Raw genomic sequence first — 144,179 nt, 5'->3', positions numbered from 1 at the left:
CCTTGTCAGTTTTGATCAGGTCTAGGATTCTGAGAGCACTGTTTTTAAACTGTATGGTGTTACTTCTGTAAGACCGCTTACTGATCAGTTAGTATTAATTATGTGGCCAACATCAAATTGGACAGATGCAGGATAAAAAGCAGTGTAGGACAGTTTCACTCTCAATAAAGAATTTCTAGCTGGACTCAAGTTTTAAAGAAAAAGTCACACTCATAGATGTATATGGTTATCAAATGGGAAAGAGATGGGAGGGATAAATTAGGAGTTTGAGATTAACAGATAGACCCACTACTATTCTAAAATAGATAAACAGTAACGATTTACTGTATAGCACAGGGGACTATATTCAATATCTTGTAATAACCTATAATGGAAAAGAATCTGAAAAAGAATTCTATATATGCACATATATATCTGAATCACTTTGCTGTACACCAGAATCTAACACAACATTGTAAATCAACTGTACTTCAGTAGTTTTTTAAAAAGTGGCAGCTAAATGGCTGAAGCTAAACGGATGACTGGTTGCCCACAAGGAGGTCTCACATGATGGAAGAGATTGGGTGGTTTCATAATTGCCCAGCCCCTGGCCCTCTTCATTGCAGGCTCAGCAATCCAAGTTCCTTGGTGCCTCTTCTAGTTATCTACCCTTGCCTAAAAGACATCATCTCAAAGCTTAATGGCTTCAACCAACAATAGTCATTTATTCTCTCACGGTTTCTGTGCACTGGGAATTGGGAGAAAGCTCAGCTGGGTAGCGATTCTATCTTGGTGTTTCTCATGTGCTTGCAGTCAGTCAGGATGAAGCAGGAACAGGGTGTGCCATCTGGAGTGGCAGAGGCATTTCACTCTCTTCATCTAGTCTCAGGCCTTCTCCATGTGGCCTCTCCAACCGGGTAGCCTCAGGGTAGCCAGATTTCTTACTTGATGTTCAGGGATCCAAAGGGTGAGTATCTCCGGAGAAATAGGCAGAAGCCTTTCCTCAGACACCAGAGTCACATCTATCTGTTCGTCAAGGCAATGACAAAAGCCTGCCCAGTTTCAGCTGGAGAGTACATAGGCCCCACCTCTCAATGAGAAGAAAGTCAAAGCATTTGCGCTAATGTTTCAAATGGCCCCAGTGCTTCAGAGCTCTTTGTATCCAGGATGTATCTAAAATTTACAGGGCTATCACATAAAATTGGAAAGCTAATTTATAGTTAGAAATAAAATTGCCAAGCAGATCACATACTGAAGCCAGCTTGACACGCCCTTTTTAACATAGTAGACAGGCTATGCTAGATGCCAAAATATCAGAATGTCAAATGCTGAGTATAGAAAGAGACAAGGAGAATAAAAAGTTTTGAAAAGTTTAATATCGCCAGGAGTTTAGCTCCTCACTGTTAGGGAGATCATGCTGGCATGACTGGGCTTGTTTTCTCAGACAGTATTGCATTGATGGTGCCAACATTTGCTGTTCTCCCCTTACCTAAAATTTTTGTTGCTAATTATATTTCCACTAAATTGAACATTTTTATAACATTAATATGATATTCACTATGTTTTTCTGTCCTGGGATGAGTGTCTGTTTAACATGACTTTCCAAATTTTTGTGCTTAGAGGACAATCTTACTTATGTAACAGGTATGAATTTCAACCTAAAATTTTGTTGTTCAAGAAGATGTGGTATATTTATACGATGGAATACTACTCAGCCATAAAAACCGACAACATAATGCCATTTGCAGCAACATGGATGCTCCTGGAGAATGTCATTCTAAGTGAAGTAAGCCAGAAAGAGAAAGAAAAATACCATATGAGATCGCTCATATGTGGAATCTAAAAAACAAAAACAAAAACAAACAAGCAAACAAAAACAAAGCATAAATACAGGACAGAAATAGACTCACAGACAGAGAATACAGACTTGTGGTTACCAGGGGGGTGAAGGGTGGGAAGGGATAGACTGGGATTTTAAAATTGTAGAATAGATAAACAAGATTACACTGTATAGCACAGGGAAATATACACAAAATGTTATAACTCACAGAGAAATGTGACAATGAGTGTGTATATGTCCATGAATGACTGAAAAATTGTGCTGAACACTGGAATTTGACACAACATTGTAAAATGATTATAAATCAATAAAAAAGGTTAAAAAAAAGAAATATCCACTTGTTTATTTCTTTAAATCAAATTGAAATGGTCCCCAAGTGCTAAACCCACAGGGCCAGTGAAATATTCAATTCTAATCATTCTTCAGACTTCTCTTTTCCCAGTGTTGGCCCCAAATCCTGGGTCTAATGGTGACTTCTGAGCCGCTCATGGTCCTAATGCCCCTCTCTGGTACTTCTTTGCTATGCTTGAACACAGGAATCTTCAGCAAGGCTCACAGAGCTCAAGTCTAGCCTCACCTGTGTTCTTGGTAAATAACTGGAAAATTGCTGCCAAATGGAGTGCTGATCCTGGATGTGAGCATGACAACCATGAAAGTTGGTAAAGTCACAAAAATATACTCTCCAATTACTCTCCATATATCTGCAATTTCACACTCCTTTAAAAAATTTTTTATTGAAGTAACATTTATAGCATTGTGTTTATAGCATTGTGTAAATTTCATGTGTACATTATGCTTCTAATTCTATATATACTAAAACATGCTCACCACCAAAAATTTAGTTTCCATCCATAGCCATGCACTTGATCTCCTTTACCCATTTCACCCCCGCCCCGCCCCTTACCCTCTTGTAACCACTACTCTGTTCTCTACATCTACGTGTTTTGTTTTTATTTGGTTTGGTTTGTCCATTTATTTTGTTTGTTTGTTTGTTTGTCTGTCACTCCTTTTCATAGAGGGAAGAAATGTCTTGTACCTAAGGAGGATTTCATAATTTCTATAGATCAGTTACTGCTTGGTGTTTTCCATTCTTCTCTATTCTGAATAAAACCTTTTATGGCATTTATCCTGTCCCTGATTTATCACTGCATAGCCACTGTAGGCCCCAGAGCACAAAAAGGAACATCCAGATCTTACAGAAAAGAGAGCAGATCACTCAGAGATCCTGGATGTTCAGCTGGACACAGTGACTGGATTGTACTTTGGGTTATCTTCCTTGAGGAGGAGGATTAATGTGTTCCCTACGAGAGAAAAAGTGCAAAAATGGATATTTAGTGACCAGAATGATAAACACTGGAAGAGGCTGGCTGGCTGTTCACAAATTGGGGTCTTCTTCCTGGGCACACAGCTAGAATACACCTTTGAGTATAACTTCTTACCTTACAGCTGGGTGTGGGCATATGATAACGTTCTAGCCAATGTGATGTGAACTGAAGTGTTATGTGCCACTTCCAAGCTGACAGATATACACAGTATCCTTGATGTCCTCTGTGCTGTGTCTCCTCTGCAAGCTTGATGCAGGTGAGCACAGTTGTCTTGGAAGACACTTTTACAAGCTGGAGATTATAGTCAGTCCAGGATGAAGATATATGCAGCATGAGAGTTCTTAGCGGTTTCACATGCATCTCCATATGTAGTAGGTAGGAATGTATTCAACATGCTCAGATGTGTAAGAAATATTCATTTGTTATTTTATTCAAATAAAATTAAACCTGAATCCAAATCCAAGCTCTATTCTATCAGGCTGCTGGGAGATGCAATTTTAGCTTTTATTAAGGCTTCTACACAGTGTCTTCAGACCTGGCAGTTTGCTGCTTCCCAGTCATGTTTGTGACTCACTTGGTGAATCTGAGAGCCCCTGTGAGACTCAGATTCCTTGAGTCCATCGCAAGACATCTCTCAAAGGGCTGTCATGTCTCTGCTCTTACCAGGACCCTCAACTTCTTGTATTTTTCCAACATCAGCCCCAATCTCAAACTTTCTCTTTCTCCGCCTCTCCTCTCTTCAAAAGCCATCTCTCTCTCTCCTCATGTGAGTTGTGAGGCAGAAAAAATTATCATTTAACGGGCTGAGGTTTCACAAAGGGCAGGCAGAGCCAATGACTTTAGCTATCCAATCTCTTACGTATTCTGTAAATATCCCTGAACAAATTACCAAACCTGATGAACTGTTTGAAAATGAAGGGAGAGAAAACTATGCAGGAAACATTACTATTTTGAAAGAACCATCATGGTAACCATTATATCAAACACTGGATTCTTTCCCTCAGGGGTAGCTGGGGCTAGTTTTCATAGGCACACTTGCTAATCACATAATGATCACATAAGACATTGAACTTTAATTTATGAATGTTTCTACTAACCCAGGACTAATAGGTGGTGACTATTCATATGAATTGAATACAATTCTGTATATTACCTTAATCTAACAATTTATATAGGTTCTTGGATGTTTGCTTATTTATTCAAAGGTTGACAAGTTTCACGAAGTATGACAATGACTAACCTTTGTGTAAGAATTCTGTGAAGCCTAAAGAAAAAATTTTGAATGACATATGAAAAGGGAAATCCAATAAACCACGAGCTCAAAAGAAACTCTGTGAAAACAGATATGGGCAAAGATCATTAAGGAAAAAAAGACTGGTAGGAATTAGGAAAAAAAAGAGTCCAACAAGTAGCAGTAATTAATAGGCCATAATCAATGTAGCTGTGTATATGGTGAATATGCGACAGCTGTGAGCACTGAGATGCAGAATCCTGGGGACAGGAGTTACACACGAAGAGTAAATACACAGAATGCTGTAATGAAGCAAAGTGTTTCACTTCATTCACTCTCTGAGATAATCTGCTCTGGAATGTGAACTGCTGCCTATGAGACACAAGAAGCAACGCTCCACAAAGAAGATAAATGATTGTACAATTCAGCACTGACACTTGTCTCAGTGGATCCCTAGATCAAATCTCTGCCTGGAAATGGTTCCTAGTTCTTTGAATGCCCAGAGATAAAATGTGTTCCTGTTTTATTAATAATTCTTAAACCATGCTGAAGTGATGTAAATGAAATGGTTACACTAATTTGGCAGAAACTTACAAAATGCAATAGTTCATGGAGATCACATTTACCATTTTAATGCGCTAGTAGAAACTGGGTATGAGGCAAATACAAAGCAGACAATTCGAAGTACTACAAGACACATGTACTACCAGTGTTTTGGAGATCTATTGCCCTAATAATTATGAGAAAATGAGGAAAATGAGTAGGTTTCTATGACTAAAGGTATATGATTAAAATTTTAGAAATTATACAAGGAAAATTACAAATACAATTATAACTTTACATAATAGATGTGACCTACGATAATGACAACCAAACAACCAAACTTATTTATATTTTAAAATATAACTAGAGTACATATAAAATAACTACAGTATCTTAGAACTAGCAGAGAGGAAATATTTACAGCTTATTCCCTATTCCCAACAAATATAAGAACTGTTTTTACAGTATCGCTCACAGATGGCCAGGTACCTTCTGCTTGAACAGGTGTAGTATCTTGCTGTTTCTCTAAGAAGTCTATTTTGTACAGCTGTAATTCATGGGAAGCTTTGCCTTCTGCTTAATTAGAATTTACCTCCCTGTGACTTTTGCTTTTTGATCCTAGTTTTGCTCTCTGAAGCTTCAAAGGAATAGTTTAATTCAAATCAGTTCAATTAATAAATATAGAATAGCTCTGCCAGGGATGGAGGTAGGTGCTGGCATACAACGATGAATAAGACACATTTTGTTACCTCTCTCTTCTGAGTTGACAGCTATTCAAATTCCAGAAGATAAATTTTACATTCTCCTTGATTCTTGTCTATAAATCAAAGATCTCCAGGTCCCTGAACCACAGTAAAATCTTTTACAATCCCAATCACTTAATTTCTAAATTTGAACAATTAAATTACTAATCTCATTAAAGATTTAATATAAAACTTTTAAATAGGGATTTTTTCCTGCTGTAATTTTTTGCATCTGAAAACAAACCATCTATATCAGACTTGCTGCAGAAGTGGAAGCAAAAAATGGTGGAATGGTCACACAGCTGGAATCCCACCTCAAGGATGTATCAGAAGTGGGAGTGACAAGAGTGAAAAATCATTAGTGGTGATTTCTTTGGAGAGGGTTGATGGGGTACTAGGCATTTTCTAGCCCCACTGGCATTTCTTCTATTTTCATATCCACAACTCAAGCCAAGGAAGAGGAAGGGTTGTTTGAGACCACTCAGAGAAGCTTCAAATGTGTTCCCTGCAGTTAGAACAACTTTTATCTGAAAAAGTATAGAAATAAGAGGCCAGACGTATGTGCTTCTGGTTGGGGAGAGTGGGCTCCAGTGGGTAAAACTCTATTTCCATTGATGATGAGACAAAAAGGCAAGTGTCCCATGGACTGGAAGAGATACACAAAACAGAGCTTCACTTGGTATATTCTGAAAGGCCTGCACCTCAAAGGTCTGGCTGCCATGGCTAAGTGAAAATGTGAGGCACCACTAGAAGCAGGACCTGAGGAGAGAGTGGTAAACTGCCAGCTAGAAGGGACATCTCCCATACTAAGAAATAGTGTGGTGGGTTTGGAGAAGTTGTCTCCAGAGAAGCAGCAAAAGCAGTTGTAGTAGACTGATTGCAGTAACATCCCTAATTCCTTATCCTCCAAGTATCTGAGCCATTTGCAATGTAATATTGCAGCAATAGAAAAGCATTTACTTTCTCAACTCTTGAATACAGCTGGCCTTAGGACTTGCTTTGGGCAACAGAATGCAGTGTATGTGACAGCCTGCCAGTTTCAAGCCTAGGCATCAAGGCACAGTACATGCTGCCGCTGGAGGTTCTGATGCTGTTACTTTGCCTCCCTCCCCTTCCCCACTACTCCTCTGGTCCTCCTCCTCCCCCTCCTTCCCCTCTCCATTCCTCCACTCCTCCCCTTCCTCCTCCTCATTTCAGTCCAACCCGGAGAACAAGGAGAACCTATAAATTGAGTGAGAGGCTCAGATTTTGATTTTAGATTGGAGCAGACTTTTAATGCCTGAAATTGAGACTGTTCATCATTAAGAGTAACTGAAAAAGCTTTGAGATGTGCTCAAATGGGAAAAGCCCTGAAATTCAAGGAAGAAAGATATAATGTAGGATATCTGAAAGACACATACATGGGAAAATGAAGTTATTTCATAATTACACCCCATTAAATGTAACTCATTCAAGAAACTGCCTATATGTATTGTTTTTAAGTTATAAACATCTGTCTTAATAAATCGGGTGTTTTCAGATGATATCACTTATATGTGGAATCTAAAAAAATGATACAAATGAACTTATTTACAAAACAGAAACAGACTCACAGACATAGAAAACAAACTAATGGTTACCAAAGGGGAAAAGCAGGGGAGGGATAAATTAGGAGTTTGGGATTAGCAAATGCATTACTATATACAAAATAGTAAGCAACAAGGTCCTACTGTATAGCACAGGGAACTATATTCAATAGCTAGTTATAACCTATAATTATAATGAAAGAGAATATATATGTATATAACTGAATCTCTATGCTGTACACGAGAAACTAACACATTGTAAATCAACTATACTTCAATAATAAAAAATAAAAATAAAAAATAAATAAGGTATTTTCTCAACATATTCTACTCAATCCATTTCCTATCGGAAATACAATGTTATTTCAAAAATATATCATATATCAGACTAAAATTTGATTACATTTATATTATTTTTTGGTTAATAATTTTTTAAGATAATCAGCATATTCAATCACATTCCACATTAAATAGGTTCCTTTGGAACAAAAACATCAGTACCATACTTCACCTCCAGCAAAATGAACAAACAAACCTAATTACCTCCCCCCTCAAAAAAGCTAAATCTTCTGTATATAACAATCCAAGCAGAAGCCAAGTTGAGACTGGCTAGAAGCCATGGGAGGTGTTGAACAGAAAGGAATAGATAGTGTCGATGGGGCTTACGGACCACAAATCTCAGAGAAATTCTGAAGACTATACACCCTTAAGTCCAGGGATGAGACACTTGATTTTAGTAGTTTTTACCTAATATATTTTGGTGCTAGAAGCTAGCTTTTTACAGCTAATATTTCTAAGAGAAATCTAAACTCCTGAATAAGATAAAAAAGCCAGAGCCTGACCTCAAACATTAAGTATACTTTTAGTTATAACCATCTTCAGCATATATGACTAAAATTAATTCCATCACTTCAATATTTCTGTATGAATTAAATGCAACTAGTAGAAAGAAATTCAGTTACTGAAGCACATTATTTCATTCCCACAGTGGTTTCTCTAATACTGCTTATCATAAGGGCATTTTTTTGCAAATTGCTCCAATGTGTAGTTTTTATTTCCCCTTTTAGTATCAGATATACTTAAATGTAGAATAGAATGACTTCGAACCATCAATTACTTTACATTATCATCTCTCCACAAGTGAGTGGTTAGCAGAAAGAAGAATAAAATATATATATTAATTTTCCAAAAGGATTATGAAAGGAGAAGTATGGCCTAATTTTAAATATCTAACTTCTTCTGAAACACTAAATCCTAACCCCAGAAAAATTGCCATGTGCTCCCAAATTACAAAACAAACATTAAAGAAAAAAAGGCAAAAAAGCATTCTCTTGTATTGCTGGGCTCAAGCACTTCTCTGTGCTGAGATCAGTCACTTCACACCTGTAGTGTGTTGCCTTAGACCAGCTGTGGTTTTATATGCACATGTGTTGTCTCTCAAGGTAAACTCTAAATTTGTGGAGGACAGGACAATACTTTTTGTTTGTTTGTTTTAGATTTCTATCACTCTTGTCACCCACTATAGTGCCTTGCAATTCCTAAGGAATTATTTTTATTATTGTCGCTATTGATTTTTTTTCTATCTGCTAATTCCTCACAAGGAAGTTTAACTAGATTTTGCTTATATTTCAAGTCTCAGAGACTAGAAATTTGCTTTCTGTCTTTTTGTGTCTCCTTTGGCCAAATGGCACAGCCATTCATTTGGTCTACCATCCTCATGCCGCACTGTGAGGCCAGCACCATCTAACTCTGGTCCTGTGGATGCTGTCCCACTTGTGAGAATGGCAACAGTAGGGACCAAGATCTATTTGGATTTGTATCGGGGCAGAGCAAAAAGCCATTTGGCTGCTTCCTGAATCTTGCTACCTAGGCAGACACCTATTTCCCTCATGCCTGAGGCTAACTCTTCTTGTTAAAGTTAATAAGCAGTGGATACTGTTTGCCCTTACTTATCTCTGAGAACTTCACCTGGACAAAAATGTGCTCATGTCATCCATGAAGCTAATGATTTGCTCAAGGTGTGCATGGAGCTTTCCACTCTGCCTGAGCAAAATTAAAGTGCGGATTTTTCAGCTGCAGCCTGGGTAGGGATACCTGGCAACTCCCAGAGGCGTCACTAATGAAAGAAAACTTGTCTTTACATGCTGTTAATAACTGCATTCAAATTTCACATTTCACATCTTGGAGCTTCAAATTCATCACCTATGAAAACGTGAGAGTGATAAGTGTTCTTCCTGCTTGAGACAGGATTTATTTTTTATGAGGGTCAGATAAGATGATGTGTGACAAAGCCTTAGAGTAACACAGAACACATTCTCCACCTTTGATGACAGGTATCAGATTGGACCTGGAAGGAGTTTCCTAAAATATTCCCCTCCCTAATACTGCCTTTCAATCTTTGGTCCATGGGGGCATGAAGCAGAATCAGATAGGAAAGATACAATATTTCCAGTTTTAAAGATCTCTTGTCCACAAGATACAGCATCTGTCTAAATAATGGATTTCTGTCCAATCCCAGGAGCAATCTTGCACATTATAGTCGGATTCACTTCATTACCCAGTTATTTTGTACCTTCCCAGGCTGTTAGTCAAATCACCCTGCTGCCTAGCAAGATTCTGATTAATCTAGATTTCACTAATTACCCTGCAGTCACATGGATTGGACTCAACTGCTTTAGGTATTCTTGTCCTGTAGTTTTCAAATCAGTTTTCATAGAATCTGTTGCAATGACACTAGAATTGCTTCCCTGATAATGAGCCTTTCCAAAGGAAAAATAACCATGAACCGCATTTTAATTCTTTCTCATAACAATCTTTCTTTCAGGCAAATATTTTTCATTTAGGGAATCAGAAGTATTTTAAAAAATAAAGATACTTGAAAAAATCAAGGAGTCAGGCTGGTGTTCCTGCTCCAGTGACATGACTAGGGAGAAATAAGGCACCGGCAGGTTGGAGTCAACAGAAGAATAAAATAAATGCTACGGGTCAAGCCCTAAACCCAGTTCCAAACCTACAAACCGCCGATGACTATCTTCCAAGAAGCAACACTGCCACCTGGCTGTGTGAGATCCAGAAACGATGCTGATGCTTTTCTTTTCTAACCAGATTCTCTAGACATTCACCGTACTTCCAGACTCTCTAAGTAGAATTCGGGAATTTTGGGACATTCCTAAGTAACCCCAAGAAAACAAAGCGCTAGGGCACAAAATCATAATGGGATAATTGGAAAATATCTCAAGAACCATCTAAACTACCATTTAAAATTCATAAAAACAAAGTTCAAAATTGAATCACAAAGGTCCTGCTATAATACAGATCTTAAAACTTAAGGAATGAAAGATTGGAAAGTGCATAAAAGCAAATGCAGGGAAATCAGTAGTTAAAAGGCAAATGAAGAAATCAGAAATGATGGAGAGAAGAGTTTAGTGAAAATAAAGAGAATCAGTAAAATTTTAAACTAACATTTAACAGTAGAATCAACAGGCTTCGATTCTTGTTTATAGTTTGGGAGGGTAATGAGGAAGAGGAATGATGCCTGGTTTCTGCCTCTAGCAACAGGATAGACGGTAGGGCCAATTACTGAAATGAGTCTGAAGGAGACTCTGGTTTGGGGAGAGCCCGTAAGTTGTTTTGACATACTGGGTTTGAAGTGCCTGTAGGTGATTCAAGGAGAGTGTTCTTTGATAGTCTGTCAAAAAGGCCTTAAATAGTTTAAGATTATTTAAGGTCAGTTTTCAGCTAGTGGTAGAAGTGAATTATTTTCCAGTAGTCAGTTAAAGGACACAGCATTACCTTCTGATCCAAGGCGAAAGTACCTTCCAGAAGAGATTGAGAGGGATGAACAGAAATCTAGGACATGCTTAGTGAACGGCAAAGAAATATTTTGTCAGAAACCAATTAGGAAATTATAAGAAAAAGAAACTAGTATTTATTAAGCTTTTACTATAGGCCCATTACTCAACAGGGCATAATTAATATGTTAGATCATTTTAATTCTTAGCATTAGAAGACAGGCACTACTTCTCCATTAACATTCTCTAGTTGGTTAACTATTATATCATTGATCCCAGTGTTTAACATCATTTCTTCAGGAAAGTCATCTTTAACCCCTATACAATGATCATTCTTCTGTCATTAATTTCAATGGCATCTGTGTCCCCCTTTCATTATAAGCATCTACTTGTCATTAATTATTCTATACTTAATGTATCTATCAGCTTAGTGTAAGTCATGCTGTTGTAACAAACACTCTCCCAAACATTAGAGGCTTAAAACACAGTTTTTCCTCACACTACATACTCAAAACAGATCAGTAGGAAGGTCCTGCTCATGGTAGTTACTCAGGGATTCATGCTGACAGTAGTTCCAGTAGCTTATTGTGTTTCTATCTCAACATGTATTTCCATGACTGCTACATTGGAGGAAGTTATGGCTTGAGAACTGAGCACTGGCAACTAAATGTCTCTTCATGTAAGTAAAATATATTCATATTTCATTTGAATAAAGCAAGTTACGGGGTAAAATATAACTTTAAGTGGGGAGGGAAGTGAAATTTTCCTATTTGCACAAAGTAGAGAAAATAAGTATTTGCAGATAATAATTTCTACCATACTTACCTTTCCCATTGGACTGCAAGAGTATGCATGCTTTGTTTGCCTTAGTATGCACTAGTATTTTGACTGGGATGTAGTGGGTACCTCCAAACTATTTATTAAATGAATCAAAGCGTCAAAGCTGATATACAGATTCCAGACTATCTCTAAAACTGATGTTCTTTCCACTCTACCATGCTAAGCCACAGATATACATTGTACTGTTTTAGTTCCATCTTTATATATTCCCTAACGTATAGTTGGCTCCCAAAGTTGTCTTGGGGTTTTTAAACCTTTTTCTTCCAAAAGGTATATGTATAGTCATTATTATATGATGATAGAAACATCCATTTTCATTCCCTTTGAATTTGTTCTAATTTAATAGGTCATCTGAAATGAGATTTTCAGGATAATAACCTGAGACTAGATGCTGCAAGATATTAGAAATAAGATAAAAACTACACGAGAAGAGCTGCGACATACATACAATAAAGGCCACATAAGAAAAAATGATATTTTGTCAGAGTTTCAGAAAGAGCTCAGAGGCCAAGCTAGTCAGTTTGTCAACTAAATTAATTCATTTATTGGGCTAGCAAAGTCGAGTAAGTGAGAAAATGATGTTGCCAGGACTAAGGTCTTTTACAATTATTATTTTTCAAAAGATTTATTTTTAGCATCAGCTGTATGTCAGACATTTTTAGGCACTGGCACTATGATCTTCCAAGTGCAGAATTCTCTCATTTGTTTAGAGAATGGCAAGTATTTCATTATGACCAGATGATGCGTGGGTTAAGAACTGTGGAAAGGAGGCTAGAGCCAGGAGAAGAAAAGTCCTATATGACATGCAAAGGAACATATACACTGTCATGATTCACAGCTAGTAATTTAAGCATGACAGTAACAATCTAACTCATGTTGTGTAAAGATGACTCTAATGTGTGTGTGACAGATGCATTGGATGGGGGCAAGAACAGATAATAGCTGAGGTTATTCACTAGTGTAGGGGAAAACTAAGAGACACAAATGAAGGCATTAACAGTGAAATGTGGAGGATGGGATAAATTTGAGCAGTATTATCAGGTTGTGGTAAGTTGATAATTGGTCTCAATTCTTTACTTCCCTGAAATAAGTACATATATACACCCATCATATGGCTTCATGTTGGATAGCATGTACTTTGATGGCACTTTGGCATTAGGCTTGGCATGTAACTTGCTTTGGTTAATATAATTTTAGTGGGTGTTATATGAGCAGAGCCTTGGCATGTACTTGCACTATTTGTCTTGGCCCACTTGGGCTTCAGTGAATTTCCATGAGAAAAACTACCCCCTAGGAAGTTGATGTTCCTTCCTCCCAGGCTTCAGAACGAACACATTTGGGGTAGATCTAAACCAAATCAGCAGATCCCAGCCTAAAGCAGAATTGTCCAAAACCCCCACAGATCTGTGATTTTGAGAATGTTTACTGTTGGAAGCCAGTAAGTTTTGGGGTGGTTTATTATGCATCATTATTTAGGTGATAATTACTAAGACATATAGGTATGCTAGATCTCAGTGAAAGACTATCTAAGGAAGATGTAGAGAATTAATGGTTATACCCAGATTTCTGGAATGGGTAACTGATAGTATGGTGGTGGTCTTCTCCTAAGGGAAAGGAAAGAGGAAAAGCAGATTGGTGAAGATACAATTATGAGTTTAGATTTGGGGCAGATTTCATCTTAAATACTTGACAGACATCTGAGTGGTTGCGTCTTACAGGATTCTTTTTAGAACATCACAGTAGAGCAGGTAATTATGCAAGGCATTTAAGCAACCAAGGTCCCTGTATTACAGGACTTGTCTCATAGATCATGATGTCTGGAAAGTCTGGAAATTTTGAGTTGAAAGGTATCAGCATCCAGACAGTAGGTGAAGTCATGGGAAAGAATGAAGTCTTCCAGGAGTGTTTATATGATGAAAGCAGAGGAGAGACAAGTACATTAATGCTTAAGGATGGGACCCCAAGATGGAGGAGAATTAGAAGATCTAGAAAGATGGGAGTAAAACTGATGGTGAGTAGAATTCTAAAAACAACTTGGGAGAGTATTTCAAGCACAAAAGGGTAGCCAACCATGCCAAATGCCCTAAAGTAGGATAAAGATCAAGGTGTGCTTGGAGTTAGAAAGACTAAATAGCATAAAGAAGTCATTTTTCAAACATGTAAGATTAGCTTAGGCTCACTCTAAATCCAACTGAATTTTCATTTGGAATTTGACAAAGTAATTTTAAAAGCCATCTGAAAGAATAAATATAGCAAATAGCTGAAAAATATTGAAAAAGAAGGGCAATGAGAAGGAAATTTACTTACTGCACTTTGAAATGTATTTTAAATGCATAATCATTAAAACAGTATTATACTGGTGCCACAATAGACATATCAATAAAACAGACTCTCATATGTGTAAAAAATTTGATTAAGGTTCCACTCATAAAGTTATATATAAAACGTACAACTCAATATACAGAGCAATCATTGATATTAGAAGAATAAAACATCATAATATATTTGCAAAGTATTTTTAAAAAGAAAGAAATCTGCTTTATGGCACTTTGTTACAATTCTGTAATATATAGTATTGTCATAGACACGTATTTCTGAAATAAAGTGCTATCAAATTGTTAATGATGATTTCATTGAACTGTTAATAGTTGTTGTCTTTAGGTGATGAGATTATGGGTGATAGTTCAATTTCTGTATTAAACTTTTTTAAAATTTCAAAAAATATATGTAGTGCACATATATCACTTTTATTAACTATGGGAGGTAATGAATATGTTAATTAGCTTGCTTGTGACAATTATTTCACAGTGTACACATATTGAAATATTGTTGTACACCTTAAATATATACAATTCCTATGTGTCAATTATACCTTAATAAAACTGAAAAAATAAACATATTTTTTAAAGTGCCCATTGAATTGATCACCCAGGAGATCCCTAGTGATGGTAGTGAAAGGAGATTCAGTGAAGAAGTAAGAAAGATGGACAGATATATTAAGAAATGATCAAAATGAAAGCATTTACAGATCAGTGTAGACCACTGATTTAATGTAACTTAGCTACCTGATTAAAAATAAAGTTAAAAATTTGGTGGTGTGATCAAGAGTAAATGTAATAACATTCCATCTGTCCAAGATTCTAGCCATAATATCACAGTAGAGCAGGTAATTAAGCAAGGTCTTTGAGCAGTCAGTGTCCCTGTATCAAAACAAATGCATTCAACTCACAGGACAATCATCCAGGTTATATACAAGAAACTCTTGATTTTAATTTGATATGCTTCTGAAAAAATCTGGATATCTAAAAAATTGGATTTGCTGATCACTTAGAAGCAGCAAACAGGAAGGGATTGCTAGAATTGTGAGAAGCATAGAGTTAAACAGTAAGTGAGGAGACAAAGAAAATATGAATAGCAGGAAAAGAGTAATCTCAAGATACTGATGCTGGTCAATATCAGAGTTGAAAGTTCAATTAACTAGGATGGAAATGGCACACTCCTGGATAAGAGCATTGGCAATAGGGATGGAGAGGATAGAGAAGCATTTAGGAAGTATAATTAGTGGAAATTTTTCATTTGTGTGTGGTGGTATATTAGTTAGGGTTCTCCAAAGAAACAAAAAGAACCAATTGGAGGATACACACAAACACACAAACACACACACACATACACACACACACACATACACACACAAACACACATATATATATATACACATAGAGAGAGACAGAGAGACAGAGAGAGAGAGAGGAAGTCAGCCAGCCAGCCAGTAGGATATATACACTTCCTACTCCTGGAAAGTCAAATTCATAGGGTAAGCCAGTAGGGTAGAAACTCAGATATTAGTCTTAGTCCAAAATCTGTATAGCAGGGCAGGCATACTGGAAACTCAGGCAGGGTTTCTATGTTGCAGTCTTGAGGCTGAATCCCTTTAGGAAACCTCAGTCCTTGTTCTTGAGGCCCTCAACTGATTGGATGAGGCTCAGTCACACTACAGATGATAATCTGCATTACTCAAAGCCTACTGATTTAAATATTAATCACATCTAAAAATACCTTCACAGTGAACATCTAGACTATATTTGACCAAACAACTGGGCACCATAGCCTAGTCAAGTTGGCATATAAAATTAAGAGGTGGGAATTACAGGGAGGAATCTAGACTTGGATATATAATGCTGCCACTAACTAGGACAAAAAAATCTAGGAAGAGGAGAAATGAGGTTTAGAAAAAGTCATGGGTTTATATTTTTTCACACTGAGTTTGAGATATCCTTCAATCATTCATAATTGGATTTATATTTAAAGCTTTGTAGGTGGGTCATGACTTGGGATAATAGATCTGGAAGTTAGCAGCAGATAGTTCATAGTTAGAATTGCAGGAGTAGGTGAAGACACTTGTGGGGAGAAAAAAATAGTGGACTGAATATGGTAACTTGGGGAACACCATTATTTAAGAGGTGATATGGAAAAGTCCATTGAGGAAATGGGAAAAAAACAGTATAAGAGGCAGAAGAATCAGGACAGGGTAGGATCTTGAAAACTGTATCAGAGACAGTGCTATGCTCACCAAATCCAATTTCATATTCCTTCTTCTTAATGACATGGAAAGCTCCATTTTTCAGACCCTTTGAGGCTAACAAGGGTATATGATTAGTTTCAGTCAGTGAAATGGGGGATGAAGTGATGGGTTTGAATAAATCAGAGAAAAGCCCTTTAGAGACTCTCTGGCCACACTTCCCTGCCTCAATGAATAAGGAAGTTCCAGACAAAACCTCTAATGCTCCTCTCTTCCCCTATACTCATTGAACACATAGTATTGTTGAGAAATAAACCTTTGTTGTGGTACAATGCTAAGGTTTCAGGATTAATTTGATACTCTAACATAACCTAGCTTACATTGACTAATACAGAAGCCAAGGTAGGAGCTTAATTTGCAAAGGAGAGAGTAGGCACAACAGTTTCAAATGCATCAGAGTTCCAGGAAAGAGGCCTTTCCATAGATTCCTAGATGTGGAATTATTAAGCCAGTAAGTCCAGACTTTAGGGGGTTTTGATTATAACAGTTTGACAGAGAATCTCCATTGTCTTTTGGCTTTCTCTAACAAATGTGCTCATCAGATCAATAAAATGTAGTTAACTTCAACTGGAAATTGACATCCAGCACATACACACATTACAGTCTATTATTCTTATAGTTTCGCTTGAAAGCTTGAGGTGATGATATAAATTCTGATTGAATTATCTTTGTCTTAGTTCTCCATTTATATTTTGCAAAAAGAGTGGTCTTAATATTTTCCCCTTAGTATAAGAGACCCCAAATTATAAACAATTTTTATCCTATATATTTAGTTATAAAGTTGATTGTTTAGAGTGCTGGGTGCCCTTTCCCAAGTGGAAAGAATGATAAAGGATGATTAGTTTCTAGGCCAGGTCCCACAGCCTATTTAACCTACAATGCAGCCGGACTAGAAATATGTATTTTTCCAGGACATAATTATGACTTATGTTATGGATTCTAACCAATGAGAAGCAAACTAGATGTCATTTTATGAACTTATTTACAAAACAGAAACAGACTCACAGACAGCAAACAAACTTATGGTTACCACGGGTAAAAGGGGAATTAGAGGGATAAATTGGCTGTTCGGGATTTGTAGATACTAACTACTATAGATAAAGTAGATAAACAAGGTCCTATTGTATAGCACAGGGAACTATATTCAATGCCTTGTAATAGCCTATAGTAAAAAAGAATATGAAAAGGAATATATATATATATATAAAACTGAATCACTATGCTGTACACCAGAAATTAACACATTTTAAACTGACTATACTTCAATAAAAATGATAAATAAATAAACGTCATCTTACACAACGCACAACCATAGAGTCAGCCATGAAGCTGTGCCAGATATATATGCATTGTATTTGCAAAAGCAGAATGCCAAGTTCCAAGGGTACACTGATGTAAAATAAAGGAAGTCCACATAGACATAGAATACAAACTTGTGGTTGCCAAGGGGGCAGGGGGTGGGAAGGAACAGACTGGGAGTTCAAAATTTGTAGATACTGACAGGCATATGCAGAATAGATAAACAAGATTATACTGTATAGCACAGGGTAATAGATACAAGATCTTGTGGTAGCTCACAGGGAAAAAAATATGACAGTGAATATATATGTATGTTCATGTATAACTGAAAAATTGTGCTCTACACTGGAATTTGACACAACATTGTAAACTGACCATAACTCAATAAAAAAAAGTTAAAAAATAATAAAAATAAAATAAAGGAAGTCCAACTGGCCCAAATGCACATACCTAATCATAAATTCTAAATATTTGTATGAATAAAAATGAAATTTCTTATGAAGCGAATAATTATGACATAAAATGTTCCAGCTTAGAAAATTAAGTTAAAAATCACTTACAATCTACAAAATATATATGAAAACAGTGTTTTGATTATGCAGCATTTCCAATGTATTCCAGTCCTTCTTCCATATATGACTCTTCAAAAGTGATCATGAGAATATCTTTTTTTCTCAGATTTATAAAAATTACATTAAGAGGGATCCTTGGATGCTAAACAATCCTTAAATCTTACTTAGTCCAAGATGTGGTCAAAGCTGAGTTCCTTAGGTCTTCACCACTTAGCTATTCACTAATGACAAAAAAATAAACTCTCTCTGTTGAATCACCTCATGTATCCTACACAAATAGGGAATGAAGGCTAAGAAATTTTTCTGATAACCTTGGCTACTATTTAAACATTAATACTTTGTATTGACTTCATGAAGATTAGTGGAAATCCTCCTATAGTGTCTTAGGGACTATATATGTGACAGATTCCCTCTCAGAAGGTTGTCATTTCTACATTTTAGTTTTTAAGTGTTAAGGTTATCTATAGGGCCCATATTCTTGCTGTATTAAATGTCAGTTAATTCCTCAACATGCAAAATAAAAATTCAGCAAGATGCTTTGATAATAAAATATTAATTAACAAATACATGATGCTTATGAATTCATAGGCACTGCTCTGAATGCCTTACATTTAATTCTCAAAATAATCTTATAGCTAAACTTATTATCATCCCTATTTTACAGATAAGAAAAAAGGCACAAGGAGGTTATTTACCTACAATCACACAATTAGTAAATGGTAGATCTGGGATTCAAAGACCAGGTATCTGGTTCCAGAATCTCATGCTCCTACGTACTGCATATGCCCTTCTAAATGGTGGGAGATAAACATGCCCCAGAACTATGTTGAAAGCTATGAACTATCAGGAACTTATCCTCTGATAGAAATTTTCTCTCAGTTAATCTGCTGTCTTGAGAGAGAATAGTCTATAGGTAATTTTCTTCCTCATTTTTGTAGGTGAAATAATAATACGTCATTTCACTCCTTTTGTAAATTACTTGCTTATTTTTCCCATTTCAAAGGCTTCCCTAACATCTGTAATTGGAATTTCCCATGCCTTTTAAGGTTTATTTTTAACCTTTAAAAATATTTTTACGACTGATATGTGGACTCCCTGTGGAAGACAAAGAACATAAAAAATTAAAATATGAATTGCTTGCAACCCTTAATGTACTTACTAGTACACTTCTGCTGCCTACTGAAGACCCGCAAAACTCAGCATCTTAACACAACCACCATTTGTTCTCACAGTTCTACAGGTTGGCTGAGGAGGTTCTGCTTCATGCTATAGGTTGGCTAGGACCAGAAGGCTGCCTGGGACTTTTTCTAATGGTGATGGCATTTTTAAAAAGTCAGGTGGGTCTTATAAGCGCTGTCACAGAAAGCTCCTGAATTCACATTCATTAAGTAACAGGAGCAAGTCATGGTACAGTATGTACATTGTTGCCAGTGTGTTTTAAAAATAATGTATTTTTGTAGCACATCTATGTATGAAAAAGCCTCGAATCAGCTTTAAAATGACACACACCAGGTTGTTCACTGTGGTTATTGTTGAAAAGAGAGCTGCATTTTGGAGGAATATTATATGGAGGCGGGGAGGGGGGGATTGTGATTTATCTGTGTTAGAACTTTTTACAACAAGAATATATACACCACTATTAGCTTTGTGATTAAAATATTTAAATGAGCCTAACGATAGAAACAGTAGTTGCATATCACTCAGATAAGGTAACTGCTAACTGATGCAACCGAGAATACCTGAAATGTGAATGGCTCAACATGACAGAAGTTTACTTCTTGTGTACATAAAGTCCGATGGGGGATGGCAGAGGCTCACTGCTATCAAGTGACTCAGAGATTCGGGCTGTTTGCATCAAGTGACTCCACACCTTAACATGGACACTTCATGTTTGCCACTGAAAGAAGAGAAAGCACGGAGGTGGCATACTGGCTCTCATGTACCTTGTTTTAGAGGTGACAAACATACTTCTACTGATATATCAGTGGCAGGGGTGAGTCACATGACCCCTCCTAACTGTAAGTGGACTAGGAATGGAGTCTCCCCAGGAGCCCGGGAAGAGAGAAAGACAGGATGTGGATGAACATTTGCAGTCTCGCCCATAAACTGTTACACAGTATGTGCTGAATAAAGAGCAACTATAGCAACTGGTTATGACAACAACCCTCTCAGTTTCTTAGAGGAGCTTCTGAGGTCAAATTTACCTGGAAATTCACCACTTTGTTCTTGTGCAAACTGCCACTTAGTAAGTAAACCTAAGTAAATTTTCCTGTTAGAGAATATGTTATTTAATTTGGAGGCAGGGATTTCACCGGGATGCAACCCAAACCTTGTAGAATTTGTGTCAAGGAACAATAATTTCCCTCCCTTCCAAACGCCCTCCCAACAAAAACACTCTGATTTTCATTCATTTCACCACCGTCACAATCTAGCCCCACTTAGGAGTTATGTCAAATTCCACTTAAGATAACCTAATTAATGGAGTGGGCTCGGGTTCCCCCAGCTCAGGGCAAAGAATATTCACACAGCGGCTTCTTGGCATCACACTGCAAGGGAGAACTATCTCCCTGGAGACAGTATGCATAAAACACCTAGTTTGGGCACTTTGTTCACCAGTAATGGGCAAGAGCACTGGACACTTTCTATTCTTTCCCCAGGTAGAGAATCTTTCTGGTTAACCCATGATCCCAAAGTAACTGTTAAGGGCGTGTCTCATTCCAGGCTTAGTCTCTCAACTCTGAGGCCCACCCTCGCCATGATCACAGCCCCATCTAGCCCACTACACAGTGAACTTAAAATTACCTCCCAAGGAGGGATTTGCAAAAATCCTAAACCCCAAAGCATCCTGGCTAAGAGAATTTACACTTCACTGCTCTCATCACCTCTCCACAACCACCCTCACTGCTTTTTTTCATTTCTCCTTTATATGTGAGAGTTCATCACATCATTTTCCTTATATAATAACTGCTTTTATACTCTAAACATCTACAAGCAGGTGCAGGGTCTTTATCTTTGCTTCACTACCACTGGCACAGAACCTTCCAAAGAGCAAATGCTCAATTAATGATGGGAATAAATGAGGCACGGAGCAAGGAATGCAATTTATTACTACTTAATTTTATCTGCATTCTTGAGTAAGTTAAGGACATCCAAGTGTGTATCTTTGAATTTTCCAAAGAGAAATGCAAAGATGAATAAGACAAATCACAATTTGACTATATTGTACTTTGTTTTCATCTATTTTAAAACCATAGCTATATTTTGCAGCCTTCTTTCACATTTCCAAGAAAATTCCCACCCCAAAGCCATATCAATCTTGTTCTGAAACCCAAAAAGATGCAAGGACTGTACTACACAATACCAAAACTCTTAAACCTGATAAACAACAACAAATGTATGATCCATGTCATTTATAAACTTGGACTCTGAACCTAAATAAACATTCTATTCAAAGAAACATTTGAAAGATATCAGGTATAACAGGAACGCAAAAAGATTTATATCAACTTAGCCTCTCACTACTTGAAAGCTTGGCAGCGTTTATCAAAAATGAAGTGAAAAATCTGCTCAGACGTCACTAGGGGCGGGAGGAACTGCTGGACGTGACTTGACCTTGGAACGTGCAGCAGCTTTGGCAGCAGCACGAGCCCTGGCAGCGGCTCTGGCTTGGGCTCTCTCTTCCTCATCTTTCAAAGCTTCTTCATAATGGGTTGGGAAGGCAGTGGGGACCGTATCATTGACCTTGGCCAAAAACTCCAGGACTTTCATCTTGCTGGTTTCAGCGCGGGCTTTTGGGCCCCACAGGAACTCATAGCGAGGAGGATTACTGTTGCGCATCTGACGATACACTAGGTACTTTTCCTTCACCAAATCTTCTGTGATAAGCTTCCTGGGCTCCCCAAAGATTAAATGCTGCTTCCCATCATAGATGCCCAAAATATTCAGGAATTCCCAGGTCTCCTCCTCAGTGGCACGGTTGCCATTCAAGAAGATCATACCCAGGAGAGGCATCAGAAGCCCGTTTTTAGGAAGTCCACAGCCGCCACTGAGACTTCCATCATCGGTGAGATCTAGCTTGCTGACAAGGGTATAGGAGTGACCACTGGGCTTGACTTCCTTCAAGTCAAGGCCAAAGACCAGCTCCAGGCGCTCAGTGGCTCTCCTAAGGATCTCAGGGAAGCGCCCTTTATACTTTTTGTTGACAAGCTTCAGCATGTCTGCCTTCATAATGGGCTCTTTCATGTTATACTTCTCTAGCAGGAATTGCATCAACATTCCTACCTTCCCGGTTAGAGGATCTTCGTGAGAGCTCTCCTTGGAGGTTGAGGCCTGGGAGGAATTTTTACTTTTCTTAACTTGGCCCTTGGCACCTACAGCAGATCTTGGGCGTGAAGCCCCTGCATCAGGAGAGCTAGTGGCGAGGGCTCCCTGAGGCTTCTGGCGAGTGCCAGCAGTAGGAGAGCCCGGGGGAGTGCCCCCAGAAACAGGAGTGGGGGAGGCTGGGGCCTCTTCTATCTTTCCTGCAGTGGCCTGAGCACCCTCAAGACCCTGGGTCTCACTCCGGGCCTGGCGGCGTTTCTCACGCGCACGGAGCTTACTCTTCTGACCCCGAGGCATGACTATGGTCAGGGAGAGCAGGCAGGAGTGTGGGCAGGATAGTAGGAGATGCTGGATCCTGGAGGAGGGAAGATGAGAGCGTGTGAGCACCTTCAGCAGCAAGATACCACCTGGCTTTTAAGAAGCCACTTCTGCAGGTTTTCTTTAGGGTGCTACTCTAAAATGCCACTGGACTCTTGCTCTTGGTCGCTCATTCCCTGGGAATCCAGTGTAAGAAGTTAGTGAGAGTGAGCCTTAGGCTACAGCCTGCCTGTTCTGCTTGTGGCTGACTGGAGTGACCACAGGGCCTGACAGTGGAGGGGGGGCCTCAAGGGTGCCCTTGGTTCACAAACAGGATTATGACATCAACTGTTGGTAGGGCCAGGACCTCTTTCCTGTGCTGCTCTTAAGTTGATACCTCAAAGCTCACTGGGGCCCTTGAGAAGGAACTGAATCATGGGCACTGTCAGGGTTGACAGTGCTGACAGATGTGTGGGACCCTCTGTCCCAGACTCATTGGTCCTCAATCATTCAGTCCTCATCTTGTCTACACCTAGAGTCCAGGACCCCCCCTTCTGCTGACTGGCACTGCACCTTCAGATGAAGATCTCATCTCCCTTAGAACTGATAAAAAGAGATGAGGGGCCTCAGCCTGACAACCATCCTCCAGGCCTTCAAGGGCTGAATGTAGGACTGGCAAGACTCTGTATTGTTCCTTCTATTTGGTGGGAGAGGGGGGTGGTATCTTCAAGTGTCATTCACAGTCCTCACTTTGATTCCTGGGAGGATCTGGGGGCTCCTTTCTCTCTTTACTTGAGGACTTTCCCTCACAGTATGGCCCACAACTCCCTGAGACCCGGTGGTGGAAGTGAGGGTGGCCTTACATGGCCACACTGCCCACGTCTCCAGAGGCTGAGAGCTGCAGCAAGCAGGCTGAAGCCTTACGATGTGTGGCTATGCCTGCTAGCACTCTCTGATCCCACTGTTCAGCAATCATTGGCTCCCTCAGTCCTCATACAAGCCTTTGACCTCCAGTCTGGTTAGGATTTGGGATTCCTCCTTCTACTGACCTGAGTCTACAAGCCTCAGACCAAAGCTCTCACCTCCCTGAGTAGTTAGAAGTCAGGGGCTCCACATCTGGCTAACTTGCTTGGGGACTCCCAGATGTAAGAGGAGGGCTGCTGCTCTGTGCAGCTCCCTGTTTTGAGGAGAGGTCTGCTTATTAGCACTGATGGTCCTGCGCTTACCCTTTTAGGGCCAAGACTCCTCCCTCTACCTAATACAGTTGACTTATCTATCTATCCATCCATCCATCTATTTACATTAAATATCCACTACTCATTTATTTTGCAGATAGTAGTTTGTACCTCCTAATCCTCCTCACATACTTCTCTCCTCCACCCACCTTCCTTGTCTCTGGTAACCGCCTTTGTTCTCTGTATCTATAACTGTTTCAGTTGTTTGTTCGTTTGTTTTGTTTTTCAGATTCCACATATAAGTGGAATCATAGAGTATATGTTTTTCTCTAAATTATTTCACTTAGCGTAACAGCCGCTAGGTCCATGCCCCCTTTAGATAAAAGCCTTTCTCTATTTGATTGCCCCCCCCCACCTCCCACTCCAAGCAAACACATGGGGTTCTCTTGTTCTGAATTACTCTAGGGTATTACAGGACTGATGGCAGGAAAGGGGGGGGGTGCTCTGTGCAGTCATCTCTTTTGGACGTCACCTCGTTAGCTTTTCACCTGTTACGGACAAGACTACTTCCTCTGCCTAAAGAGGCTGACCCCTTTAGACAAAGGCCCTCCCCTCCCTGAGGCCTTCAGACGGCAACCACCACAGGACTTCTCCGCCTTACAGCTCAGGCCTGGGCCTCACACTGCCTCTCGCAGGGGCGCAATGTGGGTGGGTCACCTCTGTTACCGGAGGGTGGGGGGAGGGAAGGAAAGTCCCTTTAGGCCACATTCAGACCCTCACCTTGGCTCCGAAGGAGTCCTTGGAAACCGCCCTGGGCCGAACAACGCTGCGTCTGCCGGTTCAGCGCCTCGCCTCAGAAGCGGAAGTCGGAGGGCAGCCGCATCCGGCCAAGCGTCCTTTGCGGGGTCTCCCAGGGCTGACGGCAGGGGCAGCGCGCCGCGGGACCAGTGGGCGGTCCCCCAGGCTCCTCCCTCAGGGTCCTGCCCCAGGGTCCTCCGTGCCCTCCAGCCCGCGTACAAAGGCTTCACCTCCGGAGTCCCTAGTGGGGAAGTCACGGCCTGCTGCTTGTGACCCCCTCTGCCTGACAAGAGGGGTGCGACCCTGTGAGCCTCCGTCTTTGGGGGAGAGCGCCTCTCACTAGCACTTAGGTCCCCACCTTGACGCTGGTTAAGGCCAAGACTCCTCCCTCTTTAGAACTGGGGTCTATCTGATCCTATTAGATGAGACGCTTTCCTCCCTGAGACCACACTGGTAGACTCAGGGGACGACTCTGTGGTAGCTCTTCTGGGTCAGCCAGGGCTAAGAAAAGTACAGAACTCTGGCCCCCTCTGCTTTTGGGGAGGGGGTCCCCTCAAAACACTCAGGATCTTTACACGAATTCTTGTGAGGGCCCAGGTCCCTCCCTCTGCAAAAGTGAGGCTGTGCCTATTAGACATGGGTCTTCACCTCGCTGAGACTTTCCAGAGTGAAATCAACCTGATATCTCTGCCCAGGGCTTCCTGGGGACGACAGCATCGGAGATTTTCCAGGGCCTCCTTTTATGCCATGCATGCTATACTTAGTCCACATTCAGGTCCTCTTCTTGACAGATAACCAATCCTGTAACTCCACCTTCTGCTTTCCTGAAGCTCCTCCACTTACATCAAGGTCCTACTCCCCTGAAAATTCCAAGTTGGAAGTCAGGGTGCTCCTCATAATATCATACGCCTTCAGGGCCTCCAAGAACAGTCATCAGGGATGCAATTCTAAGGGAACTCACTGTTTTGGCTGAGTCCTTCCATGATTCCTCACTCACTGTTTTCACTATGTCTAACAAAGCCTGGAATTCCTCCTTCTACTGAACTAAAGTCACTACCCTTAGTCTTTGGATCACTCCTATACTGAGGAGTGATTGTCTCCTCAGCCCTCATTCATGGGGTTCTTCATAGCGGTTTCTATCTCTTGATTAAAGGCTTCCTGGGAAATACATATTCCCGCAAACATCTGACCAGTTACCCTATTGCAAATCTTGCAGAAAATGGGTCTCTGTCCCAAAGGTGATGTAAGATTAGGGAAATGTAGCATAAATCTAGGAACCCAGGACAGATGTTATGCTGTCAGAAAAAAAAAGCTGATATATTCCTTCTCTTCACCAGCCAGCCTTAGAGTAGTTCTAAAACATTTACTTTCTACACAGTAGAATAGATCCAGGTAATTTTGTAAGCCCCTGATCTGTTGAGGGTATCTGATTTTTCATTTGTAGATGATCATATTGTCACTGAGCATTGTTTCTTTCTCTTCTTTATTCATATCTCTTATTTATTTTGGTATTCGTATTGCTTTGAGTATGTATTCCAAGCCAATGTTTTGGTCACAGAATCCTTTTTATCACTTGAGATACATTGTGAAGTGGTAGAAGAAAGTGAATTAATTGACTCATGGTCAGCCTCAGGCTGGGAGGAGTGGTACGGTGTGAGCTCTGGACAAATTCAGACCAGGGGTCTATTCCAAGCTCTGTCAGTTATTAGCTGTGTGAGCTCGGGTCTATCTTTTAGGGCTAGTGGCACGCAGTTAATGTATGTAAAGCCCTTGGCGCAGTACCTGGACTGCATTGAGACTTTACACAATGTCTGTTTTTACTGTGATTATGATTATTTTGACCCCAGAGGATACTACCCACCCCGATGGAATTTTTAAATCCAGGAAGTATCAGAGAATATGTGGCAGTCTAGAACACGGAACACCAAATCAGCCCAAAATGCTGTTTACAGAGAATTTCTAAGTAAATCCCCCCATTAAATCATATTTTGAGTGTGGGGGTGGTTTTCCAGCTGAATGAAATATAAATCTTCTAGAATTTGGTTCCAAGACTAACTCTTCTTTCCTAGCTACCCTTTCAACTAAATCACCCCTATCTTTAATAATTTCATCATCACCCAAAACCTACACTTCTCTTAGACATCACAGAATTACAACCAAAAAACTGCATTTGAATGCCCCTTTAATAGAATGGGCTCTGATTCCTTGGCCTATAGCAAAGAGCGTCAGCCCAATGGCTTCCGAGTTTCCGATTTCAGAGTACTATCATCTTTATTCTTAGAAACTCCCTAGAGATCATGTACATAAAACACTTAGGTTATGCACTGTTTTCACCTGCACTAGGACAGGAGCACAGGACATGTTTTATCCCTGCCCCAGGTGGAGATTCCTCTCTGGTTTGTTCATAATTCTAAAGTAACTGTTAAGGGTTGTTGTCCATTCCAGGCTTACGTCTCTTAACTCTGAGATCCACTATCTAGGGTCTGGCCCCTTTTCAGTGTTTCCACAGCCTCATTTAGCCCACCTGACAGCCTGACTTAAAACTACCTCCCATTGCAGGACTTTTATTTTCTTAAGGTCTCAAAATGCCTTGCTACAAGGCATTTATACTAAACTCCTCATGTGGAATCATTCACTTTCCCTTTCTTATCCCTTATTTTTACTGGGCCTTTAGATCTTAGCTCACCAGCTGCTTTACATGAGTGCTGCTCTTAGACTCTAAAATTCTATAGGCAGGGGTTGTGTCTATTTTTCTTAGCATCCCCAGTACCAGCCAGGAGCCTTCTGAAGAGGGGATGCTAAATTAATATTTGGATAATTAAAAAGCAAGTGTGCTAGAAGTCAAATTTATCATGATTTCATCTCTCCCACATTCTTAAATAAGCTAGGCCAATCCAGATACATATACTTCAATTTTACAAAGAAAGACTAAAAGGAATAAAACAAACCAAGAAGGGAGTACCTGTTAACATTGATTTCTGAATCTCATGCTCACACAGACTTTACTGTGGAATAATTTCCATTTTCACAAAAATCCATATTTCAATGTCATATTATCTTGTTCTAAATGACAAGAAGTGATTCAAGGATTTCCAGTTTGTTTACATAATACCAAAATTCTTATTTTTCAACCTGATAATCTCCAATAAACATGTGAGCCACATCATTTGTAAACTTAGATTGTGAAGCTAAATGAAGCTTTAATTGAGAGGAACATTTAAAAATAGAAAAAAGAAAAACCTCCAATTTGTACAGAAGCACAAGTATGTTACACAGTGTGTTCCCATGAGCCTCACCTTGGCCGCCCACTAGTTAGAAGACTGCTTTCTTTAAACACAACATGAAGTATCTGCCTCAGCCTTCACCAGGGGTGGGAGGAGCTTTGAGACACGCCCTGGAATGCACACTGGCCAGGGCAGTAGTATGAGCCACGCCCACATCTCTGGCTCAGGTTCTCTCTACCTCATCTTTCAGACCTCTTCTCAATGGGGCGGGAAGGCCCTGGAGTTGGTATCGTTGACCTTAGCCCAAAACTCACACATTATTCTATATATCTGTATCTGTATCTATTCTGGAAAGCACCCCTTACTAGTTCACAAAGATCATACTCATTCTTTTTTACAGCTACATACTATGGTACTCCATTGTGTGGATATACCATGGTCTTTTCAATCAATATACTCATGGACATTTATGTATTTTCATATTGTCGTAGGTGTGCCTTCACAGTAAATTTCTTAAAAAGTGGAATTATTGGCTCAAAGGTAAATGCGTATTTAGTTATGTTATAGATTGTCAAATTCTATAAGGTAACATTATGAGAATTTTTGCACCAATGTTCTTAAGCAATATCAGAATTAAGTAATATTCTTTAATGTAATAATAAATTAAGTAATTTTGTGCTATCTTTACTTGGTTTAAATATTAATGTTATACTTGCTTTGTAAAAAGCCTTTGCAAGTTTTATTTCATTTTCTATGCTCTGGAACAATTTATGTGACAAAAGTCATACATTTGCAATAGTAGAGTGAATAATGTAATCAACGCTCTGTGTACTCATTTGCCAACTTCAGCAATATCAACATATGCCAATCTTGTTTCATCCATACCCACCATCCCCCCAGAATATTCTGAAGTAAACATCTAGAAAAATACTTATCCTATTATATATCTTTAGAAGGTAAAGCTACTAACTACAAACATAACCACAATACTTTGGGTACACTGTGGTAGGCAGAATTCCAAAATGGCCTCCCAGATTCCTGGCTCCTGGAGTATACACACCTTCTTCCAGTTAAGTAATCGAACACTAATCAAGCTGCTGCTCTGAAGGCATTTTGTAGATGTAAACAATCATTTGTTTTCAAAACAGGGAGTCTATCCTCCGTGTGCCAGACCTAATCAGATGACTCTTTAAATGGGATGGGGCTTTTTCCTGGCAAGAGATATTCAGAGTGAGAGGAATTCAATGTAAGGGAAATTTTCCATTGCTGCTTTGAAGATGAAGGGGCTGCAAAGGAAGGACCTAAGAGTGACTTGAGAGCGACCCCCAGCCAAAAGCTAGCAAGAAAAATGGGCACTTAAGTCTTTCAAGTTCAAGTAACTTAATTCTGCCAAAACCTGCATGAAGTTGGAAGGAACTCCTGAGCTCCAGATGAGAACACAGCCAGCTACCTAATACCTTGATTGCAGTTTGTGAGATTTCTGACCTAGAGAACCAAGCTACTCCATGCCGGAACTTCTGACCTACAGAAGTGTGAGGTATCAAATGTTTGTTTGAAGCTGTTAGATTCGTGGTAATTTGCTATACAGGGATAGAAAACTAATACATACATTGAAAAGTTTTTATCTACAGATTCATTTATTTCTTATAATTAGATCTTTTAAAAATGTATACATTCATTTCACTTTTATTTTTAACTTCAAAGAATCCTAAACAGCATATTTTTTTTAGTGGAGGTACTGGGGATTGAACCCAGGACTTCATGCATGCTTTGCAAGCACTCTACCACTGAGTTATTACCCTGCCCACTAATTAGATCTTTTAAGATCTATTCTTTACCTGGAAAGGCTCTCCTTCAGATTTGATGGAGACATCAAAAGCTTCACAGACAAGCAAAAGCTAAAAGAGTTCAGCATCATCAAACCAGCTTTTCAAGAAATGTTAAAGGAAATTCTCTAAGCAAAAGAAAAAAGGGCACAACGGGGAACATGAAAATCACAAAAGGGAGAAGTTCATCAGTAAAGGAAAACACATGCAGTTAAGGGAAATAATTATATATAAAATATGATATCAAAAACAGTAATCATGAGGGGAGGAGAGTACAAATGCAGTGTTGTTAAAATGCATTTGAAATTAAGAGATTGGCAACTTAAAACAATCATATATACATATATGTGTGTGTACAAATATATGTGTGTGTGTGTATGTATGTGTATATATATATATATATATATCACAATCACCTCATGGTAACCACAAACCAAAAATCCATAATAGATACACACACAAAAAAGAAAAAGGAATCCAAACATACCACTAAAGATAGTCATCAAACCACAAGAGAACGAAAGAAGAAAAGAATGAAAAAACCTACAAAAACAACCCAAAACAATTAACAAACTGGCAATAAGAACATGTAAATAATTACTTCAAATGTAAATGGACTAAATTCTTCAATCAAAACATACAGAGTGGCTATCTATGACAAAGGATGCAAGAATATACAATGGAGAAAAGACAGTCTCTTCAATAAGTGGTGCTGGGAAAACAGGACAACTACATATAAAATAATCAAATTAGAACATTCTTTAACACCATATACAAAAATAAACTCAAAATGAACTAACAACCTAAATGTAAGACTGAAAACCATAAAAATCCTAGAAGAAAACATGGGCAGAACACTTTGACATAAATCATAGCAATATTTTTTTGGATCTGTCTCTTAAAGCAAAGGGAAAAAAATAAACAAATGGGACTTAAAAAATATTTTTCACAGCAAAGGAAATCATCAACAGAATGAATAGATAACCTTCTGAATGGGACAAAATATTTGCAAATGATACGACCAATAAGGGGTTAACATCTAAAATATACAAACAGCTCATACAACTCAACAGCAGAAAAACAAACCCAATCAAAAATGGGCAGAAGACATGAATAGACATTTCTCCAAAGTAGATATACAGATGGCCAACAGGCACATAAAAAGATAGTCAACACTGTTAATCATCAGAGAAATGCAAATTAAAACCACAGTGAGTTATCACCTCACACTTGTCAGAGTGGCTATCATCAAAAAGAACACAAATAACAAATGTTGGTGAGGATGTGGAGAAAAGGAAACCCTTGTACATTGTTGGTGAAAATGTAAATTGGTGCAGCCAATGTGGAAAACAGTATGGAGGTTTCTCAAAAAACTAAAAATAGAACTACCACATGCTCCAGCAATTCCACTCCTGGGTATATATCTGAAAAAAAAAAACACCCAAACCCTAATTTGAAAAGATATATGCACCCTAATGTTCATAGCAGCATTATTTACAATTGCCAAGAAATGGAAGCAACTTAATGGCCCATTAACAGATGACTAGATAAAGAAGGTGGCGGTGTACACACACACACACACACACACACACACACACACATATATACACACACACACAATGAAATACTATACAGACATAAAAATAATGAAAATTTGCCATTTTGCAACAACACAGACTTGGAGGTTATTGTGCTGAAATGCGTCAGATGGAGAAAGGCAAATACTATATGATATCACATATATGTAGACTCTAAAAAATAAAATAAACTAGAGACTACAATGAAAAAGAAACAGACTCTTAGATATAGTAAACAAACTAGTGGTTACCAATGAGAAAAGGGAAGCAGAGAAGGGCATAGGAGGGGTAGGGAATTAAGAGGTAGAAACCACTATGTATAAAATAAACTACAAAGATATATTGTACAACACGGGGAATATAGACAGTCTTTTGCCACTGTAAATGGAATATAACCTTTAAAAATTGTGAATCACCTTTTTGAATAGAGTATTATTAACTATAGTCACAATGCTGTACATTACATCCCCAGGACTTATTTTTTTATAACTGAAAGTTTGTACCATTTGTTCACTTACACCCATTTCTTCCATTCTCCATCCCCTCTGAAAACCAATCTGTTCCCTATGTCTGAGTTCACTTTTTTTTTTAAAGATTCCACATACAAGTGAGACTATATAGTATTTATCTTTCTCTATCTGACTTACTTCACCTAGCATAATGCCCTCAAGGTCCACCCATATTGCTGCAAATGATAGGATTTCCTTCTTTTTTTATGATGGAATAAAATTCAGTTGTGTGTGTGTATCGTATTTTCTTTATCCATTCATCTATTAATGAATACATAGGTTGTTTTCACGTCTTGGCTGTGGTAAATAATGTTGCAATGAACATGGGGTTCCGATATTTTTCAAATTACAATTGATTTCATTTCTTTCAGATAAATTCCCAGTAGAGGAATTGCTAGATCATATAGTATTCTATTTTCAGTTTTTAGATGAACCTGTATACTGTTTTCCATACTGGCTGCATCAATTTACATTCCCATAAACTCATATTTTCTTGAATAATCTAAAAAGAGCAGGTATATTTCTTGTAAATTTAGTAAAAGAAAGACTGAATGGAGTAAACCAAACCCATAATTGACCAACTTTTACTTTTTTTCTCTATTTTCTTATCCTATTTTAGTGTGTGGTTCTTTCACATTACCAAGGATATCCCTATTCCAATGCCATGCAATCTTGTTCTGGATCACATTTGAGATTTAAGAATTTCCAATTTGTATTTCAAAACACAAAATTCTTACTTCTAAACCTGATAAACAACAATAATAGAGTGATCCATGTGATTCATATACTTATGTTCTGAATCAAAATAAATTTTCTGTTGGGGGGGCGGGGAACACTTGAAAATTACCACAAAAAAAAAGTTAACAAGTTATTCATGCATACCAGGAACACTGGTTAACAGGCTTTTCCAACTACAAAGTGAAGAATCTGCTCAGACCTCCCTAGGGGTGGGAGGAGCGGCTGGATGTGGCCCTGGAACGCACACTGGCCCTGGCAGTAGGGCCATCCCTGGCTGCAGCTCTGGCTCGGGCTCTCTCTTCCTCACCTCTCAAAGCCTCTTCATAATGGGTTGGGAAGGCAGTGGGGACCGTATCATTGACCTTGGCCCAAAACTCCAGGACTTTCATCTTGCTGGTTTCAGCGCGGGCTTTTGGGCCCCACAGGAACTCATAGCGAGGAGGATTACTGTTGCGCATCTGACGATACACTAGGTACTTTTCCTTCACCAAATCTTCTGTGATAAGCTTCCTGGGCTCCCCAAAGATGAAGTGCCTCCTTCCATCATAGACATACAGAATATTCAGGAATTCCCAGGTCTCCTCCTCAGAGGCGCAGTTGCCATTCAAGAAGATCACACCCAGGAGAGGCATCAGAAGCCCATTCTTAGGAAGTCCCCAGCCACTGCTCAGACTCCTATTTATGGGGATTTCTAATTTGTTAACAAGTCTATAGGAGTGACCACTGAGCTTGACTTCCTTCAGCTCAAGGCCAAAGACCAGTTCCATGTGCTCAGTGGCTCTCCCAAGGATCTCAGGGAAATTCTCCCTGTGCATTTTGTAGACAACCTTCGGCATGTGTGCCTTCATAATGGACTCTTTCATTTTATATCTCTGCAGCAGGAATTGTATCAACATCCCTGCCTTTCTGGTTATAGGATCTTTCAATAAGCTCTCAGTGGAGATTGAGGCTTCATAGGAACTTGCACTTTCTCACCTTGGCTCTTAACATCTTTTTTTCAGACCTTGTGCATGAAATAGCTGAGAAATAATGATGGTGGATGGGGATATGTGAGGCTCCTAGGAGTTTCACCAACAGGGGAATCCAAGGGAGCATCCCCAAAACAGGAGAGGAAGAGAAGGGGGACTCTTCCTGCTGCAGTGGTCTAAGTACCCTTGAGATCTTACATCTCATCCTGGACCAAGTGGCATTTATCATGAGCACTGAGCTTACTCTTGTGACCCCCAAGGAATGATGACTGTGATCAGGAACAGTAGGCAGGAGTGTGGATGATACTGGCACTTGAACATGGGAGAATGAGATGGTATGAGGATTTTTAGCAGGGTGATTCAACATAGGCTTTAACCAAGTCCATCTCTGCAGGTTTCCTTGAGGGCACTGCTCTAGGAAACCACAAGGCTGTTGTTCTCCTGGTCCACCTGTCTCTGAGAACCCAGTGGAGACACAGTGAGCCTTAGGCTGCAGCCTGTCTGCCCTGTCTTTTACTGACTAGGGTAACAGTATGACTGGTAGTGGGGCCACACGTGTTTTTCAGTGTAGGGAGTCCTCTCTGTTTAGCTTCAGGATTATCATGACAACTCTTGGCAAGGCCTGGAAACTCTTCTGTCCTCTTCTCTAAAATTGACACCCCAAATCTCCCCGGTACTGTCAAGAACGAAATATGGGGAGCGCCTCACCCCACCACTCTTATCAGGGGGCACCCAGCACTTACAGCCCTATGGGTACCTCTCTGTCCTAAGCCATCATTCAGTGTCCTCATTTGGATATTACACAGGGTCATGGACTTTTCCTTCCCCTGATTGGTGGCTAGACCTTCAGATCAAGGGTCTCACCTCCTTCTAGACCTCATATAAAAAGTAATGGGGATCCAGGAAAGAAATAATTGATAAGCTAGATTTCATTCTCTCGAAACTTTTTGCTCTGAAAAATATACCGTCAAGAGAACAAGACAAGCTACATTCTGGGAGAAAATCTTTGCAAAAGACATATCTGATGAGGCTGTTATACAAAATATACAATGAACTCTTAAATTTCAACAAGAAGAAAATCAACAACCCAGTAAAAAAAAATAGACAAAAGATATGAATAGATACCTCAGCAAGGAAAATACACAGATAGCAAATTAGCATATGGAACGATGCTCAGCATCATGTATCATTAGGCAATTGCAAATTAAAATAACAATGAGATACCACTACATGCCTTTTAGAATGGCCAAAGTCCAAAGGACTGACAACACCAAATACTGGTGAGCATGTGGATCAGCAAGAACTCCCATTTGTTGCTGGTGGCAATGCAAAATGGAATAGCCACTTTGGAAGACAGTTTGGAAGCTTCTTAGTGAATTAAACACATTCTACAATGCTGGTGGGAATGTCAATTGGTCCAGCCCCTATGGAAAACAGTATGGAGTTTCCTCAAACAAATCAAAAATAAAATATGATATTTTTGGCAATCCCACTACTAGATATCTATCCGAAGGAATTGAAATCAGGGCCTCAAAGAGAAATCTGCACTTCCATATTCATTGCAGCATTATTCACAATAGCCGAGACATGGAAGCAGCCTAAATGTCTAATGACAAATGAATGGCTAAATAAAGTGTAAAATTTACATACAATGGAATATCATTCAGCCTTAAAAAGAAGCTAAACTCACCAGTTGGGACAGCATGGATAAGTTTGAAGGACATTATGCTAAAGTGAAATAAGACAGATGCAGAAGGATAAATACTGCATGATAGTTATATGACAAATCTAATATAGTCAAAGTCAAAGAAGCAGAGAGTAGAGTGGTGGTTTCCAGGGGCTATGAGAAGGGGGATAATGAGCAGGTATTAGTCAAAATTTACAAAGTTTCAGTCATGTAAGATAAATAAGTCCTAGGGATCTACTATCCAGTATAGAGCTTACAGTCAACATTATTGTACTATACACAAACATTTTTCTAATAGGTTAAATCTTATGGTAAGTGTACTTAATCACAAAAATTAAAAACGGTAGGAGGAAACTTTTGGAGGTAACGGATATGTTTATGGCATAAATTGTGATGATAGTCTCACAGGTACATATCTCCTGTATATATCAATTTGTATACATTAAATATGCATAGTTTTTTGTATGTTAATCATTCCTCAAAGAATTGTTTGTTTGTTTTAAAACTGACTAAACAAACTTTCACCTTACAATCTAGTAATCATGCTCCTTGGTATTTACCCAAATGAGTTGGAAACTTATGTCCACACAAAAACCTGCACATAGATGTTTATAGCAGTTATTCATAATTGCCAAAACTCAAGAGCAAAAAGGTGTCCTTCAGCAGGTAAATGGATAAATTGTGGTATATTCTGACAACTGAGGATTATTCAGTGCTAAAAATAAATGATTTAGCAAGCCATGAAAAGAGATGGAGGAACCTTAGATATGCATTACTAAGTAAAAGAAACTAATCTGAAAAGGCTACATGATCCCAACTATATGACATTCTGGAAAAGGCAAAACTATAGAAAAATTAAAAAGATGAATGGTTGCCAGGGGGGAGGGAGGGATGAACAGGCAGAGCACAGAGAATTTTTAGGGACGTGAAATTACTCTGTATGATACTATAATGGTGGCTACAAGTCGTCATACATTTATCAAAATCCACAGAGTGTACAACACCAAGAATGAAGCCTAATGTAACTATGGACTTTGTGTGCTAATGATGCGTCAATGCAGCCTCTTAGACTGTAGCAAATATCCCACTGCGGTGGGGGATGTTGATAGTGGGAGAGGCTGTAAGAGGGTATATGGAACTTTTTGTACTTTCTGCTTCATTTTGCTGTGAACCTAAACCTGCTTTTTAAAATAAAAATTTTAAAAAATGATGTAGATAAACAACAAGCTTATAAGTTTATACTGAATAGCACAGAGAACCATATTCAATATCTTGTAGTAACCTACGGTGAAGAAGAATATGAGAATGAATGTGCGTATGTTCCTATATGACTGAGGTATTGTGCTGTACACCAGAAACTGACACAACATTATAAACTGACTGTAATTCAATACAAATATATTAAAAAAAAACAAATTGATGGGGGCCCGGTAGCTCAGCCTCACATCCTACCCTGGGGAGTTAAGTCTTGAGTGCAGGAGCAGGGCCAGACTCTTTGTTCCCCAGGCTATTCAGGAGTGGGTGGGCACCTGGGTCCTCACTCATTTTCCTTGATTGGACTCCTGGCAGGGCCTGAGGCTCTTCACTTTTGATCTGAGGACATTTCCTCCGGGAAAGGCTTTTACTTCCCTGAGATCTAATAGAAGGAGGTGAGGGTGGCCTTATTTGGCCACACCTGCCATGGCCTCCTTCCCATGAGTGACAGCTGTATGAAGCAGGCTGAGACTGCATGATGGTGAGCCCACTCAGGGTTCTAACTCAGCACCCTAAATCTGACCCATGTGAAGGCCTCAATCTGTTGACCTGGGACCTCCCCCTCAAACCATGTTCCTCATTGTTCTGTTATCCCTGAAGAGGATATGAGGCCATCTCTGCCTAACATTTACACCAAGATCTGTCATGACAACAGGGAGGATTCTGTGAGGTCTCCACAATTTGGGTTTGGTGGTCCTAGAACTCTTCGGGGTGCTCACCTTCCTCCTGGCAATCCTGGGAAATCCTATCTCTACTGACCTGAGTTGGCCAGCCTCAGACCAAGGTCTTCACATTCTTGACCTCTTAAGTGGAAATCAGGTTCAGCCACATCCTGCTGAGGCTATCTGGGGACTCTGAGGGCTGACAGCAGGGTCAAGAGTCTATGGGCCACACTGTTCTGGGAGGGCAGTGCTTCCTTCATTCCTCATCCAGGGTTCTCTCCGTCATATGTGGCAGAGACTGGGACTCCTCCCTCTGCTGACCTGAAGTCATCTTCTTAAGTCCCTGAGACCCCTCAAGAATAAGTGAGGGCTTGCTCAGGCTGACAACTTGGCCCAGCATTTTGCTCTCCCCAGTCTTCCTACAAGGGGCCCTTCATCATGGCTTCTGTTTTTTGATGAAAGGCCTCCTCTGAAATGCCATATCCCTGCAAACTCCTGACCACATTCCCTACGGCAAACCCTGGGCCCCTGCCCCAGAAGTGATGTGAGATAGGGACACTTCAACACAAGGCAGAGACTCCAGGATGGATGTGCTGTCAAAGAAAAACAAAGTACACTGATCTATCCCTTTTATTTACCAGCCAGCCAGCCTTCAATATAACTTCTCTTTGAATAGATTCAACTTCCAAATGCAAGGGGCTGTCCAGCTTGATTTTGCAAGCCCCTGATCTTTTGAGGTTATCTGAGTTTGGATATGTAGATTATCATATTGTCACTGAATATTATCTTTCTCTCCTTTATTCATACTTCTTAATTATTTTGATATGCTTATTGCTATGGTTACGGATTCCAGTCCAGTGTTTTGGGCACATGGCCCTTCTTTTTATCACCTGAGATATTTTAGAGTAGTGAGAAGGAAGGTGATTTAAGGAATTAAGTTGGCCTCAGGCTGGGAGGAGTGTAGAAGCGTGAGCTTCAGACTTATTCAGGCCAGGGGTCTAGTTCCAACTCTGTCACTTAACAGCTGTGTGAAATTGGGTACATTCCCAAACTCTATGAGCCTCAGTCTTTTCATTTGTGAAATGGGTTTGATAAGCTCTGTCTTGGGGACTGATGGAATGTACAGAGTGCCTGTAAAGTACCCAGCCCATTGCCTGGCATACACTGAGACTTAAAAGGATGCCTATTCTATGATTAATTTTTCCCCTGGAGTTTCAACCCACTACACTGAGATTTAATTTTAAATCCAAGAAGATGCCAGAGAATTAAGCAGGGTTCTAGGACAAAGGAACCCCTCCCAGGAAAAATACTGCTTAGCAAGAAAAACTATTTCCTCATTAAACTATGTCAATCCATGTTGACATAAGGTAGACTTCCTCAGCAAATGCGACACAAAGCTCTAAAACATGTTTCAAGGACCAAAAACGTACCTCCCTCTCAGTTGCGTTTCCCTGTAAACTCTCCTAATTTGATTCATTTAACCACCCACAAAAATCTAGACCTTGCCTAGAGCTTGCCAAATTATATACAAGATAACCTAATTTGAATGATTTTTTTTTAATGGAGTGGGCTTTGGCTCCCCCACCAGGACAACAAGTGCCAGTCCAGGAGCTTCTGGGCATCCCACCTCAACAGAGTACCACCCTTACTTCTCAAACACTCCCTGGAGATGATGTGAAAAAAACATCTAACATGCACAATGTTCACCTGCACTGGGACATGAGCACAGGACACATTCCATTCCTACCTCGGGTGATTTCTCTCTGATTTACCCACATCCCTAAAGTACAGGCCTACCTTGAAGATATTGCAGGTTTGGTTCCAGACCACTGTAATAAAATAAGTGTCACAATAAAGTGAGTCACAAGAATTTTTTGGTTTCCCAGTGCTATTATAAATTATGTTTACACTCTACTGTAGTCTATTAAGCATGCAATAGCATTATGCCTAAAAACAATGTACATACCTTAACTTAAAAAGGCTTTTGCAAAAAAAATGCTAATCATAATCTGAGCCTTCAGTGAATCATCACCTTTTTGCTGGTGGAGGGTTTGAAATATTGTGAAAATTACCAAAACGTGACACAGAGACATGAAGTGAGCAAATGCTGTTGGAAAAATGGCACTGAGAGACTTGTTCAAAGCAGAGTTGACAGAAACCTTGAAGTTGTTAAATAAAAAAAAGTAGTATCTGTGAACTGCAATAAAGCAAAGCGCAACAGAATCAGGTAGGCCTGTAACTGTCAAGGGCAGGTTCCCATTCTAGGCTTTGTCTTTCAACTATGGGGCCACCATCTGAGAAGCCAGCCCCGCTCATGATCATCACAGCCTCACCCAGCCCACCATGCAGCTAACTCGTAACTACCTCCCACTGAAGGACTCCGATTTTCCCAAAGCCCACCACTGCCTTGCATCAGGGACTTTACATTTGACTGCCAATGCTATCATCTGGAATCACCTCTCTCCTTTCTTATCCTGCCTTTTCATTTGTCCTTTTGATCTTAGAGTATGTATCACCATTTTCCTTACATGACAGCTGCTTCTTGTCTCTGTAGTTTTATGGTCAGTGGCTCGGTCTTTTCCTCAGCTTTCCCAGTACTAGCATGGAGCCTTCTAAGAGCAGATACTCAATTCATGTTTCGGAAATAAATCAGCCTGTGAGCGTGAGGTCTAATTTATTATGATTTAATTCCACATTTAGAATTAGCCAAGCACATACTTTTATTTATAATTTTTTAAAACACAAAATGAAAGGGATTAGGAAGCCAAATAGTGAGCATATTACTTTTTCTATATTTCTCGATGCCACATATTTTACTGCTACATTTTTTTCACATTTTCAAGGAAATGCACATTGCAATGTCATGTTATCTTGCACCAGATTACTAAGTAAGATGGAAGTTATCTCAATTTCTTTTACAAAACAGCAAAATTCTTACTCTGAGGCCTGAAAAACAACAGTATGTGTGATGGATATAACTCAGAAACTTGGATGATGATGCTAGCTAAATCTTCATCTAGGAGTAACATTTGACAAAGAGCAAAAAAACAAAACAAAACAAAACAAAACACAAATCTCTCCCAATTCCCCATACAGAAGAGGAAGACAAAGGGATTATACACTGTGTTCCCTCAGTCACACACAGCCCTCCACTACTTGGAACATTAACTGCTCTCTTCAACTACAAAGTGCAGAATCTGCCTCAACTTCACTAGGGGTGGGAGTTGCTGCTGGACATAACACTGGAACTTCCACTGGCCACGGCACTGGTGTCAGCCTTTAGTGTAACTGTGGCTTGGACTCTCTCCTCTTCATCTTTCAAAGCCTCTTCATACCAAGACTGGAAGGCACTGGGGATGGTATGATTAATCTTGGCCAGAAACTCCAGGACTCTCATCTTGCTGGTTTCGGCATGGGCTCTTGGACCCCACAGGAACTCATAGCGAGCTGGATCACTGTTGGGCACTTGCCGGTACTCCAGATACTTAAGCTTCACCAAATCTTCCGTGATGAGCTTCTTGGGCTCCCCGAATATGAAGTGTCTCTTCCCAGCGTAGACTCTCATCTTATTCAGGAACTTCCAGACCTCCTCCTCGGTGGCGCAGTTGCCCTTCATGAAGATCACGCCCAGGAGATTCAGCAGGAGGCCGCTCTTGGGAAACCCCTTGCCTGGGCTGACCGTCCCATTGTGAGGGAGGTCCATCTTGCTGACAAGGATGTAAGAATGCTTGGGAAGGTTGACTTTCTTTAAATCAACACCAAATACCACCTCCAGGCTGAAAGAGGCTCTTTTGAGGATCTCAAGGAATCGATTTTGGTACTTCTTACTGATGATCTTCAGCATATCTGCTTTCACAATGGGCTTTTTCACTTTATACCTGTGCAACAGGAACTGCACCAACATGCACGCTGCATTGCTTAGAGGGTCTCTCTGAGACCGCACAGCAGAAAGCAGGGCCTGAGAGGCACTTTGCTTTTTCTCAATTTTGCTGTTGGCTCCTTTGCATGATCTTGTGCGAGACACACCTGCAGACACAGTGGTGGTGGGCAGAGCTCTCTGAGGCCTCTTGGGAGCACCACGTGACCCAGCACCACGCTTTCTCTGAGTAGTAGCTCCAAAAGGAGGGGGTGAAGAGGAGAACGCTTCCCCCTTGGTTGCAGTGGCCTGAGCACCCCTCAAACCCTGGGTCTCACCACGGGCCTGGTGGCGTTTCTGACGGGCGCGGAGCGTATTTTTCTGACCCCGAGGCATGGTGATTGTGGTCAGACACAGCAGGTGATCTGGGCAGAGAGGAGAGAGGATGAGGAGTGTGAGCACCTGCAGCAGGGAGGTACCAACCACTCTGACTTTAAGAAGGCCGCTCTGCAGGTTTCTGCACAGGCACTCTAGGAACCCACAGGACTCCTGATCACCCTGTCCTCTGAGAACTCTGTGGAAATAATTAAAGTGAGCCTCAGGCTGTAGCCTGCCAGCTCTGCCCAGTGTTTGCTGAGGCTCAGGGTAGCAGTGGGCGAGTCCAGTTCTTGTGGAGCCTCCTCTGCTCTGGAGGACGGGGGCCCCCAGTTCACACTCAGGACCATCATATCAACTTCTGGCAGGGCCTGGGCCCCGTGTTCTGTGCTGCTCTAAACTTATACCTCAAATCTAGCTCCTCATCTTCTTGGGAGGCCTTCAGGAGAGGTGGAGGGGCATCTTAGCCCACCACCCCCGCCAGGGGGCACCCACAGCTGACAGCTCTATGGGACTCTGCCTGTATCCGTTGAGGTTCCCAGTGCTCATTTAAGGTCCCTTGGCTCTAGGTAGGGCCTGGGAAATCTGCCTCTGCTGATCTGATGCATCTCTTCTCAGACAAAGGCTCTCACCAATCTGATGCCATCAAAAAGAAAGGATGGTTCACATACACCTGACTTCCATGCCTGGGCTCCTCAGTGTTGCAAGCAAGGAGGGGAGGGACTCTCTATTGTCACCTCTTTAGTGGGGTGAAGGGTATCATCAATGTTCATTCAGGGTCCTCACCATAACTCCTATAAAGCCCTGGGTCTCCTCCCTCTGCAAAACTGTGGACAATTAATCCAACATCCTTTCCTCTCTGGGACCCTCCAGACAGTAATGAGGGGAGTGCCTCAGCTTAACAGACATTCTGGATTTCTGAGAAAAGGTGCAGAATTTATGAGACCCTATTTTTTCAGAGTCGGTATTCCCCTAGTCCTCATTCATGTCTCTGACCTTAACACTGGGTAGACAGTAGGACTTGTCCCTCCAATAACCTAGGGAGTCCAGCCTCAGAGCAAAGCACTCAATTCCCTGAGTTCCTAGAGGGGAAAGTCAGGGTCCTCTATATATGACTACCCCTAACTGGAGCCTCCTAGAAGTAAGTACAGGGACGCTGCTCTGTGACACCTCACCTAAATGGGGAGAAGTTCCCTTATTAATACTCAAGGCCTTCACCTTCACTGCAGTAAGGGCCTACATATCCACCATTTGTAGGACAGGAGTTACTCCCTAGATCAAGGCCCTCCCTTCCCTAACACATTCCAGGCCGAACTCAGTCTGATGGCTCTACTGGGGCTTCCTAGAGCTTACAGCAGCAGTGAGACTTTGTGTGGCCCCCTCAGTTTCCACCAAATTCTTCACCTTGACTCCAGACCAGTCCTGGGAATCCACCCGCCGCTGGCCAGAGGCCTCGCCTCACACAGTTCTCACTTCCTGGAAACTCGAACCGGAAGTCATGATGACTCATATCCGGCCACGAGTACACAGGGTCTCTAAGAGTTGACAGCAGGGGCAGGGCTCTATGGGACGGGACCCCAGTGTTCTGGAATCGGTGGTCCCTAGGTCCTCATTCAAGATTCCTGTCTATCAGAGCCTGGGACTCCTTCCTTTCCTGAACTATGTCCACAAGCCTCCAAACAAAGATTCAGCTCCTTGAGCTCCTAGTGGGTAAATCAGGGCCTGTTATTTGTGACGACCTCTGCCCAGAGCCTCCAGGAACTGAGGGTGCTGCTTTCGGTTGCCATCTCTACCAGGGGGAGAACCCCTCATTAGCATTCAGGACCCTCCCCTTGACTTTAGTTAGGGCCTAGGTTTCCTTCATTTGCAGAAACGAGGCTACTCTCTTAGACCAAAGCCTTCTGCCCTGAGACTCTCCAGGCAAAACTTAGCCTAAAAGCTTTGCTGGAAATCTCCACAGCTGATCACAGAGAAGGGACTTTGTGGGGCCCCCTGGGTTATGGGAGTGGGTAATGGACTCTCTGGTCCACATGCAGGCCCTCACCTTGCCTTCAGACCAGCCTTCGAAATCCACCTTCCACGGAACAAACCTTGTGCACAACTGTCTAACCCCCTAGCCCCGCAAGTCACTAGCGAGCCACTTCCGGCCACGGCTGTGCGGCGCACGGTCTCTGAGGGCTGACTGCAGGGGCGGGGCTCTGTGGACTCTGTGGGCGGTCCCTCAGGCTCCTCCCTCAGGATCCTCCGTGCGCCACCTATCAGAGCCAGGAAGCTCTCCCTCCACAGACCCGAGTCCTCCAGCTCACAAAGCCCTCGCCTCCTGACTCCCTAGTGGGGAAGTCAGGGCACCCTGCTTGTGACCCTCTCTCCCTGAGGAGATGGTTGCTTCCCTCTGAGCCTCCCTCTTTGGGGGAGAGCTCCTCTCACTAGCACTGAGGTCCCCACCTTGACTCTGGTTATGGCCAAGACTCCTCCCTCTTCAGAACTGGGGCCCATCCTGTTAGACAAAACCTTCCCTTACTGAGACCTGACAGGCAGAAATGAGGCTTCTCAGCCTTATATGTCAGCCTGAAGCCTCTCGTGGTTAAGAATGGTAGGCAGGGATCTGTAAAGCCCACTCATTAGTGTGTCTTATTCCCTTTCCTCAGTCCAGGACCTCACCTTGCTCCTGGCCAGTCCTGAGACTGGACACTCCCTGACAAGAAGTTATTCTGCTCAAGTCAAGGTCTACTTGTTCCTGAGACTTCCGAGGTAGAAGTTACAGTGAGCCATATTAGGCCAGGGATGTTTGGGTCCTGAGAACTGACAGAGTGGAGTCTCTACCAATCAGATGACTGTTCTGGAATCAGTGGTCCCTACATTCCTCACTTGGGGTCCTCCACTTGGCATATATCTAACTTGAGATTCTCCCTCTACTGAACTGAGACCATTCTTCCTTAGACCAAGACTTTGAATTTGCTGAGAACTGTAAGGAATATAAGAGGGGATGCCCAATCTGACTTCCCTGCTTGGGCATTGTAGGCCTCCAAGCAAGCTTGGGCAGGTCTCTGAATGACCTTATATTTTGGAGTGGTTGTCTCTTCCAGTCCTCATTCATAGGGGTCCTCATTTTGTCTATTTCTTGGATTAAAAGGTTCCTGGGGACTGTCACACCCCTGCAAACTCTTGAGCAGTGTCCCTAATGCAAACCTTACAGTTTCCTGTCCCATACTCAATGTGAAATGGGGAACCTACAACATGATGCAAGGGGTCCAGGATAGGGGTGGACTCCCAGAGAAAAATAACACTGATCTGTCCTTTTCAATAGCCAGAGTTACCCTCTTATGTGACTTGTTTTGATTTACAGGCAGACCTTGTTTTATTGTATTTCACTTCATCATACTTGACACATAGTATGTTTTATTACAAATTGAACATTTGTGGCAACCCTGCATTGAATGTGTATGTGGGTACATTTCCCCAACACCGTTTGCTCACTTCAGGTCCCCGTGCCACATTTTGTTAATTCTTGAAATATTTCAAAATTTTTCATTATTGTATTTGTTATGGTGTCATCAGTTAACTGTGATCAGTTATCTTTGTTACTATTGTAATTGTTCTATATTTTTAAATTAAGATGAATACATTGTTTATTTAAGGTATTGTTTAGTAAATGTACAATAGGATTAACAACTTTTATAAGCATTGGCAAACAAAAAAATTTGTGTAACGTACTTTATTGCAATATTTGCTTTATAAAAGTGGTCGGGAACCTAACCCACTGTATCCGAAGTATGCCTGCACTTCTAAAGGAAAGGAGCTGTCCAGGATGGTTTTGTGATTCCCTGATTGAGGTCATTTGACACAGTATATAGAACTGATCATACTATCACTGAATATTATTATTTCTCCTTATTCATAACTTTCATTTACTGAGGTATTGTTCAATGCTTAGGATATACTGCAACCCAGTTCTTTGGGCACAGAGTCATTATTTTTAACCTAAGACACATTTGAATATTACAGAACAAGAGCTCTGCTTTAGGTAAAGAGGAGTAGAACAGTATGGGATCTAGAGAAATTCAGACCAGGAGTATAGTTCCAGGCCTGTGATTTGCTAGCATTATTGAGCAAGGGCTCACTGCCTGCCACACATAGAAGCCAATACAATGGCACTGACTTTAGAGATAGGAACTTTATGGCAAGGTAGATTGGCAAGGAGGCAGGGCTCTCACATCTGTCTCCTCAAATCCAGGGTTCAGGGTAAAATTTAAGGGTTTTAGGGGAATTTCAAACTTGAAGGCTAATTGGCCAGTCTTGAATTAGTTCACATAAGATATTCATGCCACTGGAAGCCAGACTTTACTAAGTGAAGGATTTCACTTAATAAGGATCTCCCATGGCAACATTTCTATTCTTTGAGTTCCACAGACGGAAGATTCTTAGTTCTGGGGTCATCCTGGAAACATGGGTTCCTGCTCGCATGTGTACAGTATTGTCTCTAAAAATAACTCATGGTTTGATTAATCAACAACCTATTTTAAGGAGGCAAAACCAAAACCAGTTTAAGCTGCTCAGTGTTTTACATGCCTTTTCAATCCCCCCGCCTTTTTTGGTACATTCCTCCATCTTGAGGGAAATAGGGAGATGACTGCTCTAGCTGCTTCATGCTGATTAGAGGGAGTGATTTTTTAAAAGAGGAATAAAATTGTTTGTATTTAATCGTAAACACTGAGTCCAACCTTGAACTCTTAAGTCTTGGGCTATCATCATGCGAGTGGGGTAGGCCTTTTAAATATAAAGAGACAAACAATATGGACAAAATTTGTTGGAGTAAAAGGATTAACACTAAAATACACACAACTAGGACTCAATTTTAACAGTCCTTCAAAAACAGACCTCATTCCTTTGGCAATCCATATAAGCATATTATAGTATCTAATTCTTTCACAGTATGATATTTTAAGACTGCAGTTAGCACTCAGTCTTAAGGAAGGGCCTCATGTAACATTTCATAAGGGCCCAACTGGAGCTTGATTCTAGGGGCTACTCTTTCCTAAGCAGGGCAACTGGTAAGACTTTATCTGAAGTTGCTTTCTTGACATTTTAGTGATTGTCTTTATGGTCTGACTCATCTTTTCAGTCTTTCCTGTAGACTGAGGTCTCCATGAAGCACATAATTCTACTGTATTCCAAGGGCCTTAGACACCCCTTGAATTACCATGGCTATGAAAGCTCCTCAGTTGTCACTTTGAATTGAAAGAGGCAACACAAAATGAGGCATCCTTTTTTTGTTATTGAAGTGTATTTGATTTACAATGTCAGTTTCAGGTGTACAGCAAACTGATTCAGTTATGCATATACATACATATATATTTTTTTCAGATTCTTTTCCATTTTACATTATTACAAGAAATTGAATATAGTTTCCTGTGCTTTACAGCAGGTCCTTGTTGTTATCTATATATATAATAATGTGTGTCTGTTAATCCCTAACCCCTAATTTATCCCTCTCTGCCCTTTCCACTTTGGTAACAATAGTTTGTTTTCTATGTCTGTGACTTGGTTTGTAAACAGAATTTGTATCATTTTTTTTTTTAGATTTCACATATAAGTGATTCCACATATATGGTATGTGTCTTTATCTGTCTGACTTACTTCACTCAATATGATAATCTCTAGGTCCATCCATGTTGCTGTTAATGGTATTACTTCATTCTTTTTTATGGCTGAGTAAAATTTTATTGTATAAATATACCACCACTCCTTTATCCAGTCATCTGTCGATGGACATTTAGGTTGTTTCCATGTCTTGGCTATTGTAAATAGTGCTGCTGTGAATATTGGGGTGCATGTGTCTTCTCAAATTATAGTTTTCTCTGGATATATGCTCAGGAGCAGGATTGCTAGATCATAGGTTAAGTCTATTTTAGTTTTTTAGGAATCTCCATACTGTTTTCTGTAATGGCTGCACCAAACTACATTCAAATAAGTTTGTCCTTTTGAAACTCAAATCCTAGATATTTTACAGTTGGCAGAGAAATTTGTACCTTTTCCTTGCAGACTTTATATCCCCTGTCTGTCAGAAAGCTTAAATTAAGGATTTTATTTTGGTCTGAAACTTCCTGGGTTTTACGAGCAATTAGTATATCATATTAAGACTCCCTCATTTAATTGGAAATCTCTTAAGTCCTTGGCTAAGGCTTCCCCAGAGATGGTGGGGGCATTCTTAAGTCCTTGTGGGAGTACCATCCTGCAATACTGTCATTTTATGTTAGTCTCCAGATCGTCCCATTCAAAAGCAACCAGCTCCTGGTAATCAGGAATTAGGGATATGCAGTAAAAAGCACCTTTTAAGTACAGAATCATACACTAGTCCAAGTCTCCAGATAAACTTGTAAGCAAACTACAAGGATTTAGCACCACTTGATATACATCCTCCACAATTTGGTTAATGGCTCTCAAATCCTATCAAAATGATAATCTCTGGTTCCAACTGTTTTTACCAGCAGGATTGGAGTATTATGTGAGGACTGACAAGGTTAAATTTATTGGCTTTTAAGAAAGGTGGCTATCAGAGGCTTTGTAATTTTCTTAGCATGCCTCTTTAAAGACTATTGCTTTAAATTTAGAATTTGGGCCCCAGGATAGAGTTTTACTCCTAACAGGTCAGCTGACTTGGGTCTTCCTGGCTTCTTAGCCTAAACTGAGCTCTACAGTTGGCTGACTAGTTTCCTCAAAATAGTTAACTTCTTAGCCAAAAAACAAGACAAAACAAAACAAAACACTGAGAAGCCTGGAACAACTGCCTTTAGCAAATGCTGGCTGCGTCTTCCCAGACTTCATGGATTAGGCCCAACATCAACCAGTGGTCTTATCAAAAACTCGAGGTCTGAGTGATGCAGAAATGTTAGCTGCACCTGGAAAACCCTGGCATTCATGGGAGATGAAGAAAAGCACCAGGGTTTGCCAATCCATGGCTTAGAGCACACTTTGTTCCTTTGTAGGAAGCACCTGGGCACACTAGAGACTTGCACCCTCAATTTAGGAACCAATTCCATCTCCTAGTTTGGTTTCTGTAAAGACTTGGCTGTAAGAATTCCCTGGACAAGCCACTGAGGAGAATGGACAGCCTCAAAGATGACCAGCTTGGATGTGAGGGTTTACTTAGGAAACACTGGAAAGCTTTCCATTAGAGATGAGTGTCACAAACTGTAGCTTGAGAGGCACACAAGATACCCAGCTGCCAAGGAATCTGACCCAGCGGTTCCAGGACTGTAGCCCATTTGGTCAGAAGCTCCTAATAGTTCTTCCCCTACCTGCTGAAGGCAAGCTTGCCTATCACAGAGGGGCCTATCAAAATTCAGGCTCTGTCTCACTCACTATCTTGAAAAATTTTCCCAATGAAAAGGAGGGTGAAAGAGGCGATTGTATCACTCTGAAGGAAGCAAAGCAAGAAGTGGTCTTAGAGCTGAGTTTCAGAGAGAAATTCAGGAATATACAGGTTGAAATACCCAAGTCCTCACTTCCTTTCTGAGCATGTTGGGGTTTAATCTTTCTGATCAATGACTGAAACATTTTACCTCCCAGAAGAAATCACAGACAAGCTCATCTAGACGTCAGGGCAACTTCCAGGTGGAATAACTTCCAGGCCAAGGCCTCTATATAGCCCATGACCTTTAGCACCACCACCAATATTTGTTCCTCCTGGCAAACTTTCCTTTTTAACACTGTATATATACACACTTAAAAGCAACTCAGCACTAACCCCCTGCTAGTCTGGCGCATACAGAAGAGGGTTAAAATTCTCAGAAAGATCACAATGTGTACAGTTATATATAAAACTCCTTTAACCCTGGAGTGGGGTGTGTTCTTCCCAGGTGGAACATTTTCCTGCTTTACGTTCCCTGATTTTTCCTTTACCGTCTCACCCCAACAAGGTCATCACACCTAGTTTCATTAAGAACACACACATGTAACAATACCTCCAGGCAATCATATTTGGCACAGGTGAAAAATCCCATCACATCCATAAGGCAAGGTTTCCAGTCCTGGAGCAATGTCTTATCTCTCCCAAGTCAGAGGCCCCTCATTAATATCAGGTTTAATAAAGTTTTGCTATAGTCACCCAAGAGCCAACTCCTATTAGCCAGTCCTAACAAATATTATAGACATAGACAAACATAGGCAAACAAAGAAATCCAAAGGCTTGGGACTTTAACACAAGGTATGCGACTCTAACCCAATCCTTTGAGTACCGCATCAGCTGTAACATCTGGTGTTGTCTCTCTTAGGTTAGGACTCTAACCCATGATCCTGATGAGGTTATTAGACAATTTAGGTATAGGCATGTTTTAATGAGGTTACTCACCCAAAAGACGTCTGATGCAGGAGCTGTTTCTTCTCTCACAAGTTAAAGCAGCCCAAGGAGCCTGGTGTGCCATGATGGAGAAGCAACAACCCGACCACCGGCTCTAGACAAATTCAGTCTAGGCGCCACTCAGGGTCGGTGGCTAGGGCCCACACTGCCGGGGGCTCCAGCGTCTCAGGCAAGTGGTCACAAGACCTCAACCTCATCTGGGTCCCCAAAACTGTTACTGAGCAAGGGCTCACTGCCTGACACCTACAGAAGCCAATACTACACCAGGTTGGGGGAAAAGTGCTTACTGAAAGGGGTTAGGGGAATTTCAAACTTGGAAGCTGATTGGCTAGTCTGGAATTAGTCCATATAAGCTACCCATGCTGCTGGAAGCCAGATTTTCCTCATTGAAGGAATGCTACTTTGTAAAGGGCTCTGGTGGCAACATTTCTATTATTTGAGTTCTGCAGAATGAAGTTTCTCGGTTCTGGAGTCATCCTGGAGACATAGGTTCCTTCTCGCACATGCATAGTACAGTCTCGAAAAATAACTCAAGGTTTGATTAATCAAAAACCTATTTAAGGAGGCAAAACCAGTTTAAGTGCTGTTCTCTAGCCCTTATGTGCTGTTCACTAGCCCTGTGAACTTGAACTCAGTACCAAATTTCAAGACAAAAAAACCCCTGCAGTTTATCAAAATGCTGCCTAGCAAGGACAATCATGTAATGTCTACATCAGAGGACATAATATATAATGAACTTGTGGGAGGGACTTTCCCAGTTGGAGATAACTCAAAGTTCTTAGAAATTTGTTGATGGCCAATATCTTGTCTCCCAGCTACCCTTTCATCTAAATTGCCATTATTTTCAGTTACTTAACCACCAACAAAAATCTAGAACTTACCTAGAAGTCGTCAAAATACACACAAGATAAAATAATTGAGTACCCTTTTAATGGAGAGATCTCTGGCTCCCCCAACCCAGGGTAAAGATTGCCAGACCAGTGGATTCTGGATTCTCTGAGGCCCTCCATCTGAGGGTCTGGCCCTGTTCTCTGCTCCCATAGCCTCATCGAGCCCACCAAGCAACCTCTCACTGAAGTATCTGCATTTTCCTAAGGCCCCTAATTGCCTTGCCTCAGGCCATTTACATCTGATTGCTTTGAACTCCAACTGCCTCCCCTCTTTACCCCTACTTTTTACTTGTTCTGTAAGTCATAGGTAGTATCTCACCATCTTTTTATATAATAACAGCTCCTAAACTCTAAAATTCAATGTGCAGGGGCTAAATCTTGTCTTTATAGTTGTTGTTTTGGGTTTTTTGTTGGGGGGCGGGGGGTGGAAGCATTCACAGTACTAATATGAAGCTTTCCAAAGAGTTCATTCCCAATCAATGACTGGGAAATAAACAAGAGAGTAGCATGTGGTCTAATCCATTAGAATATAATTTATCTTACATTACTGAATAATCTAAGCAAATCCAGGTATGTAACTTTTATGTTTACAAGAAAAAAATGAGAAAGAATTAGGTAAAACAAAAATTGACAGTCCTTTCCTTATTTACACTCTTTCTTTTGGCCTTTATTGATCAAATATTTATACACTGTATACTATGTACTATGCTCAGACTACATCCCCAAATAAGACAAAATATCTACTCTTACTTTGAAACCACCTTATTGAGGTATGATTGACATACAAAAAGCCGTACACATTTAATGTATACAACTTGATGAGTTTGGAGGTAAGTATACACTCTTGAACCATCACTACACTCTATGCCATAAACATATCTGTTACCTCCAAAAGTTTCCTCCTGCCTTATTTATTTATTTATTTATTTATTTATTTATTTACTTACTTACTTACTTACTTACTTATTTATTGGGGAGGGGCAAGAACACTTATAACATGTAACCTCTCAGCAAATCTTTAAGTATCACATATAGAATTGTTAACTGTAGACTCTATACTATACAGTACACCACTAAGAATTATTCACCTTAGATAACTGAAAATTTGTGCCCTTTGACAAGTAATTCCCCATTTCCCCTCTCCCCAGCCCCTGGCAGCCACCATTCTACTCTGCTTCTATCAGTTTGACTATTTTAGATTCCTCATTTAAGTGGTATCTGTATTTGTCTTCTGTGTCTAGCTTATTTCACTGAGCATAATGTCCTCTAGGTTCATTGCTGTTGTTGCAAATGACAAGATTTCCTTCTTTTTGAGGCTGAATAATACTCTGTTGTATGTATATACTGTATTTTCTTTATCCAGTTGTCCATCAGTGGACATTTAGGCTGCTTCCATGTCTTGGCTATTGTGAATAATACTGCAATGAACATGGGAACACAGATATCTCTTGGAGATCCTGATTTCAATTCCTTTGGATACCCAGAAGTGGGACTGCTGAATCACATGGCAGTTTAATTTTTATTTATTTTGAGGAACCTCAATACCATTTTCCATAATGGTTAAACCAATTTACATTTCCACTAACGGTATAAAAGAGCTCTCTTTTCTAAATGTGTATACTTAATCAGTTTAGTCAACTTGGGGAGAGAGCAAGACAATCAACTTTTTAATTGTTGTTGAGGTGATAACACAGGATCTACTCTCTTCACAATTTTTAGCTGCACAATATAGTATTGTTTAATATAGGCACAATGTTGCACAGCAGATCTCTAGAATTCATTCATCTTGCATAACTGAAACTTTATACCAGGTGAACAGCAACTCTCCATTTTTCCCTCCCTCAGTCCCTCTGTGTTTCTGTATTTGACTATTTTAAATACCTCATATAAGTGGAATCATGCAGTTTTTTGTCCTTCTGTGACTTACTTCATTTAGAATAATGTCCCCTAGGTTCATCCATGTTGTCCTATATGACAAGATTTCTTTAATTTTTAAGGCTAAATAATATTCTATTGTATGTATATGCCACATTTTCTTTCTCCATTTATCTGTTGATCGACGTTTGGGTTGTTTCCATATCTTGGATAATGTAAATAATGGTGCTATGAACATAGGAATGAAGATATCTCTCTGAAATACTAATTTCATTTCATTTAGATATACAGTTGACCCTTGAACAATGTGGGGGTTAGAGGAGGCCACAGGCACACCTGGTATAACTTTATGGAAATACATTGTAATTTCTGTGTGATATTTTTGTTTTTTCATTTCTCTAAATAGGTTTCTATGTAGTACCAATTCTTTTTCTACCACTTGCTTTAGTTTCAGTGCCTATGTCATAGAAGGTCCATGTCATAAAAATAATCAAAAGCAGTCTTGAATAATCAGACCCTTCTGCCAGACTGTCTAATGTCAATTTGTTTTCTGGCACTGCTTCTTCTACATCTTCTTCCTCATCGTCTGGCACTAGCTGGGAAGCACTCATTTCCATCAAGTCATCTTCTGTTAATTCCACCGGTGTGGTGTCTATTAGCTCCTGAAGTTCTCCAAGATCCATATCTTGGAATGTTTCACCCTCCACCTCTTTTTTTTCTTGGCCATATCCACAGTCTCTTTTATGATGTCCTTGATTGGCTCTCTCATAAATCCTATGAAATCACACACAACATCTGGACACAGTTTTCTTCAGTTTATTGTTTCAGGATTGATGGCTTTTTCTGTAACAAGGATGGTGCAATCGTTCCAGTGGTGCAATCTTTCCAGACTTTTATGATGTGCTCTCTGTAGGGGTTCTTTTCCATAGTGTTACCAATCCTTTCCATAGAATACGGTGCATAATGAGCCTTAAAGGTCCTTATGACTGCCCCTCCAACCTACAGGCTGAATTAGAGATGTTGTGCTTGGGGCAAGTAGACCACTTTGACGCCTCCTGTGTTGAACTCATGGGGTTCTGAGTGGCCAGAGGCATTGCCAAACACCAAAAGAATTTTAACAGGAAGCCCTTTGCTGACAAAGCACTTCTGACTTCAGGGACAAAGCATTGATGAAACCAGTATGAAAAAAGGGTTCTTGTTGCCTAGGCCTTCTTATTGTACAATGAAGACTAGCAGCTGGTGTTTATCTTTTCCCTTCAATCCTCCAAGGTTAGCAGCTTTATAGATAAGGGCAGACCTGATCATAAATTCCACTGCATTTGCACAAAACAGTAGTTAGCCTATCCCTTCCTGCCTTATATCCTGGTGCTCGCTTCTCTTCCTTACCAACACACGTCCTTTGTGGCATTTTTCCCCCGGAATAGGGCACTTTCATCTGCATTAAAAATCTGTTCAGGCAGACATCCTTTCTCCTCAGTGATTTTCTTAATGACGCCTGGAAACTCATCTGCGTCTCTTGGTTGGCAGAAGCTGATTCTCTTGTTATTGTGGCATTTTTAAGACAAACCTCTTTCTAAAATTATCAAACCATCCTTTGCTGGCATTAAATTCTCCAGTTTAGATCCTTCAACTTCTTTTTGCTTTAGGTTGTCATATAGTGACTTTGCTTTTTTTAAAATCATATTAGAGTCTATAGGTATGCCTTTCTTACAGAAATCCTGCACTTACATAAAAGCTATATTTTTAATACTGAAGTTAAATTTCACAAAAAGTGCAAAGTTTTCATACCTGCTGGTGTAGCTGCAGCTACACCTTCATGAATTTCCTTTTCTTTTTAAAATAATGGTCCTTATGCTGGATTCATTCATTTTGAAACAGTGGCAACCCCAGCTGCATATTAAGCAATTCAACTTTTTCTTGTAATGTCATGACTTTTCTCTGCTTCTTGGGAGCACTTCCAGCATCACTAGTGGCACTTTGTATGGGGTCCATGGTGTTATTCAGGATTTACAGTATGGTACTAAACACGATGAGAAATACTTGAGAACGAGAGATCCCTTTTTACTGAGATACACAATTTACTAGAGAAACGGACTGCTCATGTGGAGATAATGGTAGTCTTAAGCTGATATTAAAACTCACTGCAAAAGCAACAGGAGTTGGCTATGAAATTATTACAGTAGGACAGTATGTACCAAGCAGTTATAATTTAATACTGTATCTTTACATTTGTTTACACTTCTCTCATATGTGAATGGTGCTTTGCATGGTCTGTAAATGTATGTGCATAAGTTTGGATAAATTTTACCTTTTTATAATAGATTTGTGTATATTTTATGGTAGGAAATAATAAAATAGACTAGTATCTACATATAATTTATGCATTCATGATATAACCTCACTTTTTCTTAATTTTTTTTGGATATTCCTAGGCTATGTAGTTCATCTCCGGGTTTTTTCAAGTTGCTCCAAATCATCAAAAAGTTTTACAATATATTTATTGAAAAAAATCCATATATAAGTGGATGGCGCAGTTCAAACTTGTGTTGTGCAAGGGTCAACTGTATATTCAGAAGTGGGATTGCTAAACCATGTGGTAGCTCTCCTTTCACTTTTCTAAGGACTCTCCATGCTTTTCCATGATGGCTGTGGCAATTTATATTCCCACCAACAGTGTACAAAAAGTCTCTTTCTTACTTCAACACCCTTGCCAACGCTTGTTGTCACTTATCTTTTTGATCATAGCTATCCCAACATGTGTCAGGTGATATCTTACTGTGGTGTTTATTTGCATTTCTCTGAGGATCAGTTATGCTGAGCACCTTTTCATATACCTGTAGACCATTTGTATGTCTTCTTTGGAAAACTACTCAGATTCTTTGCTCAGTTTAACTGAGCTATTTTTTTAAATTAATTTGTTTGCTATTGAGTTGTGTGAGTTCCTTATGTAATTTGGATACTAGCTTCTTATCAGATATATGGTTTGTAAACATTTTCTCCTATTCCACAGGTTGTCTTTTCATTTTGTTAATTGTTTCCATTGCTGTACAGGATCTTTTTAATTTGATGTACTCCCACTTATTCATTTTCACTTTTCTTGTCTTTCTGTTGTCAAATTAAAACAAAAAAGCATCGCCAAGACCAATGTCAAGGAGTTTTTCCCCATGTTTTCTTCTAGGAGTTTTATGATTTCTGATCTCATTTTTAAGTCTTTAATCCACTTTGCATTATTTTTTGACTATAATGTAAGATAAGCATCCAGTTTAATTCTTTTCCATGTAGTTATTCAGTTTTCTCAACACTATTTGTTGAGGACACTATCCTTTCTCCATTGTGTATTCTTTGAGCATTTGTCAAAGATTATTTGACCATATATGCAAGGGTTTATTTCTGGACTCTATTCTGTTTCATTGATCTGTGTGTCGATGTTTTTATGCTGGTATCACAGTGTTTTGTAATATAGTTCAAAGTCAAGAAGTGTGATGCTTCCATCTTGGCTCTTCTTTCTCAAGATCACTTTGTCTATTCAAGGTCCTTTGTAGTTTGAAGTGAATTTTAGAATTTATTTCTATTTCTGTGAAAAATTCCATTGGAATTATGATAGGTATTGCACTGGATCTACAGATCACTTTGGGTAGTGTAAATATTTTAACAATATTAATTCTTCCAATCCATGCCCTTGGGGTATCTTCCCTTTTATTTGTGTCTTTTTCAATTTCTTCCATCAATGTCTTGTTGTTTTCAGTGTACAGATCTTTCACCTCCTTGGTTAAATTTATTCTTAAGTATCTTATTATTTTTGACATATTTTAAACAGAACTGTTTTCTTAATTTCTCTCTCAGATAGTTGTTAGTGTTTAGAAACACAGCTAATGTTTGTGTGTGTTGATTTTGTATCCTGCAACTTTACTGAATACATTTATGAGTTCTAACAGTTGCCCAGGGACCTGGAACATCCACCTCACTCTCTCTCTCTCCCCAGAGAGGTCACAATCTCTCTTGGTGCTGAGCTGTGTCAGCTATAGGGAGGGGGTGATCCCAATAAAGTCAAATTGCTCTTCTTACCCATTTCAAGTGCAGTTAATCTAGGTTTTATGCACGTCTGGGATACTGAAACTTCTTAACTGGATTCCGGATCTGTTACATTTTGTTACTCATATCATTTTAAAACTTGTGTTTCTGTGGAGAAACAAGTGCTGAGAATTCCTATTCCACCATCTTGCCAATGCCACTCAACCAAGATCCTTTATTTCTTGATACCAACAATCTTTTTCTGCAAGAAAATCCCAATACACCTGACATGTTATCTTTTTCTGGACCACAAAAAGAAATTCAAGCAGTTTTGATTTGTTGTACAAAATATTAAGACTTTTATACTTATACTGAAAAGCAGCAATAAATGTGTGATATACACTATTCATAAACACAGATACCGAAGTCAAATAAATCTTCAATTACAAGGAACAGTATTTTAGGAGTAGCAAAAAGAAACCCCCAAACAGAAGAAGATAAATCTCAGACTTACTCAAGTAGAGCAAGAAAAGAAGACATACAACATGTTCCCTGTGGCTCCACTTGGCATTCAACTACTTAGAATATTGACCTGTCTTTTCAACCATAAATGAAGGCTCTGCCCTAGACTTCACTAGGTGTGGAAGGTCCTGCTGGACTTGGTTCTGGAACGTACACTGGCCATGGCTGTAGTGCCAGGCTTGGCTGCAACTCTGGCTCGGGGTCTCTCTTTCTCATTTCTCAAAGCCTCTTTATACTTCATCCTGGGATGGGATTCAGGACCTCCAAGGGCTGACAACAGGAACTGGACTCCCCAGGACCCCAGTGTCATGAGTGGGTGCTTCCTTCATTTCTTTTTAAGGGGCCTCACATTTACATCTGACAACTCCTACTGACCCAAGATTGCCCTCCAAAGCTCTCAAGTCTCTAACAATTGCGACAAAAAAAGTGAGGAGATGCTCAGCCCGAAATCTCAGCCTGGAGCTTTCTAGGTCTGAGAGTAGGCGGGGGGCGGGGGGGGGGCTGGTGTCTTTGAAACACCCAATATGCTGGAATGTTGCTTTCCCCAGTCCTGATCCACAGGTGTCCTCATATAGGCCCTTGTCACTTTGATCAAAGGGTTCTTAGGAAATGCCACATCTCTGAAAACTCTGGAGCAGTTTCCCTACTCTAAACCTTGCAGAGAATGAGTCCCTGTCCTAGGAGTGATGTCAGATAGGAAATCCACAGCACAAGTTAAGGGGGCCCAGGTAGTGGGCTGGAAGAGAAATAGAACATATCAATCTAGTCCTTCTCTTCCCCAGCCAGACTTTAGTTTTCAAGTAACTTCTGTTCTGATAGGTTTATTTTTTATAAAGAAATGGCTGAGACAGATGATTTTTTGAGTCCCTGATCTTTTAAGCTTATCTGAAGTCACATATGTAGATGATCCTATTTTCAGCAAATACTACCTCTTTTTCCCCTATACATACCTCACCTTCATTTTGCTATGAATTACAATTCAGTAGTTTGACCACAGAGTCCTTATTGCTTGAGACACATTTCCCAGAAATGAGAAAAAAGAGTTAAGGGACACAAGGTCAGTGCAGGCTTAGAGGAGTGAAAGAGTGCAGGCATTAGACTAACTCAAATTATGGGTCTATTTCCATCCATGTCACTTACCGGCCATGGGAACTCTGTCATGTTATTAAACTTTGTGAGTGAGCCTCAGGCTCTTTATCTGCGAGGCAGGCTGATGCACCCTGCCTGGTAGGACTGACGGCGCAAGTAAGGTAACTGTGAAGCACACCCCTCCCTTCACATGACTGGTGGATTTTACCTCCCTTAGACCTGACATAAAGAAATGAGGAGAGCCTCGCCTGAGAGCCCTGCCCTGAGCTTTCTAGAGCTGCTATCAAAGGGTAGGGCATGACTCTCTTTTGTTTCCTCTATTCAGGGATGGGTAGACCCCTCAGCCTTTACTCAGGCTCTCCAATTTAACTTCTGGCAGGGCCTGGGGTTCCCCTCCTTCTTGACTTGAGGCCTATTTCCTCATAGTAAGACCCACACCTCCCTGTGACCCAACAAGGGGAAATAAGGGTGGCTTTATCAGGCCACATCTGCCCGTGATCTCACAAGAATGAAAGCTGTGGCAGGTCGGTTGAGGCCCTATGACAGATGGTCCCACTCAGGGTCCCAAGTCAGGGTCCTAAATTTGATTTTCAGGCAGGCCTAAGATTCCTCCCTCTGTTGACATGGGACCACCACCTTCAGACCACAACCCTCACTTCCCTGTGACTCCTGGGTGGGAACTGATAGGCCACTCTGCCTGACATCTTTGCTTGGGGCCTCCTAGGCTGACAGCACAGAAGATTCCCTCTGGCCACTGCTGATATGGGGGTGTGTGTTCTCATACTCTTCACTGTCCTCACCCCAACTCCTGGCACAAACTAGAAATATCCCATGTCTTGCCTTGAGGCTCCTCCCCTCATAATGAGGCCCCCAATTCCCCGAGACCCCTTAGAAGAAGTGGAGTTTGCTTCGTCTGGCCGCAACAGTCCATGGTTTCCCAAGGTTAACAGTAGTGGAAGGAATATGTTCTGCCCCCACTGTTATGAGGTGGGTAACCTTTTCAGTCTTCAGGGTCCTTACCTTGGCTCCTGGCACAATCTGGAAAACCTCCTTCTGCTGAGCTGTCGCTGCCTCCTTTGTTGAGCTTCCTCATCTCCATGAGATGCTCTGGGAGGAAGTAAGTATGACTTATAACATCACCATGCCTAAGTGGCATAGCCTCAGGTCTGACAGCAGGGACAGTGCTCTATATGCTCCCTTCTTTCTGGGAGAGATCCTTTCATTGTCACTCAGTGTCATTACGTTGACTCCTGTTAAGTACTGGGTATCCTTTCTCTGCCTCATGAGGCCTTCAGCATTAGTCCAAGGACTTTAAATCCCTGAGACCATCCCCCCTCAGTAAATAAGGGATAAACTTAGCCCCAAAGCTCTGCCGGTGGCCTCCCAGGGCCAACTGCAGAAGCGGGACTGTCTAAGGATTTATCTGTCAGTGGGTGGTTGGTTGCTACATTCTTCACACAGGACTTTTACTTTGACACTGTCATGCCTGGGATTCCACTCTCTGCTGAAGAGCCAGCCTATAAACCAAGGTCCTCATCTCCTTGCAGCCTTCCAGCCAGAATTCAGGGGGCACTTCAGCCTGCCAGCTCCTGCCTAAGGAGGCCAGGGCTAACAGAAAAGGAGGGGCGAGTGCAGCCCCTTTAGTCATGGGTTGAGTGCTCCCCATGTACACACACTTTGACTCTGCACCCTTCCTGGGACTCCATTCTCTGCTGATCTGAGGCCACTGTCTTCAAAGTTCTCACCTTCCTGGGACCTGAACTGAAAGTGTTACCCAGGACTGTTCTAGAACTCACCTGGCTGCCAACGTGGACGTGACTTTATGGGATCCTATTGTTTGCCATCATCCTCATTTGGCTTTATCTCCTTCATTTCTGTGAGAGACTGATACTCTTTCCTCTACCAACATGAGAACTCTGCCCTTAGACCAAGTTTCTCATGCCCCTGAGAAGCCTGAAGAATAAGTGAGGGTATGCTTAGCCTAACAACCCAGTCTGAGACCCTTTGTGTTTGAGAGCAGACAGGACTGGTGTCCCAGTGAACCCCTCTATATTCTGGGGTGTTGGTCTCCACATTTCTCCTGCACGGGGCCCTCATCTTGGTTTCTGTCTTTTGGATTAAAGGCTTCTTAGGTAATTCCACATCTGTGGAAGCTCTTGAACAGTGTTTGCTCTGCAAACCTTGCAGAGAATGGGTCCCTCTCCCAGGAGTAAGGTGAGATGGGGAAGCTATAGCACAAGGCAGGAGTCCTAGGACAGGTAGTGGCCTGTCAGGGAAAAAAAAGTACACTGATCTATTCCATCTCTTCATCAGCCAGATGAAGATTCCCATGGAACTTCTATTCTGATAGGTTTACCTTCTACAGGGAAGAGACTGTAAGGATGATTTTGACAGTCTCTGGTCTTTTGAGGTTATCTAACATCGCAAATACAGATGATAATACTGTCACCGAACACTGTCTCTTTCATTTGTTTATTTATACCTCTTAAATACTTTGGTATTCTTATTGCTCTGGCTATGTACTCCAATCTAGTAGCTTGAGCACAAGGCCTGTCTTTTTAACACTTAAGAAAAATTTTGAACTACAGAGAAAAAAATGAAATAAGACATACAGGGTGTGTCTCAGTTGGGGCGGGCGGGGTGGGGTGGGGTGGAGTAGAACAGTGTGAGCTCTACAGTAATTGAGACCAGAAGTCTAGTCCCAGGCCTGTCACTGACTAGCCCTACGAACTCTGGCACATTACCAAAGTCTGAATCTATGGGCCTCAGGCTCTCCACTGTGAAGTGAGTTTGGTAAGCCCTGTGTCATAGGACTGGTAAATACCTGTAATGTATGGAAAGCCTCTGCCACTGAGCCTGTCTTGTATTGAGACATTAGGAAATGGCAGTTATTGCTATGATTATCTTGACCTCAGATGTTATCATCCATCCAGCTGGGTTTTTTTTTTTTACATCTAAGAGATGTCAGAGAACATGCTGCATTCTAGCCCCCAAAACTCCTCCCAATTAACCAAAACTCTGTTTAGCAATGAAAACTAAATAATATGTTCTCTTCACCTGCCTTTTACTTGTTCTCCTTGAAGTAGAGAGTACCTCATCCTCTTCCATAATGATAGCTTCTCCTAGAAACTATACATGGGCAGGAGCTTGGACTTTTTTGATTAAACATCCCTAGTACAAGCAGGAAGATTTAACAGCAGACGCTCAATTAATGTTTGTGTAAAATAAGAGCCATGAACAAAGAGGTGTGATTTGCTATGTTTCATACTCTCAAACATTCTTGAAAAATATAAGCAAATCAAGGTATATATCTTTTTTAGGTATATATCTTTTAAACTTACAAAAAGAAAGACTAAATGGAGTAAGGCAAACCAAGAACTGACCAACCTTCACTTTATCTGTCATCTATCTATCTGTCTTCTGATGTTAACTATTTTAGTGTGGAGTTCTTTCACATTTCCAAAAATATTCCTGTCCTAAGGTTATGTCATTCTTGTTCTGGATCACAAAAGTTATGTAAGGATTTCCAATTTGTATTTCAAAACACAAAATTCTTACTTCTAAACCTGATAAACAACAATAATAGAGTGATCCATGTGATTCATATACTTATGTTCTGAATCAAAATAAACTTTCTGTTGAAAAGAAAACCACTTTAAAATTACCAAAAAAAGTCAACAAGTTATTTATGCATATCAGGAGCACTGGTTAACAGGCTTTTCCAACTACAAAGTGAAGAATCTGCTCAGACCTCCCTAGGGGCGGGAGGAGCGGCTGGATGTGGCCCTGGAACGCACACTGGCCCTGGCAGTAGGGCCATCCCTGGCTGCAGCTCTGGCTCGGGCTCTCTCTTCCTCACCTCTCAAAGCCTCTTCATAATGGGTTGGGAAGGCAGTGGGGACCGTATCATTGACCTTGGCCCAAAACTCCAGGACTTTCATCTTGCTGGTTTCAGCGCGGGCTTTTGGGCCCCACAGGAACTCACAGCGGGGAGGATCGCTGTTGGGCACCTGGCGGTACTCTAGGTACTTTTCCTGCACCAAATCTTCTGTGATAAGCTTCCTGGGCTCCCCAAAGATGAAGTGCCTCCTTCCATCGTAGACATCCAGAATATTCAGGAATTCCCAGGTCTCCTCCTCAGAGGCGCAGTTGCCATTCAAGAAGATCACACCCAGGAGAGGCATCAGAAGCCCATTCTTAGGAAGTCCCCAGCCACTGCCCAGGCTCTCATCATCGGTGAGATCTAGCTTGCTGACCAGGGCATAGGAGTGACTGTTGGGTTTGACTTCCTTCAGCTCGAGGCCAAAGACCAGTTCCATGCGCTCAGAGGCTCTCCCAAGGATCTCAGGGAAATTCTTCCTATTCCTTTTGCCCACAGTCTTCAGCATTTCTGCCTTTTTAATGGGATCTTTCATTTTATACTAGAGTGTGAACTGCACCAACATCGCCGCCTTACTGATTAGAGGATCTTCGGGAGAGCTCTCACTGGAGGTTGAAGCCTGGGAGGAATTTTCACTTTTCTTAACTTGGCCTTTGGCACCTACATCAGATTTTGAGCATGAAACACTTGCAGCAGTTCTGGTGGTGGCTGTGGCTTTCTTAGGCTTCTGGGCAGTGACAGCAACAGAAGAGCTAGAGGGAGCACCCCCAGAAACAGGAGAGGAGGAGGGAGTAGTTTCTTCTTTCCCTGCTGCAGTGGTCTGAGCACTAAGACCTTGGGTCTCACCTCTGTTATGGCGGCATTTCTCACGAGCTCGGAGCTTACTCTTCTGACCACGAGGCATGATGGCTGTAGTCAGGGACAGCAGATAGGAGTGCGGGCCAATGGACAGGTGATTTGGACGCCTGGAGGATGGAGAATGAGATCATGTGAGCACCTTAAAATAGGGAGATCCCACCTTGGCTTTATCAAAGGCTGCCTCTGCAAGTTTCCTTGAGGGCACTTCTCTAGGAACCCACAAGGCTCCCGTTTTCCTAGTCAGCCCATCCCTACAGAATGCCACAGAGGAACCATAGAGGCCTCAGAGTGAGTTTTAATCCATATCCTATTAGCCCTGCCTTGGATTTACTCAGGTGATACAGGTACTGGTGGCGGGGTGGGGGGTGTCCTCTCAGTTCATCATCAGTATTATCATGTCAACTCTGGACAGAGCCTGGGCACCCTCCCCTCTGCTACTCTAAAGTTGACACCTTAAAGCTCCCTGGGATCCAGGAGAAGGAAGTGAAGGGGTGCCTCAGTCCACCTCCCTGCCAGGGGACATCCAGTGCTGAGAGCTTAGTAGGGTCCTTTCTGTCCTGAGTTCACTGAGATCACCATTCACAGTCTTCACCTTTGCTCCTTACAAGGCTTGGCACCACTCTCCATTTGCTGACTGGTGGCTGCACCTGACTAAGGATCTTGCCTCCTTTAGACTTGATACAAAGAAGTGAAGGGGATGCTCAACCCAACAGCCCTTCCCTGAGATTCCTGGGATGAAGTCAAAGGCTTGTAATAAGACACTCTGATGTCCCCTCTATTCAGGGTAAGATGGTCCCTTGAGTCCTCACTCAGGTTCCTCAGTTGGAAGCACCACTTTTTCTTGAACTGATGCCTATGTAATAGTAAGAGTCAATCTCCCTGAGTCCCATTAGGAGGAAGTGAAGATGACCTTATCTTACCAAGTGTGGTCTCCCAAGAATGAAAGCTGTTGCAGGCAGATTGATGTCCTTGTGGTCCCACACAAAATCCCAACTCAAGCTCTACATTTGACTTGTGAGAGGGTCTAAGATTTCTCCCTCTGCTGACCTGGGACCATTTCCCTCAGGCCAAGACCCTCACTTCCCTGTTAGCCTGCAGTGGGAACTGAGGGGCACTTCTGCTTGTCGTTTACCCTTGACATCTCCCAGGGATGATGATAAAGAGGATTCTTTGTGGTCTCACTGATGTGTTATGGGACATCCCCACAGTCCTCAGGTTCTCACCATGACACCTGGCATAACCTGAAATCCTCTGTTGCTGACCTGAGGCTGCCCCCTCTGAACTTGTCTCTCACCTCCCTGAGATGTTCTGGGAAAAAGTGAGCGCAACTCATGTCAAAATGACCAATTCTCCCAACCCTGAAAACAAGACTGTTGCTTTATGTGACCTCGTTTTTTGTGGGAGGGGCCTCCCATCCTCACTCAGTGTCACAACCCTGAATCCTGTTAGGGACTAGGTCCCTTTGCTAAATTGGGCTTATTCCGTTAGACCAAGGCTCCCACCTCCCCGAGACCACCTCCAGAGGAAATGAGGGTGTACCACAGCCTGCCAGTGCTGCCCGGGCCCTCCTTTGCTGAGTTTGGGAGTTATCAGGCATAGCCCTTAGCCACTGGAGGGGATAAGTTACTCCACATCCGTCTACCTTGTATGGGGCCTCCTAGAGCTGAGTACAGGGGCGCTGCTCAGGGTGGCCCCCTTTTGTGGTAGACAAAAGGCTGCTACTCATTAGCAGTAAAAAGGTTAACTGCTCATTAGCACCAGAGACCCTCATCCAGGACTTACATTTCTTCCATCTGTAGAACCGAGGCTACCCTCAAAGACCAAGGCTTTCTCCCTGAGACATTTCAGGCCGAAGTCAGCCCGCTAGCTCTGCTGGAGCCTCCCAGGGCCAGATCACAGAGCGCAATGTGGGTGGGTCACCTCTGTTACCGGAGGGTGGCGGGAGGGAAGGAAAGTCCCTTTAGGCCACATTCAGACCCTCACCTTGGCTCCGAAGGAGTCCGTGGAAACAGCGCTGGGCCGAACAAACGTCGCGTCTGCCGGTTCAGCGTCTCGCCTCAGAAGCTGAAGTCGGGGCCCTGTGTGGCAGGGGCGGGGCTCCACGGGACCAGTGGGCGATCCCTCAGGCTCCTCCCTCAGGGTCCTGCTCCAGGGTCTTCCCCCAGGGTCCTCCATGTGACATTGACGTCCTCCTCTTGGCTTCTGCCTCTTCGATTAACAACTTCCTGGGAGATGCCACATCCCTGGGAACACCTGAGAAGTTCCCCCTCTGCAAACCTTGGTCCCTGTCTTCAGAGTGATGTGAGATGGGGAAGCTGAAGCATAAAGCAGGAGTTCCAGACAGGCGGTGTGCTCTCAGGGGAAAAAATATGCTGATATTTTCCTTCTCTTCTCCAGCCAGACTTAGAATCTCATGTAAATTCTGTTCTGATACATTTATATTTCACAGGGATGGGGCTGTCCAGGATGATTTTGTGAGTCCCTCGTCTTTGGAGGTTATCTGACACTACATATGTAAATGATCGTGCTGTCGCTGAGTATTAGCTTTCTTTTCTTTATTCATGCCTGCCATTTATTTTGGTATTAATATTGCTCTGGGAATGTATTCCAACCCAGTTGTATGAGCACAGATTTTTTTTTTTATTGCCTGAGACACATATTTAAGAAGAAAGAGTAAAATTGAATTAAGAAACACAAAGTGGGCCTCAGGCTGGGAAGAACTGGAAGTGTGGGCTCTTGACTAAACCAGATCAGGGATCTAGTTTCAAACCTGTCCCTTAATAGCCATATGAATTTGGGCACATTACTAAACTCTGTGAGCATCAGGCTCTGCAACTGCAAAGTAGGTTTGATAAATTCTGTCTTGTGGGACTGGTAGAAAGTGGATAATTGTGTGTTAAGTGACTGGCAAAGTGACTGGCCTATACTGAAACTTCATAATAAATAATAAAATGTGGCATTTATTACTATGATTAATTTGGACCCCAATTAATAGGTACCACCTACCCTGCTGGGATTGTTTTTTATTTTCTTTTGTTTTTGTTTTTTATTCCAGTAGAAGTCAGCAAATACGTAGCATCCCAGAAAAAAGAAAACTCAATCAGTCAAAATGCTGATTAGCAAGAAAAACTAAGTAATATTTCCCTATTACATGATAAATTGTTTGATATGGGTATATGATACACTTCCCCAGTTAGATGCAAAACAAAGCTCCTAAATTTGTGTCAAGGATTGACAACTTCCCTCCCTCTGAGCAGCCCTTCATCTAAACCACCCTTGTTTTCATTAATTTAACCATCACCAAAAACCTAGAACTTGTATCCAGTTTGTCAAGAGTATACACACGATAACTTCATTTGAATGCCCATTGATGGCACAGCCTCTGATTCTCTCAGCCCAGTGCAAAGGGTGCCCAGTGGCGTCTTACCATCTTGCCTCAAAGGAGAATCATCTTTACTTCTCAGAAACTCCCCGGACATGATGTGAATAAAACATCTAATTTGCACAATGTTCACCACCTGCACTGGGACATGAGCACAGGACACATACGATCCCTCCTGCAGGTGATTTTTCTCTGCTTTAGTCACAATCCCAAAGTAACTGTTAAGTGCAGTTTCCCATCCCAAGCTTAGTCTTTCAACTACAGGGCTCACCATAGTTGCTCACCTTTATCCCAGGCTCCTGCAGCCCACCATGCAGCTAACTTAAACTGCATACCACTGAGGGACCTGCAGTTTCACAAGGCCCAACACTGCCTTGCTTCAAGGAATTTACACTTGAAATGCTCTTCTGGCACCTCCCTGCTTTTGCCTGTCCTTTAGGTCTGAGAGAAAATCTCAGTATCTTTTTATAAGACAGCTTCTCCTATCCACTAAAATTTTATGGGCAGTGGCTTGGTCTGTTTTTTTCCTTTCCATCCTCAGTACTAGGATGGAACCTTCCATAGAGTAGATGTTTGATTAATGCTTGGAGAATTAAAGAGCCAGTAAATAAATTAGTCTAAATTATTAACAATTAATGTATCCAATATTCTTGAATAAGCCAAGCAAATCCAGGTATATGTCTTTTAAGATTACAAAACTAAAGATGAAAAGGAATAAGGCAAACCCAGAATTTACCACATTTTGCCTTTTTATTTTTTCTTCTTCTCATAATCTCAACTATTTTAATGTGAGGTTTTTGCACATTTCTGGGAAAATATCTCTTCCAATGCTATGTTATTTTGTGTGGATCACAGGAAAAAATATTCAAGGATTTTCAATTCAGTTTACTAAATATCAAAACTCTTCTTAAACCTGATAAACTCCAACAAATGTGGAAGCTATGTCATTTGAAAACTTTGATTCTGAAGCTAAATAAATATTCCATGAAAAGGAACATTTGATAAATGCCAATAAATAAGGCTACAAGTTACCCATATAGAGCAGGAACACAAAAAGACATACATTGTCCACCCTTTATTCCTACTCTGATCCTCTACTACTTAGAACACTGACTGCCTCCTTAAAAACAAAGTGGGGACTCTCCCAAAGACTTCACTAGCCATAGAAGAAGCTGCTGGCATGGCCCTGGAACGCGCACTGGCCGTGGCAGTAGGGCCATCTCTGGCTGCAGCTCTGGCTCGGGCTCTCTCTTTCTCATCTCTCAAAGCCTCTTCATAATGGGGTGAGAAGGTACTAGGGACCATAACATTGACCTTGGCCAAAAACTTGAGGACTTTCGGTTTTAGCATGGGCTCCTGGACGCCACAGGAATTCAGTGTGGAGGATCACTGTTGGGTGCCTGCTGGTACTACTGTTACTTTAGCTGCACCAAATCTCTATAATGAGCTTTATGGGATGTGCAAGATGAAGCGCCCCTTCCCTGAATTTACATCTGTTATATTCAGCTCTTCCCAGACTATCTCCTCAGGGATACAGCTGTCCTTCATGAATATCAGGCTTAGGACAGTCACCAGGGGGCTGATCTTATGCATGCCCTTTACATAACTCAACCTCTCATCTTAGGTGAGGTCCAGTTTTCTGACAAGGGCATGAGAGTGGTCAGCTTCCTTCACATCAACCCCAAAGACCAGCTCCATATGCCCAGAGGCTCTCCTAAGGATCTCAGGACGTGAAATGCTCTTTTTCATTTTTTTATGACATTCTTCACCAAGTCTGACTTGGAGATAGGCTCTTTCATTTGATAACTGAGCACTGGAGAATTCACCAACAAAACCGCTTTCTAATCTAGATGGTGTTTGGGCATCTTCTTAGTGTCTGGCAAAGCTGCATGGTTCTCTGACTTTCTCTCTCTTCTTGACCACTGGAGTCCTCAACTGACATGCTTAATGAGGGGCCTGTGAACTCTCCCAGCTTTGGGTCTTTGGGTCTCCCTGTGGGCCTGGAAGCATCACTCATATGTGTAGCACCAATGCTTCTAATACTGAGGCATGATCACTCTTGTTGGTACCAGTAGGCGGGAGTGTGGGTAGGAGGCATGGCAATGGGGCACCACAGGCTAAGGAAGAGAAGGAAGATGTAAGTGGTCTCAGCTGGTAAACTCAATTCTGTTTGCTCAAAGGCCAGCTCCACCGGACTTTTCCTAAGGGCAGTGCTCTAGGGTCTCATGGGTGTCCTGTCCTATTTGTTCCATAAGCACTTGAAAAAGGAACTGAGAAGGCATTTCACAGTGCAGCCAGCCAACCCAGTTGGAGAATTCCCAGGGCTCACAGTAGGGTAGGTAGAATTGGGCTTTATTGGGTCCCCCTGTACTAGAGTGGGTGGTCCCCTCAGTCTTCACTCAGAGTCCTCTGTGTGACTCCTAGCAGCTCCTGGAACACTCGGTCTACTGACACGAGGCCATCTCCCTTCAAACAAAGGCTTTCATTTCTCTGAGACTCCTATAAGGAAGTCAGGAGACATCTCCCATGGTCACCTCTGTCTGGGTCCTCCCTCCTAAGGTTGACAGCAGGGCCTAGATTCTGGGGGACACTCTCTCTTCTGAGGTAGGTAGTCCTGTCACTGTTCATGCTGGTTCCTCAACTTGACTCCTGACAGAGTATAGAAAGCTTCCCTCTGCTCCACTGGGGTCATTCCCCTCAGATATCACGTCCTTGAGTCATCTGAGGAGAAAATAACACAGGACAAAGAAATATAGGACCTGGCTGTTGATATACAGGATGCCTGGCAAACCTACCTGAGTGGAGAGTGAGGGGTTTTAGCTGGAAATGCTGCCTGGGCCTCTGAAGTTCCTCTCTTCTGGAGTTCTGTTATTCTCAGTTCATGTGGGAGGTACTCAGTCAAAAGTCAGTTTGAGGGCCTGCAAAGGACCTATTGGGGAGAGAGCGACAGCAATGAAGGGTGGAACAGCAAGCAGGCTGTGCTTACACGTCTTGCTGAGACCTTGTTACAGGGGATCAAATACACCTCGTAATCAGTGCTGGAGTGGTGTTTACATCAGCATTTTCAAAAACTGGGGCCTGTGAAATAATATTAGGTGCTATTAAAAAATTCTAATTATTTTAGAGTAAGCTGACTTAAAGTTGAATAGGTTTTAGTTTCTGGTTTTGTTTTCACAGCAGGACTTCCCAGAGCCCTCAGTATGCCACTATGCACTGAGAAACTCCAAGGGGGATAATACAGCAGGATGAGTTTTCTGAATATACTTGACCATGAAAAGCATGTCATCCTGCCACTTTTTTTTTTCCACACTGAATCTCAGGACTTCACCACGGCACATTTTGCAATGCTGTCTATACTATCCTCAACTTGTTTTTATGAATGTTTTCAGTGAAAGTGTAGTGGCCCTTCGACAGGGCAAGAACATAGGCCAGGGCCATTTTGTCTGTTTTAGTGCCAAGAAAAATGATATTTAAAGTGCAAGGATATTAATAAGCAACATGAAACATCAACTCTTAAGATACCTTTCCAAAATTTCAATTTAGAGTCAACAGGACGCAACCACATCCAAAACTTGCTTGAGATGCTTGATCATTAAAAGACTTACTCTAAGGGTCATGTTAAATACAGGTCACCCTGAATTTTCTAAAGAATAATATTATATTATGACTATTTAAAGGAAAGTAGATGCATAGTTTCCCAGTCCTCAAACCTCCAAGGGGGAAAATAGGCTAGAACAAGCCCAGCTGTAGGGGACTTAATCAAAAAAGGTGTGTATACAGGGTAGGTGTTCAGCGACAGTGGAAAATCAGAATGTTTGGAAACCACAAGGGAGAAATTCCATCTTATGAACTGGCTTTACATATGGAAGTGGCAAAGTAATGTGGTACTACGGAAGCTGTACAAGTGCCAGCAATTCATCCAAGTGGTACATGGTACTGTGTCTTTCAAAAGATCTTATTCTGGACTCCTCCAGATGCTGGGATTGAGTTTGTTGGTATTCTTTCTGCTATTCGTACAATGATTAGTTCAGAAACTGGAGGAGGTCATGTCCCTGCAGGAGACACGCATAGCAGATCAATCTGGGAAAGACAAAGACAGGGAATAGAGACAGGGGCTCAGAGCAATAACCCAGGGATGCCTGTAGAAGTCTAGAGGGGTACAGCTGAAAACACACATCCATTTTCCTCTTCACAGTTTGAATAAATTTAAAAACTAAAGCCATTTCCTAGGCAAAGCTATAACACAAACTCAGCTTTGGTCTTGTTATTTGGACTTAGGGTATACAGGTAATTAGAAGTGCGTTGATCTGATCAAGTTACTTTCTTAAATGCTATATTTCAAAGTGTTTTCAAATAAAAGAGAAACAAGATGGTGGCTCAAGATAGCTGACAATGAAAAAAAATATGAGTAACATATTTAGAGCTATATTAGTGTATTTCCTGGGTAATTTTAGTATTCATTAGTGTCTTCATCTCTCAATGGACCAAAACTTACGAATGTCATTAATATATTGTTTTAGTCATGTACTAGCTAATTAATAAAGATATTAAATATAGTCATTTCTGAAACCTGTGCCTCCAGCTTATACTTTAGCAATGCATCTTAAATGGGATTTTAGTATTTTTTGTATATCCCTCTATGATATTTGGATATGTATATGATTTAAAAATATTATAAAATTAAAAAAAATTATAAAATTATTCATTAGGGAACTGAAACAGGGCTTAGTGACTTTACTAAAAATCTTTTTCAGTTGAAAACACATCCTTACAGTAGCCATTGATATTGGGAGACAACGTCAAGTTTTACAATTATGTGTTACCATATACCATCCTTTCATTACAGAGCAAGAAATCCAGAACAAGATAAAAACATCTCAATCAATGTTTAAGTGGATTATCAATTTTTCAAAATTTCAGTTTTGCTTTAGAGAATCATTCTTATGTTTCTTCTAACTAGTTTTTCCATTTCATTATAAAAATCTATTAAAAATATTAATGTTTAATGTTTAAAGTGATCATTATAGAGAGCTGGGAAAATAGGAAAAGCATGAAGAAAAACAACAATACCATATAATCTCCACTACTCAGAGACATCTGCTGTTATCAAACTACTCTTTATTTGTTATTAGGCAGTTTTGGAAGACTGAAAAAAAATCTCAGCTTGGCATACACAAACCACCTAGTGAACAATGGCAGAATCCTACCACCTAGTTAGTTCTTTTCAGTCTGTAGATGGGTAAGGAAACTCAGCCTCAAGAAAAGAATGCTGTTCTCTAAATTATTCCTCCCTGCTTTTCTTTATCCAGTGACTATATACTGCTTTCATTACTGCAGGGTTTTGCTTAAGCCACTGACAATGATTTTTCTTTTCTAAAAAAGAACTCTATGGAGAAAATGGCTTAAAAATTGCATAGGATATTCAGAGAGCAAGAATAAAGGAAACAAAAATCCACTATCAGGATTTGAACTTCAGGCTTTGTTGGTAATTGACAAATGTAATGAATGTAACGAAGAATGTAGAATGTAATTTTTCTCCAGACTTTAACATCTACTAAACACTCAATGACCAAGTGGCCGATATTTGTTTGATATTTATTTAATGACTTGGATTTGGTGTGACATTTGCAAATGAAAGCTAGAGGTCTAGATCATGTGTCTGTGATCTAGAGAGATGGGGCCTTAAGTTCTGAATTTTATCTTAGTGTGTATCTAAGTCCAAATTGGTAGAACTAAGACCTCCCTGGCTTTCAGTTCTTCACTGAAGATGAAGACATAGGTAAGCTATTTAAAGAAGAAAATGGAGTCCACACTACAAATAATGGCGAAACAACACTAAGTATTCAAAATCCAGAACAATATCAAATAATCAACAAAAGGTACAAAGATATTACAATATAAATTAATAAATAGGTGTTGTTAAAGTTAAAGAAGCTCTGTTTTAATTAGAGCTCTGTTTATGTTAGAGAACTTTGTTAAATTCAGAGTCATTCACACGTCTAGAATACACAATTATGGGGCAGAGTCACACAAATGATGGAGGGGAAAGTGGATTTGTGTGTGTTGCAGGGAGTAGGACGGGAAACGGGAACAGTGGCAATAAACAAAATGACAGAGTGATGCGGAAGCGGTGGGTTCTTTCCACTCTCTCAGCATTAGCTGAGGCAAAGCAATGGGTAACAGAACTTGTGAGTTCTTAAAAAGATTCGGTTCCACTCGCTTTTAATCAAAATCATTTGGGGAGTTTTTGGAGAATACAGATTTCCAGGGCCACTACAACTGCTGAATCAAGACGACCCTTGTAATCTAGATTTTAAAATAAGAAGCCTCAAATGATTCTGATGAGAAGCCTAATTTGGAGCCACACAGTTACCCACATTGATGCCTTGTTAGCACTTCATTAAGAAGTGTTAAACTTTTGGAAATTAAGGTTTTCCCAGAAGATAAAGTGCTTTCTTTTTTTTTTCACGTATAAGTTTTTAGTTTATTAATCCTTTCACGAAAAATCTGCACAATCACCACAGATACAGTCACTGCAGAATCTTTACTCCTTCTGTTGTCCAATCTCCAGCTCACTTTTTGCCAGCACCAACATTGGCCTTTGCAGTCCCCCTGACTTTCTTCATCCTGTTCTTCCGTTCCTTTCGCTGTTTCCTTGAGGTCTTTTTCTTCTCATATAGGCCATGTCTTGCAAGCCTGTGTTTGGGTTCATTTTTCTTCGCGTAATCCAAGGAATCATAAATCATGCCAAAGCCAGTTGTCTTGCCACCACCAAAATGAGTTCTGAATCCGAATACAAAGATGACATCTGGCATGGTCTTGTACATTTTGGCTAGTTTTTCCCGAATTTCTGTCTTAGGTACTGTTGCCTTCCCAGGGTGAAGGACATCAATGACTATTTGTTTCCGCTGAAGTAGTCGGTTGGTCATGAACTTCCCGGTCCGGATAGTTACTGTGTCATTCATGATGGCAGCTGGTCTTCAAGCAGCCGGGGAGGAAAAAGCTAAAGTGCTTTCTATTTAAATTCAAACATATTAATTGGAAGTCCATAAATATCTTGGAAATTCTATGAAAATTTTTGGTGATCATTTTCAACTGCTGGGATTTCCTTCAGTAATGAACGTTTTTTAGCTGGCCGTGGACATTTATTAAAGTATAGGCCTCAAAATGTCCAAATTGTGACAGGATGAATAAAATAAGAATGGCTCAAAATGTTACTTGAAATTCTGCTAGGGCACTAATAATATTTAGAATTTTTTATTAGGTAAGAGTAAAAACAGGCTTTAAGTCACATAAAACATTCTTTTTTCATTCCTTTTAAAGACTTCTCCATATATTTATTAACCTCTTTTCAGTTCCATCCTTATAATTAAGTTTCTTTATATCCTCACACTTACAGTTGAAAGTAGGGGCTGCAGGTTATGTGTATAGGTTACATTTCATATGTTATATTTCAGTTGTTACTAAATTGTTCATACTTTCTTTCTCTCAAATAATTTCCAAGAGGAGGAGCACAGATTTTACTTCTTTTAATACTCAGAATATTTAAAGTTAGTATTTTAAGTGTAGTAGATTCTCAATAATAACTAACTCAATGGATTTTTCAAATAACATTGAATTTTCTCAATTGAGAAAAGTATATATACCTATGCTGTTCAATACAGTAGCCATTAATCACATGTGACTATTTAAATTTAAATAGTTCTTTGCACTATCCTTATTTTGAGTATCATCAGTCACACGTGGCTCTCATATTGGACAGCACAGATATAGAACATGTCCATTAATGTAGAAAATGCTATTAGACAATGCTGATCTATACAAAGCCTTCCCCTTTTCTTCCCTCTTCCCTTCCCTCCTTCCTTCCTTCCTTCCTCCAATTATTCACCATTCTTTTAATAAATATACATTAGATGCCTTCTAATGGGCCAGACTATTCATGGTAGATAGATACTATTGTATAAGTGTTAAAAGAATCCCTGCTCTCAAGGAGTTGATGGTCTACCTAATAAGCTATTTAGTGTGTACATTTTGCAATAACTGCATAGCATTTTTTATCAGACAATTTCATACTCATTTTTTTTAATGTATGGGCAGTTTACCTATGTTAACTATACTAACCTTTTTGATACACTATTCTATGATGTAAGTCTCCATTTTATAGATGAGAATACTGAATTACAGGAAAGTTCTGACTTAAACGCACCTAGGCCGTACTGTCGCATGGACTGGTAGATATTGGGAATATCACCATTACAAATGTTCTTGTTTATCCAAAATACAGAGCACATGTAGTTAAGTGGCTTTTCTGCTCCTGTTCATTCAAACTTTCATCCAAACATTTATTAAATTAACACTTTATTAGGGAATACATGGACACATAAAAATATCCAAGTCCTGCCACCAAGAACTTTGTAGACTATATGGGAAATAGAGAAATAGATAATAACAATACAAAATTATAAATGTTTTATTGCAAATAAGTAGAAGAACAAAGTGGAGCATGGAGGTATCTTAGACTATCTGTGGTGATTAGGCCAAGTTTCTATGAGGAGGTTGAAAACAATATAAGAAGGCCTTTCTGAGAGGAGAGGTCAGCAAAGGTAGATAGGAAACACCTTGGCATATTCTGGACCACTACCACAAGTCAAAGATCAATCGTCTCTGCTGGTTACAATGACGGTGATAAATTGGCTACCAAATCCTTGATCCTGGTTTGCAGTCCAGTGACTACTTTAGATGTGCATTTTCCCCCTATTATGTGAATTTGTCTTTCTTTCTTGCTTTTAACATTCCCCTTCTTTCTTTCTTTCTTTTCTTTTCTTTCTCTCTCTCTGATACAGGAGAGTTTTACTGGTCTAAAAATTCTCTATGCTCCACCTATTCATTTCCTCCCTGCTTTCTCCAATCCCTGGCAACCACTGAATTTTTGATTGTTTCTATAGTCTTGCCTTTTCCAGAATGTCATATAGGTGGAATCATACAGTGTATACAGCCTTTTCAGATTGACTTCTCTCACGTAGCACTATGCATGTAAGTCTCCTCCATTTTTTTTGTGGCTTGATACGTCATTTCTTACTATTAATGAACAATAGTCCATTGTATGACTGCATCACAATTTGTTTATCCATTTACCTACTGAAAGACATCTTGCTTGCTTCCAATTTTGACAATTACAAATAAATCTGCTATAAACATCCTGTGCAGGTTTTTATGTGGCCATAATTTTTCAATGCATTTGGATAAATCCCAAAAGAGCATGATTACTAAATATGGAAAGACTATGTTAATCTTGTAAGAAATTTCCAACCTGTCTTCCAAAGTGGCTGTACTATTTTGCATCCCCACCAGCAATGAATGAGAATTATTGTTGCTCCATATCCTCACCAGCATTTGATGCAAAGTTTTGGATTTTGGCCATTCTAATAGGTGTGTAGTACTATTTCATTGCTGTTTTAAGTTGCAGTTCCCTAATGATGTATGATGTGGAGCATCTTTTCACACGTGGTTTATTTGCCATCTGTATATCTACTTTGGTATGCTGTCTGTTCAGATATTTTGCTAACTATTTAGTTGGGTTGTTCACTTTGTTGTTGTTTTTGTTGTTGTTGAGGTTAAGGGTTCTATATATGTTTTGAATACAAGTCCTTTATCAGATGTGTTTTGCAAATATTTTCTCCTTGCATGTAGCTTGTCTTTTCATTCTCTTAACACAGTGTCTTTTGCAGAGCAAAAACACTGCTTTTCATTTTAATGAAGTCCAGCTTATTCATTTTTTTCTCTTATGGATCATGCTTTTGGTATTGTATCTAAAAACTCATTGTCAAATCCAAGGTCACCTAGATTTTTTCTTCTGTTATCTTCCAGAAGTTTTACATTTTAGAATATTACATTTTGGTTTATGATTCATTTTGAGCCAATTTTTATAAAACATGTAAGGTCAATGTCTAGATTCATTGTCTTGAATGTGAATGTGCAGTTGTTAAGTACCACTTGTTGAAAAGACTATTCTTTTCCCCTGGATTGCCTTTGCTCCTTTGTCAACAACTAGTTACTTATATTTGTGTGGGTCTATTTCTGGGCTCTTTGGCCCATTAAATTAATTTGTCTATTCTTTTGACAACACCACACTCTCATGATTACTGTGGCTTTAGAGTAAGTCTTGAAGTACAGTATTACCAGTCCCACAACTGTGCTTTTTTTCCAATATTGTACTGGTTATTCTGGGTCTTTTACCTCTCCACATAAACTTTAGAATCAGTTTGTTGATATCCTCAAAGTAACTTTCTGGGATTTTTACTGAGACTGTGTTGAATCTATAGATTAAGTTGGGAATAACTAACATCTTAACAGTATTGAGTCTTCCTATCCAAGAACATGGATGAATTTTCAGTAACTACTTCTATCAGGTATATATGTATGGCTAATATACATTTTCATTTCATTTTCAGCTCATGTCCAGAATGAACTGCTAATCAAACTGATCTTATTTCAAAAATGAAGATAAACTAGATATAATAAACTAGGTAAAACAAGGCCCCTTTATTACAGAGATTTTAATTTTAGCAAGATTTCTTACATCAGCTATTCCAGTTTAATTGTTTTAACCTTTCCTTTGATTATTGTGGGCAAGGCACGTTTGAACAAACATAAGGCAGAGAGGTTTGTAAGAACAGTCCATTCCTCAGCAGATGGTAACCACATTCTATTTAACAATATACACGCTACCTGTAGATGTCACTATACCCTTACAATTCTTCTCAGTGCAGTGACCTGTTCCTTCCCTCCACCGCCCTCCCCCTATCCCTTCAGAGTTACAGAAATGAATATTTGAAGAGATGTTGAATTTGTTTTCTAAACAGAATTGAGAGGTGAAATTTCTCAGAATATAAAATATAAAATTGCAAATCAGGAAGTCTCTCTCTCTCACACACACACATACAAAGACCAAAAGGAGTGCTTTCAATATCTGTTTCATTTAGTCAATTGGATAACCTTCCAAGTTAGAAACAAGATCCAACCAAGAATGTGGCTATTACCTCTCTTTTCTTCTTTATTTATAAATGGTAAGTAAAATCTTTGCCTAAAAATAAACAAACTCTTATTTCAACAACTGTTCTCTCATAAGATCTTAGAGGAGTTGAATAAAATGGATTTCTTGTTTTAAAAAAAGAATGTGAAAATGATGCTTTCATGGATTAATTAATGCCAGAAGAAATATAAACAAATCTGCTTAGGTTTAAGAATGGGGTTTTGCTTTGGTAGCATTTTGTCTGAGAACTGAATTTGGCAGAAGCTCAACAACAAAGCATGAGTGATGTGTTGTCCTCTCCGCTCAGTTGTGCGACACATCAGCTAACAGACAGGCTGGGATGCTGCAGAAAACATTTGTGATAGCAGTATAGGAATTTCAGGGGAACTGGGAGCTCAGTTACAATACCTGAGGAAGAATATGGATGTTGAAAGAGCAGGAAATCAATGGGCATGGGTGCTAAGATGTAGGTAGTTTTCCTTTTTGCACTGGGCTATCAAACACTGGGCCCAGTTTTTTATTTTGGGGGCAGTTATACCCCCCTTTATTAATTTGGGCTTAGGCATCACTTTATCACAGCCTGTAGCATATCAAAGTGTTCCAGGTGAGAAGAGAAGGGTACTCAGAGGTGATTTAGGTGTCTTACAAGGCCTAGAAGGTCATCCTTAGCCTAACTGCAAAAGGCAGATCTCCTCCAGTGAGAGAAAAGTAGCCAGAGCTGAAGCAATAAATGATCTCAGCTTTTCAAAGGCAAAGAGAGTTGGAAAAAGGGAGCACCAGTTAATTAAAATCAGCTTTTCCAGGAGGAAAGTGCATGTCCAGGTTATCCTCTGGTTGATGCTGATTGACAAAGGGCACAGCTCAAAAAAGCCTCCACTGGATCAACAGGAGGATTATGGAGTCATATCCTTCTACACATGGGCCGAGAAGAGAAAAGAAAATCAAATACGTCATGTAGTTGGAAGGAGCATGAGTAAAAAAGTAAGGAATTAAAAATAAAGTAAGGTGTGTAGAATGGAAAAGCCTGAAATAAATCCTATAGATGAATATAGACTGGGGTAAAAGTTAATAATAGCAAGGTGTACCCGGAGCCAGGAGTAGCCACTGCCAATGCTATTAAGGCCTTGTACTGTGGCTATTTGTAAATATGCCTCATACTCCTTGCTAGTGACTCCTCAGAGGGCTAAAACAGAACCTTATTCATCTTGGTTCTCCCCATGGCACCTAGCAAATCATCTGGCACCTAGTAGATTCTCAAAAAACATTTATTTATTAAACAAACTAAAGAAAGCAAAAGATATATGGTGGGAAAAACAAATAGAATGCTGTTAGTTCTCGGATGCTGTTAATAAAAAATAGGGTGTCAAAAAAGGAATGTGAATGTCTCAGTTTGGAGATTGTGAAAAAGTTGCTGCTGTTGGCAGACACTTGGAGTGCAGAAGGGAGATTCAATTTGTATACGGGAGATCCATCTCCTTTGAGAATATATGGAGATGGTCCCTATTTGATGGAGAAATATTAAATAAACTGGACGTAAGTCTGGTTGGAAATACAAGAGGTTAAGAAAGAGGCTGGAGAGGCAGATTTGGGATTCCTTAGTGGACAGAACACATTTAAATCTTTGGAATGAATGAACCCTCTGAGGGAATGTGTACAACATGTTATACATATGAAGAAGGTCAAAAACTAAAGATTTTAGGATATCTGGAGTCGACGGATGGGAGAAGAAGGTGGAATCATAACCAGATGAAGAGAAAATAGTGTTATATTAGCTGAGAAAATTGTCAAAAAAGGCAATCATACTACAATAATGAACAACATATAATGAAAGAATTTAGGTGGATAAATAAAAAATAACAAATAAACCCTTTTACTAATTTTTTCCAACAGGTCTTCAGTTGCTTAAGAGAGCTGCCTTGCTATGATATAATACACTTAGAAGTTAGATATTTTCACAGTGTCCCCAGGAAGGAGTTGGCGGGGATAAGTGGGATAAGTGAAGAAAAGGAAACCACATATATAGGCAGAGTGTATAAATGAAAGATTTCTTAAAAAAGATTATGTAAGGTCAAGGTATATGGAATCATTTTTTTTCTCACTCTATAGTCCTTTGCCTTCTCTGAACTAGAACTGAAACTAGATTAACTTCACATATGGAGAGCTGGGAGAAGTAAGAAAGATGCAGCACTAAAACATTTATTCATGATTTTTATATTAGGAGAAAATGAGTATTTATTTAGTTTAAAGGGTTTTATACCTCATTTTTCATGGCAGGGGGAATATAGTATGGGCTATATTGAGTCTTTTGAACTCTATGCTCCCCCCAGAGCAAAATGCACATTCACACTGAAATTTACCTGAAATTACAGATCTACAAATCCCTTCCAAAGACCCCTGTTTAAGAAGCCCTAACGTAACAAACAGGCTGCAAATTCATTGACCTGACTCTTAAAGTGAGAAGAGCATGGTAGGATGAGGAGTCCTGAGTCCTAGTTTCTACCTCCCACTGTCCAGCTATGTTATCATGGAAAAATACTATGATCTTCTTAGAGGACAATTTCCTTCTTTACAAAATGAGGTTATGAGTCTAAATTATCTCCTAGGTTCCCTTTAGTAAAACATGTTACAAGCTGTTTCTACTTAAAAAGCCAGTAAAGCACATCATTGCTGAATTAAGTATTTTCTATTTGTATGACTATATTTCTTCTCACAAAAAGCAACAGGCCATTATTACAGACTATGAGATACACATTTCAATTTATGCTTACCAGATATGTAGAAGACAGGTGCTAACTGCATTTTAACCCCCCATGTGAACACCAGCTGCTCCTAAATAACTCGTAGTCTGAGTACAACTTTTGGATCTTATTTTTCTACTAATTTTGAACTCTTTTTTTTTTTATATAAGAGATAGCTTAGCAGCTTGGAATATACTCACAAAAGGCCACTTTCATCAGGGGAAATGATCAATTTTAACTTCTTAAGAAAGTTAGATCATTGTTTCTTTAGAACATTTTGAAGTTCTTATGCAAAACAAGAATTGAAAGAAGTCAAATTGGCTTCTTCACAGAAGGCAAGAGCTGAGTGACAGAAGAGTGGCAGGGTCAAATGGAGGTGCTCAAGAGCACAGAGAGAGACAGAAGAGGGTGAAGCACTCGGAAGTGAAAGGAGAGTGAGGAGAGGACAAGCTTGCTGAATTTCTGCTCTGTGTGACACTGTACATATAAGTATACAAGGGGCAGCTGCTTAAGAACGAACACAGGGCAGTTTTGCCCCCACTTGAGAGTACTCAACCTCCAGACTTTCGGAATCCATATTTTGATAATTTTGGAGGAAAAGGAAAGAAGTGTCATCTGGTTGTTTTCAACCTAAATTTCCCCTGTAGAGTCATTAAACAAAAATTTCAGGAAGGCATCTGCCTTCCAAACTAACACTTTTCTCCAAACTAACACTTTTCTAGAACCTTCTAAAGAGGCATTTGGGGCAAATATAAGTTTCTAGAGCTTAGCTGGACAGGATGATTATCTGTACAGATAACTTCTGTGATGAGAATACTTAAGTTTTTTAGAGTTAATTCTAAGGAGCAGCCAGAATTTTTAGACTTCATTTCAAAAAAGGAGAAATATATTTGAATACCTGAAAGTCAACAGTAAAACACTCTTATTCCTAAATACTCTTTCAAAAGCCCAGCAAGAATCACATAAAAATGGATTAAAAATACTAAGGCATGAAGTTGAACTGCGTGAGGGAACCAGGAGAATTGCACCCCACACTGCTATGTTACATGATCTTAAAACTCACCAAAATTGTTTGTAAAAGGCTGAGGTAGCAGTCATGTAATGGTACTGCAGAGACAGCAAATAATAACCTTGTAGGTGATATTTTTAAAAGGCAAACATTACCAGAATGAGATCCAACAAGTGTTTAAAAGCCCACTTTCTTGATATAGGAAATATTTGGTTCTTTTCAGTACATCTTACAAGCTGCTCTGAGAGGTACAGCTGTTTCCTATCCCTACGGAGCTTTAGCATGGTGGATGGATTCAACTACGTCAAATTTGTGAAGCCTGGAGCTTAGGACAAGAAAACAAAATTGAGTCCAGCCCATGACATTAGGTGATCCTCTCAACGTCACTTGCCGTTTCTGAATTTCAGCTGGACAATATGAGGTCCTTAGTAGTTTAAATACAAATTTATATATAAAGACTTCAAAGAAATTCTTCCTTCTCTATCATTTGTTCAGTTCATTCATTCATTCATTCTCTCAGTTTAAAAACATTCATTGAGGAAAAACTATGTACCAATAATTATAATTGACAAATTGGATACAAAGACAATTAAATAAAATCCTGCATTCAACAAGCTCAGAGTCTAGTCAGGGATGCAGAGAAGTAAAGAAATACAGGATTATGTGATGAATTCTAAGTGAGTCACAAAGGGAGAATGTAACTCGGCCTGGGTGGGTTGAGCTGATTCAGGATCAATTATTAGTTCACTAACTGAACAGAGTGTGGTGCAAATTCAAGACAAAATGTAGTTTGGAAGATGTTTGGATTTCTACCTCTTACCGTTGCTTTTTTTTTTTAACGGAAACTTCAGCATTGTTCTATCGGTATTTCTTTTCATTTTTGTTTTACCCACTGGATTATGATGCTTTAAGAGCAGTTTTGGGTTTTTTTTATCATCTTTTATTCTCAGGGCCTACCACTGTAGTAGGGAATCAATAAATATTAAAGAATAAATGACCAACAAGGTAGATAGAAATTATTATAATCTTTGCTATAAATTATCTATTTATCTGTCTGTCATCTATCATCCATCTATCTAATCGATCTGTCTATCTAAGGAAACCCATTTCTAAGGAGTCTGGATTCAAGCAAAAGTATTAAGATTTCTCTGTTTAGCATTTTAAAATTATAAAATAAATTTGCTTCATGGAACAGCTCTTTTCTTTCTTACATACTATTAGGGAGAGTCTCTAATTTTATAGTAAAGAATGGTGATATGGCAGGAAAATGTCACTGAATCCTGCATAGAACAGACATAATTTTTAAATATACATATATATTATATATAAAATAACACTGTTGAATTTTGAACACAAATGTCCAATTCTGAAATGTTTCTAACAATAAGAATATTGTATTTATAGGACAGATTCCCACTGTGAAATGGAGGACAAAGGTGATAGATTTTGGTACCCTGAGATACTGACGGAGCAAGTTCATGTGGAATGGCAGGAACATCAGAAAAGGAGACAGAGCTTTTAAATTTTTAATTGGAAGGGACAAAAGCAATTTTTCTTTCCCAAGTGGAACTGCTAGAGTGAAATGGATACTATGATTTAGGCAGAAGTATTGGGTAACAAGTCTTCAAACAAAGACAAGGCAAGTGGCCATCTAGGTGTCCGTGGTTACTAGGGCTGGAAGCCAGACTTACAACACTGAGTAAGCTATCATAGGTCAGAAGAGGCAGCAGTTGCTGTGAAATCAGATATAGAGGTTGGAAAGGAATTGGAGTGGGGCAGGAGGAGAGGTAGAGGGCCTGCTTAAGGAACGTGGCACTTGGGCAGTAACGCCAGGCCACAGCAGCAGCCCAGCAGGAGCGGCAACAAAGATGTCAGCCAACAGAGGCTCCTGCGTGGTGTCTCAACATTGTTTTAAGCTGAGACCAGAAGCACTCCGGTTGCCACCATAAGTTACAATGCTATTTACTATACAAAGAGCCTCGTAAGGCCAATCCTTCTTCGCACTGAGTCAGGAACCAGAAGCAATATGGTGGTGCAGGGGAGCTGAGAATAAAGTAATTAAAATATTAGGAGTTCATTAAGAAAGGACTGTGGGTCAGGTATTGTTGGTGCTACACCTAGATTCCTACCCTCCTTGACTTGGGTGCCCCTATGTCCCGTCTTCTGTATGTTTTGTTTTTAACAGCTCTCACCTGAGCCCTTTAAGGCATTGCCTGCAGAGGGCTGGAAGTACCTTTGAGTTTATGCCCCATTCCATCCCATTTGCCAATGATGCCTGATAGGGTAGTATGAAAGCCCAACTTTCTTCCTTATAGGATGACAAACTCTGAGTTATAATGTAAGCTCCAGAGCTCGCTGTTGGATCAGACTGTGAGTGGGACTTCACCTGAAATCACACCTTTGTCTAGCTTTGTCTATTCTGGGCTCCCCACTCCCCCTTCTAGTTTCTCTCAGGAGCACTTCTTAAATAAGCCAGTTGCACTTCTTAAATAAACCAAGTGCACTTAAATCTTTATCTTACGGTTTGCATTTAGGAAACTTAAGACAACTGATTTTGTAACTACTGGAAAGAGTTGCCTGTATCCCTTTACAATTCTAACACAGAATCAGGAACAAAGGAGCACAAGAAAAGGGCACCTAAGTCTTCCTGGGGAATCACAAGGCTTGACAGGAAAGGTAATGCTGAAGATGACTTTTGAAATATACAAAGGAGTTTTCCAGATGAGATGGGAAAGATACCACGTGTCTTTTAAACCTATTTATCAATGGTGAAAAATATTAACTAATATTTATTTGTATATGTTATTAAGTGCCTGGTGCTGCACTAAGAATATTACATTTTTATCTTAATTATTCATTAAAAAGAATACTTGGGGCATATATAGTGATGATACCCATTCATGTATGAGGAATCCAAAAGGTCTAGTAGTTTGTTCAAATCATAAAGCAAGTCACCAGCAGACCTGGGCTTTGAACATAGGTAATTTGACTTTAGGACTCACTGGGTTTTGATCACTTTGCTATACTGCCTTCTTGGTAAATAACATTAAAATAAGAATTGTCTTCAATCTCATTTCCTCTATAGTGTCAAGGTGATGTTTTTCTTTTTCTTGCTGATCCCTTTTAAACCCATTCATGATGAAAATGATGTTTAATTCATATGTGGTTCTCTGTGTTAATATTTAGAATGTTGTGGGAAAAAAAAGGAAACTAAAAAATGTGTCTGACTTTTTAGGAGTCTGCCATTTGTAACAGAAGTAGAAAGTGTCTTTAAATTTTTTAAAGGGAATCATACTTCAGGACAAGATCAATGGGAAAGACAGTTGTAAAGTTGAAGAGTGAGGATATCTGAACTTGGAAGGCCAGAGTTCCTACACTTAAATATGATCTAAGATGATACCAGAGGCAAAATACTGAAAGGTCAATACAAGTCTTGAAATACTTTTTATTATAATTACTCTGAAATCTTGCTCTTTTCTAGTCTTTCTTGATTATTTCAGAGTAAAAACAATCTCTATTCTTAAAGCAATTCAGCATAGATGAGAGTATTATTTGGAATATCTTTTTCTCTTAGTTACATATATTGGAGAAACTTGATTATTAGACTTGTACTGATATTTATAGGCACCCCCATCACCCCTTCTTATTTATAAGGCCCCATCTGTCCCCTAACCTCTATCACCTTTCATCCCTTAACCCTGTGATGTTTTTCTTTAGTTAGCTGATCCAATATGTATTCTGTTTTTTATTTCTGTGATTATATCTGTCTTTCTCACTAGAATGGAAACTCAAGAAGAATAGGGACTTTGCCTTGTTCATCACTATGTCTCTAGCATCTTGAGAAATGACTGCTATATATAAGGTGCTCGATAAATATTTGGTGAACCAAAGAATGAATGAATAATGACTGTGCCTAAGGAAAATGCAAAACAGCAGGAAAGGAATTGTTATGCATCCTTAAAACTTACCCTAAAACCTGAAACCACTGCATAGTAATGGTGGATTGGGAAGTGTTGTGACATAATGGAGGCAAGGAGAAGCTTTGCCCTCTTACTGGTTAAAATCCTAAGTTAAAATCCTGGCATTGAAATTTATGTAAATGAGAATAAGAATGGCTGCCTTATAACCTATGTATATCACATAGTTGTCACTCATTAAATTTTAGTTCCCTCATGTTATTTGAAGATGCAGAGATCAACTTTTAGAAAAGAAGTTTACTTGCTAAGAGTTTTGAAAAGGTGTCCAGGGGTTAGAAAAATTGATTCATTAAATTAAAAATACAAAGGGCTTTTAGGGAAGCAAAAAATGATCCTGTGGTTACCAAGGTTACAGTTAGTCTGCTCTTAGTAAAACAAAATTTTCTCATATGTTTGTCATATCTGTAAAAGTTTTCACATACCTTAAGATATCAATAAGGATCAAGGATCAAGTGTTTTATTGTTGTTATTAATTTTTTATTATTTTGCAATGAGTTAATAGGAAAAGCTAAAGATTACTTATATCGGGGGGATTATTAGTGAGACATGATGGGCATCTTACCCATAATGGCAGCAAGGCAAGGTGATAAGTTTAATATGGATGCTTACTCTTAAAGCCTCTCTATGAAGGGTGCAGTTCTATATAGAGTTTGGGCTCTGTCCCACTGTAGCCTGTTAATGATGTGATTACAGATGGGTAGAGAGTATAGATGATGATGCCTCTGAAGACCAAAAATTAAGGAATGATCATGGTAGTGATGCTCTGGAGCTTAAACCAGACCAAAGCACGCTGAAAAAGAGGACCAGGGATTGAATTGATGGCAAGAGAAGTTGTGACAAATAGAACTGTGGACAGAGGTAGGTTGGCAATATTTATCTTCACTTAGTTCTGCGCCAGTAGATTCTGAAATATGAGGTATGTAAATGAAAATAAACTAAATTAAAAAGTGGTATTTAACTAGTAAGTCAACATTTATTCCTATTTTTATAATTTAACTGACGTTTATTTTAAAGAATATTTTTGTTGTCACATATGTACAGAAAAGTGGTGACTTAGTTATATTTAACTAAATAATAGATCATCAAATGAACTTCTATAAACACAATCTGTAAATCTGAAAGTTCTATATATATATGATAAAGTTTTGACAGACTTATATTCACCTCACCCTGAAGGTATTAGGTTATATAAGGTATGTTAAGTATTTGCTTTTGGAAACAAGAGAGTCTTCCTGCTTATTACCTTGTTACATGACCAAATATTTAATACTTACAGTGTACTACCTGACGGTATTCATTATCTTTTCCTATTCATTTGTTTGTTCGTTCATTCATTTCTCATTCAATAAAAATCTCCAAGCTCCAGACACAGAAATAACTGCTTCACACAGACTGTTTAATCTGCTCCCTCAAGAATCATGGAAAGTAAGACCCCTTTGTGAAAACCCTTGTCTGTCTGTCTGTCTCTCTTTCCCCTCCCCAGGGGTTCTTCTCTTATGGAATACTGATAGAAACACAGGCATAGGTACTGAGTACTGTAAGAAGAAACAGGAGTGTGTGAGTAATTTTTCCTGAAAGGGGAAGAGTAGTCAGGATAAGGCTAGGGAAAGATTTCACTAAGAAAAATATTTCAGCTGAGCTAGAAGGATGAATGGGAATTTGTTAAGTGAAGAATAGGGAGAAATTTATTTCACCAGACAGGAAATACCACGGGTAAAGACATGGAGTTGGGAGTCACAGAGCTTATTAGGGTGATGGTGAGATGATTATACCTGAGTGTGGGGAGCTGGGAAGCAGGGGGAGAGATGAAACATCAGGAAGAGATAGAGGATGAGCAGAAAAAAAAGAAAGGAACCCAAGCTGTGAAGGACTAAATAGCAGAGGTATAGGGGAGGTATTGACAAAGTTCACTCTGTAAATGACATAATCAGATCTCATACATATAAACTATTTAGCCAAATACACTAAACTTCTTAAGGAGCATATAATTCTGTTTGCCTCCCTCACCACCCTTTATATTCAATAAAATCTCAATAAATATTTTATGATGATATAACTCCTTACATTTACTTATTCAAATACCATCATCCAGCCTCCTCAAAAAAACACTCTGAAAGGTAGAAAGTGATATTGAGATCCATATAGCAATCTGTCCATAATGGATATCTATTAGAAATAATTTCAAATATATAGGAAATGGTATACAGCCATCATTCCCTAACTATGTGCCAAGGTGTCATAGGGTGACACAGCAAACTTAAAGGACCACCACAGGATAGCTTAAATTTTCAAGGTAAACACAGCAACACCTGTGGGCTAGCAGGTAGATTACATTCATTTTGATAATGTCCTATCTTTGCAAAGCTGGCGTTCTGGTAGTTGTGACAAAAAGCAAGTGCTGTGCAAAAATCAATGTGGAACAGAAAATGAGGGTGGCAATATGCAATCGGATTCCAAAGTTTGAGAAGTTGTACAGCAACTAACAGGCAAATATATCCCATTGGTAAATAATTCTGATTATTTAATTTTTTCAATTTATAAGTATTACAAAGTATAAATACAAATATTATTCTAAACAGCCGCTAAATTGTTAGGATGTACATACTTGTTAAGTTCTTTGGATCTAACTGCTTAGAAAATAGAACTATTAAGTATTTCTTTGGGTTCAGGGAACCATGAAAAAATTACTGAGAAACTAAGGGTGCCATGAACCAAGAAAATTTGGGGATCTCTGTTAAAAAGGCTACAAAACTGCAAAATATGTATAGTATAAGACAAAGCTGAGGTAAACATTTCAAACTGATCCTTGTAGGATTCAACATTTGGCCTAAAGTTGCTATTGTACTCCATAATTGCAGCATCCTATAGGAGCATGAATATTTCTCTGCTTGCCTAGCTTTTGATAGTAACTCTAGCTGTGAGCCCCTTATGTCACATTTTCCTCAGAGCAGAAGCCATGTGGAGAAAGAATATAGAGGATTTCAACAATTCAATGCACCAAATTTCTACATTGGCAAAGCGAAGTGCATTACTGCAAAACTGCAAGCAACGAAAGCAGCTGCTCGACTTTCTATCTGATGCAAGCGGAAATGTTTAAGGTAGTTTCTACTCTTCTGCATGGCCATTTCCTACATTAACAAATAATTATCACTTTTATGGTCTTTTGCCTTCTTATAAGCATAAATCTTTTGTCCACCATGATTGGAATTCCAACTGTCTATTCTTTTCAACAACGTTATTGGTTTCCAAAAATGTAATGATTCTCATTTGCATTAGTTTTGCTTCTGTTTGCATTTCTTGATTTTGTCCACCTGAAGAGGGTGGAGGGACGCTGTTAATTTTTAATGATATCCTGCTGTTTATAAAAAGTGAATACCTATTTGCTTACTATGTGCCAGGCACTTTTCGAAGTATTTTATAAACAAAGGCATTTAATCTTCGTTGCAACACTGTAGTGTCGGTATTATTTTTGTCCCTGTTTGATGGATGAGGAAACTGAGGCACAGAAAGACAGTTTATGGAATTTTGCCAAGGTGATTCATCTGGTAGATGATAGAATCAGTTTGATTCCACAGTTAAACGATGCCTGGATCTTAACCATTGTGCTAAATGGATTTCCTGCTGTGCCAGGACTTGGTATTCATTTTTGGAAACTCATGTTGTTTAAATCTCAATATAGCCCAGAGGCTCAGAGATGTAAAGTAATGTCTCAAAAGCTGCAGGAATAGCTAAATGGTAGAATCAAATTTCTGTCTCCCAATTCAGTGTTCTTTTGGCTATATCAATGGTTTCTGAAATGGGATGAATTAAGTCGAAGCATAAGAAACTGCCAATATTTGACCATTTTTACTTCAAAATCACAATCTCATATGGTTAACTTTCAACAATATGATCAGTGGAGATTAACAGAAAGTACTAGAAATCCTATTAATATCTATTTTAACATAAAATGAGGAGTAAATTCAGCTTTATGAAGTTCTTATTTTTTGATTGATAGTGGTGCCCTCCCCACGTCAGTGTCCTGCACAGGCAGTGAGGTCCTCAAGGGCCAACTTGTAGCTCTGTGTTGCAGAGGAATGACAGAGAGAGGCAACTACATTACTTTGTTTGCTTTCTATGAATTGTGCCTCTTAATCATATATTCAACTTTTCATGTTATTGAATATTACCAATATGATTAATTCTCTAAACTATGACCTTCGAGGAACAAAATGTTTGTAAAACTTTGTAGGGAGGTGGAAAATTACCATGAAAATTACTAACTCCTGTTTCAGAAATATGGAGAGGCTAGCATATTTCAGAAATATGTCAGACAATCCTCTGACAGAAGACAAACTAAAGATATCAAAGTGCTGTTAAGGAAACAGACTCACAGACATAGAAAACAAACTTATGGTTACCAGTGGGGAAGGGGGTGGGAAAGGATAAATTGGGAGTTTGAGATTTGCAGATACTAACTACTATATATAGAACAGATAAACAACAAGTTTATACTGTATAGTACAGGGTACTATATTCAATTCTTACAGTAACTTGTGAAAAAGAATATGAAAATGAATATATGTATGTTCATGTATGACTGAAGCATTATGCTGTACACCAGAAATGACACAATATTGTGAACTGACTATGCCTCAATAAAAAAATATATATACAAAAAATGCTGTTAAGAGAATACAAAGTTATCGGCAAAAATGTAAGGGAACATGGTAATCCAGAGACACAAACCCAACACTGTATTTTATTTTATTCTAGGCAGTTATCAGTACAGGCTAACTTGAGCTTTTCTTTTAACGACTCAATAGGGAAAAAGGGGTAAAAGCCACAAAATTGGGTGTCCATCTTAGTTGGGAATTATAGTAGACATTTCCTTCTATATTGAACTGTGACCATTTTACTCAGGGTTAAGAGTAAGCCTGTACTATTTTACAAGTAGTCAGCTGTCATTTTTATCTTTCTTCATCTGTACTTTTTTTCTCCGCCTGCTTTCAAGATTTTGTCTTCATTTCTGGTTTTGAACAATTTGACTATGATGTACACTAGTGTTTTAATATTTCTTGTCCCTGGGGGTCACTGAGATTCTCGGGTCTGTGGTTTATAGTTTTTCTTTTTTAAAATAAAATTTAGAAGAATTTTGTTCATTACATTTTCCATCCACTTTCACTTCCGTCGGGGACTCTGATTACACATATATTTGGCCACTTGAAGTTATCCATAGCTGAGTGATGCTCTGTTTATTTTTTTCATTCGTATTCCTCTCTGTTTAATTTTGGGTAGTTTCCATTGTTATGTCTTCAAGATCAGTGATCTTTTATTCTGTTTTGGGGGCCTAATCTGCTGTCAATGCCATCTATTTTTCATCTAAAACTTATTTTTTCGTATAGCACAGGGAAATATACACAAAATGTTATGATAAATCACAGAGAAAAAAAATAAAATGTGACACGTTGTAGACAAAAAAAAGATATGCTTCCATTGAAGAATAAAAATATAATATATAAAAGAAAAAAAATAAAACTTATTTTTTCATCTCTAGATGTTCAATTGTAGAGTTTTAAAATATATTCCATGTCTCTCCTTAACATTAATGCTCTGCTCTACCTTATTAAACATATGGAATATAGCTATGGCAATCATTTCAACGTCTTTGTCTACTAAATCTATCACCTGTGTCATTTGTTTCAGTTTCCATTCGTTTATTTTCTCTTCATTATAAGTAACATTTCTCTGACACTTTGTACACCTAATAATTTTTTATTGTTAAAGACATTGTGATTTTACCGTTTTGAGAGCTGGAAGAAGGTAAATATTCTTTTTTTAAACATTTTTTTTACTGAGTTACAGTCATTTTACAATGTTGTGTCAAATTCCAGTGTAGAGCACAATTTTTCAGTTATACATGAACATACATACATTCATTGTCACATCCTCTTTCGCTGTGAGCCACCACAAGATCTTGTATATATTTCCCTGTGCTATACAGTATAATCTTGTGTATCTATTCTGCATATACCTGATAGTATCTACAAATTTTGAAATCCCAGTTGGTCCCTTCCCACTCCCCTACCCCTTGGCAACCACAAGTTTGTATTCTATATCTATGAGTCTATTTCTGCTTTGTATTTATATTCTTTCTCTTTCTTTCTTTCTTTTTTTTTTCAGATTCCACATATGAGCGATCTCATATGGTATTTTTCTTTCCCTTCTGGCTTACTTCACTTAGAATGACATGTTCCAGGGACATCCATATTGCTGCAAATGGCATTATGTTGTCATTTTTATGGCTGAATAGTATTCCATTGTATAAATATACCACCTCTTCTTTATCCAGTCATCTGTGGATGGACATTTAGGCTGTTTCCATGTCTTGGCTATTGTAAATAGTGCTGCTATGAACATTGGGGTGCAGGTGTCATTTTGAAGTAGGGTTCCTTCTGGATATATGCCCAGGAGTGGGATTCCTGGGTCATATGGTAAGTCTGTTCCTAGTCTTTTGACTGTTTTCCACAGTGGCTGCACCAAACTGCATTCCCACCAGCAGTGTAGGGGGGTTCCCTTTTCTCCACAGCCTCTCCAGCATTTGTCATTTGTGGGCTTTTGAATGATGGCCATTCTGACTGGTGTGAGGGGATACCTCATTGTAGTTTTGATTTGCATTTCTCTGATAATTAGTAATACTGAGCATTTTTTCATGTGCCTATTGATCATTTGTAAGTCTTCCTTGGAGAATTGCTTGTTTAGGCCTTCTGCCCATTCTTGGATTGGGTTGTTTGTTTTGTTCTTATTATGTCATATGAGCTGCTTATATATTCTGGAGATCAAGCCTTTGTCGGTTTCATCGTTTGCAAAATTTTTCTCCCATTCCGTAGGTTGTCATTTTGTTTTGCTTATGGTTTCCTTTGCTGTGCAGAAGCTTGTAAGTTTACTTAGGTCCCATTTGTTTATTCTTGCTTTTATTTCTATTGCTTGGGTAGACTGCCCTAGGAGAACATTTCTGAGATGTATGTCAGATAATGTTTTGCCTATATTTTCTTCTAGGAGGTTTATTGTATCTTGTCTTATGTTTAAGTCTTTGATCCATTTTGAGTTGATTTTTGTGTATGGTGTAAGGGAGTGTTCTAGCTTCACTGATTTACATGCTGCTGTCCAGTTTTCCCAATACCATTTGCTGAAGAGACTGTCTTTATTCCATTGTATCTTCTTGCCTCCTTTGTCAAAGATGAGTTGACCAAAAGTTTGTGGGTTCATTTCTGGGCTCTCTATTCTGTTCCATTGGTCCATATGTCTGTTTTGGTACCAATACCATGCTGTCTTGATGACTGTAGCTCTATAGTATTGTCTGAAGTCTGGGAGAGTTTTTCCTCCAGCCTCTTTCTTTCTCTTCAGTAATGCTTTAGCAATTCTAGGTCTTTTGTGGTTCCATATAAGTTTTATTATGATTTGTTCTAGTTCTGTGAAATATGTCCTGGGTAATTTGATAGGAATTGCATTAAATCTGTAGATTGCCTTGGGCAGTATGACCATTTTAACAATACTGATTCTTCCAATCCAGGAGCATGGGATAGCTTTCCATTTTTTTAAGTCTTCTTTAATTCCCTTAGTCAGTGTTTTATAGTTTTCCGTGTATAAGTCTTTTACCTCCTTGGTTAGATTTACTCCAAGGTATAACCATGCATTACTTTTATAAGAATAGAAATAATATGTTTTGTTGTTGTCTTTTAAAATATAAGTTGAAAGAGAATTTCCTAAAGATATGAACAGAGAAAGAGCTACTTGGAGGTAAGATATCAATTTGTAGTTCAAATCAAAGCATATTACCAAGAGAGCAGCTCACAATGTATAATCACAAACCCGTATTAATTGGAGATGAGGCTCTGGAAGGTATGAGCTGAATGTTTAGTGAACCACATCAGGTCATGCAAGTTGCTTGCCTCCCTGCTTTCCTGCCTTCCTGCCTGTGTTCCTTTCTTCCTTCTTTCCATCCTTTTAAGAACAAACTGTCTAATTTTTCTTGTTTCTTTTAAATTTTCTTCTTATTGTTTCTGAATGATATAAAGCACAAGTCTGATTCACTGGGGTTTTGGTCTCCAAACAGCCAGAAGTGAAAAGGTTAGCAAATTGAGAACTAAAAACTCATCAATAGATCCATTTTATCTTGAATCTGAACACCTGTGCAGAGTACATATTTACATCTAGAACAAGACCACCCCTCACATGGGATGTGAATCACCTAATATCCAAGCTAATGCTATTTATAACAAACTTGCTTCCTTGTTGGAAATTCTGTTTTTTCTCTGCCTTTCAGACATTTTGCAAATATTCATTCATATCTTTCCTTTTCTAAATTTTGCAGCCAGATCATAAAAGCAGAATCCATTATTCAACCCTGATTTCATTTAGCAATGACTGGATGCCTGTTTCTTTCAAATGCTCACAATCACTGCTAACTGCATTCTGAGAGCCCTGGTGGGTCTGACTATTTAATCATCTTGATTTCTCAGCGCTCATCTTTTTAGCCTTTATTTGCTGTAACTTCCTCAAGGTTTGCCTGAATAGCATCAGTCCTAACAGCCCCTCAAGATGACTATGGGCTATTTAATTATGAATTGAAAAATTGAGCCTGTTAGCATGAAGTAAAGAGCAACAATTTCCTTACCTGTATCACCAAGGGACACACAAATCTTTAAATGTTGTGTGGGAGGCCTCCACAAAAATGCAATATATACTGCTTCTAAAATCATAGCTACTCCCCAAAGACATTTAAATCAAACTGCAGTAACATCTGATTTTCCATAAATCAAAAACTTAGACACTGTGTTTAAAGGGCCATTTGCCTTTTGCAGGGAGAACTTTAATGAAGGAAATAGTCATTTAAAAAATTGCGGGCTTCCTCTGGAAACACTCCTCTGATAATCTCCCCTTACATTTATTCTCATTGCATATCTTTTCAGCCCAGGAGATGCTAACTTATTTTGGATAACTTGTAAATCTCTTTCTTTTGGAACGCTGACAAGATGACTCTTGATATTTAGCAAAAGGCTATATAGATCTTGGGTTGAATGGAGGTAGACTTACTTTAACTTCATCAGCAATGTTCAAACTTACTTCATTGCTGAAATATCATCAGTGTCCACAGTAACAAGCTTCCCCAGTCTTCAAATTGATTAGTTAACAAAGTAAACAAAAAATTAAAAAGGAAAGAATGCAACTTTTCCCCATGACAGACTCAGACTATGTGGTTTGATTATTATTGAAATTTACTGGAACAGACTCAACTTTATTCTCTGCCTACTTAAAAAAAAAAAGACATGCTTCTAAATGCCTATTAAAAGTTATAATGTTATTGCTTAAATATTATATTTCACCTTCACCTGAGAAACTACCAGGAAAATCTGTAGAACTGTAGCTGCCTTGGTTGTTAATGAGCAGGAACTTGGACACTCTCCTTAGCACAGCACATTTTGATAGTGCCTTTGATGGTGGCAGCAAGTTAAAGAACAGATGGGTAGGGAGGATGAGAAGATCCCCACTTTGACAGTGTCATTTCAGGCAGAGACATCTAATGAATGACGATACAAAGGCACACAGAAGCTCTGGAGCTAATTCTTGCCCTGGTGTAAAACCACTTCACAAACACATATGAAGATTGTTCAGCTTCTTGCTCCATTTTTCTGTTCTTTGGTTCATTTCACTTTCATCGTGAAAAAGAGTTGGGGGACCGAAGACAAAGTTGCTAATGAACAGGAGGAAATGGCATCACAGGTTATGATATGTACATGACATACTTTGAATGTACTTCTTGCAACTGAATGGCTTGTTAAACAGTGATTCCCAAAGTTAATTGCGTACACATCATCTGGGGAGCTTGTTAAAAAGCATAATCTGATTCTACAAGTCTGGAGTGGGGCCTGAGATTCTGCATTCCCAATAAGCTCCCAAGTGCTGCTGCAATTGCTGCTGGCCTGGGGACCACCCTTCAAATAGAAAAGCTGTAAAGGACTTTAACCCATTAAAGTCTGAATCTTATCTAACGTCTAATCATTCAGTGCAGTCATCTCCATCTACACTGAAAATAAAAGCACAGAATCACTGGCTGAATAAATCTCAAATCATGGCTCATTTAACAAGTATGCTCTCTCCTTTCATTCACAACTCATTTAATCTTAATGAAAACTTCCAGAGCTAGGGAATGTTATCCCCATTTCCTGGGTGAGGAGACTGAGAAACAGAAGTGTTAGGGAGTTTGCTCAAAGTCACATGCCTGGAAAGTGATGGGGCAACACTTTGCACCAAGGTTTCGTGTCTTCTCAAGCAGCTGCTTTGTAAAGCGTTTTATATGAATAAAAAGGCTTTTATAAAGATGAATGCGTTTGATCCTCACGATATATGCCCTGTGAGAAAAGTATGATAGACCTTATTATCCTTGTTTTGTAGATGGGGAAGTAAGGCAGGAAAGATTAAACAGCATGGCAAAGTCCCACAGCTAATTAGACAGAGCTAGAGCTGTCACTGAGTCCTTCTGATCCCCAGTCTGCTCTCTCTTTCATCATTACCATGCTACTCACGAGTAATCAATTTGTAAACTAGAATGAAACAACAACAACAACTAGGAACATGCTCTAGAAATTTTCAATAGGAAAAATGAGCACTAGTTAGTAACTAAACCTAGTAAAATAACTTTGAAATAGGGGATATAAGCAGTGAGCTTTCATTTCACTTTCAAAGCTCTCAAAACATGAATTTCCAATGTTTCCTAAATCTATGGTGACACCCCAGGTGGGAGGGTAATGAAGAGGGTATAGATCATACCCCTTGGAGATCAAACCTTAGTAGTTTTTGAAATTATCTTCATTCTCATACTTTATACTAAAATATGAATTACTTTTCTTGATTTTAAAGGTTTATCCTGGGTTGCTGGAAGTAAAACCCATTTCAAGGGAATGTGTCTCATTTCTCTTAACAAAAATAATATCCATTTTATTCCACAGATATTTTACTTCCTGTATCTTCAATCTTTCTCTTATCTGGCTCCTGTCTAGCAGTATTTAAACACAAGCATCTTTTTCCCATGGTAAAATAAAAGACTCTTTAACCCACATATTACTGCACATACCACTCTGTTTCTCTCCTTTTCTCCAGAGACAAACATGTTTAAAGACCTGTCTATATACACCTTATCTCTCCTAGCCTATTAATACTCCTTAACTCACTATAGTCCAGGTTCTGACCTCAATCACTCTACTGAAACTACTATCCCTAAAGTTATCAATTACCTGAATATTAGTTAACTCCCTGGGCTCCCTTGACTTCTCAGTAGCATTTGATGAGTTTGCTGCTCCCTTCCTTTGAGAAATGCTCTTTACCCCCTGACTTCTAAAGCTAAAGGCTCTACTAAGTTTCTTCTAACTTTCATGCTTTGTTTTTCCCTCAGCTTCCACTACAGATTCCTTTTTTAATGTTCAGTCCTCATCACTTTGACAGATATTTACTGAGTCATACTCCTGTTCTTTGTATTCTACTAGATGCTGGGAATAAAATTGTAATTAAAACATATATTGTTTGTACTCTCTTGGATCTTACATTCTAACAAGGAACAGCCCAGATGAGCCAAGAAGTCAAGAAACCTTCTCTAAGAGAATGATAGTTTAATTGAAGTCTAAAGAATAAGTAGAGATTGATGAGGCAATGAGAAAAAGAAAGAACATTCTATGCAAAGGCAATGCATCCAGAAAGGCCTTGGGTCATGAGGAGCAGGGGTCATAGGATTAGGTGGGAGAGGTTGGGAGAGACATGTGAAGGATTTTGCTTTCTCATGTAGGAAGCACTGAAATGTTTTAAATGGTAGAGGGATGTGATCAGATCTGCATTTCTGATAGATGTGGGAGATCATTCTGCCTATAATATAGTGAAAAACTGGAGGATAGAGTAGTGGATCAGAGCAGATCACTCAGAGGCAATTGTAGTGGTCCAGACTATAGATGATGGTTGTTTCATGTAGGCTGATAGCAGATTAAGAGAACAAAGTGTTGGATTAGATAAGAGCACTGAGGAAGAGGAAGATTTCAAAAATGGCCCATGGGATAAATTATCTTTGAATTATTTGTGTGGGACTGAACTAGGGGGTTCTTGACAGTTTAGGAGACAAATGGTAGTGCAGGAAAATGGACACCATTTCCCTTATGAGGGAAAAGGAGAACAAATAGGTGAGGATACAGGTAAATTTGCAAATTTGGAAGCAGCAAGGTGAATGGGTTCCCAGCTGGTAATTGCTGTGTTTACCATGAAGACAGAGGTAAATTTAACTCCTGAGACTGAAGAAGATCTTAGTGAGGTGGTAAGTTTAGGAAAGTGGAAAAAGTTTGAAACTATATTTGAAAATAAGGACGGACAAACCTAGGAAAATTTCTTGTCAATGGATTTCTGATTCTAAAGATGGAAAGTAAATTCTTTGTCAATAAAAAGCCTTCTTGTCCCATGCAGAAAACCATCAGTCTCCATTCTTTTGAAAATTCTAACTGGATTTTAGGAGAAGCACTAGGGTAAAGGAGAATATTAACATTTTCTTTCTCTGCTATACTGAGATGGGCATCTAGGGAAGAATGGCACACATGCACCAAATGTTAAAATATTTATATTGATTCAGTGCTATGGGACCACATAAATGGAAGTTACAAAATGTTAGCTGGAAATGAGTTTTCCTAGGAGGGCAGTTGAGCCCTGACAGAAGTTAAGTAGATGAGATCTGGCAGAAATTCACAAACATCTCCTTAATAAGGAAGGGTAAGGTCTGAAGGTGAGGGTGAGCTCTGGGGATGATTTTTGCTACTGAGTTCAATAGCAATCAAAATGTTCATAGTCAAATCCTGGAAGTCACCCAGTGAAAAAAGCATCAGGGAGAGGGCTCGGGGGTGACCGCACCAGTTATCAGGCACAGGGGCAGGGATATTTGCTACAGAAAGCTGGAGGCTCTCATAAAATCATCACATGGAGAGACTCTGTACAGGGCCAGCATTTCTCACAGCTCTGACTTTCTTCTTACTTCTCTCTGGCTGTCCAAAGCACTGAAGTGTCTATCATCTGCCCTTCCTCTAACGTGCTACCTGGCCTCTAATTCCATCTAGGGCAATCTAATGGCCTCCAAGTGTCAAAGAGGTGATGTGGGAGGAATCCTCCTACCAGGTCAGGGAGAGCCAACTGGAACTGCGCGGCAAGTGATCAGTAAGAGTCCAACATCAACTTAAGGGAAAGAGAACAAGTGAAAAGATGCAATGGGAGAGCATGATTTTGAAAACATTGGTTACAAAAAACAGAAGTAAATAGAGAGTATATGATATTTCTTCACAGTATTGTTTAAAGAAATGTGACTGCAAGAGGATAAATATGTCGTAAGAAAGAAAAGAAGTGAAGTAGAAATTTTTAAAAATGTTCGGTTTAAAGCCTAGTAAGGAAACGAAAATTATTGAATATATTAAAAACCTGTGCTGGAAACAGTAATGAGAAAATGTGACAATGAAATAGCATTAAGTGGAGAAAAACCTGAGGAGTATTTTCCATTAGGTAGAGAGGAAAAGCAAAGAAATAAAAATTATGAGAAATTATAAATGTGGAGGCCAGAGAGCAGAGATCCAGCAACAAAGATAATCATATATCTGAAGAGTATATCAAAAGAAGTGGAACAGAAAGAGTAATAAAACATGTAATAAGAGAAAACTTTTCTTAGGAAAACAACTTGGATTTTTAGATTAAAATGAGAGCAAAACAAATGTTTGGAAAATTTCCTAAAATATGTGATTTTCACACCTTGGAAAAGAAATCAAAATAATATTGACTGCATTTCATTTTAGGTATTAAGTTTTGATCTAGAGTGTATTGTTATGTATGAACTTGAATCAAAGCAAACTTTTTGGATTGGTAACACCTGGTGATAAAAATGTTTTCATCTTGAAGTATAAACTTTGACTCCTTGCATAAACTAAAACAATAGGAAAAATAACAATTATGATCCTGCTTATCTCAGCATGATTAAGTTAAATCAGTTAACAAGACAAGAAGAAACCTCTCCTTTTGACTGTAAAAACTTTCAGACATTCTAGTTCAGTTCATGTATTTTTGGATGATGCTTCAATCCAGAACTTGACACCTATGTCATTCTTGTTAATCTAATAAGCAACTGAGAAACTGGCAGCAGCAAATAAATCATGGTTTGAGATACATAACTAACATAATATACATCCGTTGTATACTGTATGTATCTAAGGGAAGAACATCAAGACATTAAAAAGATTCTGCTCAGCAACAAAATTAGGGAAAATCAGCCATTTGGGTCACTTTATCCCTTGTCCTTTACTCCTAACAGAGAGGCCTTGGATCATTGTTTAACTGCCTCTGCTCAATTAGGTTTAGTCTGTGAAGGGGTCAGAAAATAATACACAAAAACACTTAATTTCTCTGGTTAACTTAGGAGCTACCTGGAAAAACTGGCAAACTACACAGATTTTCTAAAAAGACAGGTTCTTTTTTTAAAAATTGAAATTCATATTCTTTTTCACCATAAGCTACTACAAGATATCAAATATAGCTCCCTGTGCTATAAAAAGATAGGTTCTTGATGTTTTCTACTTTCATTTGGCTATACTGTGGTAAAATTCACCCCCTAATTCTCAGTGTCTTACAACAACTAACGTTTACTTTTCACTCATGTTACATTTCGGCTGTAGTGGCTGAGGCTGTTCCATTGTGTCTTCTCATTCCAGGATCCCTTCTGAAGGATCAGCTCCTATACAGAACATGTATTTCTCATTTCAGAGAGAAAAAGGGAACACTGAAACACACAAAGGTTTTATTTCTGCTTCTGCTTAGCTGTATTATATAACCAGTCCATTGGCATTATATTGGCCAAGTCAGGTCATGTGCCCAAACCTTACACCAAAGGGGAAGGGACATACATCTGTTTCATGGGGGCATTTCTGAAAATCTCATGGCAATGGGCAGGGATGTATAATCCTCTCAGAAGGGAGGAGAAATAATTGGGAAATCTACCATATGTGGCAAAAGTAAATGTGAGAAAACTTGAAAGTCCTAATGTATGAAATGAGAAGAGAAAGGTAAGAGTAAATTCTCCTTCACAGAAAAAGAATATGTTGGATAAAAAAATGCAACTTTGTTTTCCTTGTCATTCTGTAACAAATACAAAGTCAGGAAGATTACAGGAATTGGTAAACCTCTGCCATGCAAATCTTAGCAAAAATAAACCATAGAGTCAGACAAAATAGAACATATTTTATCATAACAATTAATTGGAAACAAAAGACAAATGACAAACTCATTAGATGCCAAAAACGTATTAAATTCAACATCTGTTTTTAGTAATAACTATTTGTAAATTAAGAATAGAAAGATGCTCCCACAGCATGATAAAGTATGTATATCTCAAAGCAGGAGCTAACAACATATTAAATATTGAACACAGACGCAATCCCACTAAAGTCAGAAACAGGATTAAGGATGCCTTCTATCTCTACCGTATTGCAATTTTCTTCTGGAATATCTATCTGCTGCTATACATTAAGGAAAAGAAATGAGGTATAAGTACTAGTAAGGCGGGGAAAAAGATCACTATTTGAAGAAAATACCTACATGGAAATTTAAGAGAAGAAACATCCAAAAACTCTTAGAATAACAATAAATCTCAACAAAGCATCCGGTTACAAAACAATTACACAAAAATTCATACAATTTTTATAAAAGAATAATGTTAGAATGTAATAACATAAGGTCCTTTATTAACAATATGGTCTGAGTACCCATAGCCACTTTCTTAAACAAGCATCCAAAGCATAGGTGCTTTCTACTACACACCTTCATTTCCCCATCCACAGAAAATCTGATCAAAGATTGGCTCTTGACCCAAAAGCAGTCATGCATAAGGCAGCCAGGAGCCTCTGGCCTGCCCAAATGAGGGATCTTTATTTGTCATCTTGGAACCAACCAGATTCTCTCTATTAGTGTGAACACACTTAGAGATACAGTCATTAGAAACCTGAGAAGCTGAGACACAACAACAGAGAGAAGGAGATTTGTATATGCCGATAGGCAGTAGTTGCTTCGAATGGGAGAGGAAAGGCAGACGGGGGAGGAAGATTCAAGCAGAGAAGCTGAGCTGGAGGAGCTGAGTCACAGATGTAGGGCCCTGGGAGAGCTGTTTTGCCATGCTGTCTGGTCACTATTCCACTTACAGAAGGCCTGATTGGAAAAGCTGTGATAATGTGGAAATTTTCTAAACACAAAACTAAAAGCAGAAGGCATTCTGAATGTAGAATCATGTCTTACAACTTAATATTGCCCAACATAGATGACATTTGCAATAGCAACATAAAATATTAAAAGCCAAGTAGAATTTCTATCAATAAAAGATCTATTTAAATAAAAATTATAATATTTCAAATTCAAGGATAACTGAACAAATGGAGAATGATATACCAGAGCAGAGAAACTCAATATTCAAAGACATCAACTGGACAAAAAATAATTTATGACTTTAAACTGCAATTTTAATCAAAATATCACTGGGATATTTAGAAATGTGACAAAACTGTTTTAAATTTCCTCTGAAAAATTCAAATAGATGAGCTACTTCCAGGAATATATATTAAAGAAATACTCACATGTAAGATGTATGTATGAGGATATTAATCATGGCATACTTTATAAGAGTAAAATCTGAAAGTACCTAATATGTCTAAATAGGTTATGGTATATATAAGGGAAACAACTAAGTCATTATAATTGTTGTTATCAAAAATATTTAGTTACACTGGAAAATGTTCGTGATATATTTAAAATTAAGAGGTCTATATATTCAGTACACACTTACAAAATCTACCCATTTTTGGGAATTGTTATAACTTAAGTTTATAGTCCAAAGGAGTAAGACTGGTAATTAGATTGTAGGTATTTTTATTTTCTAATTTGTAAATTTTTAAATTCTCTAAAATATCTCCAGTGAAAATGTATTATTTTTATAATAAAATAATTCATGCTAATGTAATGTTACAAAAAGACTAAATCAGCAACAAGAGCCTGAAACAGAGCATAGCAAATAGTAGAGCTGAATAAGTTATTTGTAGAATGAATGAATGAATGGCCAAGATAATTTTGAAAAAAGACACTTGTGCTAACGATGGTGAAGCTCATGCTACAAACAATATAACATTTTAAAATTACAATAATTTACCAGTGAAACGAATGCAAAAATAATCAGTTCAGTGAAATAAAAAGCTCAGCAACAAATCTAATATAAAATATTTTAGTACATAACATGTAAAATTTTCAGTGAAAATATTCAGTGAGGAAATGGGCCACTATTTCCTAAGTTGTTCTGAGACAACTGATTCAAATTTGGGGGGAGAATATAAAAAAGAACTCTATAACCTATGTCATGAAGCACCATAAACAAATTTAATAGTAAAAGACAAATTAAAAATATTTGCAACAGTTTGAACTACTTTAATATATACGGATTTCTTTGATTTTCTTTTTTTTTTTGGAAAAGGAAAAAAGCACAACTTATACAAACTGCTTGTTGGTTTTAGGACATCAATAGACAACTCACAATGGAAAAAAACACACGTAGATAATAATAATATATTATTAAACCACAGGAACACAAATTATAATAATTCTAATTTGAGCTTCTGAAAGGATTTTTTTAAATTGGTAACTCTATTACGTAGGGTGAATAATTTATGGTTTTAATATGGCTATACTTTTCTGTGAGGTAACTGGTCTGTGTGTATCAACAGCTTAAAGTGTGACCTAATGATTCAAGCTCTAGAACTTGAAAGAATCAAAGATTCAAACCAATATCTACGTACAAGTGTGTTCAGTATGGTACTACTTAAAATAGCAAAAAAACTAGAACTACCTTAATGATTTAACACAGGGAATTAAGTAAAATATTAATAAATTGTTTCTATAACATACACTACTATAAAATCACATTTTAGAGGATGATTAAATAGACTGAAAAATGCCTATGCTCTATTATCAATTATAATTTTGGATTACAAAATAATGTCTACAACATGAACCCATTTTTGTGAGAAAAAGTTTCTCTTTGTGTGTACTTAAGACAAATCTATGGGAAAACTTAAAAAAATGGAAAAAAAAATGGAAAGCTATCCCATGCTCCTGGATTGGAAGAATCAGCATTGTTAAAACGGTCACACTGCCCAAGGCAGTCTACAGATTTAATGCAATCCCTATCAAATTACCCAGGACATATTTCACAGAACTAGAACAAATCGTAATAAAATTTATATGGAACCACAAAAGACCTAGAATTGCCAAAGCATTACTGAAGAGAAAGAAAGAGGTTGGAGGAAAAACTCTCCCAGACTTCAGACAATACTATAGAGCTACAGTCATCAAGACAGCATGGTATTGGTACCAAAACAGACATATGGACCAATGGAACAGAATAGAGAGCCCAGAAATGAACCCACAAACTTTGGTCAACTAACCTTCCACAAAGGAGGCAAGAAGATACAATGGAATAAAGACAGTCTCTTCAGCAAATGGTATTGGGAAAAGTAGACAGCACCATGTAAATCAGTGAAGCTAGAACACTCACTTACACCATACACAAAAATCAACTCAAAATGGATCAAAGACTTAAACATAAGACAAGATACAATAAACCTCCTAGAAGAAAATATAGGCAAAACATTATCTGACATACATCTCAGAAATGTTCTCCTAGGGCAGTCTACCCAAGCAATAGAAATAAAAGCAAGAATAAACAAATGGGACCTAAGTAAACTTACAAGCTTCTGCACAGCAAAGGAAACCATAAGCAAAACAAAATGACAACCTACGGAATGGGAGAAAAATTTTGCAAACGATGAAACCGACAAAGGCTTGATCTCCAGAATATATAAGCAGCTCATATGACATAATAAGAACAAAACAAACAACCCAATCCAAGAATGGGCAGAAGACCTAAACAAGCAATTCTCCAAGGAAGACTTACAAATGATCAAAAGGCACATGAGAAAATGCTCAATATCACTAATTATCAGAGAAATGCAAATCAAAACTACAATGAGGTATCACCTCATACCAGTCAGAATAGCCATCATTCCAAAGTCCACAAACAGTAAATGCTGGAGAGGCTGTGGAGAAAAGGGAACCCTCCTACACTGCTGGTGGGAATGCAGTTTGGTGCAGCCACTGTGGAAAACAGTATGGAGATTCCTCAAAAGACCAGGAATAGACTTACCATATGACCCAGTCATCCCGCTCCTGGGCATATATCTAGAAGGAACCCTACTTCAGAAAGACACCTGCACCCCAATGTTCATAGCAGCACTATTTACAATAGCCAAGACATGGAAACAGCCTAAATGTCCATCAATGGATGACTGGATAAAGAAGAGGTGGTATATTTATACAAAGGAATACTATTCAGCCGTAAAAAGACAACATAATGCCATTTGCAGCAACGTGGATGTCCCTGGAGAATGTCATTCTAAGTGAAGTAAGCCAGAAAGAGAAAGAAAAATACCGTATGAGATCGCTCATATGTGGAATCTTAGAAAAAAGAACATAAATACAAATCAGAAACAGACTCATAGACATAGAATACAAACTTGTGGTTGCCAGGGGGTTGGGGGGGTGTGAAGGGACAAGACCAAGAGTTCAAAATTTGTAGATACTGACAGGCATATGCAGAATAGATAAACAAGATTGCACTGTATATATAGCACAGAGAAATATATACAAGATCTTGTGGTAGCTCAGTGAAAAACAATGTGACAATGAATATATGTATATTCATGCATAACTTAAAAATTGTACTCTACACTGGAATTTGACACAACTTTGTAAAGTGTCTATAACTCAATAAAAAATGTTAAAAAAAGAGACAAATCTATGAAAACAACTGGATCCCAAAATGTTAATGCTTATCTGTGGATGGTGGGGCTACAGGGTTTTTTTTTCTCTTTCATTCAATTATACCTAACTAAAATTTTCTTTAAATACTTTATTTACATTCATAATAAAAACACTTTGTTCTATTTCTTCATTTCAAGGAATTTCTACTGTGTTCATTTTTTCTGGAAACATTCTTATTTATAATACTTTTCTTAATTCCAACCCACCTTCTCTTCTCCTTCACACCTGCTTTATCTGGCTATGTATCTTACAGGCTGTGTTAAGGTTCATTAAAGTCTATCTCCTTTTTAGTTGTAAGCTGCTTAAGTGTAAAGGCTATGAAAAGTCCCTGGCTTACATTCCATTGGTTTGTGTATAAACTGTACATACTCAGTAAATGTAGGTTGAATGTATGAAGATTACAAACTGCAGGAACTGCATACTAATCATTCAGGCACCAAGTAAACTAAAGAAGCTGATTCATTCTTTATGGCTAAATTGAGGCACTCTGAGGAAATGTATTAACCATGAATCCAGGGAAAATGGGCTATCCCTTCATTTATGTTTCCACATCTAGTACATTCTGTTTTATAAAGATTATCATATTAGTTTTGTGACTGTCTTTTTCAAGATGGTGACTTCTAATCCGTCTTACACGCCCTCATATCTATAGCGTCCAGGGACGTTTGCTCCATCATAGGTTTTCAGTAAATGCTTTTGCTTTGAAACCACTTTACTGAGGTATGATTTACAGACAAAAAGCTATACATATTCAATGTATGCAACTTGATGAGTTTGGAGAACTATACACACTTAAAACCAATATCATCATCTATGTTATAAACGTATCTATCACCTGCAAAACTTTTCTCCCATCCTTAAGATCTATGTTCTCAGTAAATTTTTAATGAGACAATACAGTATTGCTAACTATATGCTCTTTGCTGTACAGTTGATGTCTAAAACTTATTCATCTTGCATAACTGAAACTCTCTACCCTTTGACTAACACATCCTCATTAACCCTTCCTCTTGAACCCTGGCAACCACCATTCTACTCTCTGACTCTATGAATTTGACTATTTTAGATTTCTCATGTAAGTCGAATCGTGTTCTATTTGTCCTTCTGGGTCTGCCTTATTTCATTTAGCATAATGTCCTCTAGGTTGATCCATGTTGTGAAAAATGGCAAGATTCTTTTTAAAGGCTGAACAATATTCCAGTGTATGTATATACCACATATTCTTTGTCCATTTATCCGCTGATAGACACTTAGGTTGCTTCCATGTTTTGGCTATTATGAGTGATGCTGTAATGAACATGGGAGTACAGATGTCTCTTTGAGATTCTAATTTCTATTTCTTTGGATATATACCCAGAAGTGGGATTGCTGGATCATATGGTAGATCTATTTTTAATATTTTTAGATCTTCATACTGTTTTCTATAGTGGCTGTGCCAATTTACATTCCAGCAACAGTGTATAAGGTTCCCTTTCTCCATGCTCTAACATTTATCATTTTTTTGTAATAGTTATCCTAACATATGTGAGGTGATATCTCATTGCACTAAATGCTTTTAAAGGGAAAGAAGAACATAGAAAATGGAAGCCGTGTCACAGCAAAGTAGAAAGGTTCCTGGGGTTGTAAGATTTGAGTTTGTCCTCTTCTACAAATTAGTCATAGGACCTTGTATAAGTCACTTCTCTTGTTCTATGTTAAAGGAGGCATTTGGGTTAGTATTTTTAAAGCTTCTTTCAACTTCGACAATTGGGAATCCTAACAATGGCTTTAACATCGTTGACTGAGTATTAAGGTGGACCCTGGGCTTGGGGTCAGATTTTTCCATTTACTTTGCGAGTTTTCCTTGCCTCCAATGGGATTTTTTCCTAGTCTTGGGACCCAAACATTCCATGTATCCAGTTTGTAGCAAATGAAATTGATACTCTGACACTGGGAATAGCAAAATGGTCTGATAAGGAGTTAAATACTGAAGAAGTGTTGCTTAGGGGAAGCCAGTATATATATATACATTTAGTGGAGACAGTCTGCAAGGTCATATCAGCTCTTCAGGGGAGCAGTGTAGAAAGGCAATACACTCTTTCCACAGTTATAGAAAAGAACTTTTTTTTCCAGTAACAGGCTAACTTAAAACATAACTTCTAATGTCAAATGCAACTTTCAGGACTACCCACATATCAGAAACAATCAACACTCTCTCAAGGTAAAACGCAATGTGTAATAAGCTCTCACATTAGTAAATATCTTTTTTCCCCACTGAAATGTCAAGGATAAATTTGCTGAAGTTTTCCATAATCCAGATGTCCTTGAAAATGTTGCCTGTAGCTGACTGCAGAAAGCCAACCAACGCAAAGCAAACAATAGCTGAAGTTCACAGCATTATTGAAAGCATCCTAAACTTAAGTGATTCCAGTTTCAATAAGATTTTCCTCAGTCAAAACATATGTTTTTCCAGTAATCTCTTTTCCAAATCAAGAAAATATGATTGTCCTAGATGTTTACGTCATTGGTGAGGATGTTATGGTCCTTAGGCTCAACCTAGCCTTTCATTAAATTAGACCAAGTCCCCAAAATAATGTCTATTAAAACCACATTTTAAACTTTCAAAAAGCATTGCCAGTTTTTGATGGCAAAAGTCTTACAGGTGGCAAGAAATAGATGCTATTTGAAAATATAGCTATTCTTCCATAAAATAAAATACAACATCCCATTTTTCTTAGAATTCAAAATTGGATTTTTAAAAATGTTAAAATGAAGCAGAGAGGATTTCAAACATTTTAGTTAGTAAATGTTAGAAATTGGTTTAATATTTAAAATAATTTACTGAAATAGTTTTCCATATATTCATATATAAAAATACATACAGATAAAAGAATAAAGAAGATGTGGTGCGTGTGTATATATATATATATAATGGAGTATTAGCCATTAAAAAGAATGAGATAATGTCATTTGCAGCAACATGGATGGACTTAGTGACTATCACACTAAGTGAAGTAGGTCAGATAGAGAAAGACAAATATCATATGATATCACTTATACATAGAAATCTAAAAAAAAGACACAGATGAACTTATATATAAAACAGAAACAGATTCACAGACATTGAAAACAAACTTATGGTTACTGAAGGGGAAAGGGGGTGAAAGGATAAATTAGGAGTTTGGGATCAGCAGATACAAACTACTATATACAAAGTAGATAAACGATAAGGACCTGCTGTAAAGCATAGGGAACTATATTCAGTATCTTGTAATAACCTATAATTGAAAAGAATCTGAAAAATAATACACATATATGTATAACTGAATCAGTTTGCTGTATACCTGAAACATTGTAAATCAACTAAATTTCAGTAAAAAAGAAAACTTTTCAATACGTAAATATAATTATAGGATAGGATTCGCACATTGACCTTCGTGTACTTCTATCTATTATACTTTCAACTGCTCTTCTCTGTGTATGTCACGTGTGTGTGCATGCACACACGTATATGCCTGTGATCATTCTGTTTCTTCCCTGTCTTTTGGAATTTTGGTCAAAATACAAATCAGGTAAACTATGGCCTATGGGCCAAATCCAGCCCACTGTCTGCTTTTGTGAATAAGGTTTTATAGAAACCTAGCCATTCCCAATTTGCTTACATAATGTCTAGATCTGCTTTTGCACTACAAAGACAGAACTGAGTATTTGCAACAGACATAAGATAGGGCATATAAAACCTGAAATATTTACTATGTGACCCTTTACAGAAAAAAACTTAATGACTCAATGTTGGTGATAAGAATCTCTCTCAAGAGTTTTTGCCACTGCAGATGTAATGAAGGGATGCAGGTGTCAGGGAAATTCCCATAGAGAAGCTACCTGCCACTATTTCCTAAGAGGGAGAACTGTTTCCATATATTGAAAGAAGTTGCTTTAAGCAATTCTTTTAAATTCCTAGTAAGATATATCTGAGAGTTGTGTTCATTCTTATATGAAATTTATTCCATCAATTAAATTGCAAGCTGAATGAGAGCTGGAATCTTTGTTACTGTTATTTTCCTTCCATTCTCCACTGTATCTAGCAGCCTAGCAGTCACACCATTGTTAGAAAGGGATAAGAAGAGATGCTGCCTTGCTTTTTGTACCTTTGAGGGCCTGTCTTGGTTCTCTACCAATTATGCCCCTGCCTAGGCTGGGAGGTCCACTTGGAACTTAAGTCTTTCTCAACTCATTCTAGACGACACTTCAGCCTCCAAGGTATATGTGGGCTTTTTTAATTGGCTACATGCATTTTAGGGTGGATAGTCTGCTGGAACGTGCACCCCTAGGTCTGAGAATTGGCTAAGGAGTGGCTGTTGGCAGAGAGGCAGGTAGATGGAGGCTGGAGTTTGGATGTGTGGGCTGAGTGCCCACCTGATTATGTATGTGACCCTGTTTGGAAACAGAGCCAAGGTGAGGGGAGGGAAAGCGGGTCAAGGCTGGAGACCAGGCCTTTCTTTACTGCTCAGGGTAGGGGGTCAAAACATATTCTTTCTTTGCTAGCTTGATTTACAGCTTTCTCAGGGACCCACAAATTTTAGATGTGGCTTGGCCTAGCAGACTGCCTTATTTAATAAAGGAAGTTAAAGTAATTTTATGAATTGATTTATAATTTGAAAATATGGAATGTTCTAAAAATATTATACTTATATTGTTATAAAAATTTTCACATATAACTAAGGAGTTTTTCTAGTTGCTGCAAAATACTTAATATGTTTATTACATAAATAATGTTAATATATAAGACACAATATATTATAATTCTAGATAATTGAAAGCAATGATTATCAGACTTTAGTTTTCATTAAAATTAATGAGAGTGTTTATTTAAAATGCCGTCAGAAATACTTCAAGAGTCTTGGCACCTAGCTCAGACTCTTAAATAACTACTAAGTGATTTTTCTTTTGTACAGCACGTGCCTAGCTGAACTATTCTCCTGTGTATGCGTTATGTCTGTGGCACTGGAACCACATGATTACACCTAGATTCAGTTGTTTCTGTGAGTCAGCAGTGGATCTAGATGGATTTTTCACCTCTCTGGGGGAGAGAGAAAAGGTGTAAGGAGGCCCTTTCTGGGAAAATATGTACCTAACATACTCCAAGGTAGAAGCCCAATTCTGAAAGACCAACCAATATTCCCCGCATACAAACATCTATACCTGGGGTCCTCCCAGATATAAGCCTAAGGGACGTCTGAAGGCTTCCCACACGTCTATTATGGCTGAGGGACAATCAAGATCATTTTGTGCTGTATGTTTTTTTTTAATTGTCTGAAACATATACACGTAACCACGTATGATAAATGCTTTATCTATATACTACTTTTGACAACATTTCACCATTGGTAAATAACTCTTGTAGAGTATATGGGACTTTTCTCCTGAAGTTTGATGCATGAACATTGTGGCACTGGGTACACACAGAAAACCAAAGTTTCATGAATAGGTTATCTGATTCTACTTCAAAGTAAAACTTTAGCACTTTAGCAAGCTTGCAAAAAGGAACATTTATAGAGAAAGCAATCTTTATGCTAATTTTCTTTGTGGTAATGTTACCCAGATGGCTCAAAAGAGTTAATGTACCTCCCTAATGTCCAACTTACTACTAGCAAGGTGCGGAGGTACTATGGAGTAAAGAGCCTAGTATCAGCCCAGTTAAGTCAGCATATTTGCAGCAAATCATATACCCTCGTTTATGTAAGTCCTGCAATGCCTATGAATCCTTCTGTTCAGAGAATTTACAGCTTAAAGGGTGAACAGACTGACTTGTATTAGATATTTGTTTTCCAAGCTTTGTCTTTAAAATACCCACTTGTTTAGTCCTGAAAAAATAGCTGCATTAAACATGTGCACATCCTGTCTTTCAGATCCAGATTGATTTGCAAAGTGTACTTTTGCTTCTTGCCCTATAATTGTACAGAATGGCTATCATCCCAACTACTGTTAATGTAGCATTGTTAGCGCAAACAAAAATCCTATGGTAAATACAAATTAATTAATGAATTCATTTAAAAGCCTACCTCCTGCATTGTTCAAAGGGGTCACTGTCCTGATTTTCTGCTAATTTCCATAGATAACTTATTTCACATTTAAATAGTAGCAAATCTCATAAAGAAGCTCTGAAAGCACAGGAAAATAGTAAAACTAATAAAAAGTAATAAAAAAAAAAGTAGTCCCTCATGAGGAAGGGAAGAGTGGGACCTGGTTGAGCCTGAGACAAAGGTAGGAGGGATATATTTTGCTATATTTTTAAAAATATTTTTTTGTTTAGAACAACCTATAACTATATACAGCAAAATGGATTAGGTGAATCTCACAAACAAAAGAATCCAGATATAGTATATACAGGATTGACTCAGTTTATGTAAAGTAAAAAACCAAAAATGAAAAAAAAATGAAAAGCAGAAAAAAAACTGACCTATACAGTTAAAAGTAAGGATGCTGCTTCCCACCTGCCCTGGTGGGAATGATCCACATGCTGGTTCCATGGCTGTGCTGAGCTTGTGAAAAATGCATCAAGTTTTTGCATGTGTACTTTCCTACGATATAAACTATCCATAAAACACAGTCCTACCTTAGAACTGTGTGATCCAGGATATAAAGAGTTACTTCAGCTCTAGGACAGTGAATTTGTCAAAGCAATCCATAGTTTTCCAAAGCCGTGGAACATATCTATAGAATGTGACAAATATTACTTTCTGTTTGAAGCATTAACTATAATTCAAGATCCAGTCAGAGCTCAATGAACTGTGAGCAAGATTTCACAGGATTGTGGCAAAGCTGCTTCTTGAATCCCATAAGCATAAATCCACAGGTTTATTGTTCAGTAAGTGCCCACTTCATTGTGCAATGAAATGATCCCTGTTCAGCTGGTTTTGAAAAGCAAACTTTAAAAAGGAAAGTGGGGGGCATGGAAACTCAGCTTGCTAAAATTGAGTCATCAACTGCGAATACGTGACAATTTTGGAGCTGACAGTGCTAGTAAAGTGAAAAAGCCTACTGAGAAAGAAAACTTAAGCTCCAATCTTGATGAGACCTGTACTAGTACCTAAGACCACCTGTAGATGTCTGAATTATTGGCAAAGATGCTGCACCTCATGAACTGCGATGCCCAGGGAGGAATAATGGTTTGTCTCCTCCATATGTATTATGCTCAGCCAACCACACCGAAAGCAAAAGGGAAGCTGTCAGGTTCACTGGGAAGGCAAAACATATGTTGTTCTCACTTTCACTGTTTCCAACATTGTGTTTCCCAATGAATAAGCAGCTGGGGCAGAAATGTTGGCAGAAACATGATTAAGTGGTCAGGGGTTTGCCAAGATAGGCCAAACAACATCATGTAGTGTCCAGTATGGTAGTCACTAGCCACATGTGCCTATCTGAATGTAAGCAAAATAAAATTCATATTCTCAATAGCACTAGCCATGTATAGTTACCATACTGGATATCTCTGATTATAGAATATTTTCATCCTGCAGGAAGTTCCATTTGACAACACTGCCTTAGATCAAAGCTCAGAAAACTAAGTCCCATGGGCTAAATCCAGGTTGCCATCTGTTTCTGTAAATAAAGTTTTATTGAAACATTCATTTATGCAGTATTTCTGACTGTTTTTGCACTAGAATGGCAGAATTGGGCAGTTGCGATGGAAACTGATTTCAAAGCCTAAAATGTTGAGTAAGTGGCCCTTTTCAGAAAATGCTAACTCTTGCTTTAGTCTATTCTTGATCATGTCAGATAGACACTATGTGGAAATATTCAAAGACTTTGTGGAAATACCAGAGGCATTAAATTCTTTCACTCAGGAGACTATAAGACCACTCCTTCAGGTTCTAACTAGTAACTAGAAATGTGAATTAAGGGACCTACCTGACTCCTAAAAATTCTGCTTAGTTACAAGTAGGGACTGATTCCCTGTGGAAGAAACTCAGTTCCACCACTGAGCACCAGTTTAGTGCCCAACAGTACGCTTAGTGCTGAGGTTTGAAGGAGTAACGCAAACCTGCCTCCAAAGCACTTTCTGTTACTTAGAAAGACATAGCAAATTATTTGGCTTCTGTTTTCAGCCTACGTCAATCAGTGCTTAGAGATCTGCTACTCTATAAGTACACATTTATCAACAAGAACCCGGAGATGCAGCTTTCCTGCATACGTGGCGCTGGGGTGAAGATGATAGCAACCACGGTGCTCCTTCCTCCGAGGCTGATGCATGCCTGAAGGTGGTGGAATCAAAGTTTAGGTTCCCCAGGAAACAGATGCCAAGATGAGGATTTAAGTGCCAGCAGTTTATTTGCTAGGTGATCCTGGAACAAAAGTGGGAAAATGAGCCCGGGAAGGGAAGTAAGCCAAGACAGACTGTGTTAATGAGCATATTTTTGCTGTGGGCAACAGTAGCTGAATCCCACTGGGGATCTCTGGGAGATGGTGTAGAGCACACCTCAGGGTTTTCCCACCCAAGGGGCAAGTGAGCAGGGGTGTTCATCCACCAATTCCTGTCTGCATCTGTTGAGGGCTGCTCCCAAAGGCATCAATTCTACTCTCCCCTAACACAAGCACCTCAGGCCTGTCCTGCACATGAGCTGAGTATGTTCACATGGTTAGTTAAAGTCCCTGAGTAGAGTCACAGGTGGCAGCAAGGGAAGCAAGCCTCTGAGGTGCTCCACCTGCACTGAAGTGAATCAGAGTCTCCCCGGAAGTGACATAAGGCTGCACTGACCCCTTTGAGATTTGAAGGCTCTGACAGCTTCTGGTGATTCCAGCTGCCTGGCCCTGAGAGACTGCTGGCAGCGGAAGAAAAAGTGGCTGCAAAACCTCTTTACTGACCATATTGACCTTGTTCATCACTGTGTGCCCAGCAGAATGCCAGGGATATAGTAGGTGGTTAATGTGCCTTCATGAAATCAGTGAGTAATGAGCATTTGTTGCAGATTTTCTCAAAAATCACTGAACTTATTTGTTCAGAAAATATTTTAAAGGCACGTAACTGCAGCAGACTGGATTTTATGCAGTAACTAGGCTATGCAAGATATCACATTACTTTACTTTGCAAAGTTTAAAATCAATTTGATTATAAGTTCCCATCATGCTGTTGACCTATGGTCCAAGCCTGTGTGTTCCCTTGAAAAGGTCCTCAGAGGCCAGGAATTTTGTTGGCAGTAGTACCCCAATTTCTCAGTTCCAGACTCTGAGTTACATAATTCTGCTGGTCCCCTCCAAGGTCTTGTGCGGATGTTGTCAATACATGGTGGGCAGGTCTTTTTTTTTTTTTTAAACTATGCTTTTAAAAAACTGGAGGTACTGGGGATTGAACCCAGGACCCTTGTGCATGCTAAGCATGCACTCTATCACTGGCCATTTGTTTATGTCTTGTCTCTGGCTGCCTTCTTGCCACAATGCCAGAGTTGAATAGCTGTGACAGAGACTATCTGGCTCACAAAGCCTAAAATGTTTAGTATCTGTTCCTTTATAGGCCACTGCTCCATCCTTCTTGCTGTTCTATACAGTCCCTTACTTAACTCTGAAACATGAATAAGATGAGACTTTAGTCTCAGACATCCCTGGGGACAAGCCAGTAAGGAATATGAGTCTAGTGCAAATGGATAAGCCTACATGGCATGAGTGGCTGGGACTGTGGTCAAGTGGAGAGAATATGTCTGTCTAAAAGGGATAATTGCTATTTAGCTTCTTCTTTGCAGATTTACAAGCCTAGTCATGCCAAAATTTCCCTTTTTGCAAAACATGCTGTGTTTTTAAAAACAAATTATGTTTTAAATGTGAAATAGAACAGATTTAAGAGTTGACTAGACACCAAAAAAAGAACACTCCATGAGGGCTAATGTTGATACATCTGTGGGACATTCCCATCATCTCTGTACTACAAAGATTCTGAGAAGATGGATAAAACCAGTTACATAGTAAGAAGATGAAAAACAATCCTGAGAGTTGAGATGTCCCAACTGAACATAACATACAGGGTATATAAACAGAATATATACAGAGTGTACATAAACAATGATAAGACAGAACCGAAGAGGAAAGGACGCTCTGTAACAGTAAAGTGACTAAATGACTCCCTCTTCTGTCTAATATGTGCTTCTTCACTAACAACTCTAGCATTGCTTTAATTTTCCTGCCTCTTAGATAAAAGTTATCAAGATACCCAATCGCCAAGTGGCTTCCGCTTTCTGACAGCATCCAGTTCAGAAATGGCCTCTGTGTCTTTAAACCTTCCTTAGAATCACCCAGCACAAGCCCAATTCCTTATGGTTCCTCTGATATGTATTCTTCTGAGATACAAGTTTTCCAGATGGTCTGTGGCTGGTGAGTTTCAACAAAAGGTAAGAAAAGGCTTCATTCATGAAGTTAGCATTTGAGGTTGGTCTCGAAAGATGTGTTAGTTTATTGAGGATATATGGAAGAGGTGTGCATGGAGTATGGCATACACACAGTGAGGCAGTAGGGATAGGATTCTTTAAGGGACAGTAAGCCCCATAATATGTCAAGAATTCAGGTTACTAGTAGGCAGAGTAATAGAGAAAGCTAGAAAGTATGGGGGGGTCATATTGCAAAAAGCTTTGTCTATCAGGTCAAGGATACTGACAAGCCATGGGGAGCCTCTGAAAAGAGAAGATGGATGCTCAGAGCTATGCATTAGGCCATTAGCATTTCTTTGAATATCCCTGTGGGCAAATCCATAGTGAAGTACTTTCTGGAGATTGAAAAATCACTTAGTCCTCTTAGAAGCAGCAGTGAGAGGGGCGACTTGGCTTAACTAAAAAAACTTTCACAAAAATCCAGCTGCTAGTAATAATTGAATATTTCCTCTTTTGACTTGTGTTGTTTTGGTGAGCCCCAGAATAGCAGTTTAAAGCATTTAATTGGTTTTCCTCTGTTCAATTTTATTAAGCTATCCTGGGCTCTTGGGTCAGCAAACTTAGCATTTTTTTTTTAAAGCTGAGCTTGCTTTCTCTAGAAGGTTTTCCTCCAGTTTATTCAGCTTAACTTCTCATATCTGATGCTGAACACTCACCAGCTGCTGGGCATGCAGGAAAAAAAGAAAAAAAAGATTTCAGTAATGGTATCTGAAGTTTTCTATTTTGCCTCAGAATATGTGCAGCTCAAAGAAAAACAGTGTGAACAAGTTTCCCTCTGCTGTTGGACAATATGCCCAGTAATTAACTTATTGTGAATGCCTGAGGGTATCACTGTCTTCCATAGCAGGCAATGATAGAATAAAACAGCAGGCGGGGGCTCAGGAGAACCAGCCAGTAACACTGCTCTGCTTCTGACCAGCTGTGTGATCATGCGTGTAATGATTTTGATGACTGACATCCCAACATCCATTCCTTCTCAGTGATTACTCCAAATCAAATGATTACTCCCAACCCTGTCTGCATACCAGAATCACCTCTGCCACCAGCTAATAGTTCACATACAATTAATGAGACACAGCCAGGGTGGAGGGCCTCTGGTGCAAGCTAATCATTGTTATGAAATAGGGGATACAAGCAGTGTGCTTTCACAGCTCTCAGAACAGCTAGATATATGAATGAGGCCATCGTAGATAAACTAGTCACCCGTGCAGTCTCAGCCCCGATCAGCCATGTCAACTGAGATCTGACAACCCATACCATCATGCGATAAGTTGCAGATTAAAGTCACTAAGTTTTAGGGTGGTTTGTTACACAGCAGTCAGCAAGAATCAGGTATCCTTTGCTATTAAGTCTCACCGATCAATCACCAACAATGGAATGATTACCAGGTTTAGTTATTAACTAGTGCTCATTTTTCCTATTGGCCTAGTGGTGGGGCAGTCATCTTGCTAATAACCAGAGCTAAGGGAAACTCCAACAGTCAGAGTTCTGATGCCCTGTGAAGACCACCATTTCTTCTTATGCGAAATAATGAAACTCTTTATTGTATAAATCAGGGTGAGCCAAACTTTTCTGATACTTGCTGCTTAAAACATATTAATTTTTCAACGGCTAAGTCACATACCTCTCCGGGCCTTAATTTCTTTATGTATAAAATGTAAGTCTTGAATTAGATGATTGCTGAAGTTATTTCCACTATTAACATTTATGATTTTAATGATACTGTTGATAAGGGCAGCAATTTGGTTGCTGATTACGGCAGAGGGTCTATACACTAGCAAAAAGCTTAAACAATGACAAATATTTAGCTTTGTTTGTGTATTAGTTTTATATTGCTGCTGTAACAGATTGCTACAAACAGTAGTTTAAAACAATACAAATTTAGCATCTTCCAGTTCTGTGGTTTGGAAGTTCAATATAGGTCTCAATGGGCTAAGAACAAGGTGTAGGCAGGGACTGTACTCCTTTCTGGAGCCTCTAGGGAAAGAATTCGCTTCTTTGTCTTTTCCAAGTTTAAAGACTGTTGGCCTTCTTTGTCTTGCGGCCCCCTTCCTCCAGCTTCAAAGTCAGCAAAGGCAGGTTGAGTTCTTCTCATATCACATCTCTCTGACCCTTCTGTCATCACATTTCTTTCTGACCACAGCCCACAAAAGTCCTCTGCTTTTAAGGACTTACTTGATTAGACTGGGTCCACTAGAGAATCCAGAAAAATCTTTCTAGCTCAAGGTCTTTGGCAAACCCTTAATCACATCTTCAAAGTCCCTTTCACCATATACGGTAACATATTTAGTTTCTGGGGATTAGAGCACGACATCTTTGGGGGCCCATTATTCTTCCTACCACAATTGTCTTAGCAAATGTGTTTACTAAGCATTGTAGTACATATATATTGATTTTTAAAATCTTAAATAACATATTTTAAAATTCCCAATCATGGAGCTAACAGAAAATCTTGAAAGCACTGAAAAGCACAAGGAAAATTGTAAAATAATCTATAACCTATTATCCAAGGTTAGGCAGAGTACCATTTTAGCATGTGTCCTTTAGCATCTATGAATATATTTCTGATAAAAATGGATTCATACTATACATATAAATGTTCACTAACTTCTCTTTTCACTTACCACTAAATTATGAACGTGTAGAAAATGTGCCTTAATTTTATTGACTACATGGCATTCCATCATATAGATAGGACTGACATGGTTTGCTTAATGAATCCCTTATTTTTAGACATTTACACTACTAATAAACATTCACTCTTATCAATAGCAAACATTTGTGCACAAACATTTGTACATAAATAGTTGGGTACAGTCTTTAAGATCAAAATGAAATAGTGATTAAAATCTTGAGTTTTAGAAGTTAGATTTTCTAGAATTGGAATTTTAACCCTTTTAAATGCTCTTACTCTCATGATTCTCAATGCAGGGTATCAGAATCACCTGGTATGCTAGTGAAAATATGAGTTCCTGGCATCACCTAGATCTACTACATATGAATCTGGTTTCAGTACATGCATTTAATCATCTTGAGCAGTCATTAGAAGGAAGCTAAACTTTGTTGTGCATTTACTATTCACTATATTTATATTTTCCCCAACTTATGATGGCTCCACTTACAATTTTTTGACTTCACGATGGTGGAAAAGCAATACACATTCAGTAGAATTGTACTTCGAATTTTGAATTTTGATCTTTGTCCAGGGATAATGCAGCCCAATACTCCCTTGTGATGCTGGCAGAGACAGCAGCTCCTAGTCAGCCACTCGATTGTGAGGGTAAACAACTAATACACTTACAGCCATTCTGTACCATTCTATACCCATACCGCCATTCTGTTTTCCACTTCAGTACAGTGTTCAATAAACTACATGAGATATTCAACACTTAATTATAAAAGAGGCTTTGTGTTGGATGATTTTGCCCAACTGTAGACTAATATAAGTGTTCTGAGCACGTTTAAGGTAGATGAGGCTAAGCTACAATGTTTGCTAGGCTAGATGTATTCAATGCGTTTTCTACTTACAGTATTATCAACTTACAGTGGGTTTATTGCGATGTGACCCATCATAAGTTGAGGAAGATTGAGTGATCTATCGATCTATCTATCTAATCCTCACAATGGCCCTACGAAGCAGCTATTCTCCCCATTCTGCAGATGAGAGGACAAAGGCATAGGAGGTTAAGGGTTAAACAACTTGTCCAAAGTCTCACAATTCATAAACAGTGATGCCTGGATAGAAATATAAGATCTGAGTCCAGACTCAGTGCTTTAAACCCACTCCTATCAGGTACCATTAAAATGTCACTTCAGTATAAACAATATTAAAAACAGTAAGAGCACCAATTATGGTATGTCTTCTCAGTGCCAATCACTATTATCCACTGACATTTTGTTTGATCCTCACAGCAAGACTCTGATGTATTGTTTTTATTGTATTGTTTGGAAACCAAGCTCAGAGATATGAATTCCCCTGGCTTTATAGCTAGTAACTGGCATAGCTAAAACTCTGCCTACATCTCGCTGACTCTAATTCCCAAGGTCTTAACCACTGCTTTATTCCAATAGTAAACAGTATCTTATTAGATGAAGACATCTTTGGTGTATTAGACTATTATCAGTAAATATACTTGTTTCACTTAATAGCATAGAAAGAATTAGTGAGAATGGCAGGCAGAACTGGTCCCAGAAGGAAATGGGGAGGAGGTAAGCTGAGTTTTGCATAGAGACGTTCTTGACACTGACCTCCATGTAAAAGGTCCTCACTCTGAAGATACGGCTACTGATTATCCAATTCAGAAAAGCTGCTGCCATAAAACTGGACTCTGAAGTCAGCTCCTATCCTCACAATGTGGTTTCTGACATCTTAGTCCACCCTTGGAAACGCAGCTATCCCAATAAGGCAAATATACCCTGTGGGTCAACCCTGCCTGGGCCACAGAGAGCCTGGCTTATATAAGCAAAGCCCTTAAAGTAAAGGTTCAGCCACAGAAAAGGAGGAGCCTGATTCTTGGAATCTGCCATTTACCATGGGAAAAATGGTTTCCAGGCACACTTAAAGGGCTTTTACTTTCCTCATAGCAAATGACAATCAAAAAATAAATCAGGATATTTTAAAGATGTCTTATACAATATATACAGCATAGGATATTATAGATTCTACTAATTCGTGTTTTTGAGCTAAATCATCTATAAGAAAGGTAAAACAAGAGCTGTGGGAAGAACTGAAGGAATGTGTTTTCAAAACGGAGTACTTTAAAGAAGTTATGATTAAGGTAAATGAAACTGAAAGAGAAGTAAAGGAATATAGATTGTCATAAAGTTAATAATTATCACAAAATTTATTGTTAGAAGAGACTTTCAATGTCAGAGGAGAAACAGAGCTCTGGGGCCACCTAGAGGTGGTTCTTCAAAAGGCTTTCAGTTGAGTGTCCTGTTCATTCTATTTTTAACATAGCTTTTTAAGCAATATGTAATTAGTTGGACGAAGCTACTTAAACCAAAGTTTTCATTGAAATTCAGGTTTTTCTACAGGTAAAATTTCCCTCACTAGTGGGTAGTAGAGTTTGGAGTGTTAAAAAAGTTTTCACAAAACCAGACCCAAAAAATAGCTGGTGGTTGTTTGTGGTTTTGTGGTCTTAGATTTGATCGTCTCAGGGAAACCAAAAGCCTCCATGGGCAAATAGGTCTGTGTGATTTTGACCGAATCTGAACAGTTCAGAATTTCCCCACAACGATCAGAACTCTGGGAACTACCCTCCCTCTCCTGTCAAGAAATGGAACATTGTGGATTGGTGTTAAGACAAATTTTTCCAACACAGCTGTCATTGAGTAAGAAGGTTGGGCCTAAATGATTTCACAGACCATTTGATACTACAAAAGCAAAATTTATGAGAGTGACTGGGAAGACTGGCACTGCTTTTGATAAAAATCCAGTGATTTGATGTCTATTTTCAAAAAATTTACTACTTAATCCTTCCAAAGTAAATATATATGTTCTTAGCCTTGCAACTGATACTGCTATAGATGAGAGAGCAACCTAATGAAAAGAACACTGCATTCTAGGGCCAGTTCTACAATTGCATATTTCTGGAATTGTTACTTGATGTGGTGGTTTTAACTGTGCCAGTTTATCTGAGCTGGATCTGCTTTTCCAGAAATGTCTTTCCTCAGGTTAGAGTTGGCCACAAGAGAAACCTGCATGAGAGTTAGAAGGTGAAAGTGAAGCGGCAGCCGCTATGCTCTGAAGGGCAGCGTGGGGCCCCAGGCTCCTCACACACGTTACTGCCCGGCTGCAGATTCACCGTGTCAGTGCCAGTAGCCACCAGCCCGCAACTCCTTCAGCTCCTGCCACATCTTGCCCTTCAGTTTCTCCAAGTCTTGGTGCTGGCACGTGTGCAGTTTAATGATAAGGGGTACTGTCTCCTTTTCCAAGTTACCCGTATCATCAAGGTCGGAGGCGGTGGGAGACAAAGATGGGTTCCAGTGGGTTCGTTTGTCCCAGTGGGTTCCAGTTTGTCCTCATGCTCCTTTACCTCAGGTGCAGGTTTCCTTCCTGACTGCTGGTTCTGCTCACCTACTGTCATCTTGGACTCATCCCCAGACAGGAAAGCAACAGCTTTACGTAGACTCCTTCACCAGCTCTCACAGCTGCCCAAGATCCACTCTGTATAGTAAAGCCCTCATTCCACATCACTGAAAAGGATTCTGCTTCTCTAATCAAACCCTCAAGGATACAGCTGATGTTACAGGGCCTTAATTACTTCATCTGCAAAATGGAACATGGATTCTAGAAGATATCTTAGTTTCTTTTCTCTATTACATATCAAAAATTTTAGCTTTTGTTAAGAGTCCCTCTGATAGGTGTGACACAGTTGGAAGTCCTTCAAAACTCTACTAAAAGGTTACTGAATTCATAATCATTATTATTATACACTGAGAATGATTATTTATTAAATAAGCGGTTACTATTCTTCTCATCATACTAACAGCTAACATTTATTGAGTACTTAACATATGTAGACACTGTAATCTATAGACATAAGCTAATATCACTTAATCCTAACAATAATCCTACAAGGTAAGTAATGTTCCATTTCATAGATGAGAAAAGTGAAGCTTAGAAGGGAGAAGTCAGACATTCAGTAAGTGGCAGAGCTTAAATTCTAATTCAAGAGGTAAGATTCAGAGACCACGTTCTTATGCTATTTGAGAGAATAACATGCCTGAAACCATAGTCCCTGTCCTCAACAAGCTTACATGTCATCGGAAATACAGTCAAGTAAATTATTTTAATTCAGTAATGCAATTAATTCTCTAGTGCTTGAATACATACCAGGACCTACAAATCAGACAGGGACATCTAAATGAGTTAATATTGTAGCCGAACTATGAAAGACCAAGTTGCATTCACTTAGGAGAAAAGGGAAGGAAGGCTATTCTATGCAGATAAAGTCGCATGAACAATGGCTTGGAGACATGAAGCGGTCTGTCATGTTCAGGGATATTCTGAGATATCCTGAATATTCAGAATGGTCAGAGAAAAAGATATGAGGGTGAAGGGAGAGACGGGGAGAGGAAAGGTCAGAGAGGCAAGAAGGGGCCCGATTACTGTATGCTAATCTAAGAAGCTGTTGTCATGCTATGGGGATTAAAGGATTTTTTTGGAGAGTGACATGGTTAGATTTGCATTTTATAAACCTCATGATCTCTGGCAGCAGCTTAGAGGATGGCTTGGAGATGGGGGAGAATGGCCACAGGGAAAACAGCAAACTAGGTACAAGGAATGAGGAAATGAGGATGTGGACTGTTCTAAAGTGAGAGGCAGTGCCAGTCTGGAGACAATGAATTGTAGCAGTCTTGTCCCTTCATGACCGTGGCCCAGGCGTGGCCTTTTGTGAAGCTGGCTGAGCTCTCCTTGCTGTCCTGGGACCCATTACCGGAAGGTGGTAGACCTCCCTTGAGAGTCCCCCCAAAATACTGCCAGTGTCAAAACTGAATGAAAAGCAATAATCTTGAACTTGGAGAACCTCTTGGTGCACCTGGCAGGTGAGCCACGAACATCTTCATTTCAAGCTTTTCCATAGTACATTAATGATCTTAACTAAACTACTAAGAATCTTTACTTAGAATGAGAAGGCCAAGTAGTATAGTGGAAAAGTGTTGTGGGCAGGTAGGCGTGGTTCTGATTCCTGAGTCCACCATTCACTAGGGAGTGACAATGGTCAAGATATTTAACCTAGCTGAATCTCAACTTTCTCATCTGTAGAGAGCTTAATAAGTCATACCTGCAGCATAACTGAAAGGACAAAATCAGTTACCACATATAAAATAATGAGCTTGTTGCTTCACACATGAGAAGCCATCAATAAATATTAGTCTCCTTTCATTTTTCCTTCCTCCTCTTCCCATTTCTATGGTCTCATTCATATGTGGTAAATGATATTTATCTGTCAATATTATACAAACATATGCTAGAAGGAACTTAACCTTACTGAGTACTAAATGCATAATGATGGTCCTGAGTATTTCACATTTATTGTTTGAATGTTTAGCAGGATTTGAAGTTCTGATTTTCTCAAGAAATAATAATATAAATTCCCAATCACCTGAATAACCTCCCCCCCATGCTTAGTCACATAAACACAGAAATAAAAGCCAGAGAACAATCGGGACTTTTGATGTAAACTAGGAACAATTTTGAATTTGAAGGTTAAAATCCCAGGGTAACATACAGAAATATACAGTCTATATTTTAATTATAGAACTCTTATTTAGTCTTCTTTTCCTTTATATATTCCTGTAATGTTAAAAGTAGGAACTGATTTTATAAAGTTATATAAAAAATATGCAGCTCACTCTGCCCTTGATGTAACAAATCCAAAACCCTCCTGGCCATGTTGGTGGTCTCCAAGCTCCTCAGGACTAAAATTGACAGCTGAACTCTGCTCAAGGGAGCAATGCAGAGATTAATGTTACTTTGCATTTTTCCCAGTCACAGCATTTCTATTAGACTCATAATAATTGACCCTTGTGTGTGGCCCCTCCACTTGGGAATCACTGAAGAATTAGTAGCTCATAAAATGGCACCTGCTCAATTGTCCCTTAGCAACAAGTGCAATAAAAATTGCCCAAATTCATAAATGTGACAGAAAATGCTGCCATAATGATGATAATGGATCTCCTTAGGTCTGTGGTATTTCATCTGTTTCCCCACAAGTTTTTTTTTTCATTCTCCTTTCATTTACTTAACTGAAAATATTTCAAAAGTTTGATGTAAAGCCATAAAATAAAGCCATTTGGTATTAAGTCAATCTTCCCTCTTAACCCGCTCTACAGTGACTAGGCATTTTAATTAGTGCAAATCTCTTTTGTCCATGAGTAATTTTAATGAGTGTTTTGGCTGCGCTGTTCTATATGGCTTTAAGCTTGCATATTTTTATCCTAAATTTTGCTTTCATCCCTAACTGAAATCTGGTTGATTTTCAAATGAGAACAGGAGTATCTTGGGGCCATTTTGCTAAGTTATTCGATGAGTTTGGGTTCCTGAGGGAAAGCATTGTGGCAGAGGGAGTTGTTTGTGTTCAAAATACAATTAGTCACATAGCAAGTCCCAAATAACAGTGGCATAATGGACTTATCTTTTTTAGATGAGTACTTCCACTTTACTTCATAATTTTTCTTCTAATTATAGAAAGGAGACAAATCAAAAGACATGGATAAGAATGTACAAAGCAGCACTCTCTGTAATAGCCCTGAACTGGAAACTGCCCAATTGCCCATCAACAGTAACATGGGTAAATGTATCACCACGTATTCATACACTGGAGTACTACAGAGCAGTGAGAAAGAGTAAATTACAACTACTCACAAGTGCCAGGATAAATATCACTGGCAAAATGTTCAGTAAATGAAGCCTGACAAGAAGGAGTACACAGTGATTTTTTTTCACTTCTACAAAGTCCAAATTCAAAGAAGCTGATTTATGGTGTTAGAAGTCAGAAGAGTGGTTAAATCAGGAAGGGCGATTGTGACCATGTCAGTGCAAGTGAGGCTTCTAGGTCATATTCTGTACCTTGATATGAGTGCTGGTTACACAGGTATGTTTACTTTATGGAAATTCACTGACATAGACACTTATGATTTGTATACTTCTCTAAATATAAATACTTTCCTTTAATCAAAATTAAAATTGACAGTGCCGCAGCTGCTTATCCATTGGTTAAGTTGTTTCTTGTTCATGTGGCATGTGAGAAAGCCTAAGAAATTTCCAGCTGAGAATAATGACCAATGAATATGGAAGCAGTTTGGGCTTATGTTTAGGCACCAGAAAACTCATCAGCAAGAGTATAAAAGTGAGTTCAGTCTTGAAAGTGAAAATACCCCTGGCTCCATAAGCCAACACTTATACATGAATTGCCAAGTTTCTACTGCCCAAATTAGGTACCTCCCAGTGCTCTATGGCAGCAAATAAGCATGTTAGGAAGGAATAAACTGTTGTCAGTTGGGCAGGGACCTTTGTAAATATTCCTTCAAAGAGGGGTCTGCCATCTGGATAGGAGGTTTACAGCCTCATCGCGGCATGAATGTCTGTTAAAAGGACACATGAACATGAGACGATGAGGAAGAATAAATATGAGCATTCTGTACTCACCTAGCCAGAGTGTGAAGCTCTCCACGAGGCCAGACGCTGCAAGCCTCCTCAGCCCGTCAGGTGAAAAGTCCTAATGAAGATGAGACCTGAGTATAAAGAACACAGCAAGGAGAGGAGTAATGTTGGCTGCTCAAAGGCTGCTCAGTTTCATATAAACTAGGATAATGATCAGCCCATTCCTAGACAGACTGTTAGACGATTTTTCTCTGTGTGGACTGAAAACACTTTAAACAGTGCCTCTTAATTTAAGAATTAAATTTGAATTGTATGATTCACTTGAAAGCTAGAATTAAACCTGTCGCACTGAGGAAGGGGGCAAAAAACAACTTAAGATCTTGATCTTACAAAAATAAAAGTGTCTTCTAATTATTTACACACATCCCCCCTTCCCCAGAATTCAGTGGTGAAGTGAGGCTCTGCATAAAATACAGTGCTCTGCAAGTAAGGCACTTAACCAGCATTCACACATTTTATGTGCAGTGAGGCCGCTTTCCTATTACTCTTCCTGGTGCAGGAAAGGTTTTTGTAATATATGACATTGCCCAAGCTTCTCACAGCCCCTTGTTGATGCTGCTGCCACAGACTCCCAAGTGGTCATTCCCTGAGTGATATTTTTCAATAAATTTCCTCTGCTGCTTCTAGAATTCTCAGCACCTCAAGGAGAGCGTATATGCTCTCATCCCAGGTGTGCTATCATACTTTAAATTTCTCTTAATCATGTGGTCAACAGAGAGTGAAGGATATTATGGAAAACATCATAGCAAGTTACACACTGTATCCTTTAAATACATAACTTATGGAAGTATTTAGAGAAATGTAAAATGAAAAACTCCACTGCCATCTCTTTAAATGAAACTATTAACCCATTGGTAATCACTCCAAAGTAAGGCGAGCAATCTATAATGCACCTATGCAGCAAAGCATATGGAAGGTAGTTGAAGCCACTTAGCTTGATTAAAAGTTCTAAGCTCTTTATTTTCTTATACCTTTCAAATGTTTGGGGCTTCTCAGTTATTATCACATTGTTCTTCCCCCAAAGACAACTTATTTAGAGGTACTTAATTGCACAGTGCTTGACATATGGTGGAATCTCATTAACTATTTGGCTGAATGAATGAATTGTTGAATGGATAGACAAAGGACACAAAGATGGACAGATGAATGGATGGATGGATATATATGGACTGGGGAACTACCTATGCATTATTAAGTTCTTTCCGTAGGATTAAATTCATTTTATACACTCTTCGTAAGCATGCTTTGCAATTTATGGTAATACAAAAACTGGGAAGTTTATACTCTTTGACCGCCACCCCCCTACTTCCCCCCTCCCTCAAGCTCCTAGCAACTACCATTCTATCTTCTGCTTCTATGAATGACTTTTATTTTATTTTTTCTTTTTTAAAGTTATTTTTAGTTTTTAAAAAAATATTTTTATTTAAATAATTTACTGAGGTAAAATTCACAATTTAGAAATTAACCATTTTAAGATGAACAATTCAAGTGGCATTCAGTATATTCACAATGTTGTGCAAACACCACTTCTGTCTAGTTCCAAAACATTTCCATTGCCCAAAATAAAACCTCTTACACATTAAGCACTTTCCTTCTATTGGCATCCTCCTCCCAGCCCCTGGTAACCACCAATATGCATTCTCTCCCTTTGGATTTATCTATTCTGGATATTTTCTTAAATTTACATATATGTACTGTTCATTGTTTCTAAGAACAGTTTAGAGCTTTAGGTTTTTAAACTTACATAGCTATCAAAGGAATAAATCCAACCACAAAATAAGAATCAACAGAATGCAGTAATCCAATCATAAAGGACAGTCAAATGTGTTTACACATATTCAAGAAATCAATCATCTAAGTTATAAATAATAAGTTCATTTGCATCCTTTTTTTTAAGATTCCACATATAAGCAATGAATTTGACTATTTTAGATTCCACATATAACTGAGATCATGCTGTATTTGTCTTTCTCTGTCTTAGTTCACTAAGCACAATGTCCTCCAGGTTCATCCATGTGGTTGCAAATGACAGGCTTTCCTTTTTAAAGACTGAATAATATTTCATTGTATATACACTTTTTCTTTATGCATTCATCCATTGATGTACATTTAGATTGTTTCCCTATCTTGGCTATTATAAATAGTGCTTCGATGAGCATGGGAGTATAGCTATCTCTTTGGTCCCATTTCAATTCCTTTGGTTATATACCCATAAGTGGGATTGCTGGATCATATGGTAGTTCTATTTTTAATTTTTTGAGTAACCTCCATATTGTTTTCCATAGGAGCTACACCATTATACATTCCCACCAATGGTGTACAAGTGTTCGGATTTCTCCGTATCTTTGCCAACACTTTTTGTCCCTCTTTTGTGATATCAGCCATCTTTTCAGGTCTGAGGATTTCACTGTAATCTTGATTTGCATTTCCCTGGTGATTAGTTATGTTAAGCATATCTTCATATACCTGTTGGCCATTTGTATGTCTTCTTGGAGGAATAATTATTTCTGAGGCACAAACTTCTTGAAATTACATGACTTCATAACACTTCCTCTTTTAGGAAAAGGGGAGCTTGCTGTATCCACCTGGTATTCATTAGAACAACTTCGAATGAGTAGGCTTACCAACATCATCACTCATCTCAAAAGCACTTGGTTTTAGAAACAGCACATGCCTGCTGTTGTGTACTTTCTCTGGTTTTATTAAGTAAACAATGTTAGCAGCCAATCATGGCTGATGGCTACATCATTGTAAGTATAGTCTATCGTGTGAGGATCATGAAAATCTGTACCACTACATTAGAGTCCCGTTTACTTCATCAAAATCAGAATTTCTTTCTCATTTCTGTGTTTAACTTAGTAGAACTGTTCTGCATTTTTATAAATGGGGGTGTGTGTGTATTATTGGTTTGGGTGAGATGCTGTCATAAAGTTAGTTAAGAAGGATTTTGCAGTTGGTGTTTTGTCTCCAGATAAACAAGTCCATCTTCTGAAACTTCATATCTAACTGGTTTAGATTTTTTCCCTTTGTTTCTCTTGCTGCTTCACAAACATTTTTGCAGTTCTAGGAACAATCAATTACAGTAGGACTTTCGGGTTTTCTGTTTTTGCTTCCACTAGGGAAAAGCTGATTAAGATTTCACAAAGCAGGTTCAACACTGATCTTCAAACTTTAATATAGTTACTTGCACCAATAAAAAAGTAAATGCAAAACAATTCCAACAACCATAAAATACTTTTGACACAGGAATTTTTTTATAAAGACATGGAGGCCCTAGTGTACAATACATATGCATGATAGCAATTACTGGGGGTGCTTAGTTCCACTGTACAATGCTTTTACTGTAAGACCTAATCCCTCAATGATTATCCTTTAACTTCAATGTGATAATTAAATCAGGCAACAGATGATATGTGTTAAGTTAAGAAGGATGTTGGCTACCATTAGTGAGCAAACCAAACTGAACAACTGACGATAATTACACAAAATCTGACAAATAAAAGTAGTCATGTTTGATTTGATTCTTTAAAAATCATCCAATCTTTAAAGCAATCTGCAGTAAATGCACAGAGAATCAAGGGATTATCAGTTCTCAACACACTGAGTCCCATCCAAGAGTTAGAAAGAACTCCACAGCAAGAACTCCACAGCACAATGTTTATATCCGTTGGGCCATGATCAGTAAATTGATGATGTAGGAAGTCATTTTATATTATCTTCTTTGAGATGGACTGCCACGTCACAATTTCAAGGAATATTTTTTCCTGACAGTTGAAAAAAATAGAAGGGCGTTTTGCTCTGATTGTAGTTTGTTTTTGTTCTATTATGAGCTCCATTTTGCTGCAGTTCACTCATTATTAGTTTATGATGGATGCTATTGTACTGTTGCTGTATGTGCACACATTTTCAGCAAAGAGCAACTCATGGATACTAACATGACAAAACAGATCTATTAGGGTATCATTTGTTATTTGTGAATGTCTACAGGATAGGAGATGAAGGATAGGATAAGAAAGACAGGAGAAGAAAGAACAGGTATATTCTGAAAGATACCAGTGCACTGCCTCATTATATCATGTATTAAAATAGATATGATACAGATTTATGTGAGGATCCTATTTGTAAGATATCTGGGGTATAGTTATTAACATATTAGGAAGTAATGTTTATTGATTGTTTATTGAATGCAACGTCTGCTGAGCACTTTCATAAATGCCATTGGATTCAGTCCTAATGTTAAGCCTAGGAGGTAAATATTAACCTAATTTTAAAATGTTTTATAAAATAAAATAAAAATTCAGTAAACAACTATATTTTAATTGTGCATGTCCATGATTTTCCATGAACTGAACACTGTGAAAGTAACAGTCAGATCAAGAAACAGAATATGGTCAGCACTATAGAGACCACCCTCCTACTTCCTTTCCATCACAAATCCTTGCCCTTTAAGGAAACCAGCATTCTTATTTCTATTTTTTTTTATTGAAATATAGTCAGTTCACCACATTGTGTCAATTTCTGGTGTATAGCATAATGTTTCGGTCATATAAATACATATGTGTTCCTTTCCATATTCTTTTTCATTATAGGTTACTACAAGATACTGAATATAGTTGCCTGTGCTATACAGTACAAACTTGTTGCCTATTTCTAATAGTATGTTTTTGTTTCACCAGTTTTAGTATTTTACATTAAAAGAATCACAGAATATGTACTTTTCTGTCTCCTTTCACTCGGCACCAGGTCTGTGAGATTTATTTATGAGACTGAGAGTAGTTGTAGATAGTTCATTCTCATTGTTATCAAGTTTTTTTTATTGTATGAATATGGCATGATTTAGAGACAAGTTTTCAATATAAGCCTAATTATGAAATCCACTACTCTACACAGTTTAGTCTCTAATAATAGAAGAAATGTTACAGGCATAAAGCATTTTTTGGTTGTTACAGGTTGCTCCCTATATCGCATTTTCTAAAGCTTAATCCAATGTAGCAAGCAATGAACCAATAGAACAATTAATCAATAAAAGACATACAGAAATATGGTTGGGTAGTGTTAAACTTTTAGGACAAATACTTTATATAACCATAGTTACATTAAAAATGAGGAATTGCTACACAAAGATATAGCTCTTGTAACAGACTTTATATATCTACATATACATATATATAGAGAGAGAGGTAATATTTCCCAGTTACCACAATCCACTTCCAAGTCATTATCTACTTAGAGTAACTAAATTAACTGTTCCTCATTACTTGCATATGTAAAGCTATCTATTAACTAGCTTATTAACTTAATAAAGCAATGAAAAGTGGCCAATGACTCCATTCATTTAACAGTTAGATGGATTTTCATCAAACTATTTATTGTATACCTACTATATGCCAGGCACTTTACTAGATGGAGCTTCTTTCCCTTAGAAATAGACCCGCTTGTATGTCACTCTCCTGAGGCCACCACATTCGAGAAGCTATGATATGAATGTGAGGATACATAAAAGGCCCTAATTTCAACCATTCTAAGACAATGTTAGTGAGTGAAGTTAAACCGGCTTTGAGAGGGGCCAAATTACATGTGAAAATGATGAGTCTTACATAGACGCAATGCTTTATCCTGTGTGCCTGAAAAATAATAGACTGGTTTTCCCACTAATGAGAAGTTCAGCTATAGTATGTAAGTAGAGGAAAGATTTTCCAATAGGGTTATAAATTGGACATGCAGCCCACCAAAAGGGGGATATGGAGGATAAGGGGGGAAAAGTCAGAGAGTATCCATTGTCAATAATCTGCAACACAAGACTACAGCGGAGACTTGATTTGCCTATGTTGGGTGTATCAGGGTGTATTGGTACAACCAAGGGCCTTGTGAATATTTATAATTGACTTTTTCCCAACTAGTGCAAATCTGAGTTAACAAGTATTTCCAGGATGTACTTCTCTTTCCTTTTATAAGCCTCAGCTCATCAATCTAATTCATCCCATTCCAATTCAGTGAACATCAAATGAATGCCTTCTGTGAGCTAGGAGGTGTGTTAAGCACTGGGGATCCACACAGGAGAATCCTGCTGGAAGAATATATCTGCTGCTTTTATCGCATAGGATAATTATGAAAAACCATACAAACTAATATGTTTGAAAAAACTAGTATAAAATGTACATTTTTTTAAAGTAAGTTTGTTCTTATTTCTGCCTTTAGACTTTTTCAACTAGACATGCATCTGTTAAAAATATTCAATTTTTGGAGGATACATTCTATTTATGGTTTATGGGGAATCAACTTCTCATAGTGAGGAAGATGTACAAACACAAATAAGCAGAGAATTCATTCCAAACAGTCAAGCCTCTTATTAGTAACTAGTCATTCTGTACCCATAATATGGTGTTAAAATATACGCCCCAACCAATCATAGGGTATATTTCTCTCTTTCTCTCCCCACCCACTTACCACCTCTCTCCCTCTCTCTTCTAAAGTGTTTCCGTAGAGGAAATCCAGTTACAATGGGATCAAGGGAATGTATGAAAGAGGGAAAAATGTTACTAAAGGCAAATTTACAGCTGGGAAGAAGAGGAAAGTTATACAAATTTTCCCTTCGGTTGATGGACTAATTATAGGGAAATGAGCTTTGAATTTTTTAAAAGCATTCCTTGAGGATGATGCTTTTTATTTGTCTAGCACCATCTGTTAATAAGTATCATTCATTCTAGACAATTAGTGGCTCTCACAAAACAGTGGTCTTTATTTAAAGCAATCATGTACTAAGAATTAATAGAAGTACTATTATTTCAAGGGATTTTCTTTGTGGGGGGGGAGGAGAGGATTAGACTTCATTCTCCACAAGTGTATACCTGGAGTTAAAAGAGAGCACCAGTTTTTTCTTGCCTTACATTTGGGACTTATGCAGACCCTTTATTGGTGGGATGGTAGGATTTTAGTTCACAGGTTTCTTTACTCTGTAGCAGAAGACCATACATTCATATATACATCATGGACCACTGTCACTGCGTTAAAAGTACTTATAGGAGGGGTGAGATTCTCATTCTGGTAATGGAGAAGTGGCTCTTATTGGACCAGCCTTTCCACAGAAAACAACTTAAAACCTTGGACATAATATAAAAATCTACCTAAAGTCAATGGAGAATAACTAAAATCATACGAATATTCAAGGAGAGTCTACACTTGGAAGTAGTGAATGGAATGGGGTAAGTTTCTCCTTTTACAGCTTTTGGCTGAGGGCAGGCTATAGTCAGTCCTAAGTGAGGTGGCTAAAACTGACAGCTAGAAAGTAAGAGAGAAATAGTAAAAAGGAGAGATCCAGTAAAGGAACTCCAAATGCTGCATATAAACTCTAACTTGAACTACTGTTCAGCTGACCCCCGAACCATGCATGTGCAAGGCAAAAGTAGAAGCAACCCAGCCAAGGCAAAAATAACAGCATAAAATTCACCTGCTGCTCACTAACGGGGAGATGGAGTTTGGATTTCAAGTCCAGCCAAGTCAACTGCCTACTAAAATTTAAAAAAAAAATCAATGCTCTTTGAAGTAACGTAACAGACTCCAGAGTCTGAACATCCTATTTTTCATAATGTCCAGGATACTAGACATGAACAGTCTAGTATCAGAGCCAAACTGCAGAGTAAAGGCAATCAACACAAACTGACCACAAGACCAGATGTTGCACTTAGCAGAGATTTTAACTGATTCTCTTTATTATTTAAAATCTGATTTATTCATGGATTTGGATTCTCAAGCACTTTTGTTGTTGTCTCGCCTCCTGGACTCTCCGTCCATTTTGCAGCTTCTTGGGAAAGCAGTTTTAGGTTTTCCTGAAGATGAGCGATTTTGTCCAAACCATACAGTATTTCCCTCTGAACTTGGCTGACATTCTGCTGAGAAGCTTTTAAGATGTTTTTGGTCTCAGCAACTTGGAACTGGAGGGATTGTAAGGATTCTTTGAGTAACTGCACCTGTACTTGAAGGCTAGCCATTATCACCCCATGAAATAAAAGTTTAGAGATCTCACTTTTTTGTTCTTTTTTGAGAAAGTCCCTAGGCGAAGAGATGAACCTGGTCATATCCTTATGAAGTGCTGCTAAACACAGAGTTTGTAACTTCAGAGAACCGGCTACCTCTGGAAGTGACTTGAAGGCTTCATAGGCTTGTGTAAACAGTCTAATCATCTGAATGAATTCATAATATTCTTGAACCTGGACAGAAAATCTTTTGGCTGCCTCTTTTTTCTTCTGTAAAGTATGTTGTCTCTTTATCATAAAAACAATCATGGCAGCACATACCAGTATCTTCCAGGAAAACCTAAAGACACTTAGAGCTTGACTCAAATATCTGGAAAACACCACCAAAGTACCGTATAAGTGCTCTAGAACCAGCTGGAAAGACATTTTTATGGCAATCAGCAACCATCCATGGCTCCAAAGGGCACTGCCGCTCTGCCTTTGATTGCCAGTATCCTGTGAGCCACAATCCACCACAGAGACTCTTGGGGAATGTTCCGATTCTAACCCACACAAGTGCCTGGCAACAAGGACAGGGTATTGGTGGGGCTGGCAGAAGGAGAGGCCAGCTAGGTTCTGTAAAAGAGTACCCCAATTTTGCTCTGCTCCCCACACAAAGAGAGAGTGGCATTAGTTGTACAGTGAATCAGGCATTTGGAGAAGTGGAAAGGGCTGGTGGCAGCCAGCCAGAGGAGGCCAACCAGTGAGTTCTGACCACACCAGGCTGTCTGGTCTTACAATAAACCAGAGTGAAATCAGTCCCAGGCGCAAACACCTTTGAGCATGTCAGGGCATAATGGTGATGCATGCTGTAGTAGAGGACGCATGTGCCCACATCTTTGGGTGGGGCTCATTCTCCTGATTAAAAGTTTCCTTTTACAACATGGGAGCCTAATCTTGCTTAGTTTCACCAAAGGTAGTAACTAAGAGACCTGGTTTTCAATTGTAAGGATTTGGGAAAAATCAATTGAAACTGGCAATGTCTTAAAATTTCAAGAATTTTTTGTGGAGCCAGTTTTTTTCCTGTGCAATTCCAGTCTCCTGGAAGAGGATGACTCTCCTTTAGTGCTGACTCAGTGATCCAGGCTACTTCCCTCATGTGGCCCTGCTATCTCCAGCACGAGCCACCCAAGGTTGACCTGGAGACAGTTTCCCATCCACTCAGTCATCTTCAGAAATGTGGTGATTCTTCTAGCTGAAATTGTCATCTTTTTTTTTTAAACTACTTCTCACTCTCCTAGTATTTTTCTGGCAGAGTGAGACTGAGAGTCTCTTTGTCCAACATTCAGGCTTACCACGAGTGACTCACCCTCAACACTTTTATTTTTATTATTATTTTTTCATTCCCAATACTTTTACCATGAGAAAATGGTAGGTCTGTCAGCCAAATCCCATCTGGGGGTCTTAGAGGGTGCCAGGGTTTGGGTTGCAGGTCCCCTTGTGCATGTGGAGAATAGAGACACTGGTCAAGGGAGGAGGTGCCCAAATGCCTGATGAAGTGATTTTTTAAAAAACTGAGATAATATTGGTTTACAAATTCCATGTGTACAACATTACATTTGAGAATCTGAGGCACTCATAGGACTACAGCCACCAGCAGAAGTCACAGGATTTACCCAAGGATTCATCTGCCACCACTACCATGTCCACATCTATTCCCTGGAATGGGCCATGCCAAGGGAGCTCTAGAGTGGCTGCCTATGCAGTGACATCTCAGCCTAGAATCTATCGGCTCAGTAAGGCAGAAGCAATGGCTCTGTGGAACAGCGAGGGATCTGAGGCCATCTCTGGTGTCAGCAAGTGTGAGGTGACCTTGGCACACATCTGTGGATTGCTTATCCGTGTACCTGTGACAGGCTGATGTGATTCTGTGGTCAGGGACAGACAGTGGCACACATAGAAAGTCCAAAGTAGAACAAATGTGGTGCACTGACAGGACAGTGGAATAAGCAGCCTGATGGGGCAGAGGTTACTAACATGTCAGTGTAAGCCACTGCAGCCAGCCCGTGGGCTTGCCCTTGGAGATAAGAACAACCACGTAGACGTAAATCAGCTCACTGACCTGGCCATATCCTCCAAACCACTGACTTCAGCATCTATCAGGCACCTGATCACATCTGTGTTCAATAGAAATCTGTTATATTTTCAGTGAAGATTTAAAGAGGGTCTTTGACAATCCAGTGTTTAAGACAGTTCCTGGCAAATGGTAGGCACCAAGTATCTGTGAAGTGACAAAACAAATACTCCAGGGAATGAATGCTCTGTCAGAGTAAAGAGATAATAATGAGGACAGTAATGGAATTAGCATTTATCAGGTGCTTACTCTGTGCCGAGCACTGAGTTAAACAATTACATGAATTACCTTATTTAATTTTCCCAATGCAGTTGTGAGCCAGGTTCTATGATTGTCCCCATTTAACATATGAGGAACATGAGGCACAGGAAGTTTCAAGAGATGTATAATATGTACTTTATGCATACTTTTGGCTACTTAAGTAATAATCAAGGAGCATAAATTCTAATCACTGCTTCAAGAATCATGCATGCCTGGGCACACACCCAAAAATGGGACTTCCCAGATAACCATTCCATAATTAAGATTGGAATCTCCTAAAATTGTGTACAGTAACTGAGACTGGAACACTTATGAAGAAACTGCATGAACCCACACACAATAAACCAGAGGACAAATTCTTGTAATACAGGAAGAGCTGAGAGCTCTGGGGGATGGTGGGATGCTAGTGGGGTGCAGGAATTTTTTTTTAAAACGTCACTAGAAACTCCCATAAAAAATGCTTTTGAAGCAGAAATGAAATGACACTTCCCGACAAAGGGACTGGAAAAGAACCTAAACCAAATGGCTGAGTCACACACTGCAAATCCCAGCTGCAGCTCTGAATCAAAAGATACATAAACCAAAGAAATGTTGGGAAAATACAGGTCTTTTCTGTCACATCCAATGGCAACTTCAATCAGCAGGCATGTCACAATTAGCCACGGAATTGAGTATAGAAGGTTGAGTTGTCGCTAAGTGAGCACCCCAAGGTCCTTATGGGCACATTTTAGAAACAGAATGCTAAAGAGATGAAAACTGGCTTGGTGATAAGGAAGAGAATGGAGACCTAGATTTACTTATTTGACTTGAGTGATCTGTTCTATCAGAGACGATAGATTTATACACACTTGCATGGGATCGACAACTGAAACTTCCTGCAATAATAAGTGTGACTTCAGTATATATTTTTGCCTTTCATATGGAAAAGGCTTTGAAGGGCAGTGCAGTACAAATGAGAGGTATCTTTACTCAAGCTTCGTCCAGTGCATTTATAGATTATTCGGCACTTGCTCTCACACTAACCTGAGACAATTCTGGTCTAATTTAGCAAAACTTCATAGTTTCAAAGATTACTCTAAATCAAGGACCAACAATTTTTTTAAGCTAAAGGACCGGATAGTAAATAGTTTAGGTTTTTCAGGACATAAACTGTCTGTATTGCATATTATTCATTGTTTCTATTTTTTAAAAAACCCTTTAAAAATGTAAAAAACATTGTTAGCTCAAGGGCCATACAAAAACAGGCCAATGGCTGGATTTGGCCCTTGGGCCATAGTTTGCCACCTCTTTACTAAATCACTGAAAAAGTGGATGTGTGGGTGAGAAATGTACCGTGAGGTATGTATATAATTGAATACACACATATGCGTTCACATACATGTCAGGTACATGAGTTTGTTTGTTCTCTTTCCCTTTAGAAAATAAATTCCTTCTATGTAGAGACTTCGCTACTACTTTTTACAGTTCTCCAAAACAGCAAGAAATGAATTCTACATGCAGTGGATCTCCATAAATACAGCCTGACAGATTATTATAAAGAAAATAGCCTATGTTAAAAGACCATGGACAGTGAAAATTTCAGTTTTTCTTTTCTCAGTCGGAAAAAAAATGGCAATTTTTCTTTCTCCTTAACACTTTCTCCTAGAAATACGTGATGTTTAACGTTCTAGTCTATGTGTACTCGGTAACGCTACTGTCATCATCAACATCAACACTATTTTAATGTTTTATATCATAAATGATGACTTTCAAAACACTTTCTGCACATTATCCCCTATTAGTCTTGACATCAAAAATCCTGTGCATTTTCAGAGACTATAGTTTCACATTAAGAGAGAAACAGTAGAGGGGGAGGGTATAGTGCAGTGGTAGAGTACATGCCTAGCGAGTGCAGGGCCCTGGGTTCAATCCCCAGCACGACCATTAAAAAGAAATAAATGAACAAATAAACCTAATTACCTCCCCCTCCAACAAAATTAAATTTATTTTACAAAAGAGAGAGACAGTAAACAAATTTCAGAAGCTCCACATGTCCTGATGTCAAAATTTAGCTAGACTAACAGCTCAAAATCTACCATTTGTACACGAAATCTACCATTTAGCACAATAAAAAATTAAAGCAAATAAATAGGGAAGATGTTTATTTTTCTATATAATTATCTAAGTGTCTAATTGGATCAAGGAAAAGGACTGAGGATTTCAGAGGAGCAAATATGTACAGGAACTAGAGCCTCACTAGCTTTCCATTTTATGAATCAATTGGTTTTTTGGTCATATTTGGTCATATTTTGACTGCAGAAATCTGCCTGGGCTTTTCTGCCTCTGGGCTTTATTTATTTATTTATTCTCACTGCACTGAAGGGCCATGTATTCTCATCATGCATTTTTAAAAACTACTGCTGAGACGTTTTCACATTCAGTGCTATAATAAACATTTTATTATTGAACTCTGGTGTGTTCTCCTTCCCTCTAAAGATATCTGAAGTTACATATCACTAAGAATAAAAATATAGTCTTCCTGGTGCAGGAAGTTTTTATTTACAATCATTCAAAATGCCAGCATTATGAGATAAGCTATCAGAGAAGATGTTGACAACAGCAGCCAATATGTACCATGTAGTCTGTGCTCCACAAGTTTTTGTCTATTATTCACAGCTGGGGCCTGCAGTTATCATATCCTTTCCTTGAAATCACCACCACTTATGGTTTCAAAGGCAATTTTCAAGGTTGAGAAATGAAAGGTATGGGACACTGTGATATGGCAACTCTGTCTCTTTCTGTCCCAGCTCTGTCTCTGTCATTGATCCTTTCTGCTAGTTCTTGGTCTTGTTCTCGTGCAACTTCACCAATGAATCTTTTTACCCAATTCTACACCCCAGAAACTCATCTGTCACTATTTCCTTCCTTCTGTCCCCAAAGGTACATGGGGATTATGTTTGTAATGTACTTATAACCCATTAAATAAACTAGAAGTTCTCGGTTTCTTTCAAAATTACATCTAAATACTTGTTCTTTGATTTCGAGGTTTTTCATAAATTTTTTGTTTCAAAAACTGAGATATAATGACATATAACATTATATTCATTTCAGATGTATAACGTGATTAGATATTTGTATATATTAAGAAAAGCTCACCACAGTATGTCTAGTTAACATCCATCACCACATACAGTTACACAATTTTTTCTTGTTATGAGAACTTTTAAGATCTACTCTTTCAGCAACTTTCAAATATACAGTATTTTAAACTATGTCTGTACACTACATCCCCATGACTTGTTACTTCATATCTTTTAATCACCTTCAACCATTTCACCTAAGCCCCACCCCCTGCCTCTGGCAAGGTCTTTCAAAATTTGATGCTTCTTACTAGCTAAGTTAGTACATTTCTATAAATAAACTTGGTAAATTGGTAAATTTTATATAGCTTGTAGACAAAGTTCATTTCCAGAGAGCAGTCTCACCATCAACTGCTGATAATGGACATACACTGAGTTAAGAATCTATTAGGGGAATGAAAACAAATAAACCAAAAATAGTCTTTCCCCATGGTGTCACCTATTTAGCTCATACCAGGCTTATCTAGGATAAACATCTATGAGGTCATTCTCTCTCCTGTCCCTTCTTCTCTTCCTTTCTAAAAGTGACCTCAGTCAAGGCTTTGGGTCCACTCTAGGAGTTGTGACTTCAGATTCTTCACATTGACACATTCACAAGTCATATCATATTCTCTTGCCATGACCACAACTATATAGCTTCATTTTAATGGACTTTTATGCTAACAAAGTCTCTCTTTGTTCTTTGTCTAACCAGTAAAAGGTGAAGAACATCTTGCCACATTTATCCAAAAATCACCTTTCCACGTTGTTGGTCACCTCACCGACACCCTAAGGCTTCAGATTTATTCTTCGTTTACCAACTTAGCTCATGTGTTTTTCTTTCCCAGAACATCGCTTCCCCTGCACTTATTTCAGTCCCTCAGAGCCTGGCTCCACATCGGCCCTCATGGAACCTTCTGTTTCAGCATAACAATTCACTGCATACTTAGTGGCATCAGACAATATTTATTATGCTTGAGATTTTTATGGGTCAGGAATTCGGTCAGGAACAACCAGGGGTAGGTAGTTTTCACTCCACAATGACTGGGGTCTTCGCTGGGTGGTATGAATGGCCACACATGCCTGCAACGGCTCCGTTCAAGGCCTGTGTGTGAGGGCTTGGTTCTGGCTGCTGGCTGCCTTCCATATTCTTCACATCACATTGCTGAAAACAAGAAAGTCTAAGATGGCTTCTTCATTTTCATGTCTGGTGTCTGTGTGCACTGGGATGGCTGGAATGCTGAGACTAGCCGAGTATCTTTTCATGTAGCCTTTCCATGTGCTGAGTTTGGACTCCCTCATAACATGCAAGTCTCAGGGTACTCAGACTTCTTTCCTGGTTCCCCCAAAGCAGTAAGAGTGTAAACAGGTAATCAAAATAGCGGTAGAAGATATTTCCAATACATATAACTGACAAAGGCTCTTATTTTGAATATATTTTAAAAACCACTATAAATCCTTAAGAAAAAGAGCGACAACCCGATAGAAAAATGAGTGAGGTAACTGAATGGGTACTTCACAAAACAGGGTTACATAATGGCAAATAAACATATAAAAGAAGTTAAGTCTCACAGCAGGAGAATGCAAGATGAACACAACATGACATCAGCAGTCAGTTGCCAGAGTGGGTAAAATGAAGAAGACTGAAAACACCAAAAGAAGACAAGGATGTGCACAGCTGGAATTCTCATATACTCCTGGGGATAAACTGACCACAAGCACTGTGGGAAACAGCATGGCATTATCCACCAAAGTTGAGGATGCACATTCCCTATGACCCAGCAATTGAAAATAAATAAGCCACAGCTATACACTCCAACATGGATAACTCTCACAGACATAATGCTGAGCATGAAACAATACATGCTGCATAATTTCATTTAAATATAGTTGAAAAGTCTTCTAAACTACAGTGTTCAAGAACTCATGAGTAAACTGAACAACTATAACGAAATACAAGGAAGTAGTTACCATGTGAGTCAGGATAATGGTTACTCCGGGGAGAAAGAAAGTCATAGGGAGGAAACATTAGGGTGACTTTTAGGGTCCAGCAATATTCCATCTCTTGGACTAGCTGGTGGTAACACGGATGTTCGTTTTATGACAGACTATTTAGCAGTACATTTGTGCTTTGAGCATTCTCCAGTAAGTATGCTGTATTTTACAGCTAAAAAGATTAAAAAGTAAAATTAAAAAATTATTCACGTTTTTCTTGTGTTGTCTCTGTCTAGATTTGTGCTATACTTTATTTTATTATTTTATTTTACTGTCTCCTGAGTATGACCTTCCTGGCCAGTTTCTGTAGATTGGGAGGGAACAGGTATCACTCTACTTTGACTGGTTTTCATGGCGCAGTTCCTTTTATCAGTTGCCGTAAAACCAGGCTGCATCCTAAAAATGTGTCTTATTTCCATGATTCTCCATGAAGCCTTAACTGTCTGGTTTTTCTGAACTAACTGAATCTAGCAAGCAGCAGGGCCTGTGAAGGGGTGAGGAGGGGAACCCTGCTACCACCTGAATCTCCCATATTCTGCATTGTTTTTTACAGAAAAGTAGCTTTTGCCCTTCAGCATGCTTTGGTCCCCCTCGATAAGCGTATTTTCTGTAAGTGATTTCCGACAACTGCAGTGCATGCAGCTACACTCATAGCAGAGCATATATCTGATATACAAAAAATAAACCTGGTGGTAGATTTTGTCTTTGCAGTTATTTTTATAAGAACTTTCCCAACCACCAAAAATGTATTTTTTTTTAATTTGGTTAATTCTTCTGTCACAGAAAGAATTTTTAAACTTACTTCGATAAATTTACATTAAAGAAAAGTGCAGTATATTTAACATCAACTAATTGTGAGCATTTAACTACCAACCAAGCATGTATCTTTTTTCCCCCTTTATATTTTCTTGCAGGTTTCGTGATGACAAGAAGCTAAACTGAGATATAGAAGACTTATATTTAGAACATATGATTTTCTTTTCAAAGAAAAAACATGTTTTTAAAATCCTGGTGTTAGTAAGATATCAAGTGCCAAAGAGGAGGAGAGCTAAATGTTAAGACTTTGCTCTGCTTGGAGATTCTCTTGTAGCACACTATTGCCTATTCAGACTAATCTGTTTCTACATGTACCCTAAAATAGAAAACTTTCAGTGTATAAGTCGGACTGGTGGGCCAGGCCATCCTTTAGATTAAAAGACTCCAGGGTGGAGAAAAGGCAGTCTCTTCAGCACATGGTGTTGGGAAAACGGGACAGCAGCATGTAAATCAATGAAGCTAGAACACTCCCCCACTCCATACACAGAAATAAACTCAAAATGGCTTAAAGACTTAAATACAAGACAAGACACAATAAACTTCCTAGAAGAAAACATAGGGAAAACATTCTCTGACATAAATCTTAGCAATATTCTCCTAGGGCAGTCTACCCAGGCAATAGAAATAAAAGCAAAAATAAGCAAATGAGACCTAATTAAACTTATAAGCTTTTACACAGCAAAAGATACCATAAGTAAAACACAACAACCACCTATGGAATGGGAGAAAATATTTGCTGGTGATGTGACTGACAAAGGTTTAATTTCCAGAATATAGAAACAGCTCATACAACTCAATAACAAAAAAACAAACAACCCAATCCAAAAATGGGCAGAAGACCTAAACAAGCAATTCTCCAATGAAGACATACAAATGGCCAATAGGCACATGAAACAATGCTCATATCAGTATGAGAGAAATACAAATCACAACTACAATGAAGTATCACCTCACACCAGTCAGAATGGCCATCATGGAAAAGTCCACAAAGAATAAATGCTGGAGAGGGTATGGAGAAAACGGAACCCTCCTACACGGCTGGTAGGAATGCAGGTTGGTGCAGCCATTGTGGAAAACAGTATGGAGATTCCTCAAAAAACTAAAAATAGACTTACCCTATGATCCAGTAATCCCGCTCCTGGGCATGTATCTGGAGGGAACTCTAATTCGAAAAGATACATGCACCCCACTGTTCATAGCAGCACTATATACAATAGCTAAGACATGGAAACAATCTAAATGTCCACAGACAGATGACTGGATAAAGAAGCTGTGGTATATTTATACAATGGAATACTACCCAGCCATAAAAAAGACTAAGATAATGTCATTTGCAGCAACATGGATGGACCAGAAGGTCATCATTCTAAGTGAAGTAAGTCAGAAAGAGAAAGAAAAATACCATAGGATATTACTCATATGTGGAATCTAAAAAAAGAGAAAAAGAGGACACTAATGAACTCATCTACAAAACAGAAACAGACTTGCATACACAGTAAACATGTCATGGTTACTGAGGGAAAGGGAGTGGGAAGAGATAAATTTGGGAGTTTGAGATTTGCAAATGTTAATCACTATATATAAAAACAGATTAAAAACAAATTTGTATTGTATAGCACAGGGAACTATATTCAATATCTTGTAATAACCTTTAGTGAAAAAATATGAAAATGAATATATGTATATATATATATGTATACATGACTGGGACATTATGCTTTACACCAGAAATTGACACATTGTAACTGACTATACTTCAATTAAAAAATTAAACCTCAAAAAAAAGTGTAAAAAAAAAGACTCCAGGGTGTAATGAGAAGAAGCTATTAGAGATGGCTATTTCTACATCAGAATATTTCTCAGAACCAATGTTTTGTGAGAGAACAGACATCTATATGCTGCTGTGAGTGGTGGTTCCTTTAACAGTGAAGCTGTGATGCTTCCACAAATGACTTTAATAAATGACTTGTTTTAGACTTGCCTGTCTGCAGTGATTTTAATGAGTTATCTACCATACTAGGTAATTAAGATGTGGTTCTTGTATGTACTGTTATATGAACTTGGCCCATATGTGAGAGGAAAGACTTAAGAGTATGGGCTCTGAAGTCAGAGCAACTGGGTTTAAATCCCAAGTCAGTCACAAACTGTGTAATAGATGGTAATTTTATCCCTGAACCTCAGTTTCCTCATCTATGAACAGAAGAGAA

At 39.0% G+C, this 144,179-nt stretch overlaps 4 protein-coding genes and 1 pseudogene across 9 annotated transcripts; all 5 read right to left on the bottom strand.

Annotated features, from left to right (window-relative positions):
- Positions 1 to 21,384: 21,384 nt before the first annotated feature.
- LOC102533512 (melanoma-associated antigen B1-like) lies at positions 21,385 to 24,950 on the bottom strand. The gene is made up of 2 exons (XM_031673256.2): positions 24,880 to 24,950; positions 21,385 to 22,982 (listed from the first exon to the last, which is right to left on the bottom strand). The coding sequence occupies exon 2, from the start codon at positions 22,922 to 22,924 to the stop codon at positions 21,875 to 21,877; it is 1,050 nt and encodes a 349-aa protein (XP_031529116.1). The 5' UTR covers positions 22,925 to 22,982; positions 24,880 to 24,950; the 3' UTR covers positions 21,385 to 21,874.
- An 8,024-nt stretch (positions 24,951 to 32,974) lies between these two features.
- LOC116278251 (melanoma-associated antigen B4-like) lies at positions 32,975 to 33,667 on the bottom strand. The gene has a single exon (XM_031673268.2). The coding sequence runs from the start codon at positions 33,665 to 33,667 to the stop codon at positions 32,975 to 32,977; it is 693 nt and encodes a 230-aa protein (XP_031529128.2).
- Positions 33,668 to 40,005: 6,338 nt separating this feature from the next.
- On the bottom strand, positions 40,006 to 125,742 carry LOC102534020 (melanoma-associated antigen B3-like). Of its 5 annotated transcripts, none has more exons than XM_072955717.1 (2): positions 125,702 to 125,742; positions 40,006 to 41,623 (listed from the first exon to the last, which is right to left on the bottom strand). In XM_072955717.1, exon 2 carries the CDS (start codon positions 41,592 to 41,594, stop codon positions 40,554 to 40,556), a length of 1,041 nt encoding a protein of 346 aa, XP_072811818.1. In that variant the 5' UTR covers positions 41,595 to 41,623; positions 125,702 to 125,742; the 3' UTR covers positions 40,006 to 40,553. The 5 variants fall into 5 exon arrangements, with proteins under 5 accessions (XP_072811818.1, XP_072811817.1, XP_072811816.1 ...); XM_072955716.1 differs by lacking the exon at positions 125,702 to 125,742 and adding an exon at positions 59,340 to 59,372; XM_072955715.1 differs by lacking the exon at positions 125,702 to 125,742 and adding an exon at positions 43,618 to 43,681.
- Positions 62,075 to 65,131, bottom strand: LOC102525799 (melanoma-associated antigen B4-like). Its single transcript, XM_015243698.2, is given in 2 exon segments — positions 62,075 to 63,164; positions 65,041 to 65,131. A coding segment is annotated over 1 exon segment (1,029 nt). The 5' UTR covers positions 63,104 to 63,164; positions 65,041 to 65,131.
- LOC102526046 (small ribosomal subunit protein eS24 pseudogene) lies at positions 72,910 to 73,440 on the bottom strand (annotated as a pseudogene). Its single transcript, XR_001459591.3, has one exon. The product of XR_001459591.3 is annotated as a small ribosomal subunit protein eS24 pseudogene (transcript).
- Positions 125,743 to 144,179: the final 18,437 nt, after the last annotated feature.

Source organism: Vicugna pacos, chromosome X (genome assembly GCF_048564905.1).
Source record: "Vicugna pacos chromosome X, VicPac4, whole genome shotgun sequence".
NCBI lineage: Eukaryota > Metazoa > Chordata > Mammalia > Artiodactyla > Camelidae > Vicugna > Vicugna pacos.
This window is presented reverse-complemented; position numbering and strand designations above follow the sequence as displayed.

Coding starts and splice junctions, on each gene's coding strand:
- LOC102533512 (XM_031673256.2), bottom strand. CDS start 22,924: ATGCCTCGGGGTCAGAAGAGTAAGCTCCGTGCGCGTGAGAAACGCCGC.
- LOC102534020 (XM_072955717.1), bottom strand. CDS start 41,594: ATGCCTCGGGGTCAGAAAAATACGCTCCGCGCCCGTCAGAAACGCCAC.
- LOC116278251 (XM_031673268.2), bottom strand. CDS start 33,667: ATGTTGATACAATTCCTGCTGCAGAGATATAAAATGAAAGAGTCCATT.